Source organism: Harpia harpyja, chromosome 19 (assembly GCF_026419915.1).
Source record: "Harpia harpyja isolate bHarHar1 chromosome 19, bHarHar1 primary haplotype, whole genome shotgun sequence".
Lineage (NCBI taxonomy): Eukaryota > Metazoa > Chordata > Aves > Accipitriformes > Accipitridae > Harpia > Harpia harpyja.
This window is the reverse complement of record NC_068958.1, coordinates 6502204-6638341: the sequence shown is the minus strand read 5'-3', so window position 1 is coordinate 6638341 and position 136138 is coordinate 6502204. Positions and strand designations below refer to the sequence as shown.

General features: G+C 53.8%; 9 protein-coding genes across 21 annotated transcripts in view; 5 read left to right on the top strand and 4 right to left on the bottom strand.

Annotated features, from left to right (window-relative positions):
- Positions 1 to 23463: 23463 nt before the first annotated feature.
- Positions 23464 to 27113, top strand: NTMT1 (N-terminal Xaa-Pro-Lys N-methyltransferase 1). Its single transcript, XM_052815259.1, has 5 exons — positions 23464 to 23530; positions 24589 to 24653; positions 25470 to 25665; positions 25942 to 26194; positions 26618 to 27113. Exons 3-5 carry the CDS (start codon positions 25504 to 25506, stop codon positions 26872 to 26874), a joined length of 672 nt encoding a protein of 223 aa, XP_052671219.1. The 5' UTR covers positions 23464 to 23530; positions 24589 to 24653; positions 25470 to 25503; the 3' UTR covers positions 26875 to 27113.
- An 851-nt stretch (positions 27114 to 27964) lies between these two features.
- On the bottom strand, positions 27965 to 33565 carry ASB6 (ankyrin repeat and SOCS box containing 6). Of its 2 annotated transcripts, none has more exons than XM_052815257.1 (7): positions 33516 to 33565; positions 32519 to 32752; positions 31910 to 32091; positions 31390 to 31496; positions 30883 to 30991; positions 30263 to 30349; positions 27965 to 30061 (listed from the first exon to the last, which is right to left on the bottom strand). In XM_052815257.1, exons 2-7 carry the CDS (start codon positions 32629 to 32631, stop codon positions 29385 to 29387), a joined length of 1275 nt encoding a protein of 424 aa, XP_052671217.1. In that variant the 5' UTR covers positions 32632 to 32752; positions 33516 to 33565; the 3' UTR covers positions 27965 to 29384. The 2 variants fall into 2 exon arrangements, with proteins under 2 accessions (XP_052671217.1, XP_052671218.1); XM_052815258.1 differs by lacking the exon at positions 33516 to 33565 and having other exon boundaries at positions 27965 to 29809; positions 29900 to 30061; positions 32519 to 33198.
- A 6715-nt stretch (positions 33566 to 40280) lies between these two features.
- PRRX2 (paired related homeobox 2) lies at positions 40281 to 66096 on the top strand. Of its 2 annotated transcripts, none has more exons than XM_052815199.1 (4): positions 40281 to 40556; positions 62258 to 62442; positions 62617 to 62795; positions 63373 to 66096. In XM_052815199.1, the coding sequence occupies exons 1-4, from the start codon at positions 40313 to 40315 to the stop codon at positions 63488 to 63490; spliced, it is 726 nt and encodes a 241-aa protein (XP_052671159.1). In that variant the 5' UTR covers positions 40281 to 40312; the 3' UTR covers positions 63491 to 66096. The 2 variants fall into 2 exon arrangements, with proteins under 2 accessions (XP_052671159.1, XP_052671158.1); XM_052815198.1 differs by having other exon boundaries at positions 63355 to 66096.
- A 6064-nt stretch (positions 66097 to 72160) lies between these two features.
- On the bottom strand, positions 72161 to 92715 carry PTGES (prostaglandin E synthase). Of its 7 annotated transcripts, none has more exons than XM_052815204.1 (5): positions 92599 to 92715; positions 80652 to 80834; positions 79138 to 79220; positions 74886 to 75131; positions 72161 to 73784 (listed from the first exon to the last, which is right to left on the bottom strand). In XM_052815204.1, exons 2-5 carry the CDS (start codon positions 80757 to 80759, stop codon positions 73646 to 73648), a joined length of 576 nt encoding a protein of 191 aa, XP_052671164.1. In that variant the 5' UTR covers positions 80760 to 80834; positions 92599 to 92715; the 3' UTR covers positions 72161 to 73645. The 7 variants fall into 7 exon arrangements, with proteins under 7 accessions (XP_052671164.1, XP_052671161.1, XP_052671160.1 ...); XM_052815201.1 differs by lacking the exon at positions 92599 to 92715 and adding an exon at positions 83682 to 83871; XM_052815200.1 differs by lacking the exon at positions 92599 to 92715 and adding an exon at positions 81282 to 82151.
- A 4995-nt stretch (positions 92716 to 97710) lies between these two features.
- Positions 97711 to 101845, top strand: LOC128154743 (torsin-1A-like). Its single transcript, XM_052815785.1, has 5 exons — positions 97711 to 98329; positions 99510 to 99778; positions 99861 to 100036; positions 100973 to 101100; positions 101225 to 101845. Exons 1-5 carry the CDS (start codon positions 98143 to 98145, stop codon positions 101467 to 101469), a joined length of 1005 nt encoding a protein of 334 aa, XP_052671745.1. The 5' UTR covers positions 97711 to 98142; the 3' UTR covers positions 101470 to 101845.
- Positions 101846 to 102707: 862 nt separating this feature from the next.
- LOC128154266 (torsin-1B-like) lies at positions 102708 to 108620 on the top strand. The gene is made up of 5 exons (XM_052814565.1): positions 102708 to 102904; positions 103181 to 103446; positions 104731 to 104906; positions 105944 to 106071; positions 106500 to 108620. Exons 1-5 carry the CDS (start codon positions 102724 to 102726, stop codon positions 106775 to 106777), a joined length of 1029 nt encoding a protein of 342 aa, XP_052670525.1. The 5' UTR covers positions 102708 to 102723; the 3' UTR covers positions 106778 to 108620.
- A 1395-nt stretch (positions 108621 to 110015) lies between these two features.
- Positions 110016 to 116047, bottom strand: LOC128154265 (torsin-1A-like). Its single transcript, XM_052814564.1, has 5 exons — positions 115800 to 116047; positions 115247 to 115512; positions 113319 to 113494; positions 113102 to 113229; positions 110016 to 112135 (listed from the first exon to the last, which is right to left on the bottom strand). Exons 1-5 carry the CDS (start codon positions 116011 to 116013, stop codon positions 111891 to 111893), a joined length of 1029 nt encoding a protein of 342 aa, XP_052670524.1. The 5' UTR covers positions 116014 to 116047; the 3' UTR covers positions 110016 to 111890.
- Positions 116048 to 116534: 487 nt separating this feature from the next.
- C19H9orf78 (chromosome 19 C9orf78 homolog) lies at positions 116535 to 123033 on the bottom strand. The gene is made up of 9 exons (XM_052814566.1): positions 122853 to 123033; positions 121510 to 121569; positions 120796 to 120847; positions 120520 to 120590; positions 120203 to 120280; positions 119565 to 119762; positions 118948 to 119084; positions 118095 to 118193; positions 116535 to 117529 (listed from the first exon to the last, which is right to left on the bottom strand). Exons 1-9 carry the CDS (start codon positions 122933 to 122935, stop codon positions 117438 to 117440), a joined length of 870 nt encoding a protein of 289 aa, XP_052670526.1. The 5' UTR covers positions 122936 to 123033; the 3' UTR covers positions 116535 to 117437.
- A 656-nt stretch (positions 123034 to 123689) lies between these two features.
- USP20 (ubiquitin specific peptidase 20) overlaps positions 123690 to 136138 on the top strand; it is a 23222-nt gene continuing 10773 nt past the window's right edge. For 3 of the 5 annotated variants that reach the window (XM_052815544.1, XM_052815546.1, XM_052815542.1), the window contains exons 1-12: positions 123690 to 123836; positions 127464 to 127578; positions 127977 to 128030; positions 128729 to 128791; positions 128939 to 129070; positions 129658 to 129754; positions 129945 to 130014; positions 130604 to 130717; positions 131863 to 131941; positions 133295 to 133736; positions 134670 to 134807; positions 136088 to 136138. The exon at positions 136088 to 136138 is cut by the window's right edge and continues 62 nt beyond it. In XM_052815544.1, coding sequence (XP_052671504.1) covers positions 127498 to 127578; positions 127977 to 128030; positions 128729 to 128791; positions 128939 to 129070; positions 129658 to 129754; positions 129945 to 130014; positions 130604 to 130717; positions 131863 to 131941; positions 133295 to 133736; positions 134670 to 134807; positions 136088 to 136138 — 1321 coding nt within the window. In that variant the 5' untranslated portion in view covers positions 123690 to 123836; positions 127464 to 127497. Of the gene's footprint in view, positions 123837 to 124926; positions 124966 to 127463; positions 127579 to 127976; positions 128031 to 128728; positions 128792 to 128938; positions 129071 to 129657; positions 129755 to 129944; positions 130015 to 130603; positions 130718 to 131862; positions 131942 to 133294; positions 133737 to 134669; positions 134808 to 136087 lie in introns of all 5 variants that reach the window. The other 2 variants (XM_052815543.1, XM_052815547.1) reach the window with 2 other exon arrangements.

Sequence of the window (136138 nt, the reverse complement as noted above, 5' to 3'; positions counted from 1 at the left end):
AGGAGAAGGCAAGGTCTTTCTTCTTGCATTGCCTCACCATGCTTTGGTGGGAGTCCAGCATCAGAGAACTGCAGAGAGTCCTCAGTGGCAGTCCCCCTGCATTGCGTGGCTGTGTTTGGTCTGCGGTACAAAGCCCTGGGGCGGTAGTTTTGAAGCCCTGCAGTTGGCAGATCTTTGGGGAAACACTTTCCCAACCCCACAGGTCATGTTGCAGGTCTGGGCTCCTCGTGGTCCAGTCCTGGGTCAGGGCAGGCTGCCCAAAAGTTCCCTGTGAAGGTCAAACACCTCCTGGCCCAAGCTCACAAAGTGAAGACCTACCATTGCTCCTATCAGGTATTTATTTCACTGCAGCACCCACGCTTACTGGAAGCTCAGTGTCCTCCATGGCTGGAGCGTTACAAGCCCTGGGTGCAGGGCTTTGCCAGAGCTGGAGACCCCATCCCCGAGATGCAGAAGCGATGCCAGCTGCAACAGCGTGCAAGGGAGCTTGGCACTGCGGCGTTGGGAGCTGAGGGCACCAGTGCAACGGGGTGGCGATGGGAGATGTAAGCAATGGGCAAAGTGGGCGCCTTCCTCTGACTCTTGCCCAGGGAAGTCTGTGCTGGGAAACAGCATCATCTCCATAGCACGCCATGGCCAGCCAAGGTAAACCAAGGGGACAAGTCCCTCCCTGGGCAGGTTTTGCCATCCTGGTCCTTTGTAGGACTTCTGCTGTCATCTCTTCCAGTCGGCTGCAGCGAGTGGGGCTGCATTTTATCCACACAGCAACATCAGTGCCATGTACCCAAGGGAGAAGAAATCCTTGATTTAGTAGACATGACCAGACCTGGCCAGAAAATGGATCTTGTCCCCCAAAGGCAGAGAGGGGACAAGGACAGGCAGCTCAGCTGAGGTAGTGTTGGGTCAGGTACCTCTCAAACTGCATCCCACGCTGGCAGAGCGTGCTGACTGTTTGGGTTTTCTACAAAAAACCCTTTGGACAGAGGTGTCCCTGCTCTGAGGGGTCCAACTGGGGCTCACCCAGGGTATTTGCCATGTTTTAGACCCCAGGGCAACGTCACCCCATCCGGGCTGAGCAAGCTGGAGCTGGGGAGCTTCCCTGTTGCCAGCCGGATCGCTAGTGAGGAAAACATGTCCAACCCGCTGGGTATTCCCTCGCGTCTCCTTTCCGAGCATTAAAAGTGCTAATTAAACCTGAGCTGCGCTCCAGCATCTGGAGGGATCGGCCGCCTTTCCCAGCAGGCCAGCTGTGAGCCTCCGTGGGGACAGTCCCTGGTGCCATCCAGCAACGAAGAAGGTCGCTTGGCCATGCTGCTCTTTGCACCCAAATTTTGAAGGTGGCTGGCGCAGCCCTGGAGCTGGGGATGCTCCCGAAGGGGCTCATCTGCAGGGCAGCCCCACAGACAGCGGGGTGGGATCATCACCACCCCCAAAACCACAGGCTTGGTGGAGACAGGGCACACAAGCTCTCCTTCTGACCTCTTCCCCTCTGAGGTATTCAGAGCTGGCTCTCACCGGAGAGCTGGGGTGGGCACGAGGTGGGTGTTTCCAGCGGACAGCAGGAATTCCTGACTCTCAGCCAGTTCTGGGCGTTAATTCCCTCCTGGGAGGCTCGGCCACATCCCAGACCTCCGAAGGCACAAAAGCCCCTCAGAGGGCAAAGGGCCTGAGAGGGGAAAGGGTAACTGCTCCGATGGTGGTGGGGAGACGGGATGGTGGAGAGAAGGGATGATTTTTATTCCTGTGATTTTGCACAAGTGACCTCCCATCATTTCCTTAACCCCAAGGGAGATAAAAAGCAGCCAGAGCAGCGTGCATTGGGGTCTCCAAGCAGGGTGAAGGTGCCCAGCTCTGTGGTTCACGTCCCCGCTGCTTGGAGAAGGCGTGCGCATCCCCCGGGCTCCGCAGTGAGGCCAAGGTGTCCGTCTGACCGTCCACCGTTGGCCCGGGGAGCAGCTCCGTGGGTCCTTAGAGCCAAATGCTGCCTGCTGGGGAAGCTGCCCCTCCGCGGGGCCACCTCCGACCTCCCTGGGGGCCCTTTCCCCCCACCCCTATACCTCTTGCCCAAAGCCCCATAACCTGGGCTTGCAGGGAGAGCTGAGCCCGGCGGCTGCACCCCAAAACCAGCCAAAGACCCCGACGCCGGACCGGGAACCGCTCGCGCCCCGCAGCCACCTCGCTCCGCAGCAAACTCTTTGCTCCCCCCGCTGCGAGGGCACCTGGGGCTGGGGCTCGCCGGGGGCTCGGGGCGATGGAGGGCCCTCCGAAGAGCCCCTTGTGCCGGAGGGAGACCAGCTCTCTGCCGGCAGGGTATTTTTTTTTCTTCCTCGCTCTTTGTTAAGCTCCCTTTCAGCTGAAATGGCAATGCCTGGGTGTTCTGAGCTGACAATAATTGCTGCAGTCTAGACACTGTCTGGTATGAGGCACGGGGAATCAAAGAGGCCCCTTCTCTCACTGCGACTTTCACACATGCTCCCTCGCTCCGGCTCCTTCCTTCTCCCTCTCCCATGTTCCCTTGGTCTTTGCCTTCTTTTTTTTTTTCTTTTTCCCCCCTTGCTCCCCTCTATCTGCCTCTCGCCGAGATGGCGAAGAAGCGTCAGCATCTTCCCCCCCACGCTCTCCCTCTCTGCCGTCTGTTCCTCTCTCCCGCTCCCCCTCTCCCTCGCTTGCTCCTTCTCTCATCTGTCTCCTCTCTCCTTCCTCCACTCTTACCTTTATGCTATTCCCTTCCTCCCAAAGTTAGCAGAGAAGCGGGAGGGGGAGCTGGCAGTGCTGGGGATTTAACTCCTTCCTCGCCCTCTCGCAGGCTCTCCTCCCCATCCCAGCCCCTCGCCGGAGGTCTGGGATGCTCGGCTGCTTTGGGGCGCTGGGCTCCTCTCTGCCGCCCGAGCCCACGCTGGGGCTGGAGCATCAGTCCTGCGAGAGGTTGAGGAGGTGTCTGGCAGGGTTGGGCTGGGTGGGATGCAGCCCGGTTGGGGTGAAGGGGACCGATGCACCCTCCCTCCCGGCACCGGGAGCCAAGGGGAGCCGCCAGCATCCCAGGGCTCATCTTGGGTTGTCCCCTCCAGTGAACTCAGCACAAGATGGGAGATTGATCTGGGGCTGCCCTGGCCACGTTCACCCTGGTGCCGTGGGCAGGAGGAGGGCGGTTTGCTCTGCAGCAGGCGCTGCGTCTCCCACCACCCGCGGAGATCACCTTTGCTCTCCCCTTGCCTTCCCCACACCACGGATGTCTCCCAGCCGCGCGGGAACCCATCCTTGGGGATGTAGGTTGCTCCTTCCAGCGCCGTAGCAAACCAAAAGGAGATGGTTTTTCCACCCACCCACCCACGCCAGACCTTAGCGGAGCTCGCCGTGCTGCTAGAAGGAGAGATTCATCCGAGCTCACACGTAGCTTGCAGCAATGCCGCTGCCTTGGGCTGAGCTCAGCTGCCCTGGTGCTGCCCTGTGCCCACTGCAGGCTCCGGCCAGGCCATGTCCCACCGGCATTTTGATGGGATGCCACGCGGCCAGTTCCAGTCACGCTCAGGAATTAGGCTTTTCCGCTATAATGCTATTAGCAGATCATTTCTAGCTCAACCCTGGACTTCTATTAACCTCTGATCCCTGTGCGAAAGACCCTTTTTCTGTAAAGCCCAACAAAGAATGCCAAGTTTTGGGTAATGTGAGATCTCATCACAGAGGACAGACCGTAAACGCTTTTACAAGCGGGGAAACTGAGGCAAGAGGCAGTGAGTCCATTGGGTCAGTCTGCCGAAGCCAAAGCTGCCATGGGGCCACGCGATTCCTCTCTGTGGGATCCAAATTTGGGGCCAGGCATTTGCAAGCTGGCAGAGCCGCTAGCTTGGCTGTCCCTGGGCACATCAAGCAGCTCTCCCCACGACCTCCAGCATCTCGGTGACGGCTGTGCTGCTTGCTTACCACGGAAAAGTCACATTAGGAAAGTATGCGATGTATTTTTAACTGTCTATAATGCAATTTAACAGCTGGAAAGGAGGAAGAAAGCCAACCCCATACAATCAGGCAGATCTCTGCTGTCCACAAGCGAGGGCTTGGTGGACTCGAGGTTTTTCAGTAGGTTGGGGGCCTTGTTTGGGAAAAGGGCAGGAAACAACCTCATCCTTGAGACAGGCTCTGGCTCAAGGAAGACAGCGAGTGCAGGATGGAGGCCAGAGGACCTAGCAGCTCCTGGCATGAGACACTTGTCCCCGAAAGCCACCATGCTGTCCATATCTGTAGATGCCGAGCGCTGGGGCCAGATCTGATTCCCCCAAAGAGCTGGGTGTCTTGGCCATGCTTTGGCGTTGGGATTCTTTGCATGCTCTGGCAACGGGGCTTGCAGTGGGGGTTCTGGGAGCCAGGCTCTTCACAACATCTGCTCTTTACTGGAGGCAATACAGGACACATTTCCCCCTGCCGTCCCCAGTCCCAGGTTCCTGTGATGCTCCCAGGGCTGGATTTGCTGGGGAGAGAGGTGCTGCCAGGCTGCACCACCACCCTCCTCCCCCGGGACGCGGAGGGGTGTGTGCCCCCCACCCAGACCCCCAGCACCTTCTGCTGTGTGCAGGGAGGGAGCTCAGCGAGGCTGTGGTGTGAGCAGAAACGCTGTGCCCAGGGTCCGATGCATTGCCTCCTGCCTTCCCTGCCTGCATCCTGGGGCAGTGCCTGCCTCCCGTGCACCGAGATCTGCCAGTGAGGGGTAGAAACGGCCGCTCTTTGTGTTCCTCTCCATGCCATTCAGGTAGAAGTGCTCATCCACCACCAGTAATGGGTCTCTAACAGGGCTGAATCCTAATGGGGACCCTCCGCAGTGTGGGGGCTCTTTGGGCAACAGTAGTAGGGCTTTCCTGGAGGGGTTGGGTTGGTTTGCTGCCTCCAAGCAGCTGGATGTTTAGGGGGGCAAGTTTGCTGTCATCATTGGTGTTACTCCCCCATGCTTCTCCTTGGAGGACTTCCCCCCCCACCATGGTCCCCAAGACTTAGAGGAAGAGAGCGAGACTATCTCCAGCCTTGTCCCAGGGGACACCCCTGTGGCAAGACTCATGTGAGTAGGTGATTTTCCCCAGCTTGGAGGCTGGAAGCTGCCGGCAGCTGGTTCGTATATTCAGGGCTTTGCACACACACACTGTAAAAATGAGCCATGGGATGGCCCGGCGGGGAGGGGGCTCGGTGGGGGGGGGCTCTGGAAAGCGCTTGGAGGATGTAGGACCTGTCGATACTCAGAGCTGCTGCTGTTTGCACACCTTTGGGGGGAGTGATGTGAAGTCAGATGGAGTCTCCTAGGGCTGGGGGGTATCTCGCCAGGCAGAGCATCACTGGGCTTAGAAAGGGCTGATAGTGGGAGAGCAAGCAGAAACACAGGCACAGGGAAGGAAAACAACTTGCCGAAGGTCATCCCCAGGCCAGCGGCAGAACCAGGAATAAAATCCAGGTGTGCCGAGCTGGTCCTTGGGTTGTTTTCACGCACGTGGTTGCATTAACGCTGCTGCCCCTGGCCAGGGGCCATTAACTATAGAAGTAGTTTCCCAAAGCTACCGGTGCCCTCCGGAGCCACACTGCAGGCTTTGGGGCAGGTTTGCATCTTGGAGAAGGAGAGGTCTGGATATTTGGGGTCCCATTTTCCCTCGGAGCATCTTCCAAGCCCAGCTGCTGGGTGGATGGCAAATGCCATTGGATGCTGGCTGATAAGGCCAAGTGGTTAAAAACACTGCCTTTATTTGGAAGCTTATCTCCAAATCCTAATGAAAACAGACACAGAGGGAAGCCAGGGACAGTAGAGGGGGAGGACTCGCACCCCAGTGCGGTGGGGACCGGGACTGGATGATGCTGAGCAGGGGGACCTGGTGGGGTTTGGAGTCTGGCCGGCTCCGGCACAGGGGGAGGTGAGATTTAAAAGCTTTGGGGCAAAACCAAGGAACCAGGGCAAGACCGTTGGGTACCCTGTGCCCGGGGAGGGCAAGCCTGCAGGGGCAGCTGCGGTCTCCTCCGAGCACCCCAAATCTGGGAATCCTCCTGAGCTTTTTTTTAAATAGGGGCTCAATGAGGAAGAAAAACCTTGAAACCAAGGAAACGAGGGAGACAAAAAGGAAAATGTCAGCTCCTGCAAGGCAGAGCGAGCTGGCTCCAGCACCCTGGGGTGAGGGTGGGTGCTGCCCCTGCTGCCGTGACCTCTTCTCTGCGGCTGGGGAGCAAAACGGTGACCAGATTGAGATACAAAAAAAAAAATGAGAAGGTGAAAGGAAGGGTCTTGTGCAGGGAGGGGTGAAGGGCTTCGCCTTCGAGGGTGCTGAGCTGCTCGGGAGGAGACTGCTTTGGTGCCAAGAGGGATGACGGAGGAGGCGAGCAGAGGTTTTTAGGGCATGCTGTGGGGCAGAGAGCAGCTATGGTGGGCTCAGCAATCCCACGAGGAGCTGGACTTCCCAGACACCAAAATAATATTCCCAGACCAAAAGTTATGGGGTAGCGGGGCTGGGAAAACTGGGGATGAGACGTGTGCGTGTGTGTGGACGGAGTCGCGGCTGTGCCAAGCCCCATAAATCACAGTGGTGCGGACTGAAGCTCCATCGAAGGAAATTCTTCCTTGCCAGATTTGGAAATTTCCCCTCAACAACCTCAATTTTCCCCACCAAGAGGCAGAGACGCGGGATCCTGATAACGACAAGTGCAAAACCTTACTGGGGAGCCAGTATCATGACGGAGGGGTTCGCTGCCCTGCAGCCCATGGTGATGGGGGTGCAGAGCCCTATTTCTCCCCACGCTGGGGCAGATCCGGAGCGGTGCTAAGGGTCTGAAGGTGTGTGCCGCCATCGCCCCATCCCTCGCTCTCGCTCTCCCCATCCACGGCCGGCCGGGCCCAGCTCTGCCGTGCTGGGGGAGCGTAACTTGATATTTTTCCTGCGCGTCCCCCAGAGGGTTTTTTCCATTACACAGGCAGAGCAGAGCAGAGCGAAGCTGCCTGCTCGCCCGCTCGCCCGGCTCCCCCGCCTGCAACCTCTGGCACCGCTTTTCCAGCGGCACATTGTGCAAATGTAACCTTTCAGCGAGCCACTCCTACGGCAGGAAGCCGGGGGGCTCCGCTCCTGCCAGGAACGCAGCCGGCGCGGAGCTGGAAGGCAGCCCGTTAATCAGAGCCGGCTGACAGCGAAGCACACATCCTGGGCAACAGATTTCTGCTCCCTCTCCCTCGCCCGCTCAGCCTCGCCTTCCCGCTCCCGCTCGCTGCGGCTCAGCTACGCCGTTCTGCCCTGCCATCCTGCCTTCCCGTCCTCGTCCTCCTCACCCTCGTCCTCCTCTTCCTCCCCATCCTCCTCCTCAGGCCGCCGACCGGGCTCATGCTCCCCCAGGCGCTCTCTTCCCCTCACCGTGCCGAGCGAGAGCTGCCCGTGCCGCTTGGCGTGAAGCCGGTTGGGGTCCCGGCGGGGACCCGGCACCCCCGGCATCCCCGTGAGGAGGGGACCGGCCGCAGGATGCAATGGCAGCCACGCCAAGGCGAAGCGCGCACCGGAGCATCGTGTCCGTTGCCGGCCAGCAGCGCTGCGCTCAGGGATGCTGTGCCGGCGGATGGGACCCATGTGTGGCTATGGTGGGGGCTCACTGCTGAGCACCCAGCCCTCCCCAGGACCTTGTACGGGGTCCCCCCAACAGTGTCACCCAGCCGGGGACTCCTCGTGACACCGTGGTCTAGGCTGTGCCCCCATTGCAGGTCGCGGTAATTTTCCTCTCTCTTTGACCATGACAGCAGCGCTTTGAGGCAGCGCCTTGCCCACCTCCAGCCTGCTATAAAAAACAAACGGGAGCTTTTATCTCCTGCGTGGGCAGCGAACACATCGCAGGGGCTCTCCTCCGCTCGTGCCCAGCTTTGTCCGGGCACACCAGCGCATCCCCACCAGCGCCAGCGGCCGCTCGGGGAGGGTTTATCCCTGGCTCATCTCCCTGGGGCCGCAGCAGCTCGCGGCAGCTCGCCAAGGCCCTGCACCGTGTCTCGGATGTGCTGGCCCTGCCAGTCTCTCCCCAGGGAGAGGGGCTGGCTGAGCTGAGAACTGCATCCCTGGCGGGGAAGGCTGGGGTGGCCGCGTTGGCCAAGGGGATGGCCGGTGGTGCCAGCTTGGGTAGTGTTCCCCAGGTGCCAAACACACCCTCATGCCCAGGTAAAGTCCAGCGAGGAGGAAAACACAGGTGAAGAGACCCCATTGTCACCTTCACCCGTGCAACAGGTTCCCTTCAGTGCAGGACTGCGGGGCAGTGCCGTTGTTGGGCACCTCTGCACCCTCACTTTGGTCTTGCTAGGAGTGAAAGGCCACTGAAAATGGTCACATCCAGCTCGGTTTCTCCTCAGCTCCTCCTGCCCCTGCATGACCAAGCGCTGAGGCTTTTTCTCCCGCAGCAAAGTCCCCTCAGAAGCACCAGGGGCCCCTCCAGCCAGGGACTGCCACACAGTGCCGTGACTTTGGGGGCAGGATTTATCCCCCTCCTAATTGCAAGTGCATAAAAATCAGCTGTCTAAGCCGTGTGGGATTTCTGGGCTCACAGGCATGGCCGAGCAGAGATGCAGGGGGCACTTTTATCCTCTCCTGACATGGGTTTGCTTTGCTGAGGACGAGGGGTTTGATTTTTGGAGCTGCTGAGCCTGCTGTGGGCTGGGCTGCGGGTGCGAGGGCTCTTCCAGCCCAGTGGGGCCAGCACTGCAAACCCCTGCATTTATTTTTCATGTCTGATTTCTTTCTAGGTTCGAAGCACTAAATGTGCTGCATTGTAGCATCTGTTTTTGTGGTATTTCCAGCCCAGCTGGAAGCAGGAGGCACTCAAAAATTCAGAGATGGAAAAAAATAACGGATCTGGTGAGATTTCAGCTTCCTGCCAAACTCACCAAACCTGGGATGCCAGGAGAGCCCTGCTGCAGGCGCAGCATCCCGGGGCCTCAACTCTTCCACCCACTTCCCGCTTTCTGCTCTTTGCTCATCCCAAACCGTCCTCTCATTCCCAAATCGCTTTCAGGACACTGCACAAAGCCTGACCCTGCTGTCGGAGCTGGGGACGGGCAGATAATACAGTCGCTGAATTTATTTCACCTTTTCCTCTGGTTGCGAATTGTCCAGGAGCAGATGGCGATTTTCTCAAGTGTATCCGTTATTCGAAGTCACTCACTGAGACAGCGATGGCTCAAACAAATCCCAGGCCCCCTGCAAAGCCATCATTTGGTCTTTCCATCTGCCCAGCCGCCGCCGTCGGCGTGGGCTCGGCTTCCGCCAGCGAGCCGGAGGGAAGTGGGGAGGCAGGAAAAGCCGATGGATGGGGTCAGCCCCATCGCCTGCGCCTTTCTCCCCCTTCAGCTCTGAGCCGTGCCCGCAGAGTGCAAAGCTCCAGAGGCTGTCAGGAATGGTTAGGATCCACATCCCAGCTTTGCTGGGGTTTGGGGGATTCGGGGCTGCTCTGGCTGGCTCACACGGTGCCTTCCTGTGCCAGTGATGGGGTGAGGCTAACTCACTGGGAGAGTGCCCAGTTGCAAACTGGGAAGCTGCTTCTCCAGAGAACATGCCAGTGGCTGTTTGTGCTGCACCTCCCTGCCCAGTCAGGGGGTAAATGGGTGCTTTTAGGGTGGTGAAACACCGAAACAGCCCTAGGAGACCTCATGTATGCAGCAGTCCCTGGGGCACAGGCTGGTGTCGCAGCTGGGGCTGGAGGCACCGAGGGTTTCTCTGTGCAGGAGTGTGCCCAGCTTTGGGTGATGGATATGACAAGGGGACCCGCGAAAGCAGCTGGGGGATGACCGCAGGCGGCCAGAGCCCTCCCAGTGTTGGTGGCACTTTCCTGGGGGAGCCTGGACAGGTCTGGGAGGGATGGGCTTTGCCTGGCTGGCGTCCGCCAACCTCCTACGGCCTCTCCGAGGGGACCTGCATGCCCGCGGCTCTGCTCTGGGTGCTGCCAGACTGGTGAGAGGCCAGGCACTGGTTTTGATCCATTCCCAGGATAACCCCCCCCCCCAAAAATCCCAACCCACCCCAGTGTAATTGTGAGAATGGAGAAAAATGGGGAGAAACACATGAATTCCCAAGCTCACTCTCAGCCCAGCAGTCGGTCCCTGGGGCTGGGGCATCCTCGTCTTCCCCACATAGAGAGGGGCTGAGCCAGGGAAATGCTCCCGCTGTGATCTGCTCCCTCCTCCTGGCTGTACTGGCCTTTTTTTCCTTCCTCATCTTCTCTCTTTTTCCCTCCCGGTGACCCGCAGGGAAGGGGCCAGGCTGGCCGGAGGGGACCCGGTGCCCTCACAGGGGACATGTGGGGACCCCGCTGTAACTGGAGCCATGCGGGAGGCACTGGGGGGGCTTTGAAGGATTCACAAAGGGTGAAACACTTTGAAATGCAGTTTCCTCTCCCCCCTCCACCTCCCCCCGGGCTAAACAAATACCCCTGGCCAGGAGATGCCTCCCCATCCCACAGGCTTTTGTTCCCAGGCCTTTGTCCAGGGCTGGGGAAGGGGCCAGGACCCCCCTGCCTCCCTGGGGACACCCGTGCCGACAGGGTCCTGCGCTGCCTGGGATGCTGAGAGGGAGGCAGGAGGTGAGAGCTGACTGTGCCCCTCACCGCAGGGCTTGGGGACACCCCCATGTGCCATCTTGGTGGCCCTCAGTGGCCTCCGGCCGCTGTCCCCCTGCTGCCACTTTTTGCCCATCCCTGAGAGCTACTCGTGGGACAGGTCCTGGTCCGTCCTGTCCCCTCCTGGCACCCTGCCACCAGCACAGCCCGCAGACTCTGCACATGGGCAGTGCCACCAGCTCATATCCCCTGTGGGGGACACCCCCAGATGGTAATCTACACCCAGCACCCATGGGACCCTCCAGGCAGAGGGGCACCGGCCATGTCCCCATTGCAGGGACCCCACAGAAGAAGCCCAAGCAAAAATTACGTGGGTTTTGCAGAGACCTCTGGCCCCCAGGAAGCCATCACCACTGGGCTTTTCATTTACATCCCAAAAGCCACTTTAATTACACCCCCGGGGAGGGATCGCTTCAGGCAGTTGCTTTCTGGGGCAAAAAGTCGGTGGAAAAAACCCCTATGAACAGTCAAACAACCCCAATGTGACCGAGGAGACTCCAGTGCCAGCCTCAGACAACCATCCCTGCTAGAGACACCCTTGTTCTGTGCAAAAGAAGCACCTCAATTAAAGCAAAGGTGAGACTCCAAATGAAGCCGCTGGAAACCAAACCCCGACTTTGCCCTGGAGCGAAGCATTTCTCTGGTGACCAAGTTTGGAGGAAAACAGGATTGTTTGAAATGTCCCCTGTTGTTCCTGCCTCACGCCAGGAATTACAAGAAAAAAAAATACCCTTTTTTTTTTGTTGAAACTGTGCAAGTGTCCCTAGGATGGGCAGAAACCATTTGCCCCAGCCTCGCTGGTCCTTTCATGTCCCTGTCCCCACGGGGCCGGGCAGCTGATGCTGGTCCAGCCTCTCCGGCCAGCTGCAGCCAGGGCTGTGCAGAGCCTTTCCAGACAACAAAAGCTCTCAGGCTGCCTGATTTCCCGCTGCCTTATCTCCCTCCACGATGGCCAGGTTATCAGGAGGTGGAAAAGGCCTCAGGACACCCTGACCCCAGTCCCTGGGGGCCGGCAGCCCAGGCAGGGGCAGGCGATGGCTGTGGGTGGGGGGCAAAGCTTTGCAAAGGGCAAAAACGAGGGGCTGTCAGCACTTGGGGGTCCCATCCTGCGTGGGGCAGAGCCCTTTTTCTCCTGCTGAGGTCTTCATTGCGTGCAGTGGGGTGGGCGAGACCTCCCTGGGGAGCAGCTTTGAGGCTGGGGCAAGCACTGAGACCTCCAGTCACCTGCTTGTCACCTCCACCCGCAGGACAGCCCTGGGGATGCTGAGCCCCGGCGGGGCGAGCGGAGGAGGCTGCGGGGCCGGCCGGTGGGGAAGGCAGCCCCGCAGCCGAGCGCCGTGCTTGTCACCCAGACAAGAGATCAATAACTAATTTCACTGCAGCAGCAGCGCCGGTTTTTTTCCAATAATTGTGAGCCGGTGGTGGGGAATGAGGCTCTCAGCACCGCTCCACACCAGCCTGCACCCGATCAATCGCCACACCGCTGGGGCAGCAGGAAAACTCATTTTTCTCCTTTTCTTCCCTCTCTCCTGCCTCCTCCTGCTCCATCCCTCCTCCTCCCAGCATGGTGCTGGACTGTGTCCCCACGCTGGGTGGGATACGGGCTTGGGCTTTCCCGAGCTGTCCCCATGGTAGTGGGGGCAATGGCTGAGCCTCCTGTGCTGCCTCAACAGCCCTGAGCGCTTCAGTCCCCGTCACCGGTGAGCCAGACCTGCCTCCATGCAGAGACCATTGGTCCCAGCGGCTTGGATGAGGGGGGCAGAGAAGCGGTTTCTCCTCTCCTCGGTGGGAGCAGGGGCTCCTGAGGGTGCCCTGGCCACTGGGCTGTGACCTTTGGTGGCCTGTTGGTGCCTTTTTGTGGTCCAAATGTGCCCCTTATTTTTATAGTGATACAGAGGGCAATCTCTAGGTTTTCATCTCCTGAGCGGTTGGTCTGCTCCAGGGCATGAGCCCTGCTGAGTTTCTCCCATAACGATCCTTTATCCCTTCTGCTTCTGTAACCCCACCATGCCTCAGTTTTCCCCATATGTATCTATAATAGATGGGGCTGAGAACATCCCCTCCTGCTGCCTCCCACGCCGTTATGAGCCACCGTGGGCTCCATGTCCGGAGCAGAAGGTGTTGCTCGTTCCTAGGTCACAGAGTAGCTCTTGGTTTTGGGGTCCCCAGGCTGATCTGTGGGGTCCCGTGATCCATGTACCCACAAGGCAGCAAAGAGCGATGCTGTGCGCTCAGCAGCTCCCTGGGATCGAGAGAAGAGATGCTCAGACAAGGGTGGAGACTGGGGCACCTTTGGATCTCTCCGATACCTCTGGTGGGTTTTGGACAAGTTGCTGCGCTTGGGCACTGCAGCAAGGAAGACTCAGCAGTAGGTTTGTCACTGCAGGATCTTCCAAGCCCGTCCAAGCACCATATACCCAATGCAGAGGGCAGCAGTGTGGCCCCTCATCCTTTCTCCCTAATTTAAGACCCCCCTCCCTGGTTCCCCAAAAGCATCCCCATGAATTAAACACCACCTTTGCTGTGGAGCGCCAAGCGCTGCCTGCATAATTTCAAAGTTTTATTACTTGCCTTGAAGGCACTTATTGACTGGAGTCCTCTCCAGCTGATGGAGCTTTTAGTATGGCCTGGGCTGGCCAAGCAAAGCAGAAATCTCAGTCTCTCCAGCTTAGCTAAACCGTGGCTTAAAACCTCCACGACACCTCTGCTCCTGGGAGCGGGGTCTCCATGTGCATGTCCACACTGGAGCTGTTGGCACTTTGAGATGTTTTTTAGCTTCTCAGTCTCAGCCCAGGAGCTGGTTCGCCCCAGATCATGCCACATCCATGCAAGGTTTAACCCAGAGAAGGATTTTCCTGGGAGGGTTTGAGGGGCCTTTAGGAATTGGGTGAGGGCAGTTTGGGGGGATTTCTGCCCTGCTGAGACTCCAAGCACTGCTCACCTTCACCCTGGGGCATGGGGGTGCTTGTGGGATTTGGGGTTTATGTGCAACACCCACTGTTGGGTATGAGCGACAGCTTCCCAGTGAGCCACACTGTGTTTGCACACACATGTGCGTGCACACACACGTGCTCCAGCAAGGAAACCAGGGGCCTGCCTCCAGGCTTTACCCTGCAGGTCTCCATGGTGGGGGGGGCTGTCCTCTGCCCCTTGGCTTGGCTTTCGAGAGGAGCTGGGAACAGCCGGCATCACCTTTGTTTTCAAGCTCTCCCTGCCACTGCTGGAGGCTGTGGGGCTTTCAGGGCCACCGCGCTGCCAGTGAGGGCCACCGACCTGCCTTCATGCTGGGAGGTGGGTGCACCCCACTAGCCCAAGCATCCCTACGCCTCCTCCGTGGCTCCGTGGCCGCAGAATTGGCCACTTCCACCCTCTCGCAATTTTTGTGCCCTTGGGGGCCCCCCTGCTCTGGCTCCCAGTTCCCCCTGTCCCCAGGGGTCCCAGTGTGTGGCTGGGCTGGGGTTTGGGGGAGCAGGAGGGGGGTGGTGGGAGCCCCCACGGCTCCTTTAAGAAACCCACAACCAGCTCCAGAAACCAGCTCAAGGTCACAGCGGGAACCTGCGGACTTGGCAGCGGCGAGTGAGGGAGGAGGGATGGAGGGAGGGAGGAAAGCAGCCCGAGATCAAAATGAAATCACAGCCAGGGAGAGGGGACGGCTGGTGGCGTAGTGGAGGGGAGCAGGAAGGTGGGGTGCAGCAGAGCAGGGCATGCAGGGGGGTCCCACCCATGGGTGCCCCCCTGGGATTGCTGCAGCCCCAACCTCAGCATGAACCCTCAAGGCTTTGTCGTGTCCCCCCCGGCACAGAGCCCTGCGCCCTACTCGGTGCCATCCAACGTGCCCGCAGTGCTCCAAGCCAAGGAAAGTCCCTTTGTGCCCCCAGCGCCATCCCGGGAATGCTGGAGTCACCTCTCTCCCATGGGACATCCCGGGCTCTGCAGGTTTTCCAGCTCCTACAGGAGCAGAGCAGGAGGGAGCTGCCAGCCCGGAGGGTCGGATCCTGCAGCAGCTCACGGCACAGCCCGCTCCCAAACTCTTACCTTATTTTCTTTTTAAAGCTGGTTTTCTTTTTAAAGCAGCAGCTCCCGGAGTCCTGTGATCACTGCTGAGTCTCTGCCTTCGTTTCAGGCCAGGAGGACCTTTGGAGTCATCCTCGCCAGAGAGCACAGAGAGGGGAAAAATAAGTCTTTAAAGGCTCAAAACCCAGGAAGTTAATAAAAAAAAAAAAATAAAAAGCCCTCAACATTTAATTTTTTTAATCTTTGGCATTGAAACAAATCTCACAATTCTGGGTGCTCTGACTTGCCCTCTGGGCAGGTAAAGCTGGGGGAAGCGAAGGCACCAGAGATTAAAATAAACGCTCTTGGAGCCAGGATGCTCACAGCAGGGTTAGCCCATCCCCTCCCGGCCCCGGGGCCTGATCCTGCCCCATAAGCTGCAGCACATTTACCCATGCAGGGAGCTGCTGGCTTAACACATCTGGGGGCTTTCGGGGGACAAGCAAGAGCAAAGCTGGGGGAGACCCAACCGCGGAGGGTGGCTGCAGCCAGGCTGGGGCTGAGCTGTGGCTCCAAAGCAGCTCATTCTGGGGTTGGTTTGGCGATGCCCGATTTTAATTTTCATCAGCAGAATTAATCTGTGGAGTTATTTTCCCTTCCTCCCCCTCCCCTTCCTCTCCTCCCCGCTTTATACAGAGAATTTGATCATTTCTCCCAGGAGCTCGGCACCATTAACATTCACTCCCAATGCGTGTGAGCCGCACTGCATCACCAAGCACCACTGGTGCTGCTGGCTCTGGTACCCGACCCCAGCTCAGAGGGGACCTGGGCATCAGCTTCTCCATCCCACAGCCCGGGCTGGGAGAGCCCCTCTGCCCCCCCCAGCTCTATGCTGGGCTGCCCCAGCACAGGGAAAGGAGGGTGGGATCCTGGCCTCCACCTTTGCTCTGCTGAAGCTTGGACCTTTCCAGAAAATGAAAGCCAAGGGGCTCTGGGAAGAGCACCCCAGCCAAGGGCATGGCCAAGTCTTGCAAGATTTGGTGTTTAAAGTCATGCAGATTGGTAACCCGGGGCTTTCCTGGAGTCATGTATATTTGCAGGCTTTGGGTTTTCATTAATAAAGGTTAACTAACAAATTAGTATTAGTTAGTATTTAAAGTTATTAAATATGGCAGACCAGGCTGCCTTCCCCAGCAAAAGCAGCGGGAAGCCACAGTGGGCACAGCCTTACCCAGCCGGCCCTGTGCCAGCCATGCGCCCCGGCTCTGTATGCCCTATAGGTCTGTGTGCTATAGATCCATGTGCAATGTATGTAATCTATGTGGGAAGCAGCCTGTGCTGAGACTTTGCTTTTTTTACTTAGGGGACATCTGAAGGGGGCCCAAGAGCTCTGGCAATTGGGAAGGGAGGAAACGTGGAGCGTGGTGGGTTTAATGCTTGGCTGGAGTGGGAGGGGGAGCACCATTGCCCATGTCCAAACCCAGCCAGGTTTCACCCCTGGGGTTCCCCAAAAGCCTTTTTGACCCCCATTTCAGGCTCTTCTCTCCTCCGCAGCTCCCCCAGCAGCAGCTCTAACCCACACGTGCAGCCACCGGCTTTGCATCCAAAGGGATGCTGATGGGCAGCAGCAGCCTGGTGGAGGGAAAAGGGACTTTTGCAGCAACTGCTGCCCTTTGGATTGAATCGAAGGCAGCGCTGGCAGTGCCTGTCTGTGTGCAGGCACAAAAGCCCACCTGTGCCCACTACACTTAACCATTTCCTTCCTGGACACGAGCCCTCCCGGGGTGTCCCGCCTGGGAAATGAAATCAGCTCCGAATGGGAAGTGCAACTAAGCCGGCCCAGCCCAGGAAGAAGAAAAGCAGCAAAAGAAAAACAAGTTCAGAAGCTGGAACGGAAAAGAAAGGTTAAACCCTGCGTGCGCTACTGTCCTCGTCACCCCACAGCTTGTCCCAGGCAGGAGGGGAGGTTAGGGTGAGCCTCATGCTGCCACACACCTTAGCAATAGCTGAGATGGGTAGTTCATCCCACCAAGGCTGTGCAGAAAGGGGTGAATTTTGCTTTAGCAGGATTCCTGCTTCAACACAGCCCTTTTTTTTTCCTGCTTTCTGGCTATGGAGAAAGGAGCAGCCGGGTGCTGAGCCTGCCACAGCCCAGCCGCGCTGCCGGGCGAGGGCAAAGAGGCGTTAGCTGAGACAAGGAGCCGAGCGCTTTATTTTTAGTCTCAGTTTAACAAGTATTAATTAATAAGAGTGTAAATGCTAATGCTGAGATGACACAAACTGCGTTGCCTGAAACGAATGTTTGAGACTTGTCTGTGCCAGGATTTACAGCCGGGTGGGTTCATAGGGGCTAAATCATTGCTCAAGTATTGCTGCAAGGATAAACGGGCTTGCTACCTCCGAGTCCGGCATTGGCCGTGCCACAATAGGATGTGCCGGGGGCTAAGGGCCATGCCAGGGGCTCAGGGCTGGGTTTGGGGCTGGGTCCCCATCCGTGCCTCACCATGCCATGCCGGCTCATCCCTCCCTGGCAAAAATTCCCAGGAGGTTTTGCAAAGTGTGGGTCATTTTAGTCTCTCCCTGTCAGGGCTGAGTGGGTGTGGGGTCATGCCTTGCAGAAGGATTTATCAGCCCAGTGAAGACTAAGTTTGGAAAAAAAATCATTTTCCCGTGGTCAGGTCCCCCTGGCCTGCCTGTCCCCTGCTTGTGACTTCTTGCCCCGAGAGCTCGGCTTGGCCAAAGGCTTGGGAGGAGGCTCGGGAGAATGAGGAGGTGAAGAAATACCCCTGGGCAGTAAGGTGTGAAGAATTTTGGCCCATCAGCACCAATATGCTGGTTGCATTTGTTGGCGTCACAAAAATGATGAACTTGAAGCTCCGTCAGTGTCTAGGCTATAGAGTTTTTAGGACGCTAAGGTCCGGTGCCTGTGGCACTTGCCCAGGGCACGGGGGGCTGGAGACCTCCTGCCCGTGGGGGGGGCGCAGGGTCCGGTGCTGGGGGCACAGGGCAGCGGGTGGGAGAAGGAGGGAGCGGGGCTGCGCACGGGGGCTTGTCCTGCCTGCGAGGCGGTTCGGTAAGTCGGGGGTTTGCAGTGGGCTGTGACCCCTGTGCCGTGAGCCGGAGTGAGGGCGACTTGGGGTCCTGTGGGTCCCAATGGGGTGCCCAGGGGCTTAGGGGCAGCTCTGGGACCACGCTTAAACCTCTCGAGCGGGGCTCTTAAATCTTTCCAGAGAGGCAGGTGCCCAGTCAGGCCGGATCCAGGCCAGGTTTTCCTCGTTCTTTCTCCTCTCAAACGTAGGCAGGAGAGAGCTGCTACCTGCCTGACATGCTGCTGCTGCTCAAAGCCGCCTCCAGCAAGCCCTGCTCACCTGGGACGGGCGGGAGGGCGAGGAGCGTGGCCAGCGCAAGCCGGGCACATGGCATGCACTGGGATCTGGGGAAACGCCTCAGTGTGCGCACTGCATCCTCCCAGTGCTCCTGCTGCATCCTCCCACTGCACACATTGCGTCGTCCCGGTGCGCACACGCTGCATTCACGGCACCCTCCCGGTGCACAGCCTGCACCCTCCCCAGAGTCGCTGCATTCCCCAGCCCGTGAGCTAGGGCAGAGGTGGGAGCTGGCAGGACTGCAGACACCCCATGGGGGGGACCGAGTCCCCCATCCTTCCCATGCCAGGAGGGCTCTCCTTCACCCCAGGGTGCTCAGCTGCCATTTCGGGAAAGCGGGAAAGAGCCGAGTTGGTTTTCTTCGAAGGTCTGGAAGGATGCAGCGCTGCGAGTGTGCAGGGAGGTGTCACGCTCACCAGGGTGTGATGGGAGACACGGTGGTTCAGGGCAGGGGTGTCACAGGATGGGATGCTGGGGTGCTGCATCGGGGCTCAGCAGTGCCAGAAAAACCCCTGTCTGGGGGTTTGGGTGGCCCACTGGGGAGCCACCCTGGTCACTGAAGCTGGGTGCTTGGCTGCTGCCACCCGCAATGGTGGGAGCTTGCAAATTACAACAAATTATTCAGCCCCCCCCCCATCCAAGCTGGCAGGTAGCCCCTGCGCCAGGGTCACCCCTGCCTGCACAGCACGGTCCCGGGCAGGCAGCACCACAGAACCGAGTCGTGGGGTGAGGACGCTCCGGGCTGGCCCCTCGCAGCCCCTCGCCACCCCGCAGGGACCCAGCCGGGGGCCACACGAGAAATCCCCACCCACGGTCTTGCCAAAACCACCCACTGCAGCCAGGCCCAAGGTGCTTTCCCGTGGGCTGGGTGCCGCCACGCTGGGGCCGGCATGGTTCGTTTCGCCGGGGAGGGATGCGCGGGCGGGATGCGTGGCCGTGGCGCAGGCTCCCTGCTCGGGCTGGCTCCCTGAACAGCGCGCTGCCACGCTGCTCTTCAGCAGCTCCGTTCATATCATCGAATTTTAATTTAGTTAGTTGAGTTCTTTAAACAGTGTGAACTTGCTAAGTGCTTTGCATATTTTATACTCATGAGTAACATTTATCAACCAGAAAGTACAATTAATCAAAGAGGGGAGCTTTTGTAACTCAGAGCAGTTTGTATTCTCCCTCTTTCTCCCTGCCGTGCGCTTTCCTCCGTGTCTCCCTCCTCTTCCTCCTCTTCCTCCTTGCTGTCCCGCACTGGCCACAGAGCCAGGACAGCTTCACTGTGCACTACACACACATACACATGTACGTATGTACTCTTTCTCTCCCTCTTCCCCCCACCATACCATGTACACCATACATACATATATAAAAATATGGGTTTTATATATATGTTTGTGCATGTGCATATATATGCATATGTCCATGTGCATATATCCATATACCTCTGTCTATCTGTTGTGTAAATATATGTGTATATATGTATGCTGTATATGGTATGCTGTATACGTACATGTATGTATATATATAGGCATTAATGGTCCATTTACACTGTATATGTGTATATAAACACACACTTATACACAGTTATACTCACAATATTATACATAGTGCATAGAATTTTTATATATATACACTCAATATCTATTATCTATTACCTAGTGTATAGCATACAGTTATAGTATATCACATATATTACACTACATATAATAAACACATTTTAGATATTTTGGGCTGCTGGGGGGGTTTCAGCAGTGTTGATGGCGATGCTTCAGCCTCCCAGCGAGAGCCAGTGGCTGAGGGAGTGAGGTGGGATGGACGGTCCCAGCCCCAAGCCACACTGGGTAGCCACTGGGCCAGCAGAAGTGCCCAACCAGCTCCATTTGGGGACAGCGACCAGTGGCCGGTGACGGGGACATGGGAAGCCCTGACAAGCCTCCTGGGCACAAGTGTGGCTGCAGCCTCCCAGCCCATATCCCCTCTCCTTGCCGGGCACTGGGGCCGAGGTGTGGATGACCTCTGTCCCCCAGGCATCTGTATTTATTTTAAGGGCAGGATCACCCAAACCATGTTGGGTTTCAGCTTTGAAGGCCCCAGGGTGACGCGGAGGTGACACCGCTACCCGGCGAAGGGCTGGCACCAGTGCTGGCAGATGAGAGATGATGGAGCATGGCTGGCGCGAAGGGACTCGTGTCTCTGCCACCCCTCTGAGTGTCTTGGCTGCTCTTGGTGAGTGGGGAGAAGCCCTGACCTGATTTATTCCGACTTCCCAAGTCTTTGCCATGGCACAGCGGAGATGGCTGAAGGAGCTGGGCAAACGTGGACGGAGGGGCAGGTTTGGCCGGGGTCAAACCCCACTGCCTCGGCAGAGCAAAAGAGGTGGGAACATCCCGTGTGGGTCCCAGCAAAGTACCTCGGGGTTCATCCCAGGGCCTCGGAGTGCTTCGTTGCTCTATTAATTGCCATTAATGGCAGCAAACGGGGCAGCAGGTGCCCACCCGGACCTGGGTTAAACGCTGCCGAGAGAAGGGCTGTGCCGGCGCTGCAGGACCTGCCTTGCAAATCACCTGCAACAACATGCGCTGTCCTGGTCACCTCTTCTCAAAAATGATAGTGCAAAATTAATTAGAATTAATTAATCAGAAAAGGGTAATAAGGGTGATTAAGCACCTGGGGAAAAGAAAAAAAAAGTATTCCTGAAGAGCAATTGCAGCGCCGGTGATTACCTTGAAAGGCGGCGAGTGAGCGGGAGCAGGAGGAGAGTGTGCAGGGAAACAAATGGGCTGGAGAAGAGGGTCTGGGGGGTGTTTTCTGTCTCGTCGCAGAAGGAATTACCAAGTGACAAGATTGAAACTGGTCAGAGGAAAAGCATTTCCCGGCAGCAGCGACCACGGGGAGGCAGCTGAGCCGAGGAGGGGAGCGGGTGGCTCTGCGGCGTGGCTGGAGCTGTTGCTGCTGCCACGTTTTTGCAGACTTGGCTTTGCACAAACTGGCCCCAAGGCTGGACCCTTCTCCGGCAGAGAGTGGGACTCACTAGGGTGTCCTCGGTGGTGGCACCTTTGTCCCCAGCCCTTTGCTGGGCTCAGGAGTGTGGTGAGCTGAGGCACGACGCTCAACCGATTTCTTTTTCCTCTCTTAATTTTCAGCCACACTCTGTTGCCTTAATAATAATAATATAAAATCGAAGGGAACATTTGCAAGCAAGATTGGTCCCCGGTTCAAGGCAACTGCTGCAGGTTTCATTGTAACCTGAGGGGCTGACGTGGACCCCCAGCCCCAGGGACGGGATGGGACGGGACAGGACAGAAGAACCGTCCCCTTCCTGCCACTGCAAAGGGCCTCGGCAGCAGGGAAAGATGGAGGGGGTGGCTGGAGCTTAGTGGAAATGATGTTCAGGAACCCCAGTGCAGTATGGTGAAAAAAAAGGAGAAAAATGTCTTTTTTGGAGAAGCAGGGGGAGCAAATAGCGCACGCTCCCATGGGAAGTAGGTGGCATGGATGGGACGCGGATGCCCATGGCCTGCTTGAAAATGCTGGTGGCAACCAGAGCAATGCAACGGCCACTGGTGGGGTTTGGTCATTCAGGTGCCTGTGCCTGGGAGACGCTCACCCCCATGCACCTCCCCAAATACCACCCCATCCCGGGAGCAGCCAGGCACTGCTGCCCTGTGCTCAGTGTCCCCTCCCCAGTGACAGATAATCTCATTTCCTTAAAATCTGGAAAGCAAAAGGGGGTAAAAGCAGTGCTTTCTGCGCTCAGAGATGCTCTCGCTGCATCCCCAACTCCGCAGCCGACTAAACGTGTGTTCCCGGCCCCTGCCATCAGCCTTCGCCTTGGGTCGCTGCCGTCCCCGGTGCGCTTGGGTCTTTTCACAGGGACTTGGGGCACCTGGGTGCCCAAAATCTGTCCCAGAGTGACAGCTGCTTGTCCAAAGGTGGGGTCTCCCTTTGCTTTCCGCAGAGGCACTGTGGAAGGATGGCGAGGGGCTCTGACACTGAGGCCGCATCCTGCTTGTGCGATGGATTTTTGGATGGCCGTGGGGTGAGCAGCTCTGTTTTGGGGACAGCAAATCCGTGCTGGGGCCATTAGGGCATTTTGGGGTATAAGCGGGTGCTGGCTGGGTGGGAACGGACCCCTGCTTCCCCTGTGCCCGTGCAGCGTTGTCCCTGTTGCTGCTACCTTCTGACCGCTTTGGGTGATTTCAAGCAGATTTTTATTCGGACAGGTTTTGTGCGAGTCCGGGTCTGGGGGAAGGTGAGGGAGGGGCCGGTGCCCTGCTGAGGGAAGGACTCACCCTGTGTTAGACAGCAGAGAATCCACACCGGCCTCCTTTCCCCAGGGACATGGCTGCAGCCAACCCAGTTTTGTCACTTGTCCCCACAGCGATCCCTTTCCGAAGGCCTCGGGCGTCGCAGGTCCCCATCCACGGGAGTCGGGGGGGGGGTCAACCCCCTGTCCGGCTGGGTTGGGGGTACAGACGGGACACAACGGGGTGGGCTGTTGCTCCTCCACCGGAGACCATCACAGGGGAGGGCGGGAGGGGGGCGGCTGCCCCAAAGGGGACGGTCTCAGCCGCACCCCGGGCAATGCGGAGAGGGTCACAGCTGTGATGAGCCCGTCAGGCCTCAGCTCCCCATGTTGGCGCGGCAGGACGGAGCCGGGCGGGACACGGGAGAATCGGAACCAGCGCCTGGGAGCCGCGGGACCGGTGCCCCCCGCCTCCCCCTTCCCCGGGGCGCAGGGTGGGCAATGGATAAGTGAGGGGTCAGTGCCGGGGGCGGGGGGGGGGGGGGGTAGGTGCCCGGTGCGGGGTGCAGGGCGGGCGGGGTGTCAGTGCCGGGGTGGGCGCAGGGGTACGTGCGGGGCCGGCTCCGGCTCTCCCCCCACGCCGGTTCCCGCCGCCCCCCCCCCCCGCCGAACGCAGCGAACTTCCCGCGGCGGCGGCGCAACGGCGGGACAACAGCGCCCCCGCGCGGCCGCGGCGGGACGGGACCGGCACCGGGACGAGGACAACGACGGGATACGGACCGGGCAGCAGCAGCCAGGGCCGGGCCGGGGGGGCAAGCGAGCACAGCCCGACCCCGACACCCCCTCGTCTGCCTTGTCCTGCTCACCCCGACCCCGCCGCCCTGCCCCGGGCCCCGCCATCCCGGCGCCACCGCCGCCGGGCTCCTGACCGCCCCACGGTGCCAGGCGGAGGGCCGTGGCGGGGCCCCGCCGGAGCCCGCGGGCGGCTCCGCGGCCGCACCGTGACACGGTGCGGGCACACGTGGGGAGGGGGGGGGGGGCGCCGAGCCCCGCACCGCGGCGAGACGGGGCCCTCCTGCCGCCCTGCACCGCGCCGCGCTTCTCCCCAGTTTGTCCCAGTTCGTCCCAGTCCGCCCCACAGCGGACCCCCCCCCCCGGGCGCCCCCCCGCGGACAGCCGGATGGAGAGCGGGAGAGGGCCCGCCCCCGAGGTGACCTCACACTGACGTCACCCAGAGCGCCGCCGCCTGGTTGGTGCCCGCGGCCGCCCGTCACGGCGGGGGCGGGAGGGGGGGGTGGGGGGCAGAGCGCGGCCGCCGGCTGAGGTAACCGGGGGGGGAGGCCGGGGGTCGCGGCCGCCCGGCCTGAGGGAGCGGGCGGGACCGGGCCCCCCGCCCCCGGGGCCGCTCCGCCGCCCCGTACCCGCAGCGGGGGGGTGGGGGGGCCGGGAGAACTGCCGGGGCCGGATCCGCCCCCCCCCCCCCGCGGCGGGCAGGGCTGCAGCCCGGAGGCCTGCGGGGCTCCCCACACCGCAGCCCCGGAGCGCGGGGTGGGGGGGGGTTTCCCCAGCCGCGATGGGGGTGCCGGGGAAATGGTTGGTTTAGGCCTTGAACCAGAAACCGTCCCCTCGCACCCCCACGGGCACCCCCCCCCACCCACCCCCAGCCCCCGGGATGGGACCCCACTGCCCCCCGTGGCGGCACACCCCTCCCCGGCTCGTCCTGGGGAACCCTCCTCCCACGCACCCCCTTTCCCTGCCGCCCCCCAGCCTTCAAACAGTCCCAGGGATTGGGGAATGGGCCCCACACTGGGGTGACCCCCACACACCCCCCCCGAAAGAGGGGAGGGCCGGTGTGACCTTCTCTCAGCAGTGGGGCTGCGGGGCAGGCGCCTGCCTTCACCTGCCCCCACGTCAGCTGGGGAGCTGCCACGTTTTGGGGCCTTTCAGGGCAGCAGGGAGATGCCGGTACTGGGGTCCACACTGGTGGGTAGGGTCGTCCTGCTGGGTGCTCTCAACCTGTGCCGGTGTCCCGTGACACCTTGAAAAACATCACCAGGGGGTCACCCAGCCGAACCTGGGGGCAAGGAAAGGGTGTCACTGCCAGGAGGGCAAATCAGGGTCCCAACCCATGAGATCAGCCAGCAGCATTGCTTAAAAGCGGGGCCAAACCCCTCCACGCACTGGCTGCCCCCGTGGCTCAGCCTCGACTCTTCTGAGCTATGGGGCAGCACCAGCTCCAGCCCCCCAACCGCCCCGGGAGGGTGCCTGCAGGGTTGGTGCAGCTCTTACCTCCAGCTCCCTGGGGCTGCGGTAGGCCTTGTTGCATGCTTGCGGGACCAGAGGAGTGATTTGGGACTAAAATCCTGTCTTTTCTTCTCCTAGATCACAGCGCAGACCGGCTCCCGGCCTCACTGAGCCAAACTGGATTTCAACCGGTGATCTGTAAGGTGAGACGCTGCGTCCCCTTGCTCCATCCCTGGGCTGTTCAAGGCCACGTGGGGCTACCGAAACTGCCTAAGCTGCCATAGAAAAGGTTTTGTGTCTAATGGGATACTTGCCAGCAAATTCAAGCCACGAACACTATATATTTCTTTATTTGTAAAGGTGTTTGAAGTCCTTGAATTTACCCTTCGGCCACCTTAAATCTAGTTTCTAATCCCCAGCGCAGTTAATCAAATCCACAGTGGCTTGAATTATGAGATGTCTGGGGGGGATTTATAGCTTGTATTGCTGATTATACCTTGACTTTATTATATTGCAAATATCTAACTTATGGTCACGGCTGAGATTTACAATCCTCAGGTAGGTGCTTAGGATAACTTTTAGCAACTCCAGATGTAATTGGAGGTGATTGATGGGGCTGTCGCCACAGATAAACATGTAATCTGTAAAACGTTAAGACAGGGGAAGAAGTGGCAGAGTAGGTGAAAAGGGTGGGTCAGTCTTAAAAAAAATAAAAATATAATTGGGTGTATTGCTGAGCAAGGCTCCGGGATGCCTGGTCTGGCTGAGGCATCTCTGCCCAAGAAGGGATTTGGGGCTTGTTGGTCTCCAGAAAATACCAGAATTTAGATCTTTGTTCCTTCTTGCTCTCAGCTGAAGGTTTTTAGGGTTTGAAATAGTCCTGGGGAGGGGGAAAGGGTGATAAATAGAAATTGGGGTACTCACAGAGCTGACGCCTGCCTCCCCGGTTGGGGGGGGACTTGGCACCTGCGGCTCTTTCAGACCTGACTGGTGGTTTCTCCCCTGTCTTGGAGGAGCAGCGAGTCCTGCGCGGGCACGTGCCCCTCAACCAGCATGACAAGCGAGGTGGTGGAGAATGAGTTTGAGTTTTACTCCAAAGCAGAGAAGTACTGGAAGGATGTGCCTGCCACGGTGGACGGCATGCTGGGGGGCTATGGCCACATCTCCAGCATCGATATCAACAGCTCCAGGAAGTTCCTGCAGAGGTTTCTGCGGGTAGGTGGCACGGTCTGTCATGCTCCCAAAGGCCCATCCTTCTCCCAGCACAGAGCTGGGCTCTTCCTTCCGAGTTGCTCCATGGGATCCTCTGTTGCGTGTGTGCTGGGAAAGCTTTGCCCTGCAGTGGGTCCCCCATACCCCAGTCTTGTCCACATCGTTGCCCCATTTCTCCTCTGTGGGTCCCCCATACCCCAGTCTTGTCCACATGGTTGCCCCATTTCTCCTCTGTGGGTAGCTCACAGTGGATTCAGCCCCTCATGGTTGTTGTTCCAGGATGGCCCCAACCGGACAGGGACAACCCGTGCTCTGGACTGCGGGGCGGGCATTGGCCGGATCACCAAGCGGCTGCTGCTGCCCCTCTTCAAGACGGTGGACATGGTGGACGTGACGGAGGACTTCCTCACCAAGGCCAAGAGCTACCTGGGAGAGGAGGGCAGGCGGGTGCGCAACTACTTCTGCTGCGGCCTCCAGGACTTCAGCCCCGAGCCAAACTCCTATGACGTCATCTGGATCCAGTGGGTCATTGGTGAGGGTTGCTTTGCTTGCGGGGTCTCACCAGCCTGTCCTCCATCCAGCTTCCCCCAAGGGGCAGGTGCCCCATGCGCTGGGGAGAGCTTTGGGCAGGAGAGCTTGAGGTCTGCATTAAAGATGAGCATCACAGCACGGGTGGGAGGCCGAGTTGGGGACCTGCCCTCCGTGGGCACTACAAGGGCATTGCACTGTGGGGTCTTTTCCCCCAAGCCCTTGGAGACCAGGGCAGAGGTGTGGGTTGGATAGAGTTGGATAGAGCCTGTGGGACACAAGTTGGAAACCTCCAAACTAAAGCTTTCACCTGCAAACGCCTCCAGTATTTGGCTGCCTGGATCCCAACGGCAACCTCCCAGCCTCCTCCCCTCCTCCTGTGCGCGTCACCCCATGCCCTCTAACCCCCCCTGCTCTGCCCCTCCAGGACATCTCACCGACAACCACCTCTCCGACTTCCTGAAGCGTTGCCGTGCTGGCCTGCGGCCCAACGGCATCGTGGTCATCAAGGACAACATGGCTCAGGAGGGCGTGATCATGGACGATGTGGACAGCAGCGTCTGCCGGGACCTGGACGTGGTCCGTAAGATCATCCGCCGAGCTGGGCTGCACCTCCTGGCTGAGGAGCGCCAGGAGAACTTCCCTGATGAGATCTACCACGTCTACACCTTCGCCATGAGATGAGGGCGGCCGGCAGTGGGAGAAGGTCTCTCCAGGGCCAGCTCAGAGCATGGGCCAGCACGGTGGTTCCTGCCAGGGCCGGGAGGGGTGAGGACCGTGCCTTCACTGCGGGGTGGCGGACGGCAGCGAGGGTGTCACGACTCCCTCTCTCCGGGGCTGGTGGCAAGGATGGGGCTTTGTCTTCCAAGTTGCTGCTGTTTGTGAAAAGAGGTGTTTGCCAAATACATTTTCCTGCTGTTGCACTTCCGCACGTGGGCTTTGTCGGATGCAGCGTTGGCTTGATGCCACCTTTGGGGGCTCTGTACAGGAGCAAGAGGCCTGCTCTGCGGGCACCAGCAGGTTGCTGACCACAGTCGCACACGGCTCCTGTTAGTGAGCAGGAGCTCAGAGCACCTCTATGAGGGTCTGGGCTCCCTTCCTTGCTTGGGTGTTTGGCCCTTGCCCGCTCTTGAACTTGCTGCTGTTCACAGCAACAAGCTGGGCAAGGCAAATGGGAGAAATCTCTGCCATTTCTCTGGGGTGGGTTGGGGAGGCAACACCAGGTTCTGGGGCTTCATGCAGGCCTCTCCTTTAAACCCAGGAGCCGATCTCCCACACGTGCAGAAAAAAGGGAGGTGGATGCAATCCCAGGTCCCCCACATCCTCCTCCAGGGATAGGGGTAACTCAGACAAAGCCCTGCAACCCTGGGAGAGAGCTGGTGTGCTCTGGGCATTAATGGGGAACCTGCTCTGAACTGCCCCGGACCCCCCCCAGCCCATTACCACAGACTCACATGATGCCCAGCACCTCCTGCTCGAACGCTGCGACACTACAGCTGCTCTCCCAACACCCCACACCATCACCCGGCTTTGAACACTCCCATCTCCTCCTTGGCCATAACCATGTCATTTTTGCCCAACTCTGGCCACTGGCTTGTGCCAACCTAACCCAAAAGGACTTGGCCAACACTGGCACGACTGTTTGCCAGGTGGGTGAGCCAAGAGGCAGACCCCAACTGCAGCCCGTCCCTCCAGCCAAGCTCACACGTGATTCCACCCATCCCTGCAGAGCCGTCTCCTCCACCCCATCTCTCCTGCAGAAGAAACAAGCCCCTTGTCATTATTACAAAAGGCCTCATTTAATTGCTCATTTCCCATTCCAGACACCAGGGGAATATTTGATCACATCATTATTATTATTTTTAAACATCAGTTCATCAAGATGTATAGCTCCAGTTCCACAGGGTGGGAGAAGGTAAAACTCAGATGCTGCCAGGAAGGCAACGGGGGGAGACAACCCTTCTGCAGCTAAACTGCCAGTGGATCCCAGATCCACCTGCTATAAACTGTACCTACTCAGAATAGGTTTTTTTTTTCCTCTTTTCATCCTCTTCTGCATCTGTTTCCCACGACAAACAAAAACCAAAACAACAAAAACACGGGGGGCTCAGCTCTGTAGCCAGTCTTTGGCATGTCACGAGGAAGCAGATGCCTAGAAGGGGAGACAGACAGCTGTGGCAAGGCTGGGACACGGGACCTCCAGAGTTTGGAGCTTCCAGTAGCAGCTTGGAAAGAAAAATCCCGAGTCCTGCTGCAACTTCTTGTTCCTGGGAAGGAGGCACTGGAGACCAAGGTCCTGGGAACAGTCAGCAAGGGAAAGAGCAAAGGAACAGGGAGAGAGGCACAAGGCTCTCAGCAGAGTTAACTGCCTGTTCCTCATCCTTGCACAGGGAAAGCACCACAAAGCTGAGAAACATCCATTTGTCTGTTTTAGAGCCCAGCGCCTCTGAGATGTCCTTGGACAGTCCTCCGTGCCGGGAGGATGGGGTTCTCCCAGCAGAAACTCAGAGGGTGCAGAGCAGCCAGCCACCGCTGCCAGCCCTGCTTTCCTTCACCCTCGCCCCTGGTTTCAGAAGCTCGGGTGAGCGAGGAAGGCATCCACATCCACAGGGAGATGCTGGACCTGCCTCCACCACGGCTGCTCCCACCACGACAAGAGCCAGGAAACCAGGATACTGATGCCAGCACTCTCCTAGCACAGGTAACACCTCCCAGCACCCCAAGGCATCTCACAACTCTGCCGGTCGCCTAAGGCACTGCTTCACCCACCCCAGACCTGGCAGGGCTGCAAAGAGAAGGGACAAGCTGCCTGTCCAGTCACACCACTCCAGCTGCCCCACAGCCTGCCAGGACTTTTCCTAAAATCCACACAAACCAGCCCTCTGCCCAAGTATCCGGGTCCCCAATGTCCAGGGGCTTTCTTCACCCCCAGGGAGCCACAGGGCTCTGCCTGCCTCCCCACAACGTGCCCCAGAGCAACGAGGCCTCCACAGACATGCACGTGGCATCGTGCCCAAAAAAGTATACCCCCCAAAACACGGCAGAGAGGGACACTGTGGGCAGCACTGGCCAAGCCGTGGGCATGTGGACAGCAACACCTCTTGCAGCAGAGAAAACTGGCCCAGAGCAGAGATATGGTGGCTGTAGGCGCACCACAACTGCGGAGGGAGGACATGGAGAGGCATTAGTCAGGCTCAGAGGTCCTCGTGCCCAGCAGCAGCGTGGTCAATGAGGAGGTACCACTTCAGCCTGTCTGGAAGAGGTAGAGCCTTGATTTTAACATCTACTGGCCACGGTTTAAGGCGCTGCCGAATAAACACCCTGCAGAGATGTTTTAATGCCTGTGGGGAGCGCTCCAGCTGCTTCAGAGAGCAGAAGAGAGTCCTGATCTTCTCCCCGTGGTACCTACAGCTGCTGGTGTTGACCTCAAAGTTGCTGGGCAGCTGGATGGCTTGTGAACTGGCCATCATGAGCTCCAGCAGAGTCTGACCCTTCTGGATGAGGTCTGTAGAGAAGCTGTCATCTTCAGAGATGCTGAGGTGTGAGCAGAGGCACTCGAAGACGATGTGGAAGCCTGACCAGCACGAGGGCCCATGGAGGGAGCAGTTGTAGGCAGCACCTGACTCCAGCAAGAAACGCAGCAGTGGGAAGTGGCGTTTGAAGCTTTTGAAGCAGAGGTGGGTGAGGGACTCAGGGGCCGGGCACTCACTGGGGTTGGCACCATGGGCCAGCAGCAGCTGTGTGACACGAAAGCAGAAGCGATTGATCACCTGTGCCTCCTCAGTGCTGCTGCACACCATTTCTCCCAGCAGGAAGATAACGTAGGTGAAGACAGTGTCACCATCTTTGGTGGTGGCCCTGACATCTGCACCTGGAGGAAGGGACAAAGAATGTAACTGGCGTTGCAGGCAATGAGGCCAGGACAGCGCTAACTCTGGCACTGCTGGGCTTTACTCTTGCGGAAGTGGGAACATAAAGAAGTTGGGAGGGCAGTGCCCAGTGCTGTACAAAGAATCAGCCAGCGCTAGGCCTGGAGAGATTGTGTGCAGAGAGGGGAGAAGGTTGCCCTCACCTCCTTCCAACAGGAGATGGATGCTCTCGGTGTTGTGGATCTGGACACCGTCACTGCTGGCCAGGGCATGCAACAGCGCTGTTTTTCCTGCAATGCAGCAATCGGTCAGTCAGATGAAAATAGGGTGACACCCCAAACAGCAGGAAGGAAAACAATCCACCCCACCAACCAGGTGGCCAAACATGGGAAGAGACAACCCTTCTACTTCTGGCAGGCTTCCGCCGTCCCCATGATGGTGCACAGCTGCGGGGACAGGGCCACAGGCCACACGTGCAGGGCTGGTGGTGGCCCCAGAGGGCATGTGTGCCACGGTACAGTGAGTTTTAGAGCATGTGGACACCACGGGGCTATGGAGGCACAGCCCCATCCCGTTTCCCAGGGACTGTGCGGAGCTGGTTTCAGCCCCCTTCTACACCTGACACAGCCAGCATACAAAGAGAAAACACAGAGCACCAGGGAGGTTCTGCAGCCTGCACCCAACTTCCAAACCGGTTCGTAACCGGAGAGCACTTGCAGCAGCAAGACGGAAAGACCCAGACCCCGTGCCCTGCTCTAGCCCACTCATGATAGCCAACTGCTGGGAGCACCCGGGCTGGGGGAGCCGGACGGGGCACACAGACCGTTTTTGTCAGCTGCGTTGACATCAGCCCCCAGCTGAAGCAGCCGCTGGAGGCATGGCAACCGCTCGGGCTCCTCACTGGCCAGGTCGAGAGGACTGCTCTCATGGATCTGCATAGAGCAAGAGGAAGAAAACCACAAGTATTAAAGACTATTTGTGAGTGCCTCCAGAGTCACTGCTGGGGCTTCATCATGGCCAGCATGAGAGGATGTTTCAACCCATCCCCCAAAAATCAAAGTGAACCTTCCCCGGTGTATCCACAGTGAAAGGTCTGTCTACCCCAGCCTTCTCCCACCTATCGCTCCATGACAGAGGCAGGTTTGCTTGGCCAAAGGCACCCTGAACTTCTGCCACAGCATCAGAACGCTACAGGCAACGGGCACAGGAGGTCGCCAAGGGGAAGCAGTGGGAGGTGGGGAGCAGGGAGGGCTGTCCCCACACGCCAGTCCCTTGCAGCTAAGTCTCAATGGGGCGCAGCTTGGCCGTGCTCAGGCAGCTAAGTCCGTACCCGGTCTCTCCGGTTGATGTCAGCCCCGTGGTGCACCAGGAGCTCCACCATATCCGGCTGGTTGCGGAGCACTGCGATGTGCAGGGGGGTGTAGTAGGTGACTGGATCTGAGGACAAAACCACAAGAGTCAGAGGGAACTAAGGGCTTTCCCATAACGGCCCCAATACCCACCAAAAGCGGAAGGAGGCAGATGGGGAGGGCCCTGAGAATGTCGTGATGCCCATGAAAACAGGACTGTCACAGACACCCCAGGTCCTGCTTTTGCAATGGCTCCATCTCTGGCAAAAGCCCTCAAAGCTGCAAACTGGCCCCCAAGCCCCTGGCCATCCCCCAGTCCATCCCTGTGGCTGGGTCTGGATAAGGGCTGCCACAAGGCAGATCCATGCTATCCCAGCAAGGAGTGGGGGTCTGAGCCGGCAGCACCCTCTCTTTCTGCCCCAGCTATCACTGTCTCCCAGGGCAGCTTCTCACCAGCTGGTTCCTCCTGGCCAGGCCCAGTCCCCTTCCCACCAGCCTTACCTTCAAAGCTGAGGTCAGCTCCAAACTCCAGGAGGATTTCTGCGGCAGGGACGAGCCCCAGCTCGGTGACCTTCAGCAAGGCATAGCTCACACCTTCCTGATAAAACGGGGAGTGAGTCTCCCGCTCCAAGACTCGTCTCACAGCCGAGAGCTGGCTCCTGTCATTGCCCAGACAGGCAGGGCTTAAGACACACAAAAACAACCAGTTACTCAGCTGAACAGCACACGTCTCAGGGGTGTGCAAGGGTCAGTGTAGCACCAGAGAAGAAAAATCCCTAGTCTCCCCTCTTGTCACGTAACCACCAGGTCTCTAATCTGTTGGCTGTAGGGTTAAGCAGCAGCATCAGGGTCGCAGCTGAACCCCAGTTTAGGTTCTACTGCCATAGGTCAGCCAGAAAGGGCTGTTCCTGGGGAACACATGTAGCCCCTGTGTTTGCTCTGCTCCGCCCCCACGTTCCCAAAGAATAGCATCTGTGGGATGAGCTGGGGTTTGTTCCCAGCCAGTGCTGTGTCTGACCTCGGCTGCATCACTGAGCTCCAGCCGTCACCCCCTAAAACACCAAGAGGGCATTTAGCCCCAGAGCTCTGCTCACAGCCCTGTCTAGTTACCTCTCAAGGGTGCTCTGCTGTTCTGCATCCTGTATCGCCAGCAACCCCAAGATCTCGTCTACCAGGGGCTGATACTCGAAGATGATCCTGCGGAAGCCGTGCAGGAAAGGCATCGTGCTCTGCTCTGCACACAGACTGTCCAGGGGCCTCCAGCATGGCAGTGGTGTCTTCCCCCACGCAGGACTCTGGTGGACAGACCCTGGCACTGCCTGGTTTCCAAAGGATTTTTCCTTCCTTTTAAAACAAACAAGCCTTTCTAGCAGTTTTGCACTTAGAAAAAAAACGCAGCCTTCCTCCCTACCTCCTTATGCATTTCTAAACGGCAACAAAGACCAGCGCAACGCTCTCCTCCCACACACCACGGAGGTGTATTCCAATTATCTCCCGCACGCAGAGCCGCAAATTGGAGTTATCTGGGTGCAGGAAGAAAACACGCCAGGCGGAGCCCAGGCTCAGGGCAAACCCCCTTTGCAGAGGGTCTGCCACAAGCCCCCACATGCTGGGGGTGCCAGGGGGAGGGCAGCCAGAGCGGAGAGGGGCTCCGGGGTTGCCTGTGACCAGCAGACCCCTGCCTGGGGGAAAAGCAGGGCTGGAGCAGCCCCCGCAAGGCCGGGAGCCCCGTAACCCCCCCGCGACCCCCAGCAGCCAGCGCGGGGGCCACCAACCTCCCCAGCGCACAGGGCGGCAACCTCGAGGAGGGGACCGAGAGGCCCCTAAATCTCACCGCGACCCACGGGGGGCAAGCGCAGAGGCCTATAAACCCCTCAGCACCCCGGGGGGGGGGGGGGGGGGGGGCCGGGACCCCGCCGGGATGGCCCCAGCGGCCCCTAACCCCGCCGCACCCCACGGGGCGAATCCCCGGAGCTCCGGGGCGAGCCCGGGAGTGCCCGGAGGGCCCCCAAACTCCACGGGAAGGGGAACCGGAGACCCCAGCAACCACCCTCCCCTCACAGGAGCCACCCCGGGGCTGAGACCACCACTACTCGCCGCCCCTCACCTTCCCCGGCGCCGCCGCCGGAAGCGGAAGCCGCCGGTTGTGCCGGGAGGGGCGGGAGCCTCGCTGGGAGGGGCGGGGCCTCACCGGAGGGGCGGAGTCACACTGGAGGGGCGGAGTCACACCGGAGGGGCGGGGTCACACCGGAGGGGCGGGGTCACACCAGAGGGGCGGGGCGCGGCGCGGCCGGCAGGGGGCAGCAGGCGGCCGGGAGCGGCGCGCCGGGAGCGCGCGGGGGCGGGAGCGCGCGCGGCAGGTGGGCGGGAACGATGTCAGCGGGGCGGCGGGTGCGGGTCCGGCCCGGGCACCCCCCTCCCCCGGTGCACCCCCCCACACACACACAACGTCCACGGGCACCCCCCGGGCACCCCCCCGTGCACAACTTCTCCAACCCCCCCGCAGATGTGCACAGCTGCTGGGACGCGCGCGGTGCACAGCTGCAAACACGGAGGCACCCACGCAAGTGCACAAGCTAGTGCACAGGCGAGGTGTGCGCGCACGCACACCTATGCATATAGCTGCATCCCCTCCCAGGGCCCGTGATGGCTTCAGCTCCGGCTCTGCCACTCGCGGGGGGTGGGTGGGTGGGTGATGTGCTGGTGCAACCTCATGCACCAGCCCAGTTCCCCAGCCAGCACCCTGCCCTCCCGGGAGCACCCACCACCACCGGGGATACTCACCCAGGAGGGGCTGGGGGTGCTGGGGAGGTGCCATCGAGTGGCTGCCACCCCCCCCGGCGCTCGGGGGGCTCAGGGGGCTGCTGCCCGCAGCACACTCGGACCCTCTCCTGCCGAAAGAGCTGCTGGAGGAAGCGTTAGCCCAGAATTTATCGGTATTATTATCATCATCATTATTTTTATGATTATTCTGGTGGAATTTCCAGACGCAGGGAGCTCCGGAGAGCCGGCAATAACTGAAGCCGCCTTGGGTTTCCTATTTACGTATTTATTTTATTCTGGTGGAGCGCTTCCAGATTTCAGCAGGCAGCCGTGGCCCGGGGGCAGAGGGGGCGAGGAGGCCGTGCCGGTTGGGCATTTTTCTGACGTGCTGTCACGCTCCCCCCTCTTCCCAACAGTTCCTGTCCCCACACAAAGTGGGGTGTCATGGCGGGGGACCCCAATGCCCGCAGCCCCCAGGCCCCAAGCCTGCCTTCGTGGCAGGGAAGTGGGTCCCAAGTCCTTTGCAGTGGCTGCTGGCTCTGGTGCCACGGGGAACTGGTGCCATGCGGTGGCACCTTGCTGGGCAGCTGGCATGGACCCTCCCCTTGCAACCCAGTAGCCCCCGTGGGTGGGGTTTGGGGGGGCATCATCCTTGTACCATCCTGAGTGGGGGTGGAAATAATCCCGTCCAAGTGCCCTGGGCAGGGACCGGAGGGGAAAAGCAGCAGGAGGAGCAAAAGGGAGTGAGGATTTCTCCCTCCACATGGAGGATGCTTTATACCCATATGAGCTGGCTTCAAACCAGCGCAGCTCGGCCAGCAGGACCCCACATCGGGTGGGCTGGGCAGCCGAGACCCTCACTCCGGTCCTGAGTGCCTCCTCGCTGCTGCCGGCGGCTGGGCAAACCCTGGACCCTCCTGGTCCGGGTAAAGCCCAAACCCTCCGTGGTCCCGTAAAACCCTGGATCCTCTGCAGCTGGGGTGGCAGCACCGGGTGCAGTCACTGTCCCCAGCTGCGTGGCACTGGTGGGGACTGTGCAGGGTTCAGCCCTCCATCAGACACTGTTTTGGGGGGGAACACCCCCTGCAGTCCCCACCCTTGACTGGGAAAGGAGGGCTGGTGAGTGTGGGTCACCCCATTGCCACCTCTGACCCCAGCCGTGTTGGCCCTGGGGATGAGAGGTGACCCCAAAGGGCCCCACCAGCCCAGCCGTACCCCCATGACCCCCCACCCCAATACCCCCCCTGGCTGCAAAGGAGGCTTTGGGGGTGCAGTGTGGGCTCAAAACCAGCCTTGGGAGGTGTCAAACCCAGAGAGCCAAGGGCTGAAACCCTTCCCTGGCCATCAGCATGGCGAGGCTGGTGAGGGGCTGGGCACATGGGAGCCCTTCCCCGGAGCATCCCTGCCCTGGTCCTGTCATGGCTGTGCCAGGAGCCACGGCCTCCGGGGAGGTGACTCCCCATCCCCACATTTCTTGGGTGAAAAAATCTGGTTTGCAAATAGGGACATCGTTGGTGCGGTCGGCCGGGGTGCTCGAGTGCCCGGCTAAAATAACAGCGTCGGGATCTGCCCCCTTCCTCCCCATCGCCTTGGCGGGGCGGACTAGGAAGAATGCGAGTTGGCTATCCATCAGGGAGACAGAGCAACAGCCAGCCGAAGAAAGAGGGGCATTTTAGGAGGAAAGCCAGGGAAATTTGATCATTAAGAAATCCTCCTGGCTGTCTGGGGGAATTTAATTAAATTGCTGGAAAGGGCTGTAAGCACATCTGGATCCAATATGTGCAGCTTTGATTTTTTTCTTTCTTTCTTTCTTTCTTTTTTTTTTTTTTTTTTTTTTAGTTCACTCTTTTCCCATCTCGCTGTTGAAGGAGGGGGGGAATAAAAGGGAAATAGCAGAGCCACGGAGCATTGGTTCATCTGGGACTGGGATTCCTGGCAGGGAAAGAAAGAGAGGGAGAGAAAGAAAGAGCAAGAGAAAGAGGCAGAAACAGAAGGAATAAGAAAGCTGGGAGAAAAAAACCTTCACCAAGGGCCTGGCTGGGGTGTTTTATAATGCCACCGACTGCAGAGACAAGGAGCTAGGAGGGAACGGGGGGAGTTGTGAGAGCTGGAGAGGAGAGGAGGAGGAAAGGAGCTAGCCCAGGGCACGCTGTGCTTTTGGGGTCTGGCAGGGATGGAGGGAGAAAGAGGAATTGCTCAGTGGATAGAGAAATACCATTCCTAGCCGGGACCCTCAGGACAGGGCACGGGGGGACTCCTCCAGCAGGTCTGTCACCCAGCTGTCACCCCTGTGACCAGCGCTGCCCTGAGCCCTGCCCGTCCCGATGCCCTCGGTGCGGGGGGCAGGACGGGGATGCTCTGGTCCCCAGCCCCAGGCAGGACACGGGGCTGGGCACGGCTCCGATTTAAGCAGATGGGGCAGGCAGCCCTGCTTCCCCAGCACCGGGGAAGGGACTGACCCCCAGCCACCCGCCGCAAGAGCCAGTCAGGCACCATCAAACCCCCACCATCTCCCATACTCTACTCCTTACTATCTCTTTACTCTGTACCTCCTCCTTACGGTGGAGGAGAGGTGCATCGCCGTCGTAAGAAAAACCCTTCCACCCATTGGGGATGTGGGTAAGGCGGTCCAGTTTCTCTGCACAATAATATCCATAGGGCCAGATTTGGGGAATATTAAGGAGAACGAGCACCCGGGTACTGAAGGGAGCGGCACGAGCCCAAGCAGTGCTCCAAGGATGCTGCACCATCCCACCCCAGCCACCGCTGCTGTTTCGGGGGTGAGGAGGAGGGCTGGGGCTGGCAAAGCATGTCCGGATCCGTGCCGTGGTGAAGGCTGTGGAAGCGTGAGATGTTATCACAGCATGAGAGAAATATCAGGAAACCCCTAGGAGGACACAAAGCGAGATTACCAAAAAATATCTTTTTTTTTTTTTTTTAAGAGAGGAAGAGGAAGGGCTGGCAAACAGAAACACATTCATCCCAAGGGCTGCAAACTACAAACCTGGCAGGCTCTGGCCGGCCAGACCCTCACCCCAAGGAGCTTGGCATGGTCCTGCCAGTTTGGTGCCGCTCTGGTTCATTGGCCCAACAGCTCTGGCTCAGCAAAGCCAGGCTCTGAGCACAAACCCCGCTCAGCAAAACCCAGGCGCTCAGTGTCAGGCAAAGCAAACCCGCTTGGCTTCGTCTCCGAACCACCCGTGCTTTGCCCTAAGCATGGCCAAGAGTCACCTTGCCAGCTCCGAGGTCCAGTTTTAATCACTTAAAACACATTTTTTACCAAAAAAAAAAAAAGAAGAGCTTGCACAAGAGAATTAGGAAATGCCAGGAGGGTGGGTTTCAAACACTGGGTCTCGCTTCAGATGCCTTGTGTGGCTGGCGGAGTTAAAAAAAAATGATGCTGAAAAAAAAAGAGGCAAATCCTACAGCTAAAAAGGAAATTGCATTAATACAGATTGTTTTATTTAAAAAAAGCAAACCCTGACCTCTACTTCAAAAAAGTCATTAGACATTCTCCTTCTGAAAGGCCGACAGGGGATATTACTGAAAGGCCAGTTAATTTCTCAATGACTTACTGTTCTTGCTCTGCTCATGGAAATGTGTAAAGAGTCGGAGGGTAATTTAAGGCACCCTGCAGAAAGGTGTGTAAATCTTTGCATGTCTAAAGAAACTTTACCAGACCGCTAGGATTGGGAAAAAAGAAAATGCTTGCCCTCTTTTTTTTTTTTCCTTTTTTTTTTTTTTTAACTTTCCTTTGGAACTCTGATCCCCTTTGATCATAAAAAAGGTCATATTTCACCCAAAAAAATATCAGCAATCACAGGGCCCGAGGAAGTGCGAACCCAAGGGGGTTTCACCGACGATTATTCCCTCCATTTAATTATTTAATGCCGTGAACTGAGGGAAAGCCGTCTCCCCTGGAAAAGCCAGACAGTTCAAGAATAAGGTCTGGCCCTGAACAAGGAGGAGGAAGAGGGTTATAAATGGGGCTGGGGCTGCTCCATCCCCCCCTCCCACCCTTGCCCCTTCATGGGCCAAGACCAGCCGCCCCACAACCCCCCCAAAATAATCACAGCAAGATGTTCCCAGCCTCTGGGGCCAAGGGGGAAACACTGGGGGAAGGAGGGAGGTCCTCACTGCCGCAGCCCCCCCCCCCCGCCAGCCCCGACCAGTTGGGGCACATCCCTCATGGGTCACTGTCCTCCAAGGGGATGTCTCTGTCCCCCAGGCTGGTCCTCAAGCAGTTTTTCTTGGACATGGTGTCTTCCCCATTCTGGGAAGGGTCTTGTCCCTGCAGCCATGGTGGAAAAAAGCAGGATAAAGCCGGTACCTGGCCGAGAAGGGGTGACACAGGGCTGCGCTGGCGGTCCCAGGGCCCGGTGGTCCCAGAGGTGATGCAGGCATCTACCCCGCTGAGAGCACGGGGCAGCCAGGAGGGCTGATGGCAATATATGCAATCTGTATTCTAATATATGCATTCAGTGCGTAACCGCAGTGCACAGCATTGCCCTGGCACCGCGCGCCGCTGGGGACCCATCCGGCTGGGTGCCGGGCGGAGGTAAAACACCCATCCATGGGGAGCAGCCCCTGGGGAAGCAGGAGCAGAAAGCAGTGTGACACCAGCCTGTGATTTACACGGCCAAGGGGAGCAGGACCAGACGCCGGAGCTGACTCCAAAAGTGGCCCTAAGGCCAATAAATTGGGCCAATAGGGCCAATAAATGGACCCCCCCAAAAAAGGAGGGGGGAAGGGAGGTTGGGCTGGCTTGTTTGCACACTCGAGGAGCCCCCCGTGGAGTCGGAGAGAGCCAAAATCTGCCTTCAGCTACACCCCTTCCAAGCTGGAGAGCTCTGGGAAGCTGCTTCCCCGTCAGGAAGATCAGATTTGGCAGCACTGGCTGGCTTAAAAATCTGCACGCCTCCAACTTGAAGGGGAAGAGAGCGCAAGAAAAGCTTTCGACAAATGTTAAAATAACTCAGCCAGGGGTTTGCCTCCCTCGGCTGCGCTGGAGCAGGGATGTTTATGAGCTCAGAGCTGGGCTGCAGCAGCCGATCTCGCTCGGAGATTTCGCGTCGAACCCTGCGAGCGCGCAACCCCGTCCATATGTGCCTGCAGCGGTGGGCAGGAGAGCACGCTGGAATCAAGGGGAAGAAATAATAACTGTTAACCTCTTCGATTTCTTCTCATCGCCCCGAGCCCAGCCCTCGCCGGACACCAGCAACCAGCCCCAGCCGCTGGCTCTGCCCCCCTCCCTCCCACCGCTTCCTCCATGTATATATGTATCTATGTGTATAAATATATATATAATTTTTAAAGAGGAAAAACTCCTTTTTCCTCTCCCGGTGGCTGGTTTTCATTAGGGAGGTTTCTTTCTAACCCCAAGGGAAGCAGCCTATGAGTTTTTAACTGTGGTGCAGGACGTAATTATCTCATTAAGGCGAGAGAGCCAGGCTTTTCCCAGGAGAGGTGACCTTGCTCCGGGGTTGATGGGGACCGGGAAGGGGGGGGGGGCTAGAGGTGGAGGGGGGCCGTGTCCCCCGCTAACCTGCGGGTCACCTCTCCCTCCAGCCCCATTTGGAGCTGGGGAAACCCGGCCCCTCTCCCCCCCCCCCCCCGCCCCATCCCTCCCCACGGAGCGCAGCCACTTACACTTGTTGATAGAAGCACTTAAAGCAGAGCTGGGGGGGGGAATGATGTGGATGGGGTAAGGGGGGGGAAAGCGGGTCTCCTTCCCTCTCTGCCCCCCCCCCTTCTTTTTCCTCGCCTTGGCTGCCGGCGGTGCTCGGCCCCTGGCAGGGGGGCAGGTCGCCGTGCCGGGGGGGGGGCGAGGGGCCGCCCCGCTCGGCTCGGAGCAGGGGCGTTTGTTTGAACAGCTCCAGAGCAAAGAGCAGGGGAAGAAAGTTTGGGCTGGGAGCGTGGTTTTTTCCCCAGACGTCAGCACAAGGCGGAACAGGGGCTGGGGAGGGAGCCGGACTCACAGGGCACGCCGTGATTTTTATTTTTTCCCCATTTTTAAAAAAATTATTATTATAATTTTTTTCTCTTTTTTTTTTTTTTGGGGGGGGGGTGGGTGGGGAAGGGGAAGGGGGCCGGGGAGCGGCCCGGCACCTCGGGGTGGGCTGCGGGCTGGGGGTGGGAGCCATGGACTCGGCGCCAGCCTTCGCCATGGACAAGCCGTTCGCCCCCAGCGCCGTACGCGGCCCGGAGCCGCCCGAAAACCCTCAAAGCCGGAAAAACTTCAGCGTGAGCCACCTCCTCGACCTGGAGGAGGTAGCGGCCGGGATGAACGGGACCCCCCCGGCCGGTCCTCCACCCGCCGGTGGCGGCAAGGCCATGCCGGAGCCGTCGGGAGGCAGCAGCGGCAGCGAGGCAGCACCCCAGGACGGTGAGTCCCACCGCCCCGGGATGGACCCCCCCCCCTTTTCACCCTCGGGTTTGGGGCAGCTTTGGCGATGGGGTGTCCCCGCCGTTCCCCCCTGCCCCGGGCCGGGCTGCGGAGCCGGCCGCCCGTGAGCAGCGCCGGGCACCGCGGACAAAGAGGGTGGGTGTCCCCCCGCCGAGGGGTCGGGGGGGACTGGGGGAGCGGGTGGAGGCGAGGGGTGACCCCCCCCCCCCCCGTCGGGACGAGCTGAGAGGGTGCTGACACCCCGACGGCTGGAGCAGAGGGACCCCCCCGCACCGGAGGGACAGGGACATCGCACCGGGGGGACAGGGACACCGCACCGGGGGAGAGGGGGCTCAGGGTCACCCCACCGGCGGAGAGGGACACTGCACCGAGGAGAGGGACCCCGCACCGGGGACAGGGGGCACGGGGACCCCGCACCGAGGGGAGGGACCGGCTGCCTCCCCGCCGCCACCGGAGGTGCCGGGTGCGGGACGGTCCCGGGCAGCCGGTGCGTCCCGGGGCTGCGCGGCCTGCGGGGTCCCCTCTTCCCGCGGGGCTCCCCGCTTCGCTTTCCGGGCCCGGGGGGCCATGGGGACCGGGACGCAGCGGATCCTCTCCCGGTGCCCGCCGCAGCGCGTCTCCGAGCCGGTAGCACCGGCAGCAACGGGGACAGAGCCGGGACGGGGAAAGGGGGACGGGGACCCACCCGGGACCCGGCTTCGTGGCGCTCGGTTCTGGCAGGAGGTGCGTTTTTAACGGGACATCCCCGCCTGCCCCGGGGGCTCCGCGGCTGCCGCCCACACCGGGCAGCGCGCATCCCTCCGTGCCGCTCCGCCGGCCCCGGCGCATCCCGGCTCCGGTGCCCGGGGCGAGGAGGATTCGCCCCGTCCCTGCGGCAAAGCCCCGGTCCGGGGACACCCGACAGCCCCCAGACCCCCCTCCCCGGAGCCGGGTGTCCCCTCGGGGCACAGAGGCAGAGGGAAGATGGGGCAGGAGGAGAGGGGAGGCAGAGCGTGGGGTGGACGTGCAACCCCACCCACCTCCCCACGGCCCGGGCCGTGGTGTCCACCCCGAGGGGACCCTGGGGGTGGCATCCCCCAAACCTGCCCCCCCCCCGCCCCTGCTGGGTTTTGGTACCCCGGGCTTGTTTTCTGCGGCCCCTGGAGCGCAGCTCTGGGTGCTGATGGCCCTGCCGAGGGTCTGACCCGTGCCTGGTCAGGGGTGCACAGCCCACCCGGGAAGCTGTGCCGGTGAAGGGGGCTCAGCCCAACCCAGAGGCTGCCCAGACGTGCAGTGAGGGGCTCCCAGTGGGAACCCGTGCTCCCTTGCAGGGTGCTCTCTCTGTACCCTCCTGCAGCTCCCGCATTGCGTGCAGGTCTGAAGCATCTTTCTCCCACCCACATCTCACTCCCTGCACAACCTTCTTCCTCCATGGAGAAGCCCCCGCCGAGCCCCCAACCTGCCTCTGCTTGGGATGCTGAGGGCTGGGTGAGGCTGGGCGCTGCTTTCTGGGATGGTATCTGGTATTTTCGGCGTTATTTTCCATCCTCCCTCCCCTTCCTTTGGTTTTTTTTTGTACTTCTTGCATTGCCTTTGGGACTGTGGGGAGGTTTTTGCCCGCTGATGGGACCATATGGGGGGACAGCATGCCGTGTGGGATCAGTGCAGCTTTTGGAAAGACAGCCCAGCCCACAGCAGCCGGCTCGTCTCACAGGGCTGTTTGCAAAACAGCAGAGAAACTGTCACCCTGCTGAGCTTCTAACGCACCCCAAAGAAGCTCAGTGGGGACTCGGGGTGATGCAAGTACCAGAGAGAGAGAGAGGCAAGGGGGCTGGCTGATCCCCACAAGCCCATTTTTCACCCTAAAAGCCCATTCCTCCTGGGGCAGAGGCCCTGTGAGGTTTGGCTCTCTGATCCCAGCATCACTGGACCACGGGGGATATTTCCCATTAGCACCTGTTTCGGCAAGGTTGCAGGGATGAAGACACCATCAGCATCTGGGATGCTCCAACAACCCATCAGGAGTGGAAGCATTTCTCCCCCCGCCGATCCCACCTGGAGAGAGAAATACCTGAGTGATGGGAGCTGAGAGCAGCGGGCAAAAAGAGAACAAGGAAACAGAGAAGAAAACCTGTGTGCATGCAGACATCAACTTGTGAGACCTGTTAGCCACTGCCACTGCCTAAACTGGGATGCAGTTTCCTAAATTGAGATGGGGAGATTCTAAATACCAGGCAAATGCCCTGCCTTTGCGAGCATCAGCTTTTTGCTACACATCTGTGATGCTTTCGGCATCAGCGTGATGACAGCAGAGGAACTTTTACTGGTAACGTTATCTTTTATTGGCATCCTAAAGTAAAACAGCCTCTCAGCATTTTCTCTCGTCTTCCTCTTCACCATTGTGGGTTTTTTCTGCCAGATGCAAGTTTGGAGCCCCACGGGTCAGTGGCAGCGGGTTTATTATCAATGCAAACGGATCCCGGTACCCGAGCGTCTCTCTGCAGGATGCGGCTCTGCACTCCGGCTGGGAAGCCGCTGTCGGGGTCATCGTGCCAGCGGGTTGGAGGAAGGGCAGCCCCGAGCCTGCTGCGAAGCTGCTGGCACCCCCTCCGCCGGGCAGGGCTCGCCGTGGTCTGGGGGCTGCGCTGGCAGAGCTGGCGCAGGGATGCTTTAGGCAGCCCCAGGTTGTGCTCAGCAGACTGCGTTCTCCACAAAACCCTCTCCCCTTCCCCAGGTGGCTGCAGCAGGAGGAGGCTTCTCTTCCCAAGCCCGGCAGAGCTGGAGAAGCTCGGGGCAGGGTTTTATTCTTTGCAGAGAGGGATTCAACTTCTCCTTGCCCTCACCTACCACCCCTGGTCCCGCAGCCCTCCCAGCTGGGGAGGGTGGCTGGGGGCAGCCCCATGTCTGAGGCCCTGGGTGCATCTGTCCTCCAGGAGCAGCCCCTCCGTTAGTCCCTTGCAGGGCTGGCACGTCCCTTCCCGCTGGCACTGAGGACCAGAGCCGTCCCCACCTCCCTCTCCAGCCAAGGGAACTGCTCAGCCCTTGCCTTGGCCCCGGCCCCAAACTGGCCCTGAGGGCACCCAGCGCATCCTCATGGGAGGATGAGTACAAATATCATCTGTGCAACACGTTGCTCCCATGACACCCAAAAATTAAGAGGCAAGAAATCCCACGAGCCCAGCAAGAGCGAGGAAATGCCAACAGGGTGGCGAGGGCTCGTCCCCATCCTCATCTTCATCTTCATCCTCCCCTGGAGCGGTGCAGCAGCCTCCCATCGAAAACCTTCCACACAACTTCTGAGGTCTTGAAAGCTTGTTCACCTCCTTTCATTAGACTAACAAATAATGTGTAACGCGAAACATCTGTTAACAACAGCCCTTAATGTTCTCAAGATGATAAAGCAGGAGGGTAATTTTAGCCAGCAGGCCTTGACTGATGGCTTTTCAAACAATGAACTTACTTTTGGTGCCGTCTGGGGATGGGAGAGGGAGTCAGGCGCTGGCTCCAGCAGCCGCTTTGGGGCTGAAAACTCAGAAAGAGCCACTTTTGTCACGGCCGGGCATGGAGAAAGGACTGTCGCCCCTCTGAGGGGATCCTCCGGCATGGGGCAGGCACACATTGCCCATTCGGCTGCAGCCAGTGGGACCAGGCGATGGGATGGGGAGGTGTAGTGGCCCCTGGACATCCCATTTGCAGAACAGCTCCTGGGGCCCCTTCCTCACCCCCGGGGTGGCCAGGACCCTCCAACCCATGCTGGGGCTGTGCGGATGCTAAGGAGAGCAGTGGAAGCGAGAGGAGAGAAGAAGCTGCACCCAAGGGGTCAGAGGGGATTTAGATGATGTTACAGCAAATTGGTTTTAATTACGTAAAAGAGGGCAGTTGAAAAGGGAGAAGAGAGGCAGGGAGGAGTAGGGACCTGGTAACAGAGTGGAAAAGGGACTTGCTTTTGGGGTCAAGCGGTGGCTGATTGCCCCAAGCAGCCCCGAGCTGCTCGCAGCACTCGGGCACCCTCCCTGAAGCAGAGCTATCCCGGCCGATGTCCCCATGGTGGCCCAGTACAGGGGCTGTGCTGGTCCTGGCTCACAGGCTACAACTTGGCTGTGCTTCTCTGCCTCCCTAAATGCCACTCATCCCTGTCGGGTGGGGGGGGCACAGCCTGGGGACACCTCGGCCCCTCTGGCTGCGTGGGCAGGAGGCAGCCCTGTAACATAACGCTGCTGAAAAAGGGCCAGGATGTACCCGTGGGGATCTGCCTTCCCTAGGACATCCATGCACGTACATGGCTCAGCTGCAATTAAAACCAGCGTCACGAACTCGTGGCCTACACCCTGTGCCTGGCTCAGGGCAACACAGATCCCTGGGGCCAGCAGGATTGGGCCATGGGCATGGGGAGCCAGCTGAGGCCCCCCTGCCCCGTAACCCCAGACCTGTCAGACCCCTCTCTCCAGCACCCATCTGCTTTCCACGGCCCCAAAAGTGCTGGAAATCCCCCAAGCCCCTCTGCTGGGAGGCTTTCTGTGGTTTCTGGATGACTGCTCAGGGAGGGATGGGGGTGTCAGGACCCTGACTCTGCCCCCGTGGTGGTGGTGGGGGGGGAAGAGGCTTTGAGAAGTGTCTGATGGAGATGGTTGCAGCTCTCCAAGGACAGTCTCTCATGGTTTTGTCCCCCAAAGGAGGGGACAGCAGGGGTCCCTGCTGCTCAGGGTGGCACCATGACCTGCTTGCCCTGGCCTGGGGGATGATGTTGGGATGCACCGGGGTGGGACACGACCCGCCGGTGGGCAGCAAGGCTGGGGTGCGGGGTTTACATCACCCGTGGTCCCTCACTGCTCCCCAAAACAGCATCAGCTGAGGGTGCTTGGGCACAGGAACCCCTGTCCGTGGCAAACTCACAGGCTGGCAGACCTCCTGCAGAGCCCTTGGCAGGGACGGTCCCTGCGTGGCAGAGCCAGGAACGGTGGCATCTGAAGCAGGGGGGGAGGCGAGCCGTCTCGGCCCTTGTAAGGTCAGCGCAGCCGGGATGGGTGGCACTGGGAGAGGAGCCGTCCTTGCATGGCCATGACTCTCAGCGACCGGCTGTCACCTTCACTGTCCCCAGCGCCTGCTTGGGAACATCTCCCTCCCTGGAGGGCTTTGAGGGCTGCAGACCCCAAGACAAGGGGTTTTTCTCCATGCAGGGACAGCGCCCACGGGGCTGCTGGAGTGGGACCGTCCCCAGGGGAGGGGACAACACAGCTGGGCCTTGTGCCCAAGACCAACACTTGTCTAGTGCCCGATGCTGGCAGGTCCCCGGTGCAGAATCCATCAGCGGGTATTGAGTAAGCACCAATTAATCCTGGCGGGAGCTTCCCGCCCCAGCCCGCCTCCCAGCCCTCCACATTTGTTTGCGCTTAGTGCGAGGCTGGCGACAGGCGAGGGATGGATGGGGAGCCTGACGTGTCCCGGCTCGTCCGGACGGTTTCCAGCTACTCGCAGGAAGCCCAGCGTATCCCAGTCAGGAAAAAAAGGGACTATGGGGAGGGACCCGCCCTGCAACCCCCCAGACTGCTGCAGGGGACAGGGGACAACCCCGACCTGCAGTGTGATCTCTGCAGCCAGGCTTCCCCCTCCCTAACTGGGGACACCCCACACACAGCCCTTCGTCACTGCCATGGGACCTGCCGTCCTGCACGTGGTCCCCCATCCCACGGATGACGGGAAACTGGTTCCCCAGGTCCCACCCATCCGAAAACCATGGGGGGGCGGGGTGGGAGCGATGCTTTTCCCATGGTGCAGGCAGGACGAGAGGCTGAGTTAGGTCACAGCCCTGCCAAAACCAGCCAGAGAAGAACAAACCGCTGCCAGGCACAGGCAGGGAGGGACCCTGGGGTGGAGGTCACGGCTGGGAGACCCCAGGTCTCACGGGGCTTCTGGCATGGGGCCCACCCTGGTACCACTGCTCTCTGCTTCCCTGTCCCCTCCAGCCCCGAAGGGTGACACCCGCTCACCATCCCGCTCCTCCCGCCGTGACACGCGCTCACCATCCCTCTCCTCCCGCAGTGACACCCGCACACCATCCCGTTCCTCCTGTGGTGACACCTGCACACCATCCCATCCCTCCCTCTGCACTGGGAGGATGCTCTGTGCCCTGGGGTGCAGTCAGGCTCTTACTCACTGGTGGCACCTGGGCTCCAATTTGGGGGAAATTTGTCCCCAGATGGGCTGAACACCCCCACCTGGGCTCCAGGCTCCCCCCACCCCAGCTCGGGGGGCTCTGGGTTGGAGTGGGGGCTTTCGCAGCCCCGGGAAGCAGCCCTGCTCGCTCAGATCCCTCCCCAGGAGTGCAGGAAAATACATACCAGCACGTTTTCTGCAGCATTTGCAGGGCTCTGCGGGGTCCCCGCACACACTTGCATCTGTGCCGGGGGAGCTGCTGCCAGAGGGAAAAGAGAAAGAACCTCAAAAGCAGAGCCTGGGGACATGGATCCCCTCTCGCTGGGGAAGCCCGAGAGCTGGAGCAGCCTTGGCTGGGTCAGGAGGGCAGGAAAATAACTTTTTCCCCCCTACTTCTCATTGCTGGGAGTTTTCTCCCTTCAGCACCCCCAGTAAGCTGGGTTTTCGGCAGGCATTGCTGCGAGGAATGTTCGTTCCCACCCCCCGCTTTCCAGCAGGGAAAGGGTGCAGGAGCTTGGGGCAGAGCTGCAAAAGCCACCCCTTGACAGGGTCCAGAGGGGACAGCAGGGGGGTCCCACGTGCGGTGGGGACGCAGGGCTTTGCCCCACTCCCTTGGGAGCCCCGGTGGCACCCACGGATGTGCTTTAAGCCCCAGCGACAGCTCAAACGCCCTGCGGCACGGCCATGCCCGGCCCAGGAGGGTGCTGGGGTGCAGGGACACCTTGCCCGTGTCCCCCCCCCCAGGCTGTTATGTCTAGCTCGACCAGGAACAGCTCAGTGCAAGACTATTTCCCCTCTCCTTTTGGGCTGTTATTTCAGGGAACGGGGCTGATTCACAGGAAAAATATGAAATTTCGACTCCACGCAGCCAAGATGGGCGAATTTCAACGAATCAGCATTTTAAGAGAGCCTGGGCGTGTGTCTGTAACTGGGAGGCTGATGAAATGATTTGGGGCTTTGAGGCTGCCTCGTTAGAAACCCTCCTCTCTCCCAGGGAGCAGGGCCAATCCCCCTTCTCCCGGGGCTGATTTTCTCTGGCCACGGGGAATTATCCCCCCAGAGCTGTAAAATCATTGAGCCGAAGGGATGAGGTTTGAAGCAGGATGGGACCCGGCTGCTTTGGGGCTGGCAGAGGCTTGGTGTCCCCAGGCTGGCACCTCATTCCCTCCCTGTGGCGTGAGCAGCAGCTGGAAGGAGTTATCCTCCCAGGATGGGATCCCTGAGCCACGGAGCAGGCTTAGAGCATCCTTTAAAATGCCGGGGCAGTGAGTTGTGGCTGGGCTGAGCTGGGACTGGGCAAGGACTTAGACCAGGGTTAATGCAGATCAGGTTTTTTTCTCCTGGCTGGAAAAAGCAACTGGGAAGAGGGTGAAAGCGCGGTGGGCAGAGGCAGCCGTCCCCTGCCCGGTCCCAGTGCCTGCGCGGGGCCAGCGATGCCCAGCCGGGTCAGGGAGCATGGGGAAAGCAAACCCTCTTGGGGACGAAGGACTGATTTGGGGTTTCAAGGTGGTTTTCTGATGCCTGTCAGCCAGTGCTGCGCCAGCACTGCAGAACTGGGTTGTTTTTCACCGGATGCCCCCAAATTTCTGAGAATTAAAAGAAAAAAATCTCACCCTCACCCTTGAGGCATTCCCAACGTTCGCGTTCGCCCGAGGGACGCATGGCTGCGGACGATGTTTTCCAGCCTTCCCACGGCATAACGAAACACCCCGTCCGTGCTCAGCATCCCTCGCTGGATGCTTCCCTGCCCTGTGCTTCCCCTGGGAAAACCAGCCCCAGCACTGGGACCTTCCGGGGGCATCGCTGGGGGTCCGGGGGGGTCCGGTGCCTGCCCGCGGGGCAGCCCCTCGCCCACGGACAGCTCGTGCCGGCAGCTCTGGCTGCGGACCCCCAAGCAGGGAGTTGGGGGGTAAATGGGATGTTGATGGTGGGGGGGGTTGGGGGAAGTTGTCCCAGCTTGGGGGGGAGTGACACCCCTCTAGGGACATTAAGGGGACAGATGGGGTCCCCTTTGCCACCCCCCCTCCCCTGCAGCTCTGCTGGGGACTGCCCCGGCCACGCACGCTGCCAGGGTGCAAACGGCAGCTCGGGGGGCCGCAGGCGTTAATTGAGCAGGAGGCGTAACGAGGCCGCAGCTCTCGCTCCTTCGCCCCGGGGCTGGGGGGCGAACGGCCCCCAGGAGCCAAGGCAGGGTCGGGGTGGGGTGCGTGGGGGGGGCAGCTCAGGTCTCGGGGGGACGCCGGGAGGGCTGGGAGCCTTCAGAGAGAGGCAGCGCCAGCCGCCGGGCCCCCTCCCCTTCCCTCCTCATCCCCCTTTGGAGCGCATATAATAAAGCAGCTTTTCAGCTGCGGCTGCAGTGATAGATCAGGAAGAATTGTATGAGTCTATTAAAGTCTGTGTGTCTCTGAATGGAGACTGTGGCTAAGCCAGGCGCCAGGCTCGCGCATTGAACCAGATGTGGAGAGGCGCCATCCTTTCCAGCCACTGAATCTGAGAGGCTGCAGGCTTCACACGCAAGGAAACTGGAGTGCACATGGCAGGGGAGCCGGGGGAACGCCGGGGAGCACATGGCAGCGCTGGGGCGAGCGGGGCGCTGGGGAGGGGGCAGAGCTCGGGCGCTCCTCGCAAGCACCGGAGACGAAGGCTGGGGGGGGGGCTGCGGGGAGCAGCCCAGGTACAGAGCTGGAGCGGAGGGTGGGTGCAGCAGGTCGTGCCGCCCAGGGTGGTGGGTTGCACCCCGAGTCGTGGGTTGCACCCCGAGTCGTGTGGGGCATTGGTGGGGGGGGGGTTGTGTTGCGCCTTGAGCTGTACAGGGCATTGCAGTGTGTGTGTTTCGGGGGGGGGGGGTGTTGCATTGCACCCCAAGCTGTACAGGGCATTGCAGTGTGTGTGTGGGGGGGTTGCGTTGCACCCTGAGTTGTGCAGGGCGACTGTGTTGTACCACAGGTCATGCAGCACATTGCTTGGGTGGGGATTGCGTTGCACCCCAAGCGGTACAGAGCAATGCAATGTGTGTATGGGGGGGGGTTGCGTTGCACCCCAAGCTGTACAGGGCATTGCAGAGGGAGGGAGAGCTGCATTGTACCCTGAGTCATGCAGGAGAGTTGCATTGTGCCCCAGGTCATGCAGGGTATTGCTTAGGCAGAGGGGGATTGCATTGCACCCCAAGCTGCACAGTGCACTGCAGCGTGGGGGGGTGGGTGTTGCGTTGCACCCTGAGCCATGCAGGGCATTGCAGGGGCTGGTGGGGGGGCTTGCGTTGCTGTAGGGGTGTGTTGGGGGTAGGAATAGCAGTGATGCTGCAGGGGAGCACGCAGGGGACCCCGCACACAGCGCTGGGCGAGTGGTGGGGAGCAAAGAGCCTGGTCCGGCAGCAGCACGGCCGAGGAGGGCACAGGATGGGGTAACGGGGCGGCTCCTGCCTCTGCCCGCAGCAGCCTGATGTGGGTCCGGGAGAGGGAAAGAGAGAAGGAAGGGAGAGGGAAGGACAAAAAAGAAAGGAGAGAAGGAGGGACAGAAGGAAGGCAGGAACGATAGAAGGATGCCATCCCGCCGGGGACAGCTGTGGCTAGCAGCTCCAGGGGCTGGTTGCCCCATGAACTGGGATCCTGTGTCCCCAGCAAAGGCGTGAAGCAGAGACCGTCCATGGGGTGCTGCGGAGGGGACATGGGTGACGTGGGGACGGCTACTGGTGCGGTGCTGCTTGGGGCTGTGCTGGGCTCGGCTTGGGCCGGGGCGGTCGCCACGCTCCTTCCTCACCGATTTCACTTTCTCAGCTGGGCTGGCCACATGGCTGTAATTTGGGGGTTGTAAATACCTCAGGGGAATTTTTAAATTAAAAAAATAACTGTTTTCATTTAAATTAAAAGACACTGAAGCATTTCTATTAGTATTAGGGGTTTATGAAACTTAAAACAAATGTCGAAACTAAACTACCAGGCACCGTCCACTTCACGAAGCCCTTTGCGTGTTCACCACAACCCAGTTACCCATCAGGGGTTAAGTTTAATGGGATTTGTATGAGAGTGCCTGGAGGTCCCTGACCCACACCCTGGGACCCCAACCAGTGCCAGCGTGTCCCCCGCTTTTCTCCTGGCTGGCTTTTGGGGCCTTGGCCAGCTGGGTGCTGGGCGCAGAGTCCCCAGTGTGGCAAGATGGTGCTTGGGCTCCCTGGGGACTCGGAGGGGATGAAGGCTTGGGGTGATGAGGGTGAGAGTCTCAGCTCCGCTGGGCTTTGCAGAAGCTGGACCCTAATGCAGGTGCCCCCACCCTGGCATCTCTGAGGTGTCCCCTGGTGCCCTCCCCATGGCTGGCACCTGCCCCAGCAACCTGCCTGCTGTCCTGTCCCCACTGTCCTCGCCATCCCCACCGTCCCCGCCACGCACGGCTTTGCTTTAACCTGGAAACAGTTAACCGGGCTGGGTTTAAAAAAAAAAAAAAAAAAAAAAGATACGAGCCACTTATTAAAATGAATGTTTTACAATAAATTTGGCTAGAGGCCACCGACCTCAAATGAAAACCAGACCGGAGGATAGCGATGCTGCTAGCTGGCGAGGGTTTCCGGGACGTCTGTGCGTGCAGGCGCCCACGAGGGTCCTCCTCGGAGCGGTGGTGGGATGGGGTCCTGGCTGGGGGCTCGCGCCCATCCCATGCCCTGGACAAACGTGCCGGTGTCCCCGGTCCACGGACGGCAGCCGGTGGCTGTGGGACGGGCTGTCAGCAGGTGCTGGTCCTCGCTGTCAAAACAGGCGCTCGGTGGCATCTTGGCCTGGGTGTGAAAAATGCCCAATTGGCCTCAAACAAGAGAGGGGAGCCGGATCGGTGGCAGGAGACGGCAGGAGGGGACACCGTGGGGGTTCCCACCATTCCCCCCGGTCCCTGCCTGTCCTCTTCCCTCCCTCTTGGCAATGACCCTGATGCAATGGGGTCTGTGCTTTAAGCTGGTGGGCTGGTGTTGGGTTTCAGTGCCAGATGCCATTGAGGCTGGCTTGCTATGGGTTTTTGCATATTAAATTTCAAGAAACCACCTTTTTTGGGGGGCGGGGGGGAGAGGAAGGCTGGGATCACCATGCCAGGGGTCCCTGGCTGGGAGCCAGCCCTCTACACAGCGTTCCTGCTATGCAGCCCTGGCTGATTAGTTTTATTTTTTAAACACCATGCAAAAGTCCCAGCAAGCTCTCGACACTGTGATGATCCGAGGCACCCGCCATCCCCTCCCCTTCCCAGCCCCTGGGGAAACCCACTTTGCAGTTAAAGCTGAGTTTTTGGTGGAGCTTTGCAAGCGCAGGCGGGTGCTGCTCTCAGGGCCGGCGCTTGCACAAGTCTCATTAGCGTTAATTAATTACACATGCCCCGTGCCCTGCTGGGAAACCGTGTAACCTGTTATGTCAGGCGGCTGCGTGTGAGCGGTGTTGGCACCTCCGCGGCTGCATCATGGATGCACCAAATGGTGCCTAAAAGGTTTGCAGGATGGGGAGAGAAGCAGCATCTGCCATGCTCAGCCCCGATGCAGGACAGTGGGGTCTGTCTGTCTTGGCATCATCCATCCTGGCATCATCCGTCCCAGCATCCCACTCGCTGATGGCTGTGGGGAGCCACCGTGGCTGTCCCTTCTGCCCGGACCCCCTCACTGCAGTGCCCGGGGTGACCCAAACCTCAGCCTTTTGACAGCGGGGCCCGGGCCGGCCGTTTCCCTGCGCCGCAGAAGCCCATTCACACATCTGTTAACCATCACTGGTGCTGCCACTCTCCGCGCTCAGCTATTTTAATGCACGGCATAACCGGTGCTGGCAAAGCGGGGAGGCTGTGTCCCAGGTGGGTACCCCGGGGGCTTCATCCCCACGGGCATCCCAGGGTGCTACAGCAGCACGAGGTGCAGGACAGCCTGAGCGCTGGTCTTGTCCCACCCCAAGAAGGTCTCCTGGCTGGGAGATGAAAGCAACCCCCCCCCGGTGAATGCCTCCTCGCCGGGGAGGCTCCCAGCCGCCGGCGGCTGGGGGAGAGCCAGCGCCTTTTGTTGGTCCCCGGGCCTCCACCGCAGGGGCTGGCAGATTCGCGGGAGAACAAAATTAAAATTCCTGCTCCCCCGTTGGTCGGTGCTGCTCTGTACTTGGCCCAGCTCGATGCTTCAAACCCACCGCGGTGCCTTTTCCCGAGGCCCTTGGCTTGTGCCGTGAGGGCTTCGGCTCGCCCGGCCGAGCGGCTCCTGCTACCCCCGGCCTCGCAGCCACGAGCATCAGCCCTTTGGTGGGACACGGCTTCTCTGAGCATCCCTGGACAAAGTCAGGAGCCGCGGCAGAACATGCACCACATCCCTATATCCATCCCGTCTCCCCCTCTCCCTCTTTGGCATTTGTAGGGGATATCCCATGCCAGACTTGTTGCGGATGAGTTTTCGGAGGCTCTAGGCAAAGGGGGACCCCAGAAGAGAGTGAACCCCCTTGAGCCACATGCTCCCCTGCCACGAGCAGGGAAGATGCCAGAACCTGGCCAGACCCCAACCACACAAAGCCGACCGTCCCTGGCAAACTCACGCAGGCGACGGACTTTTCCCGGGAGGCTTTTCTCCTTGCCCTACCAGCCCATGGGGGGAAAATCGGGGTACCCGGCGGGGAGCAGCACCCCGGCTCGGCTCCCGCTCAGCTTCTCTGCGGCTCCATCCCCGCCGAGACCTGACACAATGGAAGCGATGGTGACGCTGGAGCCGGGACAGCCCATTGTGTCGGGCTGCGGTTGCAGCCTCCTCCGAGCGCACGGGATGCTCTTGGCAGCTCCTGAAAGCCCTTCGCCAGGCTGGGGTCACTCACCGCACGGGCACGGCCCTGGAAGGGAATTTTTCGCTTGCAGATCACTGAGCCCAAGGGATGTGCTCGGCGCCCCGGGTCCCGGGCTGGATGCCCTGGGCCGGTGCCACCCGTCGGCGGGTGAAGCCAGGCAGTCTGAGCCCTGTGGCCCTGCACAATGGCCCCGGCCCCGGCTCCCGGGGTGTGCAGGAGCCAGGCGGCTGAGAAAGCGCAGCAAGGGGCTTCGTCGAGCCCCATGCCGGGTACCAACACGGCTGCACGGCTTTAAAGGCTGTTTCTGGAGCAGTTGTTTCAGGGGCTGCTGATGGTGCCAGGCTCCGTGGTCTGGATCCCGCTACAGGGTCGGGGCTGGGGCCAGGATGCTGGGGTGCATCCCGGAGCCGGTGAGCCCCGCAGCGGGGTCTGTCCATGTCCCCTTCTCCAAAGGTCTGTCCATGGGCAGGCAGTTCCCACCCCAAGTAAAAGGCGGGTGATGGCACCATCTCCCCTAGCCACCTGGGAGAACGGGGAGGAATTTCTTGCGCTGCTCAGCCCTCTCCCACCGGAGCTTCATGGCCAAAGATGTTCCCCAGCCCTTTCCCGAGGCTTGACAGCATCCCACCAGCCCTGCCTCCTCCTTCAGGGAACGCGGCTGCAATTAATTCATTAAACGCTTCCGCTGACGCAGGAGCTGGCCGTGCCAAAACACCATTCCCGGGGCCCGGCCTCAGCTGGGTGAGCACCGTGCTGGGCCGTGCACAAGAGCTTCTGGCCGGGGCAGGAGCCTCTGACGTGGTGGGAAGGGCTGTGAAGTGTTCGGGGAGTGCTGGGCACGTCAAAGCCTTGGGGCTTTACCTGTGGCAGATGACTGCAGCCCCGTGGATTTCACCAGCTTTCAACTTTCAGGGCATCCTCTCTAAATCACAGCACACAAGTCAGCTGGCCGGGTCCTCACCTGGCTTCTCCAGCATCTGGTACCCCTCTCTTCATCCTCTTCTTTCTTCATCTCTTTTATCCCCTCTCTTCGTCTTCTCGTCACTGTGGACTCCTGATCTTGTCCCTCGTGCGCTTGGGTTTTGCAGCAGATAAATCACCGCCGCTTTTGCTGGAGGCCCAGCTTTGAATCCGCTCACGGCTCTCGCCAGTGAATTTGTTGGCTGCTGCTGGGCTGGGACTGTCCCTAAGAAAGGCAGCATCCTGTGACATTGGGGCTCCTCCTTTCCAGGTTTCTTCTGGTCCCAAAACCCGGCTAACTATCATGTTCCCACCGCATTTGCTGCACTAAAGATGGGGATGAGCCAAAAAAAGGGTTCAGTGCCGCCATCGAGTTGCAAGCACAGGTTGGACACATCCCTGCTGGGATGCAGGGATGCTGCCGGCTCAGCCGGCTCTCCAGCACCTTCCCGGCTTGCTCGGGCTTTCAGTTGGACATGCTGCGATGGGTACTCAGACAACGCACGCCGTCCCCAGCATCGCCAGCGAGCAGCAAGTTTGGCTTCTGGGGATGCAAGGTGAAAAGCGTCCTGGGCTCGGGGGTGCCAGCTGCACACAGAGCATCCCTGGGGCCGCAGCACCGCAGGGCAGGATCCTCCCGAAAACTGGGCGTCCACGCAGTTGGGGGCAGCGAACCGCGGCGCTGGGTGGTTTCTGGCTGGTGCAGCGGCAGCTCTATAACCATAAAACAGTCTGCTGCTGCCTGTCAGTGAGCGCAGGCTAAGGCCCTCCCGGGACAGCCTTGGCCTCTTTCTTGGTCCAGGCTTTTGCTGCTCCTTTTTAACAGAGACACTTTTCCCCCAGCAAAACTGGCAGCCTGTAAAAACGTGTCAGCGTTTCAGTTTTTTCACAATTAATGAGGTGAAACATCCTCGGAAACATTTTGCTGTAATGTTTCTCCAGTAGCTGAGACTTGCCCCTCTCTTAAATTTTTCATGTACGCCACTTGAGCCGAGAAAGTTTCCTTCGGACTCAGCACATTTGGACCCCCCCGACTTCAATCCCTCCCGCAGAGCCTCCGGCATTCCCGGGGTCTTCGTGAGGCTGGGGCTGGGCTGGAGGGGGAGTAGGGAATGGCGGTGGGTCGGGATGAGGAGGTTGGAGCCCGCTCCCGGCAGCGGGGGAGCCCGGGGAGGGGCTGGCAGCCCCCTTTCCCCAGGGATACCCCGTCCCCCGTGCCCACGGGTTGTTGCCGGGATGGGTTTGGACCTCGCAGCATCGTGCCAAGTAAAGCCAGGACTGGCACCCTGTGGGCAGGGGTTGGTGGCCCCAAGGGGCTTCTCTCTTGAGTAGCAGGGTGAAACCACCCAGAAAATGGAGTTACACTGATATGGTTTTGTCCCCGAGCTGTGATGCTGTGTTGGTCCCTTGCACCCAGGCTGGGCTCACTGGTGGGTGCAGGAAAAGCATGACAGTTGGGCGACCCAGCGCACGTGGAGGGGCATCTTCCCAGCTGCTTCGCAGCTCCCTGGGCTTCCCGAGACGATCTGGGGAGATTAAAGACCTGTAGCAGCGTAGGCAGCTCCCACCATCACTTCTGTGACAAACCCTGTGCCCACGAGCGGGGACAAGCCCCCAGCTCCCCTTTGGACTGCAGAGCATCCCTCCTGCCATCCCTCTTTGCTGCAAAGCCCCAGCGTGGGCTGGTAAACCCCCCCGGGGGCTCCCAGGCTGTCCCCAACCACGTCCCAAGACAGAGCAGTGCTAGCAGTAGCCTCTGGAAAGGGGGTTCAGCTGTGCTCGGCTGCCCGTGCACCCCCAAATCACCCCTGGGCCCTGGGTGTCTCAGCTGAAGGTTACGGGATAAAAAGGAGCTGGAGCGGGTGGACACTGCGGAGGGGTAATTCCCAAACCCGAGAGCTTTGCTCCAGCACTGCTCACTGCGATCCGAAGGGAAACGCTTCCTCCCCATCGCATGATTTAGAGGAACAAGTTAAACAATTGCACATGAAACTTTGGCGGACGTCATTGCCGGAGCTCTCCTCGTTTCCCCAGAGTATATAAAGGGATGAAGGGACTCCACATGTTTACCGAGAGAGACCATGGGAGAAACGAAAGACATTGTTTTTCCAAAGGATTTCTTGGCTGTAAAAGGCCTCCACCACCCTGCGGCTTCCCTGATGAAGGCCCAGCGTTAATTTGTTAAATCCACATCAAGTGCCCGGAGAACCCGTTGTTTATTTTTGCTAATTCAGCCGGCCGAGATCAAATTGGGGTTTTATTTGTTAAGGATAAACCTTAATTAATAAAAGCTATTTATTTGGTTAGAGCCGGCCGCAGCCTGAGGGTCAGATATGCCACGATCATTATTTCAAGTAAAACAAACCCAAAACGTCTCTCAACAGTTTGAAAAACGTAGAAACTTAGAGGGCTGAATTTATTTGTCTTAGGAAGAATTTACAGCTAATTCCCTCCAGGCTATTTCAACCCTTAAATTATACCCAAGAAGAAAAAAGGGGGAAAAAAATGCCATTCCAGGAGGAGAAGGGAAGTAAATGTTACGGCAGATTTGATCATTTGACTGGGGGGGGTGGGGGTGAAAAATTTAAAGCTTAAAAGGTCTTTGGCAAACTGCTCGCAAATAAATGGAACGCGTGAAATAATTTAATGGCAGAAAACCGTTCGGGGCTCCGGGGTCTGCAGCGCAATGGAAAATGAAACACGTTGGAGGAGATACAGCCTGGGTGTTTTTGCAGGAAAGGGTTGAACTCCCTTCCTCCTGGCACAGCCCCTGAAAAAGGGGGGTATTTGCACCCCAAAGCCAAGTGGCAGAGCTGGAGCCAGCAAAACCTGTCCCAGGACGTGGCGGTGTACGTGGGGGGTTTTGCAGCATCAACCAGGGGAGAGACAGGCTTGCAGTTGGCCGAGGTGACCAACCCGGGTCGCAGGGACAGTGCTGGGTGAACACCATGCTCTGGGATGAGCATTTTGCAAAGAAACCCCCCCAAATTTGGTATCCAGAGGAGAGCTGCCCCGCAGCGGGAGCCTGAGCACGGTTGACGATGGAGCCCGCCACCGAAAGCCATCCCAAGGGATGAGCTGCCGCAGCGGAGCATCCCTGCCCGGGGACGTCGCAGTCCCCGGGGCTCAGGCGCGTGAGCGGCTGGGATTTTAAATGCTGGTTAGGTCTGGATCACAGCTGCACGGAGGTCGTTTATCGCTCGCTAATGGAGGTCGTAAGTCAAAGCCGAAGCCTCGGTGGAAATCTAGTGAAAATTACCTCTTTACAGCACTCGGCGGCTGCTGCGCGGGAGGCTGAGGACCCTGCCAGTGTGGGGCCCCTCCTTGGCAAGCCCAGCGCCCAGGCTTCGGCAGCTGAAACCTGCCGAGTCCTTCCTACGGAAAACTAATGGAAGCACAGAGGGAAAAGGCAAGAGCCGGAAAAGTGGGCTTGGTCGGAGCTCAGCTGAACCGGCACGGCTCTGACCCAGCAGTGCTGGGGCCGTTGCCTTTGCAAATGGGGCAGGACCGGTCGCTCCCCAGTTCCCGGCGGCAGGGTGGCTCACCAGCATGGAGCGGTCCAGGCTTGCCAGCATCGGTGCTCCTGCATGGAGAAGGGTTTGGGGCTGACTCCCAGCACCTCGTGGCATCCGTAGGGCAGAGCGCTGCCTCCTGGGCTGCCTGCAGCTCTCAGGCAGGCAGCATTGCCTGAAGTTGGGCATCGTGGAGAGGAGGCTGGAGGTTACCCAGGCTGCATCCAGCACCCCAAAACTCATCCACATCATGGGCGAAAAGACTCGTGTCTTTTCTAACACACTGGGGCAATTTAAGGCTTTTTTTGTGAAGCACACTGGGCCCATCCTGCTCTGCATAGAGCCCCTGTGCCTCCCCCTCCCCATCCTCCCCACCATGTCATCTTTCGTTATTCAGTAACATTATCCCCCATGTTTTCCCCCTTCCCCTGCATTTTTTTCCCTTTAGCGGAAATTGTAATCAGTGGAAGATAAATATACCGAAGGCGAAGGTGGCTGGGGGATGACTCAGGACTCTCCTCTGACCTTGGGGTTGGACAATCAAGCCACTGCCTAGAGCCGTGCCCCAAATGAACCCCCAAATTATAGCTGACAAAGGCAAGGGTTTGGCTTTCTCCGTAACCTCCCCGAGCAGTGCTCTGGGGCAAAAGAAAGACGGCAGTGAGTTGGTTTTTAACTTTGTGCAATTACAAACTGTTATTCCTGGAAGCCCATTGGGGCAGGGAACCGGTTTCTGATTCCTCCATCAAGGTGCCAGCAAATCTGGTTAAATCCAATTCACAGGGTTGGATGGCAGCAAGATGGCAAGGGGTCTTCAGGGGACCCGACCCATTCCCTTCCCCGTTCCTTCTCCAGTGCCACTGAGCACTTAGCGATGCTCATTTTTGGAAAGCTGATTTGGGGTTATTAAAGCATCTTTGATAGAAGCGATCCGGCCCGACTTTGCACGCTGTAAACCTGTCAGACACACGCCGCCAGCAATTAGGGTGGCATTTATCTGGTCCCACAAGCCTGCGATGCCTGAGCTAATGGGGAAAAGATGTTGATCCGTTACCAAGGCTCATCCTTGAGCAGATCAGAGGACCCAGGCAGGCACCCCGGGCGTGGAGCTGCCTCCCTGCAGTACAGAGATGGGGTGGAAAATGGGGTGGAAAATGAACATAGCAGAGAATTGAGCTGGAAAGCAAATGTTTCGGGGGGGGATTGGGGAGCTCTGAGCTACACCAGGGTGCAGCATGTTTTAGGGAAGGTGTGAGCAGGTGGGAAAGGCGTTTTGGCCACCAGCATCTTCTGAGAAGCTCCCTGGAGCATCACACAGGGTTTTGTGGTGCAGGAGAAGGTCCCTCCATTAAAACCAGAAATAGGGGCTGAACAAAATGCCCCAACCCAGGCATGGCCCAGGGCTTGCAGCTCTCCAGTCACCCAGGAATTGCCAGCACCCAGATGCATCCTGACCCAACTCCAGTCTTAAATCTCTGTCCCGGTACGCCTGCCAGCCCCATACAGGAATAGCTCAGCACCGTCCGGCTATCACAGCCATTTAGCTCTTGCCTCCATGTGTTTGGGGAGATAGAAACCAGCCAGAAATGGGGCCAGATCCTATGGAGCTCTTTGAGAGTTATTTTAAGGAACGTTACCTCCTCCTCCTCCTTGCTTTCAGCCAAATTAGAGTGGGTAAGAGAAGCTGTCACTTATGGAAACGTCCTATAGCCAGATTTTAAATTGGGGACGAAACCAAAGGGGTTTTATAAATTTAATTTATACATTTACTAGGGTTCTGTTTAAATCATTGCCAGTTCGGTGGGGGGCAGTGGGTGCCCTTGGTGACGGCACTTTTTGAACCAAGCCCCGGTCCATAATTTCCCCAGAAGCCCTGCGGGGTGGCTGTAAACCCGCAAGGAAACGTCTCTCGCCCTGTTACATCCTGTAGCTCCTTCCCAGCCTGACGGTTCCCGTTTCAGTCCCAGGCTCCCGGAAAACTCAGGGACAACCATGGCTGGACTTCATGTATTTTAATCCAGCAGCTCATTAGCTCGCTGAAGGAAAACAGGACCAAAAAAGGAGTTTAACTAAAAGGGGCAACTGGAAAGCAGAGACTGGCAGAACATTTGAAGCTGCAGGAACAAGGGCTGGAGGGAATCTGGAGAATTTTATTTGTGAGCCTTTAAACACGAACAGCGGCGAAGGGCAGCCTGCGGTTTCCTGGCCGGGGAAAGGGCCTCAAACCTGCACGTATTTCAGGCACGGCGCCGTCCATCATATCTTTACCCAACCAAGAAGGTTGTGTCCCAAATACAAGAGCATGGGCTGTTTCCAGCCCAGGGGATGGTCAACCAAGATCCAAATGCACCTAGAACACAATAAAAGACCCAGAGAAATGCCGGCAGCTGCAGCGAGGCCCTGGGAGGTGGACAGAGCTCCTTTTCCCCTCCTTCCCATCCAGGGATGCTCTCTTCTCCCCGTGGTCATAGCAGTTTGGCCCCATCATGGTCAAAATGCTACAGCATCCCTCCATGTGCCTGGGAGATGGGGAAAGGGACCGGTGGTGATGCCCAGGTCCCACCTCCACATCCCTGCATCTCCTCCCAGCCCAGTGCTTCATCCCTTAATGGGTCAGGGTGTTGGAGGCACCCAGCACTCCCAGGCCCTGGCACTGGTCCTCGCTATAGCGAAGCGCCAGAGAATCCATCTGCTCTTTCCAGGAGGCCACTGCCAGCAATGGAAATAAATTTAACCCTTCTTCCTCTGCCGCATCCCCTGGTGTGGCTTGCATTTGGCACTGGGACGCTGTTGGTGGCATCAGCCAGCAGCATGGTTTTCAGAGAAGGGGGCAGGGGAACTCTGCAGTAGCTTTAGACCCTGCTTTGGGCAGAAGATGATTAGTCCCAGGGACAACCTGCCAGCAGATTTTGGGGTTTTTCTGGTCCTCATGGCTCATCTCAGGATGGGACAGCCCCTAAGAGTAGTATACTCGGGCACAAAGGGACTTTAGGGACTTGATGGAGAACTTGGTGGAGGTTTCATGGCTTGAATTATTCAGAATTAAGGTCCAAGAAGGTTTTTCTGGCCTTAAAGATCTTGGAACCCGTAGTTTCCTCCTGCTCAACAGCTTGGTGGTGTCTTGAAGCAAGAGAGTTAATATGCCTTCCAGTAGATTTTGTTACTTGCTCAAGTATCATCTGAAAATGCTGCACATCTATTTAATAAGTATCAAGATAGCTTATTAGCAAGTATTTATTTCTTGAGCATATTCAGGGAGCAGTAATTCCTGCCATCATGGCCTCTGCAATGATATAGAGCAGAAAACCCCAATATAACCCTGCTATGAATCAGAAAGTCATAAAACTATTAACATTTCAAATAATTCCAAAATACTTTCCCACCAGTAGGTACAGATTGGATCCAGATGCTTTATTAACAGAAAGAATAATTAACCAGTACCTCCATAAGGAAGAACGACAGCAAGACATGTTCCCCATGAAGCCTTTGCAGGCAGCTGACTGGGTATCTCAGAAAAAGACTTCATAAACTTGCCTAAACCTGATGATATTAGTGACAAAGAGAAGATTAATCTCAGCCTGGCTAAAAGCCCAAGATCAATACTGAGAAACCAAACTACACCCTCAGCTTCATGTTTCCATGAGCCAGCAAAGCCAGAAATAAACACTGCAGAGGCTGAGCTCTGCGAGATGTCGTGGCGTTCGTTCCTAGCTCTAAAGACCAGGGTTGGATGAGCAGATGCTCAGCTGCCATCCTGTGCCACCCTGGGGACATGCCACAGCCAGGGCTTCAGGGGGTGCTGGAGGTGGGAGCCGAGACCCACATCTCAGAGGTGTTTTGGTGCCGAATTTCCATCACCGTCCATGAAAGCTTGACCTAAACCCTTAGCAAGAGCCAAGCCCAAGACACCCCATGGATGTGTCCGTGTTGGGGGCAGGCTGTGAGATGCAGTCCCAGCAGTTTGGGTCAAGCGCTGGCCCAGAATCCGCTGAGACTGGTATTCAAAATCAGGTCTGGGTGGTTTTAGCCAGATGTGAAACCACCACAGGTCTTTGCAAATGTTGCGCTTAACCCTAAGCTCCAGCAGGTCCTGAAATGGGGTTTGATTCTCATGGAGACCACAGGGTTGCACGTGTGCTGCTCCCTGCAGAGTCCAGGTGCCCACAGGGAGCACGGCTGGTATGGAGCAGGGCAGTGCAGACCCCCAGGAGGGCTTGAGCCCGGCCGGTTCCTCGTGTGGGGTCTGTGGGGTCTCGCACGGGTCTGGCTCTCATGTAGCTCTTCTGTGCTTTCCCCACAGGTGAGAGCCTGAGCCCGAGCCGTGGGGCAGCCAAGAGGAAGAAGAAGCAGAGGAGGAACCGCACCACCTTCAACAGCAGCCAGCTGCAGGCTCTGGAGAGGGTCTTTGAGAGGACGCACTACCCCGACGCCTTCGTGCGGGAGGAGTTGGCGAGAAGGGTCAACCTCAGCGAGGCGAGAGTCCAGGTGAGCAAAGGTTTGTGTGGGAGAAAACAACACCCTCTGTCTTGTCCCCAGGCAGGAGCAGGGACTGTCCCCTCTCTCGTTTCATCCTGCACGTGACCATGATCGGTAGGACGGATGCTTGGGACATCCCTGCTCATACCGGCTCCCCACTGACAACCTTCCCTCCCCGTGCAGGTCTGGTTTCAGAACCGGAGGGCCAAGTTTCGCCGTAATGAGAGGGCGATGCTGGCCAACAGATCGGCATCGCTCCTCAAATCCTACAGCCAAGAAGCAGCCATTGAGCAGCCCATGGCGCCACGGCCCACTGCTCTGACCCCAGAGTACCTCTCCTGGACCAGCACCTCCCCGTACAGGTAGGTGCAGGCACTGGAGGACCTGGGGAGGAGGTGGCCATGGCACAGGCTGCCTAGGGACTGCCCTGGGAGTGCAGCCCTGTGCCGCTGCTGAGGACGCGGGGAGTTTTATGGGGCCAAAAGGAGCTCGTACGGCTTTGCTCTGGGAACCCGTTTCAGCCCCATCTGAGCATCCACTGCCCGCCGCTGAGCAGGCTTCCCTGCCTCCACGCATTTCGGGGCCAGAGTGGGAGCCCTGGTCTTCTCGCAAGGGATTCGCCTGGCCTCATGCTGACCCTTCCCACATCTCAGCACGGGAGGTGGCATGGGTCCCTTCTGGTTCCCAGCTCTCTGCGTCCAGCCATCTCGTCCAAAAGCTCAAGACAGGGCCTCCTGGTGCATAGTTTGAGGGGTTCCCACATGCATCCAGCCACATAAAAATGCTGAAGCCTTGACTGCTCTTGTGGGAGATGTCTAAGAGGGAACGGCCAGTCTGGCCTGGGAAGCTGGCAGGACTGCGCAGGGCACGGGGACTCCTCCTTGGGCCATGCCTCATTCCTCCCCTGCTCCCTCCCTGCAGCACTGTGCCCTCCTACAGCTCCAGTGGGACTGCGACGCCCACCCAAGGGGTGAACATGGCCAACAGCATCGCCAGCCTGCGCCTCAAAGCCAAAGAATTCAGCCTCCATCAGAACCAGGTGCCGACCGTGAACTGACCAGGGCAAAGCCAACCCCGTGGCCTCATCCAGGATACAGCGTGGAGCTCCTGTGCCAGCCCAGGATGAATCCGCCGCCTGTCCAACCCACATGCCACTCATCCAACATCTCAGCACCTCTCCTCTCTTCTTCCCTTTTGAAGGTAGAGTCAGTCCCAGGCCGAAGTGGCACATAATTATAGCCACATATGGAGCAAACTTGGTTAGAAACTTGCTTTTCCGCACACCCTTATAATAAAGGCTATATATACACACACATACCCCCCACGCGCTCTTCGAGGACAAACAGACTTGCCAAGGGAACAAGAATTTGCTTCCAAACATGGAAGGATCTTGGACTATTGGATTTGACCAATCTGGGTACCTCACCCAGAGAGCCAAAGAGTTATTGGGTCTTCTCCTCCCACAGGGACAGCACGCAGCGGTGGGAGGATCACGAGCCCCCCTTTCTGCTGGGCTGCGACTCGCAGCGCTCAACCGCGGGTGCCGAAGCTGACCCGCGCGTTCGCCTCTTTGTGCATCCCCAGCCGCGGTGCTTAGGAGGGACTTCGGGAAGCCGGCGGCTCAACCCTGCCGCGGCCAGTCCCAGCCAGCCCCCTGCACCGCGCTGCCTGCATTTAGGAGCTGCCTATGTCAATGGCATCAGGCTTTGTCCCCAGAGGGGTGAGGAGGGCTGGAGCATCTCGACAGACTTGCTCAGAGCCTGTGAGCTCTCCTGCAAGCTGGGGAAAGCGTTGCTGGTCCCCAGGCAGGCACCGCTGCCCTGCCTCAGTGGGTTTGCCAGCAATTCTGCAGAGCCCCAGGTCATTGCACCGTCCCAGGGAAAGAGAAAATTGGAAAAAGCTGTTGGGTTTCAGCTGAGTAGGCGGCTCCCAGCGCTTCGTGCCAACGGCAAAGCAGGCTTCGCCTTCCGGAGGCACAGCCTCCCCATCGGCAGCTCCACAGATGTGTGCGGAGGTCTGGGGCTGGCGACTCCACGGGGGTGGGCTTTTTTGGTTTTGTGGAAAGGAAATGGTTTCCCCCTCGTCCCACCCTGCCATGCAGCCTAATGAGGTTGCAAGGTGGGATGTGCAGGCGGATGGACGCAGGGTGGGCAACCTTGCTCCGGGCTTATGCCACCCCAGTCCTTTGCCTGTGGGACTGAGCCGCAGGGAGATGCACCCTCCACCTCCCCCTGCCAATACCGCAATAATGGGGGATGAGCCGGAGCGATGGAGGTTTTACCCTGTGGACAAAGCCCTCTGGTAACCAGACCGCCCTTTCCTCACCCACTGCAAAGAGCCACCAGCCAAGTGTGGGGACACCACCAGCTCAGACAGGTGGCCTGGACGGAGAAGGCACCAGCCCTACTTGCCTAGAGGGGCTTAGCCCCGCTGGGGACTGTAGCAGTAGATCTGAGGATGAATACAGCAATTGCTAAGGCGCTTCCTCCAGATAAACGTCCTCTGGTGCGCAACACCAAGGCTGAAAGTGTCCCAACTACACATGTGCCCACCTGAGACCCCACCGCTCCCAGGAGCATCCTCTCCCTTTCCCACCGGGTCTCACTGCAGCCGCACATGGTACCCAGCGGCTGCGACGCCACGACCCTCAGCTTCACCCCAGGCAACGCCTGTGCTGAGGGGGGGGCTCACCCAGCATCCCGAGCTGGAGACCTGATGGGAGAACCAGGAGACGAGCACATCCTCTCTAGCTGGGGTTGAACGGGCTCTTCCATCCTGCCCCCCAGCCCCAATTTTCTCTGCTCTACCCAGCGCAGCCCCCCGGTTGGGAACAGCTGCCTCCCCTCCTCCTCCTCAGGCACGGCAGGCAGGGAGGGGGCACAGCCTGACCAACACTGCCCACCTCATCCAGGGAGCAAAGTCATCCTAAATACCCACCCTGTGCCCCCCACCCCTATTTCCAGGGCTGGTATCCCCCCCATTTGCCATGTCAGAAGGGGAGCACACAGCTACCCAGACCGCAGCAAGACACCTCACAGAGACCTGATAAAAGCTGAGACATGCCAGGCTGGGGGGAAGACAGATCCACTGCGGATCAAATCATCCACCATGAGAAACGCCGCTTGGGGCAGGAGGAGGGGGCCAGGGGGGGTCCTATTCCCATGGAAAGCACAGGGCTCTTTTTTCGGTTATACAAGATGAAACCACAGGGATATAAATGTCGCTGCCTCTTTGAGAGCATTAATGAAAATAAACCCATTTAATAGTTTGCAGATGCCGTTTCTGTAAACCTAAAAAAAGCAGGGAATAAATATTTCTTCACTAAATATCTATATGTATATATATATTTGAAAACATTTGCTCCTAATCTTAGGGCCCCTCCTTTGCCGTGCTCTTGGCAGCTTATAGCAGCTTGTCAGTCAACGCTGAAGCCTCACTGAGACGAGATACAAATTGCACCCATGGAGGGGTAGCAGGACGGAGGGATTATTGTAATCTAAGCTCCCTCTCACCCTTTCTATTTGTACATTTCAATTACTTGTAACAAGATCCACGGTGGATTTTTTTTTTTTCTTCTGCATGTCCGTGTTTTGGAAAATTTTGTAAGGTTTTTGTAAAAACAACTCTTGTGAAATAATGGAGGAATAAATATTTTACTGAGTAGAGATGTGTCCACACACGTGACGGGGACGTGGCTTTTTCCTCGCTGGCCACTGCTGTTTCCCCATCTGCCTTGGACAAGCAGCACAGACAGGGGACCGACTGCCCTGGGCAAGGGGACAAGAGCCACAATCCGGCCACCTTCACCTTGCGTGATGGTGGCATCTCACAGCTTCTCCCCGAGACCTGGATTTCATCCCAGGCTCCCAAACAGCAAGTGGTCCACATGCCCCGGGAGAGGGGCAGGAGTAATGGGGGAAGCATGTTGAGGCCCCGTGGAGCTGGGATGGGGCAGAGGGACCACAGTGCTGCAGCAGAACTGCTGGGCTTCCCTCTGGCTTGGGGAGCCTCGAGCCAAAGCCTGGAGATGGTGAAAACTCGAGGGGCACAGAAAACACCCTAACAAAGGTCACTGCATAACAGCTAATTGCCGGGCCTTGCCAGATCCATCTTATTTCATTCCAGAATAATGAGTGTGGGCTATTGAGGAAGGGGTATGAGGGAAGAAGGCTCAATTTGCTTTTCCCCTTCAAAATCCCACTGGGAGTGGCAGATCTTACAGGGTCTGCCCTGGGCAGCTCACAATTCCCCATGAAGCAGCATCTCATGTTAACACTAGCCCCAGTTCACACCCACAGCCTTGGGAGCAGCACCCACATTTCCCCCCCAGCAACAACAGAATGGGCTGAGATGGGATGTGGCCAGGAGCAGGCAGCAGAGCTCCTTGCTGCTAGGTTATCAGGTCAAATCCAGCATTGTAAAAGGGGGTGGAAACCTGTAAACACTAATTGATGCTCCACAGACATCAGGCATGAGCATCTGTTACAGATATCCCATCCTCCTGGGACACGCGTTCATCAATGGTCCCAGCAGAGACCACCAGAAAGTTATCGCACAGCCCTGGGAGCCGGAAACAGGCAATGTGGAGGTCTGGACCTGCTCGGAGAATTGGAGGCAGTGAAGAAATAAGGAGATTGTCTCCTACACCATCACTGCAGGCATATCCAGGCACTCGGACAGATGCTGCTCTGTCAAGTGCACAGACTCAGTAAGGGCTGGGCAGCACAAGCACTGGGAGCCCAAATCAGCACCAAATCCAGCTCTTCCAGGCTCCATCCTGTGCACCAGGGAGGGCATTAACATGGTGAGCTGCAGGCTGGGCACTGATGGGGCACACGGGCAGAGAGCCAGGCTGAGGGGGTGAGAAGACATGGGACCTGAAGGGCAGCCCAGCCTCGCTGGGGGCTCGGCAGAGCCTCGCGGTTGAGCAGATTTGCAAGGAGATGGGATTGGTGCAGGATACTGTGAGCAGGATGGCTCCTGGGAAGAACCCCTGACCAGCCCACTGCACGGGAGCTGGGGAGCACACACACAGGGACCAAAGCAGCACCTGGCTCCCTGTGGGGTTTCTCCTCCAGGTCTACAGAAATTGAGCTAAGAGGCAGCAAGGAGAAGGGTCAGATTCTGCACAGGCAACTAGCTAAAAGATAGGAACCAAAAGAGTAGGAATAAACCATCAGCTCTTAGATTGCTGAGTGCTTCCCAGGAGCAAAAGCCCACAGGTGCAGAGTAGGCACAGAGCACCCAAAAGCAGGCAGAAGTGGTGGTCAGGCAAAGGCAATAGCCAAATAGTCTGGGGCAGCCAAAGCCAAAAAGAGCTTCAGGAGCTCATGGTGCTGAGCTATAAAGCAGCAGAGGTAATGCAATGCTGAGAGGTGTGAAGATGTGCCCAGGGGAAAGTGCCCAGCGTGCACACAGACTGAAATCAAGTCAAGTGGCAGGAGTTGCTAGGAAAGGATTAGAAAACAAGGCAGAAAGTGTCCTCATGGCAGTCGTAGAAACCCACAGCACAACTAAGGCCTGAAATCCATTGCCCCAAGATATTGCGGAGATCAAAGGTATAAAGCGTATTCAGAGAGCGTTAGAAAGTTAATGGTGGGTGGGTCTCTGTCAGTGCAACATGGCAGCGATTCAACTGCCTGTGCAGAAAACTGCTGCCCTGCTGATTTCCAGGAGTGGGAAGAGCTGGGTGGAGAAGGGACACCCTGGGTTTGCCTTGTTTCTTTTACCTGCCTTAATCTGCTGAATTCCGGCAGACTCCTCTCAAGCCAGCTCCCATGGTATTGCTTACAGGATGCCTGCATCACCTCCTCCTCCCCAAGCCATCCCCGATCCCCCCTACACAGCCAGGGGAACCGCAGCTCTCTCCCACAAACCTGGAGGAGCTCAGCTCCATGAGAGCCCACAGGATCAGCTCCCTCCCAAAAGCAACCCCTGTGTCCCCCATCACCAGCGGCCTTTGTGACACACGGACCCCATGGGACTGCAAGGTTGAGGCAGGACCCCTATGGCAACACATCCCAGCTTTCCCCAGAGGGAAACAAGGCTCATCCCGTTTCATCCCACCTCTTCAGTGCAGCACCCAGTAGAAGGGGAGCAAGTCCCTGTGTTGGACCTGACCCCAAGCCCACTAACTGCCTGAGCTTTCATGTCTTCCCACCCTGTTTTCAGCTCTAGGAGAGGAAAACCACGGGGTGGCCACACAATGAAAGGCTTGAAAGGAGCATGAATCCTCCACAGTGCAGCCACAGAGCTCCTTGTGCCATCCCAGGGCAGTGGGCAACTCCACAGACAGACACAGAGATCTTATCTCAGCACCTGGAGCCGTGCTGGTGCCCAGAACCATGACTGGCCGTTGGGACTCAGGGCACCCCACACACTATTTACAGATCTGATCTGTGGGATGTGCAGCCCACAGAGCCCACTCCAGCAGCAACGGTCCTGCACACCAGCCACTTAACCATCCCTATCGTACTGCTTCACTGCTGCTTTGTAACCACTTATTTGTTCTTTCAATAAATGACTTGCAGATCATTAAGGTCATTTGTCCAACCTCCTGCCTAGCCTCAGGCAGAGAATATCACCCAAGCAGCATCCTCATGTCCTCAGCATGTGGCCAATGCAGAGTATCCCTTTGGAGGGCATCCAGCCCTAAGTCAAAAGACCCTTGGAAGTGAAGAGATCCCAGGGCAGATTCTTCCAGTGACTCATTACTGTTAACTGCTGGAAATATGTCACTTATTTCCTGCCTGAACTGTCCCAGCTTCAGTTCAGCTCCCGCTAGAGCAGAAGGTCTCAACCCATTGTCTGCCAGCTCCCAGGAGCTGATGGACTCCTTCTGAGGGGTCTGCAAACCAGGAGACAGACAAGCATGGAGAGCTGCAGCTCACCTGGCAGGGTCTGTACTCCACAGGGGAGGGATGTGCCAGGGGGAATGCTGCCAATGAAGAGGAGCTCAAAGGCGTTGTGCTACCTCTCTTCCTCTTCCAGCACAGGGGGATTTTTCCTCCTGGGAAGCAGTCTGTCACAGACACATCCAACACCAGAACTGATTTCTGCAGGAGAGCTGGTCTCCCTCCATACACCACAACTTCAGGTAGGGGGGGAAGGTTGCAAGAACGTTATGTGCAAATTGTGTTTCCTTCCTTGAAGCAGTTGGTTTTCAACCAGCTGGCTCCTAAAGGGCAAGTCTCAGCTGATGGGAGGACCTCTTTGTACCCCCTTTCCTTGTTTCTGACCCCACAGCCTGACACTTTTGCATGGCTTTCTGACTGATGAAAACTCGAAGTTCACCCCTGCAAAATTTTAATGAGAACAATTTTGATTGTCATCGGCATCGGCTGCCACGGCAGCGAGACAAAACAGAGCTCACATTTTCCAGCTCGCATGGATGCCAGCCTGGTTATCCCCATCCAGAATGACTTACACAGACATCTAGCGGTTACCGCATCCTCCTTTCCCGCTCCCCTTGTGCTGAGCCCTTCTCCCTCTGGTGGCAACTGGAAGGTCCGGAGACCCTCCAAGTCCTGCTGACACCACCTACGAGTTACAGAAACATATGTACAGGTGACAGCAACATGTCATCTCACAGCAGCTGAGCCCCTCCTGTCCTGGGGGATGCGATGGTCACCCCAAACTCTGCACGCCATTTGGAAGGAGCATCTCCTCCCCGCAGCTGCTATTTTGCTCGCGGCTGCTTCTTTGCAAACCCCAGAAGGAAGCAACCTAAGGCAGCAGAGAAGCTTTCGAGAAGCTGGATGGTAGTTATCTGCTGGGGGTGTAACGCTCTGTAACAATTTGGGGAGGAGGGAGGAAGCAAAGGTTCCCTTTGTAGTGGGTGTTACAAAGCCAAGGAAGAGTTATCGCATGCAGACGCGCAGCATGGCCGGGAGTGCGGCACAGCATCGTGTCTGCCTGCTCCGGAGAGGCTGATGGGCACAGAAGCAGACACGAACCTCCTCCGCAACCCACTCCCCAAGGACTGGCACCCAGCACCCATCCATCCATCCCTCCCCAAATACCTCAAGCCCACCCCCGGGGCCTCCCCACAGCTCCCTGGCCAGCCGGTCTCCGTGGGCGAGGGTCTCCGTGGCACCACGGCAGAGGGTGGCTGTGGGGACGGGGGGAGCGGGGCCCCCCCGCAGCGGGTGCTCGCAGCCACACGAGGGTGCTGCAGCCCCGCGCAGGGGAGCGCAGCGCAGCGCAGCCCGCGGGAGCCCAGCGGGGTCGGAGGGGTGCGGAGCGGAGCCCCACATCGTGCTGCTCTGCTCCACACCCCTCCTCCCCACATGGGGCCAGGGACACCCCCCCCCGGCTCCCTCTTCCCTGCCTGGAGCTGGGGCTGGCACCTGCATGGCACCCACGTCCGGAATAGGGGACATCTCGCAGCTCAGCTCCAGAGCTGGGTAGGAAAAACCCAGCGGATAAAGTTTTCCTTTTGCCAGCTTCACCCTCGTGTATGCCAGAGAGGAGCAGGGAAAGACGGTTATCTTTCCCAGGGGACTAACCTCTAGGACGTCCATACCTGTAAAGCTGGCTCTTCTCGCTCTCCCTACAAGACACGGGAATCCCAGTTCCTCAAGAGAAATAAGGGAATTTGTGTGGCGAAACCCTACAGCAAGAGGTGGAAGAGCCCCACGTCTGCTGGAGGAGAGGAGAGATTTTGGGAACGCAGAGAAGGCAGAGTGACCTGTGTCACAGGAGAGATGCCCAAGTGGGGGATCTCGGTCCCAGACCCCAGCAGGTGGAAGGCCTGGATGAACAGGAGAGACCTGGGAAGCGGCGCAGGCAGGTAAGGAAGGCGTAAGTGGGATCCTGGGGATGAACTAGCTGGAAGCGTGTGGGAGGGGAAGTGGTTTGCGCTGGGTCTCCCCTTGCTTTTCCCCCACCTCCAGACACCCTGGGCTCAGCAGGGCAGAGGGAAGACATGTACTGGCAGTGTGAATCATATTCAAATATTTAAGCACCAAACTCTGTTGTTCTGCAGTCCCAGGTGGGTTTCACAGTGCTACCATTTCAGTTTTGAGCCAGGTATGAAACCCAAATTGTTGGCACACACAACGCGCACACATCAAAACCCAGAGACTGGCAGATGCAACCACTATCCCCGCTCTCCTGGAGCTGCGGGAGACCCTGGGCACATCCTTCCCCCACACGATGCCGAAGCAGGAATCTGGGAGCTCTGGGCTTTAGGATATTATTTGGGAAAAGGCAGGGGATGCTTTAGCTCATCACTTGCCCTGCACGCAGCAAACACCACCGGCAGTGCCCAGGGAAGAGCCAGTGAATGCAACGGCCTCGGTCCTGGGAGAGTCCTGATGGGGCTTGGGCTGACCAAGCAGCCGAGAGCCAGGCTCTGTCCTGCCTCCCACAAACCTCCGCAGCATTTCAAAATAAGCACAATGGTTGGGCCTCTCTGAAGTTTGCCCTGTGGGCTTTTTCTGTTTGTTTTTTTGGAGCCAGGAGAGTTCACGTTCCCAAGCTTTTCCCTGCAGCCAGTACAGCAGGGTTTATTTTTTTTTAATAAAAAAGAAGAAAGCAGAGCTCTGCATGTAACCTCAGCTTCCCCGAGCAGGGCGTCAGCCCCAGGCACCAAGCAGGCAGTTTAGAAGAGGCTGAAGGAGCTGGCAGCTCTGGGGGTTGGGGGGTTGGGGTGGTGGGGGGGTGTGTGTGTGTGTGCAGCCCTGTTTCTTCCTTTCCACGCCAAAATCTCAATCCCAGCTACATCTCTAACCACAGCAACGTGTATTGGAAAGAGTCCATTTTATAAAGATGCTGCCTTTCTTATTTGAAAGCAAAAAGCATGAGGGAAAGAAAAAATACCAAGCGGAGCCATTTTGTCCATCTCAACCAGCTAACGCAGACACCAATGGGGCAGCACCTCCCAAACGCCAACAGTTTAAGAAAATAAGGGAAAACCAGGGAAATGAGGTGTTTGCTTCCCAGCAACCTACCGGCAAAAAGAGGTGGTTGCTGAGCTTGAAGAATACAGGCAGCTCCTTTGCAAGTCATAGGCACAGAAATGAGAGCAACCACATCTTACCTGAACTTCTCCAGCCCTCCAGGATTTAAGCACCAGCTTGGCTGCACAGGCAGGGTGTGAAGAAAGCTTGCTGGGACAAAGCACCTCATACCACTAGCCTGCTTTGGGGGAGCTGGGATGGAGGAGGCTTGGGTAAGCACCAAACTTTGTAACAACCCACTACTCTGGGAAGGAAAACTGAACAGAACTGCTTTGCAAGCCCCAGCTCTGCTGAATTTAAAGGATCAGCACAAATAATCCACACCTGGAACAGAGCTTCCTCTGCAGGGCAGGTGAGTCCAGAGGAAAGGGATGTCTCTTTAGGAGTCCCAGGGCACTCCAGGCTCTGCAGCAGGGTTTAGCAAAGCACTTTGCAGCTGGGGAGCTATCCTGCTGGGGCTGGACCCAGCTGCTACCCAGCTGCATCTGCTGCTCCCGAAGGAAGGATGTATCAGAGCACAATGATTTGTTTTTATTGGGAATATTTGCTTCCTGCCACCAGGATGCATGTGCAGCAGCAGAGAAACGTACAGGGGTTCGAGACCTTGTGCACCATGTGAGGCAGAAAAGGCTTGTTAAGAGGGGTATTACCCAGACATCTGTCGAGGCTGCGTAAATGAGAAGTGGCCAAGAGCAAACTGCTGAACCTGCAGTCCTGCCCACCTTCCACACGTGGTGGGCCCTGCATCCCCCGCGGAAGAGCAGAGCACTCCACTCCAAACCTCACCAAACAGCTTAGCCGAAGGCCACATCTGCGCTGGGGTCAGGAGTTACTGGTACAGAAGCTGCTACCCAAGCTGGGCAAGGGCTCAGAGCATCAGTCTGAGCTGGTGTTTCACCCCTTTGGGCACACAGGCGCTCAGTGAGGTCTCAGAGCATCTCTGAGGACAGCAGGGTTAAGGGAACAGCTTTAGTGCTTAGGATAGGTGGAAGGGGGAATTTATTTTCTGCTCTTTCTGGATTCCCCCTGTGATCGTAGTAAAACTCTGCATTGCCCTCAGAGGAGGGAGGAGGCACTGAACAGCAGAGGCTTCCTCCTGCCTTGTCCTCCATAGGGCTGCTCCATTGCACACTGCTGTTGCCTGGACCAGCCCTTGGCACTTCAGGACAGCCGCGTGGCAGACGACCTCACGAGGGTTTGTCATCCTGTGATACCCTGGTCCCAGCCTCTCCTCTCCAACATGATGGCTTTCAGGCGACACCGCAGAGCAGCGGTATTCTCCCGGGGGGGGCGGTGTTCAAAGCCACTCTGCTCATTTCCAGAGCTTTCTGCAAACACCAGCTAATCCAGGCTGCACATGGCTCGGCAGCAGTGGACAGCAGGAAACAGCTGAAAGAAAACACCCCCAAAGCGGTCACGGCACATTCCCCAAATAGCAACAGCCATTCTGCAGCCAGAGAAAGGCTACAAACAGAGGGGAAAAAATTCAGTCTGCTGCCCTGGGAGTGTTTTCAGGCATCAGCGGCATGTGAACACAGATACCGCCCCTGGGAGAAAGGTCTGTCTGCAAACTGCAAACCCGTTGTTTTGTGTGAGCATCTCAGTCTTTCCAGAAGTCCCAGAGCTTTATGTCCAGCTCTCTACAGGGTCAGCGATTCCTGCCAGCTGCTCCAGGCGCATCCCTCTGCATCTTGCCACCGTGAGACTGAGATGGAAAAGCCACGGCTGCTGCTGGCCGGGAGCTGCCAAACGCCGGCCGTGGAACGTCCTTCCTGGGACAGGCAGGCTCCTGCCTGCAGTAAGGCTCCCCAGCAGACAGCTGCATCCCATGGCTGGGAGCACTGAATGCTTTGGTGGCTTCACAACTTCACCCCTGAGATTTTGACTTCCATGTTACGCTGCCTGGCAGGCACCTGCCTCCTGTCCTGCTCATGGGGGAGGGAACCTAAGGGACCCCCCCGTCCCCACAGACCCACACGGCTGGGCAGGAGGAGGGCAGCTGTTTTTTAACCCCCCACTGCTACCACCCATGTCTGCTGACCAAGAGACTTCGTGGGACCCTCATGGTTTTCCCTTCCTGATTCACAGGGTATTCGTGGCCAAGGGTCCTTCCCAGTTCTGAATGCAGTTGGGCTAGAAAATCTTCTTTCCTTCAGTGAACACCTTCCTCACGGGGTAGTCCAGGTGCTTTCCCCCTCCCACCCTTAGGAGTGAGGGAAACCTGCCTCCACATCCCCTTCCCGCTCCATGGGGAGACATGCCCCTTCTCTCTGGTGACTTCCCTGCCCAATTTCAATAGCGTGGGGAATTTATCAAGGCTGCACTGAGCATCCTTGTGGTGCAGGTGGCCTCCCTGGCAACATACCATGTGCCCACACACATACACACACATGCACACTCACACTTGCACACGCACCACCCGGTCCAGCCAGGGAAACCAGCAGAGCGCAGGACGAGGGGGTTTGGATGGTCAGTCTTGTTGGGCGTTACCAGTATGGGGTGGTAGCGAGGAGGATCTGCAGAGCCATGGAGAAGCAGGGCAGCTGTGCCACGCTGTAGGCCACAGAGCGCGTGGGCGCCTTCAGCTGCAGGAGGTAGGCGATGGTGTGGACAATGCGCCCCATGCAGAAGATGAAGAAGTGGATCCTGGCCACTGCGGGACTGGGATCCAGCAAGGAGTAGATGGCTCCGAGGAAGAGGAAAGGAAAGATGTTCTCCATGTCATTGCGGTGGGCCCTGAAAAGGGAGATAAGGTTGCTCCTTCCCACCAGGCTTCCCTGCTGTCTCCCATCCCTTCTAGCCAGAGTGCCCATCCCTGGGTGCTGCTGACCCTCTCTGTTGGATGGGGCAGACGCAGTCCCCAAAAGAGTCAGATCCGCCCTACAAACACAGACAGCAGGATTTCGCAGCTGGTGTCTCTCCCTTGGGTTGCTGCGCTCCTGAAGCTTGCCCTCCGTTACTGAGATGCCTTTGCTGCGACAGATGACAGCTCGAGGGTTACAGCTTTTAAATAAACAAAGCAAAACAAAGACCCCGCAAAGCTGCAAAAAGCTCAAAGCTGGTGTGGCGCCAGCACGGCATGGCCCCAGATGTGGCCACATTACACGATAACGAGGCAGTTTCTAGACCGCGGTTTCTCCAGAGGAGAAACTCCCAGGATGGGAGGGTTTGTGGCTTTGGCCCTCTTTGCAAGTGCATCCAAACGGGACTGGGGAGGAGCACCCCAAGCACCCCCTGCACCTCCACGCTGTGCCAGCATCACCTGCCTAATTTCACCATAGTCAGGCTGGAGGGACCACTGTGGCCATGTGATGACATATTGGCACTGATGGGCCAAACCCTGAGCTCCATCTGAACATGCGCCTGCCCGAGTGTCACATCACCTGCCACCACCCACACTGCTACCGAAACAGGATCCAATTATGCCGTGAGCATAGGCTGTGTCCCTCCTCTCCCAGGTACCATCCTTTGAAGGAGGGAAACTGGTCCCCAAAGCAGCAGGCTGTCCTTGCCCTCCCACTGCCTCTGCCTCTCCTTCTTTTGTTCCCTTGCAATGAAAGACATGCTTTCTGCAGCACAGAGGCCTGTCCCTGTGCTTCGACGGGGGGGACTCTCAGGTCATGCTCTGGTCAGTGGGGATGGATCTGGGCTGGAAAGTGACCTAGGCACAAGGCTCAGTTGCTTTTTCCCTGTTATCTCTGAAGGTTTGAGAGGCAGAGATGAAGCCTCGATAAGAACTGCCCTTGCTTCCCCATTTCTGTTCCCCAGGACATTTAAGTGTTCACAAAGCCCAGAGAAAATTGTAAGGGACTTTTTCGCTGAAGCAAAGGCTAAGATGCCTGCGCTGCTCTTCTGCGCAAGCTGAGAAGTGGCCAGGAAGTTTTAGGATGCTCAGCCACAACTCATTAGTACAGACACAGGCTGGGATAGACCTGGCTGAAAACTGACTTAGGAAAAGAAAGAATGCTGTGTCCTAAGTCCCCTCTTCTGCCCCTGGAGTCAGGTCTATGGTGTGGGAGATGTCCCAGTGCCTGCCTCAGCAGCTGCCCCACCAAACACTGATTTCTTCAGGTCAAGGTTTGCCAAAAACTTCTCCATCAGAAATTTTCAGCACCAAGTGCCCTGGTTTTTTGGAGGCTGACTGCCCCCAGGCAGGATCGGTCTCTGAGCCTGTCGTGGTTTAATCCCAGCCAGCAACTAAGCACCATGCAGCCGCTCACGCAGCCACTTACTCACTCCCCCCCAGTTTATATACTGAGCATGACGTCACATGGTATGGAATACCCTGTTGGCCAGTTTGGGTCAGCTGTCCTGGCTGTGTCCCCTCCCAACTTCTTGTGCCCCTCCAGCCTTCTTGCTGAAAAATCCTTGACTTAGTCTAAACATTACTTAGCAACAACTGAAAATATCAGTGTGTTATCAATATTCTTCTCATACTGAACCCAAAACACAGCACTATACCAGCTACTATAAAGAAAATTATCTCTATCCCAGCCAAAACCAGGACCAGAGCGATGGAGCAGGAGCTGCAGGGAAGGGTTCTGGTCACCCAGCTTGACCTGACCTAATCCCCCTCACTGGGATGCCTGGGGACAGGGACATGAGCAGAAGCTCTGGGTCCAGCAGCTGGTTCCCATCACCACGTCACACAAAATGACCCGTGCGCTGAATGCCAACCCCCACCAGCATCGCTTGCTGCCCCCTCCCCACGCTAGAGCACAAGCCAGGCACCGGCTCAGCAGGGCCAGGGTACCTGCAGGTAAATACTGCACCTGAGCCGTTTCCAGCCCCAGCTTTGCTGAAGCATGAAGGGGATGCACAGCCTGTTGTACCCAGAAAAGAGCTACCCCGAGGGCTTTCAGCACCCCATTATCCCCGTAACAGGCAGGAGAGCAAGGGGCTTTCTTCCACCTGCTCTTTCCACCTCCATGGGGAGCAGTCCCTAGCTTAAGGGCCACATCCTCAAGCAAAGGGGGGATGAAAATGGCAAGGAGCCTGCTGGAAACCCTATTTCAGCTGCTCTCTGGGTGTGATTTTGGGACAGCATGGAGGAATTGGCCTAGAAAATACACTAAAATGAGTCCTGCTGTTGTAGCAGCAATGCCAGGAGGAGTTGGTGGGGATGAGCTGATCAGAGCCTGGACACAGAGGAGACATATTCCCTGCCAAACCCGGGAGCATGGAGGCGAGCTGCAGGAAGCCCTCTGCTCCTCCTGGCCAGACGGTCCCTGGGCAGAGCCAGCCCCTCCCCAGACACAAGGACAGGCTCGCCTGCTCACAGCCCCTTCCCTTCCCAGTCCAGGGCCCTGCTTGCCTTCCCAAGCCAGTATCACCTCTGCGGGTAACGCCACAAAACCCTCCCGCAGCCCAGCTAGGACGGCGATGAGCATGGTTTGCTTTGGTGTTGGCCGTGCTGGGAGAGGGCAGCTGCCAGACACCCACTGCCTCACCCTGTGGCAGCCCTGTCCGAACAAGCCCCCGAGGACTCGGAGGTTCAGCAGGGCTGGAAGGACAAATGGAAGGACAGGGAGGAGAATGGAAAGAAAAGAGCTGAGATGCAGCCGGCGGCCTTTCTAAGAGGCAAGGGGGAAACCTCCCTCCTGGCTGACGCTTGCTCTCCCCTGTTCTGCCCCTGCCCTGCACAGACCCCAGCAGCACAGCCATGGCTCTGCTTCCCTCTCAACAATGCCTGAGGAGAAAACCCAACATCAGCCTTGTTCAGGGGAAACACCTTGGGTTTAATCTGTCTTCCCCAGGGCCATGAACAGATCAGCAAGGACCGACTCTGAGTGCTTTAACTGCACAAGTCAGATCCGAGACTTCCCCAGGTCTTTGCTGCAGCTCTGGTTATTTATTTTTATGGAAGTTTGTCTTTTCTGACTAATCAAAAGAGGATTATGATTATTATTACTACTATTATTTTCTTTTTCCTAGCAAGGAAACGGCTCGTTTTCTGTCCCCCTCCCTCTGGAAGCCCAGAGATTAGGTGGCACTGGATGTTTTTTAAAGCAAAACTTGCAGGCAATGAGAGGTGAGCGGCACAGTCCCCCACCTGTAGCACAGCTGGCAGCCAAAGGCTTAGTGACAGCAGGGCACGGCTCCAGCCCCTTTCCTGCACATCACCAGTGATCCAGCCCAACACTCGGGGCACCTTCTTCTGGGTCAGGGGGATGGCAAACCAAGCCTGGGGCTGAATCACCCCATGTTTTACCTCCGAGGAACTGTGAGCCCCACAGAAGAGGGGGAAGATTCAGAGTTTGCCCAATTAGGGAGGCAGAAGTTATTGCAATCATGTCCAGCCTCTTCCCAAATCCCCCAAAAGGGCAGCCGCATACAGCACTAGGACCAGTCACACAGTTCCCTGTCCAAGCTGTGCAGAGATCTGGGGGGATTTGGGGTCCTGTCAGAGCAGGGCACGAGGAGCCTTTGGTTGTGGGTACAGGACAAGCCCTTGGGGGCTTGCGGGACTTTGAGCATCTAGGAATGAATTTAATTGTGCCAGAGTTGGCTCTTGGACCCAAACCTGGTCCTTCCACATGTCCTTGCTGCAGCGCACACCATGCTTCCATTAAAGGTTAAACTGCTCTAGTGTGCAGGGTCTCACAGCTGAGCTCCAGGCATTCAACCCATGTAGGCAATTACTTAATTAATAAGCCTTTTAGCTTCCCACTGCTGCTTTGCCAGCAGCTGCCAGGGATCGCCCTGTGGCGCAAGGGGAATGCCAGCACTGCTGCATACTCACCTGCGGCACCGCTCCACATCAGGGTCCTCACGGTAGTACTGCAGCCCCCCATTGCGCAGTGCGTCCTCTGGGTTTGCAAATGCCTGCAAGAAAGAGTCCCCTTAATATATATGCTTATAATGTTTTCGGAACTTCACAGGTAGAAGCTTTGCCCCTAATCCTTAAGACCTGCGGAGATTTCTTCCTGCCCTAGTTTCTCACCACCCTTCACAAACATAAGAGCAACTGCACTTCCATGTGCACAGTCCTGGGGGTTAAACACTGCACCTCCTGAGGGGTTTTCCTCATCCTCTGAAAAACCCAACTCTGCCTGCCGAGCAGGTCCCAAACAGGGGGCTTCAAGGGAGCTCCGGCCTGGTCCCAGTCCACTTCTCCCCATGAAACCTATTTAATGGAGACTTTGCCAACCACCAGATGAGATCACTGCTGGCACAGAGTTTGCAGACACTGAATGCGGCACCCAAAAGATAACCGGGACTGGCAGATTAGTTCACCCTGCCGAGAAAGGATATCCTCTGGCTGGCTTTTTGACAGTGGTACTGTGTGACTGAAACCAGCCCCAGGGAAATTGGATCCTACACTAATAAACATTCAAATAAAAATGATTTATATGAGCTCCCCACTTATGCTCAGAAGCTGTTCCTCAGGGGCCTGGTTACAAGTGACAGCTTCACTTTGCAGCCTGGAAAGGACCCTGGTGCTTTCTTTAATCATGTTACAAGCCCAGACTGTCCCAGGGCTGGAGCATCATTTAATAACACAAGGGGAGAAGCCAAATCATCAGTTACAATGATGCTACAGCACAGGGGTATCTCTTTGTATTTTATCTGAGAGCAGAAATCTCTCCCTCCCACTCCACTGATGCAGTCAGAAACTCCTCAAATACTTTAAAACAAATTTCACAGACCGCTGAGTTTTGCCACAAGTTCAATTTGGGTTGTGGGTGATAAAAGGTCCAGTTAACCCCATCTCCTGACAGCAGCTAGAGCTCTCAGTCCTCCCTGTATTTTCCCCGTGTCCAAGAACCATTTCCTCCAGCTATTGTTTTTATTCCCCAGGACTTTCTGCTCTCCTGGAGCATTCACGTAGCCATTCCGAAAGCTCAAAAGCTTTCTGCTACATTGCAAGAAAAAAGACCATTGGAATGATTTCTTCTTAAACCCTTTCCCCCCCCCCCCCTCCTTTTCTTCCAGTCATGGCAAATTAACTGTAAACAGTCTCTTTCCAGAAGCAGCTCACCTGCGTGTCATTTTAGATCTGAAATTATTATTTAGATTAGGATTCAGAAATTATAAACATCAAGCTACAGATGGTAGAAGCAAACAAAAAGAGCCAAAGAGAAGCGAGATATTTATCTGCTGCAGCTATGAAACATGTTTTGCTTTCAACTTAAGTCAAAGAAAACTCAGCTTGCTTCAGGAAAACTTTGTTGGCCTTTACAGGAATGAAAGAAGAAAGAAAAAACACAGAAACCCAAGCCAGAAAGGGAGAAGGAAAAGGAAACTGGATCTTACCTTCTTTCTGAGTCTCACTTGTCCTGTAATGATGGCAACAACATACATTTTTAAAATCAAGATTGTGCTGTAGAACGTAAATGACATAAACACTTTGTTTTCCATCATTTCGGGGGAAGGTGCCGCTCAGTCGCCTACAGCACTCACAGGCAGCGGAGATCTTGCTTGGGCTGCGAGAGGGCTCTGCGGGAGAGGGGGCAGGAACAGCCACGTTTAAACATAACACAAGTCACCACTGTTTCTTCGGCGAAACCCCACAGCCCCTGTACACCCCTTCAGATGATGCAGCAGAGCTGCTGGTGAGCGAAGCCCAGCCTGGGACGTGGAGCAGGCTGCTTCTGCTCCTCACACCCTGCCACCACCAGCTCTGTGGGGATGCGATGCCCCAAACTGGGATACAGCCCTCTCGACTGTGTGGGCCACAGCAAGGCTCAGCCTGGCCACAGCTCGACCTCTTGCCTCCCTAAAACAGCCCACCACGATTCCCTCATCCCACCTCCCCTCCTGTTCGATCCCAGAGGGACAGAGCTGCCCAGAGCATCCCTCGCCCAGCCGGGCACTGCTCACCCACGGACACGAGCTGATCAGCCCTGGGAAGAAGGAGGAGTTAGGAAGAAAGTAGGCACCTACCTCAGCCACATCCAGCCCTGTGCTCCTGCGCTGTCCCGATCCCACAGCCCACCCCTCCGTGGCAGCGCTCCCAGTAATCTCCAGTCCCGCCCAGTGCAGGCTGAGGGCTCCGGTGGCAGAGGCAACCAGCCCTCCCCTTCCACAGCCACCTGCAGAGGGATGGGGCACAGGGGACAGAGCCGTCCCTTGCCCCACCAGCACCCATCACCCGGGGGGCTCGGGCTGCCCCCGCACCCCCCGGCTGGGAGGGGAGCTCCCGGAATGACCAGCCTGGAAGCACAACCAGGCAAGTCGTGAACCGCAAAGCCCCAAACCTGCAAATCGAAATAAACACCAGCCTGCCTGGCCCCAAAGACAGCTCATCCTGGTTTTGTCTGAGAGGCTGAATCGGGGCAGTCGGGTGTAATTTTGTCCTCGGTCTATAAAGTGGCATTTGAATTTGGAGCTGGCTTTTCCCCAGCCATCAAACACTGGTGAAGAAAGAGTGGGATCTAAGCCTCTGCAGGCAGCTGGGCTGCTCTTTCAATACAAACCTTTAACTCCTCCTTCCCCAGCCCTGGCCCCAGTGCTGGCAGCAGCAAACCTCCAGCAAGCCGGCAGCGTGGAGGCTGATACGAGCTCTCCAAGTTTATTAGTGTTGAAGGGCTGGATTTGGGGTTCGTTTCCTTTACACAGGGGGAAAAGAAAAAAAAAAGACTTATTTCAGGCAAATGGAAACTGTCAGAGATTGAGTGGAAAATGAACGCTTTGAGGATGCGAGCCATTTTTTAATTAACTGACACGTTAGAATAAAAAAATTTGTTTCAAGCCACAAAAAAGCCTCAAAAAACAATGAACGGGGTACGATGGCTTGTCATTTACAAAACCATCTACCGAAGCGTTAGTGCCTCTAGGACTGGATTTGTTCTTCAGGGCTTTTTAACTTTTTAACTGCCATTGGGCAAAACTCATCCTGTCCTTTCCAAGAGGGGTCCAAAGTAACCCAAGAGAAGCATCGCATGAGCCCAGGACCAGGCTCTGGTCCCATCGCTACAGACCCTGTTGCACAAGGACAGGTTTGTCCCCAGCAATGGGACGCTGGCAGCACGCCACTCCCCAGGGAGAATGGGCTACAGGAGCCTTTTTCCTGGGGTGCTGGTGTGAATTTAAGGCAGGCTTGTGCTCTCGGCACAGCAGCCCTGGGCTCAGGTGATACACAAGTTCCATCAATGCAAGCATGAGTCAGGTTATGTGGGCAGATCCAGAAGGTTGACTCCTGCTCGGGGAGCAAGCTAAGAAGGAAAACAGTCACCTCTCTGTCTGGGCAGCATTATCCCACCAGCCCTGACCAGCAGCCAAGGGATGCCACAGGCCAGCCCCTGCCTCTGCCCCTGCAGAAGGGAGGGTTACACCATTTCTTGTATTCCCAGCAAACAGTCAGCACGGAGTCAGACCAGGGCAGCTTTCCTGCCAGGATCAGCACTATGGAAGAGGTTTTGCTCCTGCCACGCTCACCTCAGACGTGTGCTCTGGCCATGCCAGCCAAGGGCTGAGCTCTCCCTGTGCCCGTCCAGAGCAGATGTCCTTCCTTCCACCCCTGCACTGCTCCCAGCCTGGCAGGGCAGGGCTCAGAGCCAGAAAGACCCTTCAAGCACACGATCTCCCTCCCCGCACGGACATCTGCAAATTCTTTGCAATTGCCTCTGAATCTCCCTCGCCACGGCTTTTCTGCCCTGATGCTGCAAACCCAAAGATGCCGCACCGCTCATTGCAATGCACTGGCTCAGCCCCATGACATCCAAGTGTGCAGAGAGCCTTTGAAAAGCCCCAAACACTTGGTTTCAAGGGACAGGTACCTGCAGCTGGTCACCACCACCCTGGCGTCAGGGCGGCTGCAGAACAAGTCCCGGCACAGCCCAGTGTGGAGCGGCACAGCCTGGCGTGAAGCTCTGCAGCCCGGCAGTGAATGCCTCCCATGGACTGCTTCCCCGGGGGTGGGAATGGGGACACCAGGACACGTAGCAGCCATGTGGATTCAAACACTGCAGTAATGGCTGGGGTGTTCACCCTGGACCCCAGCCCTGTGTTGCCACCAAACTGCATCCAACCCCACTGATGCGTCCCTGGAACTCGGCAGAGTATTAAAAACACCATAATGCCAAGCATAAGCAATTGATAGCAAAGCAACATCCCAAACGCTGCTCCCTCCCATCTCCCCTCTCCATAGCTGATAGGGAGCAAACCCGTAGCAGAGAAGACCTTGGTGCCCAAGGTCTGGGGTGATGTGAGGCCAGAGCAGCCCTGCAGCAGGGATGACACTTTCTCCAGCAGCCCCTTCCCCAGCTCTCCCAGGGGCTAGGGCAGGCAGCCAGACCCTTCACCAACACATCACACTCTCCATGGAGCCGCTCCAGTTTTTACCAGCTGAGGATCCAGCCCACGGGCTCTTCAGCAGTGAGACCTTTTTCCTTTGTGCACCTTCTTCCCCTCCCAGGGCAGCCAGCACCTCTCACTGAGCAGCAGGAATATGCACAATCTTGGTACCACCTGCAGACAAGCCAGGACTTCTCCTGCTAGCCAGACAGACTTTCTCCTCCTCAGCGTTATTCAAGCACTGGCAGGAAGCCCTGGACAATTTGCACCAGCAACTGGCACAAATTTAAATTGAATGGAGTGATCAAGAAGCACAGTTTGTTTAAGCGTAAGCCCCTGGGGCAGACCCAGGCGTGGTTGTTGTATGTGCTGGGCACGCTCGTGGTGTATAAAAACCATGTGGGCGAAGAAAGTTGTTTTTTTCCATGTGTTTATGCATTTCAGACCCTTTCACTGTTACACAGAGCTGAACCCCAGTGGGGAGGGCCGGTGTCTGTCAGCAGAGCACAACGTGGATGGAGACAAGGGGCAGAAGCCCTGTAAAGGTAGGTGTGATGCTCCTGGGATCTGGGCTCCTGCTTGATTTCTCAAGTTTAGGGGTCTCACACTAGGTAGGACACATCCACAGTCACACCTTCCTGGCTTTCCTGACCCAAGGCAACGCAGCTGCCAGGAGCATGTTCAACCATCCCATTAATCCAGGCGGAAGCAGGCTGTTAATATTAACAATTTAATCCTCCTCTATAGATCACATCCTGCTAGGACAGAGCCACTGCTTGAATGAGACCGGGTCCTAAGGGCAGTATGTCTTTAAACTACAAGCTGTGCCTTAAAGCCTTTAGCACAAGAAGTCTCAACCCAGGACAAGACCTACCAAACCCAATACCGCTAGCAAAAAACACTGCATTTTTTTTGAGAAATTATTAATAAGAATCAGGGTCAGGCTTTGAAAGATTTGGTCATCAGGTTAGGGTGACCCCAGGAGCTGCGTGGAAAAGATGGAAGGTTTTGCTGGAGGAGGAACTGAACTGCAGCAGGCAGAAAGAATGAAAAATTAATGGGAGATGCTTGAGAAAAGTACTTAAAAATAGAGGCCTCTAATAACAATCCTGCTTTGGAAAGATTATGGAATAAAAATCACCCTCAGTTCCCACACAGGTTGTTATTTATTTGACCAGCTGAATTACACTACAGTATTATAAATACATGTTTTTCCACTATTGCTATGCTGGGGAATTTCCTGGTGGCAGCTACATGAGAGGGTTGGTTGTGTAATAAATCCTTGTCAATGGAGCACAGGCACGTATGCTGGGGTGGCATAGCCTGGGCTCCAACCTGATCTCAAAGGGTAGCAGACGCTTTGGGCAATTACAGCTCAGATTCCCCAAAATTTTCCCAAACGAGCAATTACATCCCCACAGCCCAGGCTGGGCAAAGAGCCTGAGGGGACCGCTCCAGCCTGGAGGAGACAGGCAGGCGGGTGGCACCTCTCCAGCGTGCTCCCATGTGCTGGTGGAGAAGGTGCAGAGCCCAGCTGGGATTTTGCCTGCCCTGGGCCCGCAGCTCAGCCCACAGCTCCAAGAAGTGCTGAGCCATATTCCCGGCTTGTTCTGATGCTGCTGCAGGCGCCGGTGCCTTCCTTCCCTGCTTCTCCCAGCACAAAGCCTTGGAGCCCGCAGACATGCCCTGCCCCAGTGATCACTTGCCCTTGGCTGCACCGAGCCCTGGGAAATCCGGCTGCCCACGGGAGGCTGTGCCGTGCTGGCTCATCAAACACAGCTACCTTTTCAAGTAAAGGCATGAGCAGTTTAGCTATTCATTAAAGAGAAAGGCGTTCCACCTGCGTTCACTCCTTAGCCTGCACGAAAAGCCACATCACTGTGATGCACCTTCTCCCCCAGATGAATGAAATCCCGTTGCTTCACCTGCAGCTCCCCATCCCCCAGCTCCTGGGCTCCCCACTGCTCTTTGCAGCGTGCAGGATGGCGGAAAATACTGCAATGTCACTCAGCAGCGAAACCACCAGCATTAGCATCTCCTGAAACAAACGGGATGCTTCAGCCTTTGGCAAACTCAGGCAGATTTTGTCTGTTTTGCATTTTAAAGTGACTGTACTGGCTGGAGCTATCTGAGAGGCCTCAGGCACGAGGAATGTAGGATCAGACTCCTTCACGCTCAGAAGACCAGATGCCTGCAGCAGGAGAAAGCCAGCAGGAGAGGCCCAGGGAAGGGGCAGGGGTGCAGTGACTCTGGGTCTGAGGCAGAGGAGCGGAGGAAGCTGCTGTTCCTCAGCCAGCCCTGGGACAGGGACCAGGCCCAGGGCCAAGTGAGAGGCAGTGGCACGTCCTCCTACTTTCTCCTTCCAGTTCCATCCACCATCCCTTCCTGCCCATTCCCAGGCTGCTGCCCAGCTCTCAACCACTCTCCTGCCCCAAACTGTCATACCCACCCTGGCTGCAGGGGAGTCACTATGTCCCCTGCTGCTGTGACAGCAAGGAGACGCTGGAAGAGAGGCCGTCAGGCTGTAAGCATGTGGGAGGCAGATTATTTTCTCTTGTTCTGAGCCTCACATGGATTCACGCCTGGGCTTTTTCTTAGAGGAAAGAATTCCTTGGCTATGCTGCTGTGTGCCTTCAGGGATGCAACCCAGCTGGGAGAAGGGCTGAGGGGCCGAGGGAAGTTATTTCTCCTCTCCCCTGCTTTCTCTGTCTGACCCAGCTGGTTTAAAAGCTGGCTTTAGGCAGATCTGCACCTGCCACTGCTGCCATGGGGCAAAAGTGGGAGACACGGGTCAGGGCTTGGGGTGTGTGGGAATCCGGCATCTCTCTCACTTAGCCACACTGCAGCAACTCGTGATGTGTTTCTCTTCCCAAGAACAAGATCCCATCAGCTGTAAACAACAGGCAAAACCCACTTATGTTATTGCCCAAAAAGAGGGAGTTTCCCCGCCAGGCTGGGAGAGAAGAGAAACAAATCCTGCTGCCAAAAATTTCAGAATTGGGAAACATTTCCTAGGCTTCAAGCATTTGCAAAACTACAAAGTAAATACAGATTCCCTGGTGGGATGCTCTTGAGCAAAAGCAAAGGTAAAGGATGCTGCGTGGTCCTGCCTCCACATGCTGTGTTATGGAAAAATGGGAATCAGGGCATATTTTACAGCATTAAGAGCACTGGCTCACTAACAGGGCTGGGAGAGACAGCAGATGTGGTCCCAGATTTCAGCCTTATGGAGACCTGACATTCAATAGCAGATGAGCAGCTTCAAGAAGAAAAGTAGAAAACAAACCAAGATGGCCTTTCTCCAGTGCCTGACCAAGGACTATGAGCAACTACTGTGTTGATCTGCAGGGCTCTGCTTGCCCTCAGAAGTGCAATGGGATGCCCACCTTAAGATCAGGGACCTTTTTCGGCAGGTGGGTACCTCTCAGCTCCTGGGCTGTTAACCCTGCCCTGAAACCCAGGAAGAACAGCAGGCTTCAGAGCTCGCCATTTTAAAGCCTTGTAAGTCCTGTTTTCAACAGAAAGGCATTTTCAAGTTGTTACAAAGACGTGGAAGCATAGCACAAGAGGCAATGGAAAGGTCAGCACTTCATTGCCTGTCCCTGACCCCAGCTGAGAGTGGCTACATCATCCTGGCGAGATCAACTCTAAGGAGAGCCCTCCTTCATGGCCCTGGCGTAGAGCTTCACCCACTACAACGCTTTCCAAAACACAGAGCTTATGTTTAAAGCCCCGAGTTCTCTGTGTCCCCTCCATCCCCCTAGACTAAACAGCAGCAATTCCTCCCACCCTTCCATATAGGTCATGTTTTCTAAATCTCTTTATCACACATGTTGATCTCCTAAATGCTATTGCTTCTCAGAGCAAGGTCCTTGGCAGATGGAGGCTGGCTGGGCTTCCTAGAGCAGCAGACCAGGGCCTCCTTCTTGAAAGACCTGACTCAGGCAGAAGTCAGAGCTTCTCAGCAATTTGAAGTTTTTTGAGTTGAGTCACTTGTCAGCCCACAGCTATGCTCCAGATGCATGTCAAAACTTTCCCTTTCTTTTCCCTGCACTGGGTGATGCACAACATGTCTTTCGGGCTTCCTTCAGCATCTCAGCAGCCAGGAAAAAGGTGGTCCAGGTCTCCACTCTGACATTATTAATAAACACCCCGCATATGCAATGCTAAAAACACCCTCCCCATAATCAGACTGGAAAGCAGGGAGTAATTTAGCTGCATTATTTACAGCCTGCGTTGCCTGGAAACTTTTTTTTGCATTGTTGTCTCAGCTGCCCTCTTGCTCACAGTGGTGGGAGCACCCACAGAGCATGACCCAGGCTGCAGTCATGTCCTGAGGCAGCAGAGCAGGAGATAAGGAAAAAGGAATGAAGCTCACAGGTCCCTGCCTAGACATCAGAGCAGGGATTACATACCCTGTGCAATGCAACATCTACTGCATTGAAAGTTAAAAACAGTCAGTACATATTTCCCAAACCCACAGCGAGGAAAGAGAAGGGGATGTAGGACCATACAACCTCCCAGAGTGATCCCCTGACTTTACCAAGACCAGAATTTGGCCTGAATAATGCAAGGAAGTAGAGAAACCTCTCCATGCTACTCCACAGGCAGTGGCGCTTGGGCTAACTATCCTAAGATTTCTTCCCTGCCTGAATGGTCCACCAGCAGGACTCCAGGAACCTGCCTGGGTCCCATGCTTTGATTACTCTCCTGATTTGCAGGCTTTTGTCCTTGCGTCCACGATGTGTGCCCAGAAATCTGCTCCACCCTGTGTTTATCCAACTCTGACTGCTCTACTCAGCCCTCCATGAGGAGATACGTACTCATTACAAATATTTACAAAGCAGCAGAATGCATCGCTCTAGTGCAGCACATTTCTGTCAACAGTGCCACCAACTCAGCCAAAACTGAACAAGAAGTGCTCCCCCATTAGCAGGACAGAAGCTGGATCCAGGTGGGAAGGCAGCTGTGAAAAGGGTGTAGGGACAGGAGGCTACGGGATGCTGCAGCCACATTAGCAGGGCAAGAGCTGTCCCACAAGGGGAGTTAGGCAACAGAAATGGGTAGGAGCTGTGCTTCACCGTACTACACTGGGGGAAGTTTGTGTGCCTGTCCACTGGTGGAAGGGAGCTGCTGCTCTTCAACAGGAGCAGGGAGCCTGTTGGGTTGTACCAGCCGTGGGGCACATCATGGTTTCAAGGTAGTATATGCCCCTGTAGTACCTAGCAATGGACTGAGGCTCTCTGGCCCCATACAACCTGGTTCATCCAGTCTTCAGAAGTCAGAGATTAACTTAAGCTCTGAATCACAAGGTTTAATTCTCTTTCTTGCAAATTTGTTGTCATACATGATGGTAATGCTTGGTAATTACATGCATCAAGTCATTGTCCAAACTGTTAAAATTAAATTACTTCCTGGGACAGTAAGTTCCATAATGAAACACAACTTAAATTAAGATGATGATGATGATGATGATGATGATGATGATGATAATAATAATAATAATAATCTTTTTATGGGATCTCCTTCCCCTCTTGTTCATGTCAGAGAGACATGGGGGGAGTTAGGAAGAACAGCAATTCCTGCTCAGCTTTGTCTAGCATACTCCTCTTTTGATACATGTCTGTGAAATCACCTCTTACTCAGCTTTACCACAGTCCCATTCGCTTTCATCTCTCTTCAAAGGAGATTCCTCCATGCTTTTGATTATCCCAGTCATACTTTCTTATTTCCCTCCAACGCTGAAGCAAGCAGATGACCAGCACATGACTGTCAACTCCTTTCACCCCTTGCACTCCAACCATCCTTCAGCCTCCTAGTAGCTCATTTTTCTTTTAAATGCCACCGAGTCCTCACTGAGGGGTCTAGGATGACTCCACACTGAGTTATTTAGTACTCTGGAGGGGCTACTGCCAAACTGAAGGAATTCCAGCTATGTTCTTACAGAAGACAGCCCTGGGACACTCACTGCGCAGCTATCCAGCAATAGATCTGGCTTGCTCAGCTCTGTTCCTTCAGGGCCTTTCTGTATCCTCCAGCACGGTCTCCTCTCTTGCTATGCTGTTAGCATGGACTTAACATTGTTTTTGTAGAGCATGTCGGTTCTCCTGTTTTCAACTCGTTCCAGCTCACTGTTGGCCACAGGTTCCCAGCTCTCAAACACACAATTTAACAATAGCTGGAAACTAAATTCCTGCACGCAATCCTTTATTTTAGCAGAGCACATTTTTCTTCCTGTTAGATAACATATCTCCCAGAAAAAGAACCTAACATTTTCAGATCCCTTCCCGACCCTCCATCCTTATTTAACATTGACGAATCTGTATGGGAATGATATTTTCCAGGTTGTTCACAGTAAGATGCGAGGCATAAATTAACAGGTCCTCATACAGTACTTCAGCTGGACATTGCAGAAGTAAAAGAATTAAATACCTCTTAGCTGGTCCTGCTTAAATAGAGGGACACATTTCTGAACACTGAGACCTAGTGACAACTACACATTGATCTGTTTTCAATAAGCGTGTCACTTGTCCCTCCGCAAGAAAGTACAGACATGCCTCGTCCAGTGCACAGGAGGAACAACCTGTATGTGGCCGGACAAGCCTGGAAGCTGGAGCAAGGGGACTGGGAAAGCCACTCAGCGTGCTTGATGGTGCTCACCACAAAGGGATGAGAGCAGAGCTGGCGGCTACAGCCTTTCTGTGAGATTTACCTGCCCAAGAGCTCTTTCATGTCCAACCTACACATCCACCAAAAGGAGCTCCTGTACAGTGTGATGCTTTTCCCCTCACACTGCAGCACTCAAGTCAGTTGAGTAAGTGGACTTCAGTAAGTGTCTGTTTGCAGCCACTCAAGTTCATGCTCCTAAACTACAAGATCCTCCCCAAACTCTCAATACATGTAGATAATTTTAAAATTTGCTCCTGGATTTTATTTATTCTCTTTCAGTAACACAAATGAACCAATTCAGAAAGAACCTAGAAAAAAAGCAAGATGACATTTTTTTCTATCAATCAGCTAAATGGAGTGGTTGAGTGAATTCATTTTGCATCAAGCTAATGTGGAGTCGAAGTTACACCCACAGTACAGGAGTGACCAGCATGGGTAGGACAGAGCTCTACCCTGGGTGTAAGGGACAAACACAGGCAGGCTGTAGAGAACACACTCCTCCCTGGAAAATGGGCCCGAGACTGTCAACTCCAAAAGGCCACATGCAACAGGACCACCTCAGGCCCTACAAAGCCATTTTTCTCCAGCTGGCTGCTGAAGTCTGCTATTGTTTAGTGGAAACAGCTGCACAATAGCTTGTCATCTCAGGGTTTCACTCTGCACTGGAGTCCTGGCCTAAGAGATGCTATCCTGGGGGATTTCTTCACCATTATTCGCAGCACCAGAGGCAGAAGAGACACCACACAGGTCACAGATGGACTGGAAAGCTCCTGATGGCAGGTCACCAAACAGGACACACACTTTGGCTGTCCTGCAATGACAGCCTGATGTCCAAACCACAGAGATGGACAGACCTGGTGCAATTTCCAGGAAGCCTCCTCACTGCAGTCTCCAGAGAAATCACCACATCCCTCCTTGCTCAGGAGACCTCACCACTGGTGCCAAGGTTTGCTGGCTGCTAGTGCCTGTTGTTCTCTGGTTACAGATCTCCTCTGAGGTTCTCTGACAAACCAGGAGCCTGAAGAGAACCTGCTGTCCTTTATCCTTCACTGGCAAACTGCCTGGTGCTCCTCTCTTCCCTCTCCTCGGTAAGTACCAAGCCCAGCTCCGTAACCTCCACAACTGTCCAAGGGCAGCCAGACCTGGCCTGTCTGAACAAATGGGGAAATTATTACAGCAGCAAATAGTTGCTTTCTCCTGATGAACCTCCTTGTTCCTCAACGCCAACTGCTAAAGCTGATTAAGACCAGGCAGAGGTCTTTATTCAAGCATGAGTTGGAGACAGAGGAGCAGGAATAACAGAAGCGGCAGTCAGAATAGCTGCTTTGCAAGACTAATTTTAGTGACCTGTATTTATGGCTCTTCCACAGAAGATGGGTGAAAGAGCAGGGTGTTTAGTTTTGCAAACCCCAAGATAAACACAGCCTCTGATTCTAGTCCAACCCAAAACCTACTGAGCACTTTTAAATCCTCTTTCACCTAAGGGTCCCAAAGCATTGGATGGGGATGTCTGCTTAATAACACCATCACCTTATGTACTTTGGATTAAATACAAGCCACTCGCCACATCAGAGCCCATGACTGGAGTGAGGGCACAGCGTTACTCATGCCCTATAATCCTCTTCCTGTAGCAATCCTCCCCCACCATGCAAGCATAGTGTTTTCTTATTTCATCGAGTTCAAGTTTCATCCCTTTCACACAGTGTTTATCTCTAAATTATTATTTCCAACAGAATTCAAATTTTAAGATAGAATATGGGTTAAGGTTTTCCTATTATTTCTTGTTCTCTCAATGAGAGCTATTGCTACACACAGCAGACAGGCTTATGTGAGAGCTATTCCACTCCAGCTGCTTCCAAGCCAGCCTGGAGAACAAAACCAAAAATCAGGTCCCAGACCCAGACTGGAGTCCAGTCAAAGCCAAACAGGAACAGTCTCCAGTTTCAGATTCTGGGCTCAATTTTAAAAAGAAGGGAAAAAAACAAAGGCACGATTGAGGCGGGTGAAATCCAACTCTAACAACATCCCCATCTTACCAGTGAGGAACTTACAGCACAAGGTTTAATTCTCTTTCTTGCAAATTTGTTGTCATACATGATGGTAATGCTTGGTAATTACATGCATCAAGTCATTGTCCAAACTGTTAAAATTAAATTACTTCCTGGGACAGTAAGTTCCATAATGAAACACAATTTAAATTAAGATGATAATAATAATCTTTTTATGGGATCTCCTTCCCCTCTTGTTCATGTCACGAAAAGACACACAGGGGATTAGGAAGAACAGATGATGTGACTTAGTGTTGCTCAGAGCTGGGTGACAGCACCTTGGCTTGACCCCTGGAGTCCAAATGCAGTCCCCAGATCTAATCACTAAACCACAGAGAATGTCTGCACCAGGAGTGTTTAGTTTACAAGTCAAAACAGAGTCTAACTGCCAGCATGCAAGTGCAACCCGATAGCCCATCCACTGGGTCTATCACTACCACCCCATACATTATTCATCTCGATCTTGCACAACACAGGCCTTGAAATCAGAACCCAGAAGCAATTAGGCAGGAGCAGAGCCAGCTCTGCAGCAGTGAGGGGTGAAAAGGCGAGGCTGGTAAAACACTGGTCCCACACCCTGCTTTGCTTTCCTCAGTTCCTGCCCCAAGGGTGCCTCTCTCAGCTGCCAGCCCAGGTGGATTTGCATGGTCCATAGCTGGCTGCTGCTTATTTGCACCTGGCTTTGGGTGGTACCAGTAGACCCTGAGCTGCTGTATCCTCTTGCCCTGCAACAGCAGATACCCAAGCCAGCACATAAAACACCCACCTGAGCTGCCCCAGTGTCCCTGCAGCACTGGTATTTAAACTCTTAACAGCAATTTTCTCCAAGCTATACCGTAGCATCTTTACTCCTGGCACCAAAACCCACATAAGCTTGGAGCGTGTCTATGCCATGAAAGTCCGTTTTAGAAATGGACACCTGTTAAGATCACCCAGCCACAGATTAAAAAACTGTTCTCCTCAAAGCCTGTCACTATGGCAGTCTTGGCACCTCCTGTTCAGATGAACAGAAACCTCTCATTTTTTTCCAAAGCCAAAGGGCAGGCTGCCTCCATCCCTTCTCCCTCTGGAGCACACAGCGGTCCATGGAGGAGCAGAGCCAGTCTGGCTGCTGGGCACTTAAATAACAACCCATGCTTGTTCTGAGAAAGACCTTCTCCATCCATCATTGCTTGATGGAGTTGGTATGAATGAAAGGTCAAACAGGTTTCAGCACCAGGTCTCACCCTATAAAGAACAGAGAAGTACCCTGCCAGCCTGTTACCTTGTACTTATCCAGAAAACATTACCTTTCAAAGAAGTTCCCATGGGAGGCAAGAAATGTCAGACAGCAGCTTCCCTCACCCACACCAATGCTGTAGATCAAGCATGGCTTTAAACACCTCTCCCCTACCTTTCACTCCTATCCCTACCAGGTAACATGACCTGTGTAGCTCCACCTGCTGAAAACCACTTGATACCAGATTAAAAATCACATTTGTCTCCCTCTGCAGAGACTGTCAGCATTCACCACGGCCAAAGGGCATCAGCAACATTGATAAACCTTGCTTGATCCTCAGTTGCTGTACATTTGCTCTGGGTAGTTTTGTGCCAGTGTAGACCAGGTAAAGCTCTGGTTTGGACCACCATTGCACCCAAATACTGTAAGGTCCTTAGGGCTGGTTATTCATTCTGCTTGTACAGCACAGTGAGACTCTGGTCTCTGACTGCAATAGAGGCTCAGGCAAAAGGGCTTTAAGGTTGGGCATCTGGATGTGAAACCCTTTCCTCTTGTTGTAGGGAAGAACCTCTCAATTGCATTTTCTAGAGACAGCAAACAGAACAAAGAAACCGCACCCTACTGGTACATCAGAATTTTACAAGGGTTCAGACGTGATCAAAGGAATTATTTCACACGGGCAGATTTATTTGGACACATATATGATGTTCCACTTCACCCAAGTCCCAAGCTCATCCATACCTTTCCTTGTTGGACTGTCCCTTTTTGCACAGCACAGCAGCACACACTGACCCAAGGGACTCTGTGATTTTGTACCCTTGACAAGGATTTTTAAGCCTGCCCAAGGCAAATCATGGCTCCAGCTCTTGAGTAAAGATTTCAAAGACAGAAGAGAATTGCTAAACCCTTTGGTATGAACCACCATGTTAAGAAGAACTTTCATCATCTGCAGACCTAAATTTTCCTACCTGCAAGAGAAGGATGACAGTCTCTTGACTCCCTGGGTGTTGGTAGGATTAGACAATGTTTGCTCAACATTAATGTAGATTTTGTTGTCTTGTGTTATTGCTACTGTCACATTATAGAAAGGTCAATGAACACATTTCAGTGAGTCAGAGCCCTTCCACAGTGTTAGCGTAGTCCTCAAAGCTTAGCCAGCCTCTGTATTTGGATAAAGCCCAGCACAACCCCACTCTTAAAAGATCCCAACGTACGTCAGAGTAGCAGCCCTTTCCTGTCGCTGCCTCATCTCTATGTTTAGGATAAGGAGCGCTTGGAAGATGATGCTGAAATTGAAGCAGGGAAAGAAAACAAACCTAAACCACACATACGGGGGGGGGGGGGGAAGGGTAAAAATAAACCAAACTCCCCTCAGAAAAACTCCGAGCATTAGAGAGCGTCTAGCTAGAGTCAGAAGGCAGGGATAGAAGATATGTGTTTAGGTAGAAATTAAACTGAACATAGGGAAAAATGAGTCTCCTACTTCTTCTTCTCCAATTAGAAACCTTCAGCGAGAACCTCTTGCCAGCCCAGCACCTCATGTAAAACAGCAGTCATGTTACCAAACCTTTTTCATAAAGCACATGGAAATATTGAGGACCTTATACATTCTCCAACAAAAATACAGACTTTTTCTGGGAAAAGCATTGACCCTACAATTCTTACCTGGAAACCTCTTGTACTCCATGAACTCAAGGCAGGGCTGCAACACTGATTCCTAGCACCCTGTCCCCTGGCTGGAAACATTATGTTTCTTGGCTCACCAGACAAATGCGAGGTTTGCTGCCTCGTGATCAGAAAGCCATGCTAACCAGCCATATCCCAAATTCTCTAGGCTCTCTGCCACGTAGCTGCGAGCCCAAAGTCCCGAGAATGCTGAGTTTAAACCAACAACGTACAAATCAAACTGCGGGTGGGTGACAGAAAATTTCAACACACTGAAAGCAGAGCCAGGCCAGGCAAAGCTCTCATCTGGGACTTCCTTCTCTGCTCATCCTTGGCCTTAAGTACTCCATCTCTGCCTCCCTTATCTCTCCCTTTGCAACACATCCACCCCATTTCTACTACCTCTCCTATCACAATAGGTTTAGCACTCCGAATTACTCACTGCAAACACCCCACATCCTCTGGTTCATACCACTGCTCCCCAAATCCCTACCTTCCCTCTTCCCGTAATCCCCCCATGCCCTTACCTCTCCCACACCCCCACCTTCCCACCACACCACTTCTACTGCTGATCAACATGACAAATCACAGATACCCCAGGCCAACTATTGCACACCAAACACTTTTTGAAAGTTCTCCTCTGCTACAAATTTTCAGTACCTTCAGCTTGTAACAGCTAATTCAAGATGACCCACTGCTGGCTGACCACCACTACCCCCTGTGCTGGTCAGGAGAACAGTGTGAATACATGACGGGATACCAGTTCTGTGGCCAGGGCACAGGAGGGCGTTGAGATGGAAGAATGACGTGCTCATCAGCACAACACAACAGGCAACGAGAGTTGCACTGTGGACTGTGTGTTGCGGGGTCTGTGCTCCACTTGGAGCTTCCAGACAGCTGTTCAAGGAAATTGCCATCAATGTCAGCCTCACCACCACTATTAGACATCTCATCCATGTCTGGGCCCAGCTTGAACCCATTTAACTTGTAAGGGATAATGAGATAACAGCATGACATGTTGCAGCTGAAGGTTATTTAAACACCCATCTGGTACCTGTTATGCAGCATACATCCTATTGTTGTATAGGAAATATATGCCACCTCCCTCCCACATGGAAAGGAGAAGATCTATAGATGTGTCCCATGCTACCCATTCTTTTTGCATAGATGAGGTAATTCTCCTTCTTTGTGTTCTTTCTAGCATATCACTTTGCATTTCCTGTCTGCACTTTGGGACATGCAGTCCCTTCCAGGCTGGCAAGACTTTGTGAAAGGACACAAGACCACAATGAAAAATTTACTATGGACATCTCGTTCCCCCTTCACACATCAGTCAGAAGAGGCTCCGCACCATCCAGGTTTGAAAGGGTGAACCATAAACCATGAAACTGATTCACCCTTTGCAAGACACAACTTGGCACTACACTTTATCCCAGAGAGATTCAGGGGTGACAGTCTATTTCAGCTTATTCCAACTCTCCATCTTCCTTTGTGTAGGATAACTGTGGCTGTTCTTGGTCTCCTGCTGAAATTGCCTATCAGGCTTTTGCTCTCTGTGAGCCCTCAGCAGCCATGAGGGCCGGGTTGTGTGGTATCCCAAGAAATCATATTTCATAACACAAGTGGTCGGCTTTGCAGATGTGTACTCCTCTCTCTTCTGTTTTTCTCAGGCATGACTCAGTTTTCTGCAAAAGTTGTTCTACCCTGTAAATCCTGGACCAAAACCTTTGTCTGACACCCCATCTAGTGTTCAGCACAGACAAATGCAGACGACCGGTGCATCAAGGAAACAGTTGACTGGAAAATTCCCAGCATTTTTTCAGTGGTATTAAACCACCTTTGTAAAACTATCATTTGAGCTGTCTCGGAGAGCTCTGACAGAGTCCAGGCAACATGGAAACCTGCATATGCCACTGCCAATTCCTTCCTCTGGCCTCTGTGCAGCCTCCGGATGTCCTAACAGAGAGATCGCAGCCAGAAAGCCCAGTAAACCCCACTCCTCAGGTGTTAGCTCCTTGGCAGCCCAAACCCTGAGGCTTTGAGGACACCGCTCTGTAGGTGAGACATCTGGGCAAACCACCTTGGAATAACGAGCCAAGAGCCTAAGCTGTGCCCACATCGAGATGGCAGCTGACAGCGAGGACTTCCTCAAAACAGGGAACAACAGGGCTTCCTAGGTGCTCAGCAGTTGGCAGCACAGGGCACTCACTTCAAAAGAGATGTCAAATCTTGAGCATGTATTTTGAGTACTAAATAATGCTACTCAGTGTTTTTCCAATGAGATTTTAAAAATAAAATGAGAATTACTTAAATGTCTTTTCACATTTTTTTCATTAAAAAAAGTGTTTGCTGAGAAAATGAAAGCTGTGTCAGTGTCTGTCCTTCCCCTTCGCAAACACACTTATTTGGCGGTGCAGTGGATCATGAAGTTATCAGGACAAAATATCTGCTCTGAGAACTTGGTTTTAATAAACCAGCTTTGACATGTTCAGTCCTGTGAGTTGCAGAGCTCCAGCCACTGCTACAGAAATCTTTGGACTCTGCGATGCTAGCTGCACAACCCACTCTGAACTAAGCCCAAAACAAGCATCACTATATTCTTGGTTAATCACCAGACCAATTAGCACCTTGGTTAAGATGCAGTGAGGTTCCAGTCCTGCTCCCCTCAGAGCTGGGATTGTTCTGATGAAACTCTCCTTCTACCCACGTGGCAATACCGTGTTCACAGCACTTTCAGTTCTCAAGGAGTAGCGTGATAAGTCTGTTAACTCGTTAACACCTCCAGCTTACAGGAGACTTGGCTTCCATCCTCTTGAACAGCCTCAGGCCCCACGCTCCAGGAAGTTATTCTGCAATTTCTGTTTCGCTTTCCTTTCCTGCTGAGCCAGGCTGGCTTTCAGTTCCCACCATGAAGCTTCTGAATGCTGGTGTATTCTTTATTCTTGTGCCCACTTTGACGCCAGCTTTGGACCCTCTCAGCACTTCAGTCCTCATGGGGAGTGCTGCTGTCGCTTGGCAGCTCCTCTCCTCTCAGTCCTGGCTCAAGTGCAGTCTCCTGGAATGCTGCAATATGAAGGACACGCTGAACTTCTCAGGTAAGGCAGCGGCAAGGGCACCTTGAGCCAAGTTGTCGGTGGGACCAGCTGATGGTCCTTCCCAGGGTGGTGAGGGCTTCCTTTTTAATGCCAACCTCCTTTGGGGTGGTTGTAGGAAGATAAGAGTTACTGCTCACAGTGGCTCTAGAAGGCGAAGGCTGTACTAACCTAATATTGCTTATCCCACAAGTGGTCATGTACGCTGCTTCTCATGGCAGTGCTGGAGCATTTTCCTTGCTGGTGTCTTGGTTTATATTGGCAGAAGCAGGCACAATTCTGGAGGTGAATTCAAGGCTAAGAGCTAATGAAATAATCCCACATCTTCTTGAGACAGACACCCCAGTGGTATCCCACACCCCAGTTGGTGGTTGCCTGTAATACATGTCAAATGAGTAGCAATTAGTGGTAGGTCTAGATTCAAAACATGCTGCTTCACTTCCCTGAGACAAGCAGGCTGGCAGTCCTCAGTGATCGGGGAAGAAAGGGTTGTTTCACTCTGCCTGCAGGGAACTAGTGCATGGTCTGAAAAAGAGCTTATGCAACAATCTAACCACAAACCCCTGATCCTGCCACCTGGAAATCCCCCTTCTCTTTGTCATGGGATTACAAATATTGCTTAATTTCAGTGCTGGGCCACAGATTTCAAAACAAATCCTCAACTGTTGGAGACCTGTGTGCCTCCAGGTACTTCAGTATGTCACTTCCTACCAGCTCTGGATCTGGCTGCTTACAAACAGGCTGTTTGCTAGTACTTTAGCCAGTGAAACACCAGTTGTGGTACTTTTTTTTAAGAGAACTTGATATAGCAACAGAAGCACGTTTTTCTATAAATGCGAGGTATACTAGATGCCACTAAAATAGTTAACGAGAATTTAGCACATGCAATGAACAAGTCTCTGCAAATATCTTAGATCCCATCCTACGACTTTATAGGAGACAGTAGCTGCAATACCAGTGGGAGTCCTGCCTATCTCATACAAACTGCTTGGTTCCCATAAATGCTATCAAGAGTCTGATTCATGAGTCTGTACCTCAGCTGGATTCTCTGCTGATTCACAATCTTATTATGGCCAGAGGGTGGCAAACATTTGTTCTCCCTGACGGTCACTCAGCTGCAACCAAAAAAAAAGGGAGGAATAATACGGCATTTTCTGACTATTCTCTCCCCTCGTTCCTTCAGTTATAAAGATGGATTTGGACCGAAAAGTCTTTGGCCAGCATCTTGCTATCCAGATAGTTCTGAGAGCTCTGAGCGCAAATATGCGCTCCAAACGGCCCAGGAAGCCCCTGGTGATGTCCTTCCATGGCTGGACTGGAACAGGCAAATCGTTTGTCAGCAGTATCATTGCAGAGAACCTCTATCGGCTTAATATACCAAGACGGAAGTTTGTGCACCACTTCAGCACAGTACTGCATTTCCCACACCTTTCTCATATCCATCTCTATAAGGTACTTCAAGCTTTATCTCACTTTCTCCAATTTATCTGCAACTGCGAGTGCAAATCCCAGATAATTTTGCCTCTTCTCACAGGAACAGCTGCAGAATTGGATTCGAGGCAATGTCAGTGCCTGTCCAAGGTCCCTTTTTATCTTCGCTGAAATGGATCAGATGCCACATGGCCTAATAGACTCTATCATGCCATTCCTTGGCTACCATGAAGAGATTGATGGTGTTTATTATGGCAAGGCGATCTTCATCTTTCTGAAGTAAGGAAAGCCAAAGGCCAAAAGGGAATTACGGTCCCACAGAATCAGCAGGGACAAAGGGAGTAACAGCTGCTGATAGGTTTGTAGCTGACTGCAGCGTGGCTGAGCAGCTCAAGGTGCCTCGCTGTCTGCCTTTACAGCATTTTATCAATGAACATGCGCAGCCATCATGTCAGCCAGAAGATCTGAGCTATTCAACACTATAGAGGTGAGCTGTCCCTGGGGTGAAAAGGCTCCCATTCCTCAAGTGAGCTTCCAAAAGTACTGGAGTTGCCACTTCCACAGTGGTCAGTAAATATGTTTTCTCCAGCTCTATAACACCACTGTTAGGCAGAAAGGTCTTTGTAGGATGGATGGGACCCCCCTAGGTAGCTCTGTAGATGCAGAGAGGGGAAAACTCACCTATTGAAGACCACTTGCATACACAGATCAAGGCAGCGCAATTCCTCCAGGTATTTTTCCTGGGAAATCCCTTTGCTGAGGGTCACCCCAGATCTGTTCACATTGCATGACTGAAGCAAGCCCAAACCCCAAGCTTTGGCCTGGTGTACCTCTCAGCTTGCCTTTACGTTCAAACACATAGCCAACTACCCATTTCAGCTTGGGGCAGCAATTACCACGGTGAGTAGCAGCTTGTTAGAGAGCCCCTCAGTAATACCTGGCTGTATGACCAAACCCCTGCTCTGCTACAATGACAAACGCAGTTGTTCAAGCCACTGTGCCAGAGGAGTGCTCATACCATCAGACACTGCTGTCATTTGGGAGACAGTGTGGTCCTTCTCACTTCCCACCTCTGGGCAACACCCACATATAGGGACATCTCATCTCCACTCCAGTGCAGAATCACACAAAGTGACTTAAACCACTGCCGAGATCTGAGCAATAAAGATGGCAAGAATGCAGCTCTAATGAGCCAGTGAATCTCTTTCCTAACAGCAATGCAGGTGGAGATAAGATAACAGAGATTGCCCTTGATTATTGGAGAAGCCTGAAGAGAAGAGAAGACATTCCTGTGAAAAAGCTCCAGTCTCTTCTCTCAGAGGAAATTTTCAGGAGCAGAAACAGTGAGTACCTCTGGGCTCAGTCCCAGGACTGCTGATGTCTTCTGCAAAATGATCCATGAAGTACACAGCAACGCACTGGCCTCCACAGCACGCCAATGGTAAAGCTCCCTATTCTCTCTGCCAGGTGGTTTCTTTCACAGTCAACTGATCCAGAAGAACCTGATCGACTATTTCATCCCTTTCCTTCCTCTTGAATATAAACATGTGAGACAGTGTGTCCGGGAGGAGCTGCGCGTGCAAGGGCATCCCGAGGATGAAGACCTCATAGCAGAGATTGCCTTGGCAATGACTGACTACCCCAGTGAAGAAAGGCTCTACTCCAGCAAAGGCTGCAAGACTGTAGCCTCCAGAGTGACTCTGAGCATCTAAGCATTACCAGGCTGAATGCCTCATCTTGTGGCTACAAGACCACAGCAGATGGAAGAACCAGTAACTCCCTTTCCGCTCCCTGAAGCTCAGTCTACACACTCTTCCCTGAAGGGATTCAGGCTGTCCTGCACCAGAGGCACCTTCCGTAAAGCCCCTGAATAAACACACCGGACACGGCAACAATCGTGGTATAGAGTAAGCAGAAGAGGGACATACATGGGTGATGAGGTTTGCTCTCTTTGCCACAGAAACATTCCTGAACGAAAGTATTTTGAAGAGGAAAATCTCCCACTTTTGTGGCAAGAGTGTTTGCACCTTAAGTCCCAGCATTGCCCTAATTAATAAAATCTGTTAATAAATGACATTCTCAGTAATAGTATCAGTCTGTTTTATGCTGGCTGTCACCTGCGTATCTCACAGAAATCGCACCGGAGACCAGCACCACTGTTCCTGCTTTACAGGTGTGGAAACCCAAGCACAAAGGATGAGTTTTCCAGATTGTCCAGCAGGCCCCGGTCAGCGGCAGTGTCCTGGTTCAGCAGCCCATCGGTGCGGCACCGCCGCCTCACGCCGATGCGCTTACCCCATCCTGGCCGAGCTGTCCATGTTGCGGAACACCGTGCGCCAGTGCTGCTGATCGTCAAATGAAAAGCATGCAGAAAAGCCCTCCTGATCTCCACACCATGTCCCCACACCATTTCTCCTGCAGGCTGCGGGCAGCTCCTCCGCGGTTTGCTCTGTCCGATGCAACCACCCGCGCCTGGCGGTGTGCTCCCGACCCTGTCAACCCCAGCCGCCAGTGGGGAAAGAGGGAGAGGAGGCTTATGCTTGTGGCACGGGATGGGGAACAGCATTTGCGCCGGTGTCCTGCAGGAAAAGCCGGTGGGGTGGAGGGGAGGGACGGGGACAGGAGATGGGGCCTGGGTGGCTCTGAGGGGTGACGGCAGGGACGCGGCCTGGCTCGCTCTGAGGGGAGCGAGGGCGCGCAGCTCGCCCCGAGGCGATGGAGGCGGTAAGGACTCCATGAGCCTCCCCCTCGCCTCTCCACCTCAGGGTGCTAATGCCGTCATGCAGCGCCCCTAGCGTCATCCCCCCCACACCGTTCCGTCACGGCTCGCCGACGTCGTCAAAAGGGCAGCGAATGCCGTCCCTGCCCTTCACAAAGATGGCGGCGGCGGCTACTGGGCGGGGCGGGAGGGTTTGCCCGCCCGCAGCCGGTTGGCGGGCGGAAGCGGGGCCGGGCGCGGAGCCGCCATGCCGCGGTCGGTCGGGCTGCTCTGGCTGCTGCTGCCGGGGCTGGCGGCGCTGGAACCGCTCAGCGTGGGCCTGGCCATCGGCGTCGCCTCGGCCCTCACCGGCTACCTGTCCCACCCCCGCTTCTACTGCAACTATGTGGAGTGCTGCCCCAGCGCCGGGCAACGCCTCAACGCCACCGGTACGGCGGGGGCTGGGGGGGGGAACGACGACACACACCGGGCCGCCCTGGGCTCCCCGGCCCTGCCCCGGAGCTCGGCCGGTAACCGGTCACTGACCGGGGCGGCCCCCGGTGTGCGTGGCAGTGGCCGTGCCGTGCTGAGCCCCGTGCCCGTTGGCGGCCGTGCCGACCTCGCCCGGTGTGTGCCCGGTGGCCGTGCCGAGCTCGCCCGGTGCGCGGCCAGTGAGCAGCACCCGTTGGTGGCCACGGGGTGCTGAGCTCTCCCTCTGCCTGCAGCACTGAAGGCGCAGCTGGACGCCAAGCTCTTCGGGCAGCACCTGGCCAAGGACGTGGTGCTCAAGGCGGTGATGGGTTTCAGCAACAACCCCAGCCCCAAGAAGCCGCTGACGCTCTCGCTCCACGGCTGGGCCGGCACCGGCAAGAACTTCCTCAGCCAGATCTTGGCGGAGCACGTCCACCGCGCCGGCCTGCGCAGCAAGTTCGTCCATCTCTTTCTGGCCACCCTGCACTTCCCCCACCAGGACCAACTCAAGCTCTACAAGGTGAGGAGGCACGCAAGGGAATCCAGTTACCCCGAGTCCCTAAACCCCCTAGTACGGGGGTTTGGCTGTTTGTGCTGCACACCTCCCTCAGATACCTGGCAGCTGGAGGAGTACAGCTGGGTATTTCCAAAGTTGGTGCTTCGGAGAGATGGAGGGGGAAATCCATGCAGAAAGTGAAAGGCACCAAAATGCTGAGAAATCCAAAGTGAGAGTAATTTCCTAGTGCTGTCCTCTCACTGATGCCATCTGCTGATGCTTGCTGTTAGGAAAGACTCCCATCATCAAAACTGCACGTACTGGTTGGCTGGGATGGAGGTGACTTCCTCCGTAGCACCCCCCGTGGTGCTGCGTTTTGCATTTGTGCTGGTAGGGCACCAGTGTTTTGGCTGTTATGGAATAGTGCTTGCACAGCCTCTAAGCGTGCTTTTTTTCCCCACTTATAGCGAGCAGGCTGGGGTGGGCAAGAGATTGGGACAGGACACAGCCAGGACAGCAGACCCCAGTCGGTCAAAGGGATATTCTGTACCATATGCTGTCATGATCAGCAATAAAAACTGGGGTAGAAGAAGGAAAAAGTGGGGGGCATTGGCTTCCAAGGTGGCTGTTGCTCTAACACTGGCTGGGCATTGGTCTGCATGTGTCAGGGGGGTGAGTGATTTCCTTTGCTTGTTCTTTCCTCTTTCCATCACCTATCAAACTGTCTTTATCCCAACCCATTAATTTTCTCACTTTTATTCTTTGTCCTCTCTCCCCCATCCTGCTGGGGGAGTGCTTGGCTGCTGGCCGGGTCAACCCACCACGTACTGTGCCATGAGAAAGTGTAGCCTGCATGAGACATTTTTCAAGTGACTTCATTCCTCGACATTGGAGAATTCTGATCTTCATGTTTTAATGTTTGAAGGTACCCAAAACTGAAGTACTGATGGATGTGGTTTCTGTATGAAAGGCACAACACTGATTTTATTTTTTAAAACAAAAAGAAGCTTTCTTTTCTCCAAGACTTCTGATCTCAGCCTGGTTTTCATGTCTTGTCCATACACTAAGCAGAAAGAATCAGAAAGTCTTTCCTCCGTGAGCAGGAAAAGAATTCACATTTAAATTCAGTGTCACGTGTCAAAGGGATCAGTCACAGAGTTTATGGTCCTCCCTCAGGAAAATGTAGAACCATTGAGTGTGGGATGCTGACATTTGAAAAGGTGTCCCTAGGGTCTGTCACATACAAGCATCTTGCAATACATCTGGAAGAGACCTAGTTTTTGAGTGTTTTTCAACCTCTTGTTCCAGGAGCAACTGCAGAACTGGATTCGGGGCAACGTCAGTGCCTGTCCCCACTCTGTCTTCATTTTTGATGAGATGGACAAAATGCATCCAGGTCTCATTGATGCCATCAAGCCATTCTTAGACTATTATGAGCAGGTTGATGGGGTGTCCTACAGGAAAGCCATCTTCATCTTCCTCAGGTCTGTAGCACCTATTTCAGTCATTTTGAGATACTGAGATAAATCTGTGTTTATGATGATAATAATGATGTTCCTGTGGGACTTCATTCAAAGAACAGCAAAAGAACCGCTCTGGAGTGAAGACCCTCTCTGTAAAGACAGAGGGGGAGCACTATGAGCTCTTGCATGGCCTGTGGCTGTAGTGGAGCAGTTCTGATGCTGTGCAGCAGACCGCTGCAGCGTGCTGAGCTCACGAGCCTGGCCCAGAGCACAGGTCGTATCAGAGTTCACATGTTGGGGAAGTTCTCTGGGATGGGTGCATCAGGTACTGGGTCTGGCTGGTAGGGAGTTAACTGTCTTCACAGCAGCTGGTTTGGTGCTGTGTTTTGGATTTGTGGCTAAAACAGTGTTGATAACACACCAATGTTTTGGCTATTTCAGGATGGTGCTTGCAAAGCCTCAAGGCTTTCTCTTTTTCCCACTCTGCCCTAGTAAGTAGGCTGGGGTGGGCAAGAGGATGGGAGGGGACGCAGCTGGGACAGCTGACCCAAACTGGCCAGAGGAATATTCAATACCATGTAATGTCATGCTCAGCAATAAAAACTGGGGTAGAGAAAGAAGGGGGGTTTCAGCTTCCAAGGTGATGGTTCTTCTGAGACTGCCTGGGTGTTGGCCTGACTGTAGGGGTGGTAAATGATTTCCTTAGCTTTCCTTGGGTTTTTTTTTCCTCCTCTTTTCATTACCTGTTAAACTGTCTTTATCTTGACCCACAAGTCTTCTCACTTTTCTTCTTCCTATTTTCTCCTTCCATCCTGCTGAGGCGGGAGGGCATAATCAAGCAGTTGTGTAGGTGCTTGGCTGCTGGCCGGGGTCAACCCACCACACACTGATGGCTATTTAAAGAACTGGAGACTTTCCTTAAATTTTGGCTTACAGGTTTCCGTTTTGGTGATTTGTTTGACATTAAGAAGATTAGCAATACATGTAACTGGCTAAAAAAGAAATTCTGGTTCAGTTGTGTCTGTATTCACCATTGTGCATTTTTCTTTTATGAACAGCAATGCAGGTGGTGACTTAATTAATAAAGCAGCTCTTGACTTCTGGACAAGTGGAAAGGGCAGGGAAGAGATTCAGCTGAAAGACCTGGAGCCCACGCTATCTGTAGGAGTCTTCAATAACAAGAATAGTAAGTCACTTTCCCCAGAAAATGGGAAATTCATTTTACTTCATAACATAGGGTTCATCTCTGCAATCTGTACTGCAGCCTACCTTGACCCTGCCCAGCTTCCTGTGACCCCAGCTTCCTACAGTGGCCTGGCCCTGTGCCCTTCTGTCCCTTCACACCAGTGTCATGCCCTCACAAGAGAATTTTTGGCACAGAAGTTGCTCTGCATGCACAGTGAAGGGTAGCAGTGACAATTGCAAGGTACCATCAGTCTCATCCATCCAGCTAACTGGCATGCTTTTCTTCCTTGGGCAGCAGTTGAGACAAACTGCTTTGTAAATTCAGTCTGGCCTGCGGATCCTATCTTATGCAGGCTCAAGTTTAGAGAAACTCCTTCCTATGATTTTTTTTTTTTTTTTTTTTTTTTTTTTCCCCCTCAACTCCTCCAGGTGGACTGTGGCACAGCAGCCTCATTGACAGGAACCTCATTGACTACTTTGTTCCCTTCCTGCCCCTGGAGCACAAGCACGTGAAGATGTGTGTCAGGGCTGAAATGATAGCCCGTGGCTATGCTGTTGATGAGAAGATTGTTCAAGCAGTGGCTGATGAGATGACATTCTTCCCAAAAGAGCAGAAAATCTACTCTGATAAAGGCTGCAAGACCGTACAGGCCAAGCTGGATATTCATGAAGATGCTATGATGAGAGATACGAAACCCAAGGGTTGACTACCCTTTAGGTCTCCAATGCACTTTCAGACCTTTTGCAAATCTGTATATTTGCACTTAAGCTTTTTTACTGTTGCAGGGAATATGGTGAAAATAGCAGAGTGAACTGTGTGGGCTTTTAAGTTTTTGTTTGTTTGGTTGTTTTTTTAATTTAACATCCCACTGTTCATCTCTGAACTGGCTGATACCCAAATGTTGCCCCCTTTTTTTTTTTTTTTTTTAACCTGTAGAGAACTTCTGAGTATGACACATACATAGCACTGGATACAGCCTCTCCTGCTTTATTCTTGCAAGTGCTGGGATTATGAAGTATTTAATTCCTCCTTCCACAAAAAATAGACCAGAGCAAAGGAGAACAGAGGAATTCTTCCAGGCAGTCATATTCCCTTCCTTGTACATGGTCTCGTTCATGGGCTAGTGAAATGAAGGGATGTGTGGTGTGTTCAGAACTATGATAGTGTCTGCAAGGGTGAATACCTCGATGTGTTGCAGTAAGAAGATGGTACGGTGGAAGGCTTCCCATCAGCAGATTGATGCTGGTGTGGCTTCTACAGGTGAGCATCAGCTATTCAGGGACAGAAGGATATGATTATAGTTTATATCATCTGAGCTGTGGCATTGTACCACACCTCCTGCTACAGTAATATGGAAAGTCACGATGAGCTCCAGGAGATCTGTTACTAAATAGTAGAGAAGGGGTGTGGGGGAGAAGTAACTGCTTGCCCCTGTGATTCTTTAGGGAAAAAGAAATTGTAAAAGAAACTTTACATTCTTCTAAGGGGGCTAAGTGAATTTGTGTGGCAACTCCAGGTCTTCCTAAGCAGAGGGACACATCTGCAGGATCTGACAGAACATACTAGGCCAGTCTCCTGTTCTTAATCAGAAAAATCTCTCATGAGGATTTGACTGTTACAGCTTGTCAGGTTAATCTGCATGCAGGCTCCTGGGCCTGAAGTCCGCAAGATCTTCAGTAGTCCCTCCCAGCTGCACCCAATAGTCTAGGAGTGGATAATGCTATGCTCACCTTGCTTGGAAGACACTTTGGTGGCAGAAGTTATTTTTAATAGTGTATTTTTATACTGAAGTGTAAGCAACAGCAATACAACGCTCTTCCTAGAGAGCGACAGAGAAGGGAGTATGGGAAATGGGAGCAATCAACAATCCCATACCTCACTAGATAAGCATGTTTTGTAGTAGCTTTTAACGTTAAAAAATGTCTGTGTGGGAGGGTAAGTGATGAGTTAGGAAGCTGGGAAAGATTGATTTAAGGAAGCTGGGAAAGATTGACTTAACCTTCACCCACTGGTAAGGCTGGGGTTTTAAACTCTCTTGCAAGCTTTAACTCTTTAATCATCCATCACTTGCGGATCAAATACCACAGTGCAAGACAGAAGTGCCTATCACTTGGTTGATTGTAGTGGTTTTTTAAACTGGTATGAGGGATTGAGCTATTTTTGTGCTGCAGCAACTACTCCCTCACTTGTACTTAAACTTCCTTTAAGATGTGCTGCAAAAAACTTACAGGTCTCAACACTATAATGTTAATTCAAATTACAACAGAGAGCTTAGCTTTTATCTTGCACTCTAAATTAAAAATGTCAATTGCCTTTTACAACCCCATGTGGAGTTTGTCAAATGTTGGCAAACTGTTCATGCTGATGCAATCTCCAGAGCCAAATGCTAGCTAGCCATTAACCTTGGGACATTGGACCGTTGCTTTTCATGCACAGTGTTTTGCCTATTAACTGACATTCACAGGTGTATTATGCTACATCCAGTGCAATCTCAAAACACTAGATATTACTACTGTATTGCAGTTGGAATAAATCTTAAGTCACTTTTCTCTCTTGGTTTAATCACTTGCAGCTATAGGAAAGTACTAGTTTATGTGGTTTTCAACTAGCTGCACTGTGGCTTTCTGTTAAGCTTTCTTTATTCTTAAAAAGTTGTTTATAACAATAGATAAGCAGATGAAATAGCCTGTTGATATTAAAACATGTTGACTCATCTGACAGCACAGTAAGGAATTCAGCAGTTAAATACAGCTCAGTAGAAACAAAAACCTACAAAAAAGCCTTGAAGTCTCTGCTTGCTCTGCTTCATAGTTATTAACAGATATCCCCTACCATACTGCCAGGCGCTGCAGGACAAATATGCCTCAGGTAGCTTGTTTAGCCATTCCTCCTCTCTGCACTGCGTTTGGAAAGCTGTCATTCAAGGTGGCTCTTCACCTCTCCTCTAGCTAGCAAAGGTGTGATAGGACTACAGGCTTTCATCATATCTCCATGGGCCAGAGCATCTGCAGCCTCTCTAGCACTGAAAAAAAGCCAGTGTGTAAACAACAGCCTAATTCAAGTGAGGTACAGCTGTTGGCAACAACTCACACCTCACTGAACAGTCAGTTGTTCACACTGTTGTGAACCATGTGTTGTGCTGTAATGATGCACAATGAAACTCATTATGAAGCATATATGGGAAGCATAAGCTGTCTTGTTCATCAGGACTTTGTACTATGCCTGCACCACTCCGCACACATGACAGCTTGGCTGTTTGGCCCAGGGCGTCAGGCAGATGAATCTCTAGGGCAAGGCTGCCTCTTTCTGTCAAGAGAGCAGCACTAACTACATAGCTGTATTTTAACCATAGCCTCTCATTTTATGAGCACAGCATGAGATCTTGTAACATTCCCTGCAGAAGGCGGCTGAATTAAAGCAGCAGTTGCTCGTACTGGACTTTGGTAAGAACAAAATTCAGTTTCAGTGACTGCTCAGCTACTCTCACCTGGCCAATGGACTGTTTCTCTAGGGATCAGACCTTTCCCCCCTGCTTGACATTTTTTTTTTAAGTTGTCTGATCCAGTCTCAAGTGGCCTATTAAAAAGAATAATGGCCAAAGTTAGTTACCCAGTCACAGCAAGAAAGACAGAGCAAGGACCTCAGCTTTGAAACCATACAGTCTAAAGGGGAGGAATAACGACATGATGGGAAGGATCAAATCTGGGAGTGATTTCAGGCACACATATTTCTTTTACCCAGATGGAAATGCTCCTAGCCAGGTCTGCTGTATTCAAGAACAGAGGAGAGATTAAATGGAGGCAGTCTCCACCCTTTCACTATTATTTCTACACACTCTAGAGGAAGCTTCCATCTACCCTAAGCCATCTAGGACTATGATACAATGAAATACTTGCTACCAATATATGTCAAATGCTAGTATCAATGCTGCAATAACACACAAAGCAGAACTAAAAGTATTTAATGCTGGAAGAGCCACAATACTGCTTGGCTGAACTGTTTCTTTTGATGAGAAGGTACCAGATGGCAGTAAAAGTTTATTGTTTTCACATCTGCTTTTTTCCATTACCTAGTCATTTGCTATAATCAGGAGGTCAAAGAAACAGATAAATACCCAAGTTCAAAGCACTCATTTGCTGACAAATACTAGAACTAATAATTTGCATATTACACAACTTCAGAGTAGAACTGGACAGCTGGAGTCTTACTGGCCCCTTTTTTCCTCTTGCAGAGAAAACATCCAAGATGCTGCCACTGAAAACGTGAGTGGCTTCAGAGCCTGCAGGGTGTTCAGTCAGTGATACCACAGTGGGAGGAGGAGACAAGAAGCAGGGTTTTAACTAGTCTCTAGCAGACAAGTTCAGCCTTATGATACTGTTGAGCACACATACATCTAGAAAGTCTGCCTCTACAAAAATGGTGCAAGTGTAATTAGTACTGATGGTCTAGAAGTGCAGTTTCCACTCCAAACTTCATTTGTTTCCCTTTCACGAGGTAGCAAAGAGTCACATCTCCTCCTATTGCCTTTGAACTCAAGAAGGGAGATACCTGTAGTCAAGCACAGCTGAACACTTCAGCCAGAAACGGAGTATGCTCTTCCTCAACAAATAGTAAGTTTGTGCAAAATTAACATCAGTCAATGCAAAGTACACCAGAAGGTAGCTAAGAAATACATTTCCAATGAGAAAAGTTTATTTTGAATAGAAACTGGAGTGAAAAAAAAGCCTCTGCAGTGCTCACATTCAGAAACAATTCTGACACTTCGCAGTAACTTCAGTTGACACGTTTCACTTTTTTTTTTTTCTTCAAATGCCTTTGGATCTGTCTTCATCCCTGCCTCAAAGGCATACAGTATTGCGAGAAGATGAAAAAGGGAAACCTCTGCATGCTGGCCCCTGAATTCTACATGCAGGTGAAGAGGAAAAACCTCTTTTCCATGTCCTTGGTATAAAATTTAACCTGTACATGTTTCCCATTAAGTTACACCCTTTCCATGAAGCTGACTCACCAGTCAGAAAGCACACTTTTCTTCCTCTTGAGGTCACTCCTGGGACAGCATGCTGTGGGCAACTTTACACTTAAAAAACCCACCAAAAATAGAAACCAACTACAATGATCTGGCAGTCAAGGATTTTAACTCACTTCCTTGTAATATTAAGTCTGCCCTCTGAACACTATTCACACCAAAGTTTCATATTCTTGGTTTGACATGCAGGAGACCAAATTAATACCACTGTTTTGAGAAAGACAATGGTACTGCATGATGTTAGATAGAAGACTCTGGATTTTTTTTAATTACAGAATCCCCCCTTATCTTTACTGGAGCCAAGCTGTTCAAGGAGAAAAGAGACATATCCTACTTTTCATGCAGTTATAGGAATATTCCCACACAAGCCCAATGAAGGCTTTCACAGACATAGGAACTTTGATTAAAATTCTCAATATTGTCTAGAGATCACCCATATCAAACCAAAATCCAATTAAAATTAGGTCATAGTCTCAGTCCTTCTATACGTGCCAAGAGTCTGCCAAATAGTTCTGATGATCAACACATAATCTGAGAGGAGTCTTTGGCACTGTCAGACACAGACCCCTGTATTCACAATGCAGTTCGTTCTTACCTTGACAACACAAGGCTGAAGTACTTGGGAGCCGTGACTAGTGACAGAATAAAAATGCAGAGGCACTGCGGCTTATTTACACACCAGTTAAAAAATAATGTTCCCTTCTTTAAAAAGTGCTTAAAAATGAAATGTTCCGGGTTCTCCACTTTGTGATGAAGTTAAATTTGCTTCTTTGCAGGACATAGCAATAAAGTGTTAGAAGTAATAATCCAGCTTTGCATCCACAGTTTTACATCCTTTATCTGAATAAATTCTCTCCTCTCTGGGGAAGTAGGTCATCTCATTGGCTATTCTGGTTAAAATGTCTTCATCCACAGCATAGCCACGTGATTCAATCTCAACCCTGACACACATTTTCACATGTTTGTATTCCAGAGGCAGGAAGGGAACAAAGTAGTCAATGAGATTTCTGTCAATCAAGGTGCTGTGCCAAAATCCACCTACAAAGGGAAAGAGAAGGGGTTTGTTACTACTCCTCTAGTTAAACACTACCATGAGTTCAACGGGAGCAAAAGGTGTATCATAGCCCTCTGCTACATACCAGCAAGAATTCACCTGTATTTTTTAGGGCCGTATAATGCACAAGTCCAAATACAAGCCCCTTTTCATGGTACTTTGTACATAAAGTTTTGGGCAGACACATAAATGTGGTCCATTGGAGCTGAATGAATGAATTCTGAGTGAATGCATTTAAGCCTTGCTCCCCAGGTGCTAGTCTCATACCTTCCCCTCTCTCACCTAGAGAAGAACAGATTTGCTCGCTCTCATCAGCTCTCCCAGACCAGCTTTCTTGCTCCTTTTTTTGGAGCTTGCATCTAACCTTTTTAAAAAGTACAGTGTTTGCTTCCCATGCTAATTTTAGAGCATAACTATGCTAAAACCCCTTTTCACCAGAAGTCCTGTGCAAGGAAACCTAGGAAGCACTGGACTGCCCACAGCAGGGCTGGCATGTCAGCTTGTTGCTCCTAAACAGCTGCCTGAAGGCTTTTAACAGACTGAGCAAGACAGGCTAAGTGGGTTGGGGGCCAAGGAAGTGGCTTCCCCATAATAAAACATTTTATTGGTTAAAGATTTTTCAGCTACTGTAATATCTAGCCTTACTGTCGGGATTTCTGTTTGCTTTCCCTTTAGCCCATTAGTATGTCAATGAATGCACAGTGTAGACCTCCCCCAACATATGCAATCCAATGGACAGCAAACACGCTGGTAGCCAAGGTGAACACAGAGCTCCTTAAGCTTCATCTCAAGAGCTGACTGTAGGCCCCAAAACTGCATAGTGCCTCCTTGCCAGCTGAAAACTGGAGGCCACATCAAGCAGAAATCATAGCTGTAAAAATGCAGCTAAATGCAGCCCACCCCTTTTGTGGAACTTTTACCACCTCAAAAGCAATCACAGTTTTACTCACTATTTTTGTTATTGAAGACAGACACAGACAGTGCATTTTGGATATCTGTGAGCTGTATATCTTCCCTTGTCCTCCCGTTTCTCCAGAAATCTAGGGCCACCTCTGTTATCTTTTCAGCTCCTGCATTGCTAAGTAAAGAGAAAACAAAGATTGTAGCCGGAGGTAGTTTTAAAAGGCATCAAGTGTACAGAAGCAAGCCTGAGAAGCCACTTCTTACCTGAGGAATATGAAGATGGCTTGGCGGTAAGACACCCCATCCAGAAGCTCATAGTAGTCCAGGAATGGCTTGATGGAGTCAATGAGTCCTGCATGCATTTTATCCATTTCATCAAATATGAAGAGTGATCTGGGACAGATGCTCACATTTCCCCGAATCCACGACTGCAACTGGTCCTGGGTGGCATAAAAATAAAAGATGCTAAATGAGTTTGTGTTGAAAACACAGAAAATAACACTTCTGCTTATTGACCTTTGTCCTGACAGAGTCATTTCAATTGTGTCATTTTAATAGCTCTGACTTCTTGACGAAAACATGGTTAAAAGCTGTAAATAAAACTTTAACAAAATCTCATGCTGGTTCTGAAAAATTTGAAGACACCCAGAGACAGGATGGGACAAGCAGGAAATCTCCTCATGAGAAAGATATTCCTGTAAACATAGCAAAAATGAAAGTGCACAGTAGGACAAAGGATGGGTACCACCAAAGAACAGCAACACAAAGCAAAGCCCTGACAAGTAAGATGATTACTTTTGGCAGCGCTTTAGTCTAAACATCCTTAGGTGTCAAAGCTACAAACAATATTAAATTTGCTACCTGAACAGCACCAGTGAAAAATTGCAGCTGCAGTCATTGGCAGAAGTAGAAACAGAATTCAGTTCTCAGCCCCGCTTTTTAATAATTCAGAAGTTAAATGAAGACAATTACAAGCCCTTCTTAAAACACAATATTGTTCAGAAGGGCTAACGCTTTGTTGTATTTAAAGATTCTCTCACTTAAGTGTTACATTTGAGATCGATAATGAATTGGAAAAAAAAAAGGGTTGATCTGCTGGCAGATAAATGTGAAGTAACTGTTCTGACCATTTTCAATGATTTTTTTTTTTTTTTTTTTTTTTTATATTCACTGTTTATTCAGTCCCTGAACTGCAGAGGCAGCACAGGAAGGTGGCATTGGGTGTATTGTGGGTAAGAAGTGATAGTTCCTCCTACTGCCTTGGGCAGCAAGTTTCCCAAGTGTATTCACCTTGAAACAAAAGCAGAAAAGGATTCATTTTATTTTAAAACAGCTCAGCTGCAAGAAGGGGGAAAGTAAGCTGTAAAAGAGGAAACCAGTATTTACTCCATTTAGAAGTCAGGTTTGTAGACTATCCTGTTCCCATTTTTAATATACACAAACTGAATATAAACATTCAGCACTACAAAAGACAGCAGTACTCATTCAAACTCTGCTGTTAATAAAGTTAGTTAGAACAGAAAACCCAGAAAACATGCATTTGAGCTACTGCTCCACATGATATCCACCTGCCTACAGAACTGCGCTGGCACTTAGCAAACTGACAGAACAACTCCAAATACATTTATCTGTACCGTTCTGACAACAGAATATTGTGTGATTCTGTTTTACAGCTGGGAAATGGATGCACAGAAAAACTAAATAGCCTGCTCAGCGTACAGTAAAACCAAAAAGTACATCCATGCCTCAGAGAGAAAGCTTCACCTTGCCATGCTACCTGACACACTTGGAGGTCACCAGGTGGTTTCCCAGAATCATGAACTATTAGTTTTTTGCAGTGCCCACCAGCATATCGCCTAACCGTGGAAACCTGCTGAATCACACTTAACCGTAAGTCAGTCACATCTCTCAGTGAAGTATAGAACGAAAATTAACCTTATCATTCTTCCCTAAAGAGAGGCTCAAAACACATGCAAAAAACTTTACATTCATGGGAAAATTAGTCCTGATGGATGTCAGGATTTACACAGTTCTGTACAGAAGATTCCAAAACTGGCACAGGATACATTTAACTGCATAGAATAACAACTAGGTTAATAGTACTGATTGTGCCGTAACATTTATAATTCAATACAGCAGTCACCGCAGCAGAGCCGTGCCCCACCGCCACGGGTTCTACAGCACACTCTTACCTTGTAGAGATTGATGCTGTGAGCGTGAGGAAAGTGTAAAGTTGCCACGAACTGATGGACATATTTACTCCGCAGACCTCTTTTATAAATGCTTTCAGCGACTATCCTACCGACAAAGTTTTTGCCTGTTCCAGTCCACCCGTGCAAGGAAAGGGCAAGAGGCTTTTTGGCGTTGGTGTTGTTCAAGAAGCCCTTCACGGCCTTTACAACCACCTTGTTCACCAGGTGCTGCCCGAACAGCTTCTTGTCCAAATTCTCCTGCAGAGCTGGACGGAGAGACCACACCGTCAACACCGAGGAGAGGGGACAGGCACGGCGTCCCGCCGGCTTCTGCCTCCCTCGAGGAGGGTCCAGCAGCACCCACCCCGCCGCGAAGGCTGCCAGCCCCACGCCAGCAAAGGGCCGGTCGAGCTGGAGCAGCGCCCTGCGGCCCACGCAAGCCCCACGGGGAGACCACCCCACAGGCCCTGCCCGGCTCCCGGGGCCTCTGCACCGCCCCGACGCCCTCCAGCCACCTCCCGCCGTGACCCCTCGGCCCGCCCCGGCCCCGCACCGGCGGCGGCGCGCTGGTCGTGCCGCTGGAGGCAGCACTCCCTGAAGTAGCAGTAGAGCCGCGGGTAGGAGATGAAGCCGGTAAGGGCCGAGGCGGCGGCGCCGGCGATCGCTAGCCCCAGGCTGATGGGCTCCACGGCGTTCGCTGGCCTGAGGAGCGGCAGCAGCAGCACCAGACCCAGGGCCGCCCGCAGCACGCCCGGCAGCAGCTTCATGGCCCGCCCAGCCCCGCCGCCGACCGGCGCCGCCGCCGCCAGCCCCGCCGCCGCTTCCGCCCCGTAACGCTCCTTCCGCCGCCGCCGCCATCTTGGGTACGGGCAGAGGCGGGGCAGGCGGTGAGGGCGGCCGCCATGTTGGACGGGCGCCCGGGGCGGGGGCCGCCGCCCGCGGCTGTAATTAGCTAAATGGCGGCCTCGCGTGGTACACTGGAGTAAATACCGCGCTCCCGCTCCGACGTTACGATTCGCAGTGCCGTGTTCGCAGGTATTCGGAGCGGATGCCACCCCAGACCTGCAGGGGGGCACGGCCTCAGAGACGAACTCGTGCGTTTACCCGGCCCAGAGACTTTTCCCCTTTTCTGAAAAAAAAGTCAAACTGGGGCTATCCCGCCCCTCCCTGGAGTTTCCACTCCTGAGTGATGGGACATGGACACCTGCACAGCCACGGGACACCCTGGCCACCACCACCACCAGCACCCAGAAACCATCGGCGCGTATCCCAGAAAGAAAAATGCCACTTACGATCACTTAAAAACACTTTTATTATTTTAAAAGTTCCAAATCTTGCCTTCAAGTTCCCACACATCACACCTCCTGGGAAGACGTGGCTGACGCAGGCTACAGGGCCTCTGCCTTCGTCACCAGCTGCCACATTGACCCTGTCCCAAGAGCTGAAAATGAGATTTTCCTCCAATTCAACAGTTACAACTTGAGCCGCTTTTCTTCTTCGCGGCTAAAATAAAACGCAGTGAACTGCTACAGAAGTAAGTTTACAGGGGGGAAAAAGACACAAACCAACACAGCACATGATATAAAATCCCTGGTGCTGACTATCTGCCGTCATTTCTTGCACTGATGACAGACCCAGCGAGGCGCCAGGCACAGCCAACACTGTGATTTCTCCCGGAGCACTTGCAAGCCAGGCTGAGGAGCAGCAGCACTGAACACGCCGCTGCAGCATCTCAGCCTTACACGCTCTGCACAGCAAAGGCCCTTGGGAACAAACAAGAAGTCTCTTACAAAGCGCCGTTGAAGCAAACCAGCTTTACCCCTTCCCTTTATATTTCCAAGGCAAACAGCACTGCTGCTCTTAAAGGATCTCTTTTTTCCCCGATTTTTTTAGGAGGGTGAAAGAATCTGTAAAAGCAAGTTTGTTTTCTCACTAAAAAATGCCAACCATGAAAGCTCATGTTCTTATAAAAGAAGTTTTATAACTGAAAATAACTTATATACAAGATTTTACCAGCCAAAGAGTTCACAATCACCTGCAAACTGATTCACTACAAGATCACAGAAAAGCTTGGTAGGTAACACCGGTATGTGAAGGCAGCGACTCTCCCCAGCTCCATTTCAGGTCATTGACATAAAATCCTTTATTAGTGGAAAGTAAGAACCACTGCAAAGACTTCAGTCCACGTTCATCAGTATCGCCTATTCATCTTCTTGAATTTCTCATAGTGATAATCATCTGTTGCTTTTTCATTGAGTGGACGTTTGCGATTTGGAGGAGACCCTTCAAAAGAAAGAGACGGAAATATTATTTCCTGTCTTTTCATCTTCCTGAATTTGTCATAGTGATAATCATCTGTTGCTTTTTCATTGGCCAGACGTTTGCGAATTGGAGGAGACCCTTCAAAAGAAACTGAAGGAAATATTATTTCCCTGACTTTTACAGGAGACATTTCCTTAACGCCACCACTTCCCTTATATGGCGGAAGCCCCCTGCTATGTGAAAGGTTAGTGCTTTAGCTGTCACTGCTCCCCAACCTTGCACACCTTGCCATTCCAGCTTTCATCAAACTCCTGTCAGCCAGCTTTGGCAACACGTTTCGGGTGTGACCTTTGCTACTCGACCCTTGGACATCTCTCAAGACATCCTCTATCCAGAGGGCTTCGTGTGTGACCTAGTAGGGGTACCTCAAGTGCAATAGCCTCTCATGGACTTAGATTGCTCTGTTTCCCCACTGTCTCAGGGCTCCCAGAGAAGAGCAGGTAAGAAGAGCTAGATCATTTCTCTGTGCAAGACGCCTGAAGAGTTTCAGCGTCTCTCCTTATGACATTTCAGATTAGGAACTTACGCTCAGGTTCTGGCCTCTCTGTATCCCCCACTCTCAGTGGACGAGGCTTTGGCTCTTCTTTGTTCCTTCGCACTGGTGCATTTAGCTCCTCATGATAAACTGAACGAAGAAAAACATCAGGTAAGGAATATTATTGGGAGCAGTGTTATTCAGATGGACATCTTTCTATGGCATTTGTTCCAACTGATCTTTAGCAGAAACAACAGAACCTCAGAACAAGCATTCTTGTAATTAGTTTCTGTGGATAATCAATACACGCGAGATGGGAGACAGCAAATTTCAGCAGCACTATTTCATCAGAGGTGGCCCAAAGACTCTTCATTTCCTTCAGAACACACAAATCTGACTCCAAATCGCCCCTGTAAGAATGGTCAGACACAGCAGAAGGCTGCCTTTCCTCCAGATGGCTGCAGTATGAGAGGCCCTCCCGGAAATTAATTCCCATCTCCTGTCTAGTAAGGTCTGTGTTTGCTTGACCACCTGTCTGCTTCAGCAGCCTACAAAATGGATTCGCTCAATTATAAACCATCATTTAGAACTGCAGACGAGACAGGCATTTCCAGCACATCCTCAAGACACCACTTACAGAAAAAGGCTTGAAATTTATGAGGCAGTGTCAGCTGGGAGTTCAAAAGCAGAAAGTCAAGCCATGAGTAATATGTCCCTCTCCTTGCTGACGAATGGAAGAAAGCCCGATGGGGTCTATAGGAGCATCCCAGAAAAAGGAATCGGACAGCTGCTTGTGCCAATACATGAACTAATTTCTCCTGCATCAGACTCCGTCCCAACTGACTGCTTTTCTTCAGCAAAGGAGAGGGTCACACCTGGGTCAGGGGAGCTATGCGAGACTTACATCTGTTGTGCTGGACGTAGTTAACAGCCATGTTGGTGGGAACAAAGGAAGTTTCGCTGTCTTTCTTTTTGTTCTGCTGCTCTGCCAGCAGCTTGGCCTTGGCCTCTTCAGTTGAGATGATGTTTTTTATTTTTGCGCTAGAAGAAAAACAATGAAAAAAATACTCATTCATATTTAGAAAGCATAGTAGGCATAGAAGTGCTAAGTGGATGGATTTGGGGGATAGTACTAGCACTGCTATGGTATTTGATGTGTTTTTTGAGAGAGGAGGGAGTACTATAGAAACAGAGGCTTTGTTTCAAAGGCAAAAGGGAAGCTCGCATCTTTAGTGCATCCTGTTTCAGCGCAGGGCATAAACTGATCCTCCAGAAAGCTGCTAGATTCAAGTCACAAAAATTAAGAGCCTCTTCCCAGAAGCCATACGATGGAGCCGCACTGGTGCACCATCGCTGTGTGGAACATGCTGTGCTAGATACCGTGCTAATCCAGAACAAGGCTCAATCCCATCACAGAGCCAAACTGGGGCTGTATAATCCAGCCATACCGCTGATCTGCCAATCAACAGTTGCTCATCCTGGCAATTCAGGCGATAAACAACAGATCTGTGAATCACATACTCAATTCCCAGGTCCACTTCAGGAATGCCGCTCAGCATCTGGTTGGACAGCATCTCCTCAGTCTTCTTGGCAGAGGAGACACGGATGTTCTCTGGCAGCTCATACAGAGAGTCCTCGGCATTCTTAAGCTTCACCTTCTGCTCCTCGTTCTCCACAATTCCCTTTCTCTTCTTCAGCTCAGTCTCAATGTACTTCATCCTAAACCGCAGCACACAAGGGACACACACCATATAATTCTGTTTTCCCTACTCTGTCCCAGCACTGCTGAGCACAGCTGCATCACTGTCCCGATAGGTAGGAGAGAGGAATGAATAATCTCTCCAAAACAACTCAGCTAACATCAATTGCAAGAAGCAATTGTCCAAGAAATGGTCAGATCCTCCAAGCTCTTTCACAGCCAGCAGGGAAGGCTCCCACTGGTATTTAATGCCAAGCCAGCTGGTTGGCACCTCTCATCTTTGTCCGTGAAAAAGCCTTCTCAAGTCTGGCAGCCAGTAGGTAAAAGGGCAAGTGAAAGTTTCACTGAGAACTGGGAAGATGTTCTGGGACTACTCAGTATCCAAGACAGAAAAAAATAAATTATGAGGGGACACCCAACCCCAAATTCAACATCCCAGACTCAACGCAGCACAACTTACATGTCAGCATCTTCATCCCTCCTGTTGGTTTCAGCTGAGAAGGAAGTTCCCAAGTTTAGGTCTTCCTCTTCATTAATCCTAAATGGAAACCACAATGTTTACAGTTTTATGGGGGGTTTTTTTGTTGGTTCTTTTTTTTGTGTGTGGTTGTTTTGGTTTGTTTTTTTTTTAACTAATTTGACAAGTTAGGGTAACAATAACTGGCCAAACTGCATTATGTTAAACTCTTCAAAGCAACACAACTTCTGGTTACTTCACTACTAGCTGTCATTTAATACTAGTCTGGGTAGAGATCTTCAGAGCTCATATGCACCCACCTGTCCTTGCCTCTTTCTTTCAGCTTCTTCATGTCCACCATTCCCCCAGATTTTATCTTAAATGGGTCATCCTGTGAAAGAAGAAATAAAGAGAAACCCTGGAGCTTCCCTCCAGTTTAACACTAGTCTTTGAAATCTGGATAAAAACACAGAAAACATTTAAGTATTGAGCTGTGACATCAGTCCTACCCCAGGCACAGCAATCAGCTGGACCACACAGATGTTTTCACATCATTACATCTTGGCACTGAGGTGATGAAAGTGTCCAGCACTTACCACAAGTGTTGCTTCTTCTTGCAACTTCTCTCCCACAAGCAGAGCTACAGCGCTAGTTAAGCAGATAAAGAAAGTAAATAAACTTCAGTGGGAGGAAACATATTACCAACAATACTGCATTTCTTTATCCTTCTCTAAATCTAGCAGGTGGTCTCACACACTGTATTAACACTAAATTGTCAATCTTCCCAATCCCTCCACAGGGATAGAGGAACTGTTACTGTTTTGGGGAGATGAGAAGTTAAGGCAGATTTTTAGCGCCTTACAGGGAGTCACCAAAATAAGGAACAAAGTTCATTTCTGGTGCACATTTCAACTAGCTTATCAGCTAATCAACAGCACTAGGTGAGAGGGGAGAAGGAAATTAGGATGGAGGAGGTGTGAAAGTGTCCAATTTAAACCACGCATCCAGTACAAAAGTAATGTGTTGAAAATACATTTCATGGTAAATCCCAATCTTAATCTCTTTCTTCACAGCTGGGATACAGAACAGACTTTGCTCGCTGTAAACTGACACTGCGCACCTGGACCAAACTCCCCTTCTTCTCCACCCTCAGGCTTTAATGCAGAAACTCCTCTATCAAGAACATGGTTTTGGCACTATCCAACACGTAACGGTTTCTACTGAAAGGAGACACACGACGAGAGAAATTACTGTTACATTACACCATTGGACAAAACACGACTTCACATCCTTGGTGCCACATCCCTTACCTCACCCCATTGGGTCGCTTTCTGAGGCTCTGAACTTCTTTGGCTTCCTCAACTTTTAACCTGAAGAAAAAACATCTGACTTAGTACTTGATGCTTTGGTTTTAATTAATTAATTTGATTTTCTGCAGTTAACACGGGACCGTCTAGACAGACTTTGCCCTAAAAACTTCTGCATATTTGTGTCCTCTTTTCCGATTACAAATTAGGTAAATATTTTCTACTTTATTTAAACAATTCCAAGGATCACTAGTTTTAGCCCGTTAAGATCGCCAGACAATATTCTCCTCACAGTAAAACAAAGGGTCGCTAAAGTAACAGGAACTAATGTGGGGCACCTTTACTCCTTCAACAATTAACACAAGCTAATCAAATGACAGTCGCTTCTCAGGAGAAGGAGGAGCAAAGCAAGCACCCAATTTACAGCCAAATCAGCAGCAGCTCTCAAGTGACTATAACGCAGTGTTGTCAAGCTGCTGTCAAGCAGGCTGTCAAGATACGTCGGTGCACGAGTGACTCCAAAGAAAGTTTAGGGTCAATTTAAATACCTAGTTTCTCTACACAGACTGACACGCGTTCTTCATTTCTGCAGGTGTTTAAGCTTTCCCTACTCACGCGTGTCTTTCGCTACCTGCTGTGAACTACACATGCATCACAAAATATCCCCCAGGGATAAAACCCTAACAAGAAAGGCCTGGCTGGCAACGCAAGGATGCGAGCACAAACCGGACCACCTCCAGGTGCCAATTTCCAACAGGCAGAAGCGGGAGAGAAGGAAACGCCAGCGAGAGGAGGGGGGTGCCCGCCAGAAAGAGAGGGTCCGTGTCGCTCCGCTGCCACCGAGCGCTGCTCTTGGCGGCTCCCGGCCCGGGAGGGCACGGCTCCTCGGGCTGTCCCGTCCCGTCCCACCCGGCCGGCGACGAATGCCCGGCCGGCGCCGCCGGCGGGGTCAGACACCCCCCGTCCCGCGGGGACGAGACGACGTCCCCCCCCGCCCGGCCCCGGCCCCGTACCCGGGTGGCGATCCCCCCATGGCCGCGGCAGAGGGACGACTGCGGGAGACGACGCGACGCGGCACCGTGAGGATGCGATGCTGTGACCCGACGGCGTGACGCCACGAAGCCAAAACACAGCGGTGCAACGGGACGATGCGATGTGACGCAACGCCGTGTCACTCGACAACGCTACGTGACCGTACCACGACACGACACGACCGGACACGGCACTGCCGGACTAACGCAGACCCGGGGGTCCCGGCCCGGGCCCCGACCGCCGCAGGGCCGGGCGCGCCCGTACACCCCGAGACCGGCGGGCCCAGCCGGCCTCTCCGCCGGCTCCCGACCCACCTGACCTCCTCGGCGACCTGCTCGTCCTCCTCCTCCTCCTCGGAGTCCTCCCTCCGCCGGCGGAAGGACTTCTTGGCCGGCATGGCGTCGCCCGCAGCGCTCCGGCACCGCCGCCACACGGCAACCCCCCCACCGCCTCCACCTCCGCGCCGAGCGCGTCGCGCAGCGATGACGCCACAGCCCCGCGACGAAGCCGGGCGGCACCACCCACCCGCCAGCACCGCGGCCGGGCAGGAGCCGCGGGCTCCGCTCCCGCCTGTCCTGGCTCCGGCAGCGCGGCCCTTCGCTCCCCGCGTCGGGCCGAGACCCCTCTTCCGTGCCCTCCCGGGCCACGAAGCCTCTTTCCCGATGAGATCCTGTGTCAGTCACGGGGATCGCTTTGTTCACCCTCGGCCCGGCAGAGCGCCCTCCGCCCTGCGCGGCGGTGCCTGTCGGGGATGCCGAAGAGAAAAGGTGCCTTCGGAAGCGCTTGTCACGGCCTCGTGTTTTCAAACCCGTCCTTTCCCGCAGGACGTGGCTCCTCCACGCCCGGCTGCACCGCGTCGAGCTGGTGCCAGACCCCGTCCCCCCTCCCCGTAACCGGAGCAGGGGGCGCCGTGTCCCCGCCGCCGGGCCGTGCTGCCGGGGTTCCCCCCTCCAGCAGCACCGACCGCAGCAGACGGGGGGGGGGGGGGGCCGTTAAGAGCTGACTGTGCTCGGGGGCTGAGCTCCGACCGCTCGGGGAGCCCTGGGCAACGGCCTCCCCGCCGCCCGCCTCCTCCCCTCCCCGCCCCGCCGCGGCCCGGCCTCCGCCCCTTCCCTCCCCTTCCCTCCCCCGGCCTGCGCGGCGCCCGCCGCTCCGCCGCCGCCGCCGCCTCCCCGCGCTGCTCGGGGCGCCGCGGCCCTTCCCCGCGCCGGGCCGCAGGGCGCGGCCTACCCGGCGGCCCGGCCTGAGGCGCAGCCCCGCGGCGGGGCGGGGGCGGCGGCGCCCCGAGCATCCCGCAGGTGAGAGAGGGCCGCGGGCCGGGGGCGGCGGCCGGGCTGGGGTCGGGGCCGGGGGGGCGGTTGGGCCTCGGGCCGGGGCCCGTCCCGGCCGCTCCGCCTCGGACGCGGTGTTGTGGGGAGGGCGGCCGGGCCGGGCATGATGCAGCAGCAGCGGTCGGAGGGGGCTCCGGCCCGCCCCCCCCCCCCCCCCCCCCCCCCCGCCGCCGCCGCCGCCCCGAGATCCCGCGGTGCCCGGGCAGCGGGGCGGCCCTGCAGCCCCCCAGGGCCTGGTGCCCTCCCCGGGGCGACAGCGGCCTCTGCGCTCCCGCGACCCTCGGAGTGGGACCCTGCGGGGCGGCCGGTGACTGGTCCTGCCCGAATCCAGCGGCGTGCGGGCATATTTATATTCAACTTCACTCACGCTTAACAGCTGTAGCGTCTGTTAGGAGAGGACCTGTGGTTTGGGGGTCCGCTGTGCTTGAGGAGCAACGTAGCGGGGTGAGGGGGGAGTTCCCGAAGGTGTTTTTTTTTTTCTTAAAAGCTAAATCTCTAGGTGTGTCGTCGTGTTGTGTCCTCCAGTAATAAATCTGTGTTAATACCTGGTCTCCTTTGCCTGTTCTACATAAAACGCCTGGCTTTCCAATACGTGATGTGGTGCAAATGTCGAGCTAAGAGTCAGAAGTGCCTGGTTTCTGGTTCATCCTTGTCAGCTAGGCAGTTCAGTAAATATTTCTTTCTTCAGTATCTCAAGTATAAAATGTCACTAAGAACAACTGCAGATACTCCTTTTATCTTGGTAGGTTATGCAAGATGAGCGAGCAGACCTGGTAGTTGTTTTGCAGATGAGCAGTGCTAGGATTTCTTTTATTCATACAACCGGTTACTCCGCAGACCGTGAATCTGCACGTATCTGAAATTCTTGACAGCTGGCTCTAGCTTTGGTACAAAACCACACAGTTGTTTTAAGCAAAAAAAACAAAACCCAAAACCCCGAGAAACGTGTTACTATAGAAGGCAGAGACAGCGGGTTTGGCAGCAATTTAAGCAACTGAAAGTAGGTTGCAGTTACCGCGGAATTGTTCTGACATGTTCGTATACTGTTCTTCCACAGTGGTGCTTGAGAAAGACAGGCTGAAGGACTTGTTTTAAGGTAACTTCTTTTCCCATCATACACAGTACATTTTGACAAGCACAGTTAAGCTTTCTGGCAGTGCTTTTATTAAATTCCTAGTTTCCTGAGCAGCATTTGAGAGCTGTGTTGCCAGCTAAAGCTCTTAGGGCAGAGTCGTGGGCAGGTAGGGATTGAATACTTCCTTCTGAACAGTTACGACTCAAACCTTTTCTGATGCATTTAGTCAGGGCTGAGAGGCGAAAACGAGGTCTTCCCTGTTTTGTTCAAAAAGGGAAGCCCTAGGTGGGAAGATCAGCATCCCAGTGCCGGAAAGTTTAGAGGCATGGTTTTAATTTTGAGTAGAGAGGTGGTGCCAGGGAATGCACTAAAACCATCTACATCCACAAGACTGTACTTAACGTACGTGCTCCAAAACTGGTTCCCAGTTAGCTGAAGCTGGTGAAGATGAAGGGATCTGGAGTTAATTTTAAAACAGTATTTTGTTCATTAGGTTTTCTGGGAAGCTTCTTCTGGGAAAGGGACAAGAAATCAAGGAAGGTGAACTAGCAAACACGGCATTGATACTTTTTTTTAATTGGACCAGCTGATGCATTTGGGAAAAGGGGCTGGTTTTGATGAAGGGACTCAGAGCCTGAAAGTGTCCCAGTTTTATGTGTTAGTCAAAGATAGTGCAGTCTTGTCACTTGTGTTTTAAATTAACATGTTACATGATACTATTTTGCTTCTCTGTGAAGCTGCATGAATTTGCTCAGTTGTTTGTCAAGCATCTCTTCACAGGTTACTGAGAGACTGGTTACAACCGCTGTTGTGTTTTCTGGCATGCAAATATGATTTCTTTTCCCTCCAGTTTTGCTTTGCTCCTCCAGTTCAGTTTATTCAGTTTATTCCAAAGACTGCTAGAAAAACATTGTTATAAAATTATCCTTGAGGTTTGTCTTCTGCCAAGGCAAGGTGCTAGGCAAGCTTTTCCTCTCCCAAGATAAGTGTTGCTGATATGGTATTTGTTTATCTTTCTTTTTTTTTTTTTTCCTTTTCTCCCCACTGTCAGTGATTCAGACCAGATAACACTGGGAGTTCTTTCAAATGTCCTCAAAATGTGAAAACAACAGAGGCTAGCAACCATGCTGCTGGAGTCATTAACTTAATCAGAATTTTCCACTTCTTTTTTATAATGATGTGGGCTTTTCATATCTGCTTTGTTTACAGCCAATAGTAATATTTTGGATTCTGATCTGTGTTGTTAATATCACTTCTATTTTTTCTTTAACAGCCGCAAGTGAGGTTACTTAAATTATGTAAACTATGCTTAAGAAACACAAACTCTTCTCATCTCTCTTTTGTAGCTGCATGTTACTGAGACATGTTTGAAGTCTTTTACACAACCGTGACCACCATTAAATTGTTTATTGTGCTCGTAAGCATGCAGCTATGAAATCCTCTGTACTTGCGGTGCTTGGATGTATGAGCTGGGTGGAACAGTGTTGTTACATTTTGTACAGTCTTTGAGAGTTATGTGGCTCATATTGTTAAATATCTACCTATCAAATGGTAAATTTCTCAGAGACTGAAGACTGGTTATCAGTGTTACAGATCATTTAAGTCTAATTCCCTCTTGCCCAGCTTCATTTACAACAGTAATCATATTTTTAATGTTTGATAAAGTAGTATAATAACTAAGTGTTAGATTTAGATCAGCACAGTATGGGTAGCATGAAGCCCCTAGACACCATATACTAACTACTTGTGTCTTGGGCTGCAGCACCCTTTCACTTTTAATCTAAGTTTCATGCAACCAAGCTACTTAGATTTGTATCTCTTCATGCTGCGTGTGTATGTTCGGCAAGAGGAATTCAGTTCAGATCACCACGTTTGTTTTCCCACCCTACCTGCTGAGCTAGCACAGAACACCCAGTTTCTAGGGTGGAAAGTGTGACTTATCAGTCTAGTTACGTTCATGGAGTATTCATGGTAGACAAGACCAGTTAAGTTATGTATGTAAAGCATGTATGAGTTAATGGCAGTTTTTATTTATTGCCATAGGACTCTGCATCATTCAGAGATGCTACATGATCCAGACAGTCTGGGAGTTTAAGAACAGGGTGGTCAGTGGGTCACTGTACTGCCGTTTTCATTTTGAGGCTACAGCAAATCCATCCCCATACCTGAAACCGAGTCGGCAGCTGTGCTGCTGAAGCTAGGCCTGTCTACTGACCACCTCCCTACATTTCTGAACGCACATTCCTCGTTGTACAGATTATTAGCTTTATTCACGTGTTTCCTTCTCCTCCCCATTGCCTTGCTTGCTTACCTACGAAACCACAATGCAGCCACTCAACAATGGGTCAGAACTGTGCTAGCTAATATGACTGAGTCCAGATTTAGATTTGTTTTGATCTCTGAACCTTAAAGATGGGTATTGTAATCTCTAATACACAAAACATGCTAATTTATCTTCTTACAATCTGTGAGAGCAAATCTGACATGTAGCTGAAAGGAAGTATCCTTTCTTGTCTTAGGAAAACACCCCCTCGCAGGTGAGCGTTGGTGAAAATGGGGGATACAAGAGACATCTGTCCTCACCTGGATTCCATAGGAGAGGTGACCAGGGATGATCTGCTGCTCAAATCCAAGGTACAGGGTCTTCTGGTTGTCAGTCCTTTCCTTTCCCTTTTAGCTATTGTGCATGGGTTTGCATGTTTGCTTTTTAAAGAAAATGCTGCCTGTCTCCATAGAGGAGAGGCAGAAACTCTTCTTCCAATGCTGATGTACCCTGCACATGTCCCATAAAGTAAGCCTTTGTCGACCCCATCTGATCTATTTCTTACTGTCATTTTATCCTGCTCAAATGTATCACTTAGCTAAAACGCTGCAAAGCGTATATTTAATTGGAAGTGTGGTATTAAGAAATGAAATACTGTGAGCTGCAGGTTGGCGAGGCCTGTCTTACAGAGAAGTTTCCCACTTTTGAAGGACTAGGTTGCTTAAAAACCAAACAAGCAAACAAACCTTCTTTTATCATGAATATGCAGGGAACTTGCCAGTCTTGTGGAGCTGTGGGACCAAATCTCTGGGCTTGTCTTCAGGTAAAAATGGCTTGCTATTTGTGTGCATGATATGGTGGGACTTCGCTTTAATATAATTTCAAAAAAAAAAAGTATTGTACTGAAAAGAAAAAAAAAGCGGGAAGCAAAGAGGGCATTCACAGTAGAGCTATCCACCATTTTTTGATGGATTCCAAGGAAGAGACTCCCTAGATTAAAGGCTAATGCTGTCAGAATATGCCAAGAGGTAACAGTTCACTCCTCATAGGTGATTGCCCCCTGGTAGTCCCAATAGGAATGAATAAAATGCCCAGCATTGACTGTCAGCTGGGTCCTGCCTCTGCTGGCAACTGTGACAGGAGGCTGCAAGTGTGAGACCTCAAAAGACGTTGCTCAGGGTAGCGAGGCGGAAAGGAATGACAAGGGGCATGCGGGCGGGCAGGGCCAGTTTATTTTTACACTGGAATGCCCAGACATTTCGAGACTGCTCAGATGAGCTGCCCATTGGAGCAATTGCCTTGGAATGGAGCCTTTATGTGGGTGCAAACCTGGTTCCAGGTTTTCTTTCTTAAACAATTCCTATTTTCTGTCTTATTCTGGGCCCTGAATAAAAAGCAGGTTAGAAAACTGGCAAGATCAATTCTGAATTTGCAGCTGCTGGTGGGACTGGAGTTGCAGACTGTTTTATGAAGAGTCTAATTTGTTGTGCCCATTGTACTTTTCCTCTTTTCTCTCACTAGATTGGTTGTCCTTATGTTGGTTGTGGGGAGTCCTTTGCTGACCACAGCACACTTCATGCACAGGTGAGCTTTTCTCTGCTGTCCATCTTAAGACAGATAGAGTTGGATTTTTCCCATTACCAAATCCTCCTCTACCCTGTTCTAGTAGTCCAGTGCTTCAACTTGAGCCAGCTGTCAAATGAGATTCATTACTTCACCTTTTATTTTTAGGCCAAAAAGCACAACCTGACGGTGAATCTGACCACTTTCCGTGTCTGGTGTTACGCTTGTGAAAAGGAGGTGTTCTTGGACCAGCGGCTGGCAACGCATGCACAGTCACCACCAGTAAAGTTCACTGAACCGGTGGGTCTGTGTCACAACGTGGCAGGGTTGAACGCTTGGCAGGGTTTTTGTTTTCCTGTTGCAAAATTAGCCAAGAGGTTTCCACTGTTGTCCCGGTTTTTCCTGTGATAGGAACTCTTTCACTGAATGTGGCTACCTGTAGCCAGAGGACCAATAACCTTGCCTTACAGGATGTCCCAGCAAGAAGACTTCTGGATGACTTCACTATCCATTCTGACTTTATTTTTAACCTTTCCTGGCCTCTTCCATGGGGCATCTGTTTCTGGGAGGAACCACAACAGCTGTCACATCTTCATTTTCAATGCATGGCCCATGGAAATTTTAGCTGTCAGACCAGAAACACATGTACTTGTGACACTGCTGCATATTCCTGATGCCTCTCTTATCATGTGTACTGGAAGCAGTAATGGTACTATTTCCACTCCCTCCTTGCATTAGTGAGAAGGGTAGGCAGTGCAACTGGTTCTTCTCTCTCCGGTGTCCTTTTTTTAAAGGCTGGCTTGATTTATGTGTAAAATAGTATCTCTCACAACTCGTCTTTTAGAGGAGGCCTCTCACTGATGCTTATTTTTCTGTCTTTAATCTAGGATTCTCCATTGCCTGCTCACCCTTTGAAAGCTGTTCCAATTGCAGTGGCTGATGAAGGCGAATCTGAATCAGAGGATGACGATTTGAAACCAAGAGGTAACTCTGCAACGAGCTGATGAAAGTGCTGTGAGGGTAACTCTGCAATCTGTAGGACCTGCACTGAGAGGTTCCTAGGAGCAGAGTGTGGAGACTACCTAGAAAGGGCTGAATTCCCTCTCCTTTGGGGAGAAATGTAGAAAGCAGCACATCTGGAAAGTGTTTCATGCCTCTCTTGTTTGTGCTTTAGGCCTTACTGGAATGAAAAATCTTGGGAACTCCTGCTACATGAATGCAGCACTTCAGGCTCTCTCTAACTGGTAGGCATTAGGGCCTTTCAGTAGAGTCTTTACTAGACTTCACTAAATATCGAAAGCGGCACCTCTGCTCTGAGACCTTCATGAGCCTTGCAAAGAGAAATCAGCCAGGCTAGGTGCAGAAAAATTTAAGTGTTTGTTTAGGGCAACAGAAATTTTACAGCAGTAAACTGAGTGAATAGCCAACTTGTGGCTACATACAAGACTCATGTTTAAATGAGTGCTTGAAGTAAAACTTCATCATTTCTGTTGTGACGGAAATATATTTATCGCATGGGAAGGCATGTCACATCTCTCTATTCTCCCCAGTGATATAATTCTAAGAACCCATATCCTAAAATATTTTCTAGCCATCATGCTGAGAACTAATTCCATGATTTCTTCTGTGTACCGGGAACAGATTCAGATCAGCCTTTTTCATTTGTTTGAAGTTAGGAGTCAAGTCTGCATCTGGAATCACTTCTTCCCTTGATTTAAAAACAGTATCTTAAGCATGCTTTTGAAAGGGCATGCATTTAAGTTTTGATAAACCCTTAAGTAGAAGCAGAGGAGAAATTTCTGTGCACTGAATTTTTCTCTTTTTTTCTTGTAGCCCACCTCTCACACAGTTTTTTCTCGAGTGTGGTGGACTGGTCCGTACAGATAAGAAACCAGCACTGTGCAAAAGTTACCAGAAGTTGGTGTCTGAGGTTTGGCATAAGAAACGGTGAGTGGTCACTCCCTAATCTAATCTGGGTCACTTCCTAATCTAATCTGGACAGGTTTCGTAGTTACGTTAGTTCTGAAGTCTGGCATCAGCAAAGAGGAAATTGGATCTTCAGAGATAAGTGCATTGTCTAAGGCAGTCAGTTCAAACGTTACATAGATGGGTATGCGAGGATTCCCCCATATCTAGGAGATCCCGTATGCTGCTACTGGTGATAAAATGGGCATGTTGATGTCAGTGAAAAGAATACATTCTTAATGTTATAACTTTAAAAAGGAAGAGATTTTTTTTTTTATATAGCTTCCCTGTTGGCAATGAAGAAAAAATGATGGAGTAAGGGAATATTCTTGGCCATTTCTGAGTATTTTGCATGGACTGACCAGCACTTAATTGCACTGCTATTGATTAGCAGAGGGATTGACGATTTGGATGGAAAAAACGATACAGAGATTTTTACTGAAGACAGTGGAAAATGCAGGTGACATTTTGGGAAATGTTTGCTATTGGTTCAAATTCTAGACCAGTTCAAAGGACAGTGTAAAATAATGCAGCTCTGTTTAAATCTGAAGATGTCTACTCTGTGCAATTAATTGAAAAAAATCAAACTAGGAATTTAAATGGCATTGCATGTTTGTTTCATATTAGTTGTTAACAAGGGATATGTAAGATACAGAGCAAAAGTGACCTGTGTCTTTCTGGAAGAGAAGGCTGTAGACTTTGAAACAATATAATATCATCTTAATATTGGTTTCGATTTACCTCATTTACTGGGTGGTCAGTCCACCCAGATTTTGAGACAGACATGGTGCTGCAAAATCAAACCAAGTAACTAATTGCAAAACTCTGCTCTGGAAAGAATCACTTGAGACAATTCAAAGTGTGGACAGAGCTTTAAGTTAAATATGCTCTAGGGAAGGGTCTCTCTGGAAGGATAGACTGAAATGATTGCGAGATGTTTTCTGTCTCTTAATTTGTATGTCATCCAGCAAATAGAGAAGTATATGCCCAGGTTTTGCAGGTCCATGATTACCTTCTGTCCTCGTTAACTAGTTACCACACCCTGTTCTATGCCTTATTAGACAAACTGGCTCCAGGCCTGATAAGCAAACTAACTATTTTTTTTTTTTTTTTTCATATCTAAACAGCCCGAGTTATGTTGTTCCAAGCAGTCTATCCCATGGAATTAAACTCGTCAACCCCATGTTCCGAGGCTATGCACAGCAGGTGGGGGGGCCTCAACAAAAACATGCCATTATTCCAAAGATGGTGGGATTTTTCTTCCTGCAGCGGTGGTGTTTGTGTTCAGAAGGAAGAGCTTGAGCTCAGGGGTCATGCCCATTTTGTGTCAGTATTAGTTGTCTGACAGAGCACTTGGGTGGGATTTAGGAGACCTGGGTTCTCTTCCAGGCTCTGCCTCTGGCTTGCTGATACCAAATCAGTGCATTTTCCTGTGTCAGCTTTCTCACCTCTGAAATTATGATGGTCACCTCCTTTATAAAGGGCTTTGAGATCTATTGATACATGCTGTATGAGAGTCAGGTATTATTTAGTCACGTCAGAGCTGAGAAACCTGGATAAATCTGTACTAAAAAGTTAAAGATATGAATGTTCTATGTTCTTTTTCTGGGAAATTACAGCAAACTAAATCTTCTTTAAAGCTAGTAACCTTTTTTTCTTTGAAGTTTTTATCAACGTATCTCTTGTGTTTGTTCTTTAGAAAAAAATGTAAACATCAAACTATGATTAGAAAATTTACAAGAGAAGTGACAGTACATCGAAACTGTGATACTGACAGGAAATCAAAACAGAGGATAAAAATAATGATTAATGAAATAACTTCTATATTTATCTTTGATGTGAAGTATGTTGGATTGGAAAACTCTCAGCTGTAAAGAGATAAAAGTTGAAAGGAAGACAGAGCAGGCTAAAAGCCAAACTTCCATAAAATAACAGAAACATCATAATTAACTTTCTGGAGTCGTCAAAATACCAAGTCAGTTTTCAGCAGGTCCTTTGAAGCCAATGTATCAGCTTTTTTACCATGTATTATGAATGTAGGAGCTTGCACCTAGATTGAATTAGTCTTTGGTTTCTGGTTCCATTCCCTACTTATTAAAGATTTTAATCTGCCCTCTTTAAGAGAGGGATTGCCGTGAGCAGAAGTGAGTGTTCATGAAATTTGTTTGTGGATAGGAGTCTATTCTCTATGGCCTGCTGTCTTCATTACATTTCTCCTTGTCTCTCACCTCTTATCAGTGGTAAACCTGTGATAAATAAGCTCATGGTTTGCATGCTGCAGCTGCTGTCTGGCTTTTCAGTGTCTTTCAGCTGAAGATGTTCAGATAAAAATTGGGCCTTTTATCATTTAGGAGTTAAAACATTTATGTAGCAGACAGGCTTCTTGGTACAGTGCCACAGTACTCTCTCTGCTTTAGTAGGGTCTGTTTGTGTTGCAGAGGTGGCTAACCTTTGTGGGCAGCATTGAAAGAGGCTGAGAATGGAGCCATCTCCTCTTTTGCTCCTCTCATTTCCCCGTTTCTGGGTGGATACTAACATGGAATTACTCCTGGTTTTCAGGACACTCAGGAGTTCCTGCGGTGTCTGATGGATCAGCTTCATGAAGAACTGAAGGAACCAATTGTTGCAGAGACGAGGGATTTGGATACCAGTGACCAGGACGACAAGCGAGACGGTGACCGAAGTCCTTCAGAGGATGAGTTCCTCTCCTGTGACTCAAGCAGTGACAGGGGTGAAGGAGATGGTCAAAGTCGGACCACAGGGGGCATGGGCAGCAGCTCCCTGGCAGAGACGGAGTTGTTGATCCAGGATGAAGCAGGGAGAGGGATCTCTGAGAAAGAGAGGATGAAGGACAGAAAGTTCTCCTGTGGCCATCGGCGCAGCAACTCGGAGCAGGTGGATGAGGATGCAGATGTTGATACTACTATGATGCCAGTTGATGGTAGAGCCTCACCTGAGATGCTGCCAGCTCCCCGTCCTGCGAGCCCGTGTAGGACACCAGGTATACACCTCTTCCAGTAGTGTTATTTGTGAGAAGACATGTTGTCATCCTACACGGGGACAGTGTTGCATTGCAGTGGCAAACAACACACAGTGTGAGTGTTCCTTCTATGGGTTTCAAGAGATATTGCCTTCAAGCTTTTCCTCAGTGTCCCTGGCAGTAGTTCTGCCTTTGTGCACAATTGCTTCTGTAAGAAAGTGTAATACGTGAGCCAGAGAGGTGCTTAGCCAGGCTAACGTGCTATGGAGCTGAGTAAAGACTACATCCCGAAGACAGTGATAGCTGCCTCTGCCAAACCTGCAAGCACTGTATTTGTGCCTTTTCCTAATTTAAGAAAAAGGTTTTTTATGTGTACATTGCTTTATCTGATAGCCTGGCCTGGGGAAATACTAGCTGTGGAAAAGGCATGGAAGAAGGTATTTGTTAATGTTGGACTGTGGGCTTCGTGGAGAGAAAAGGGAGAGGCACAGTTTGTGTATTTCTATGTCTTAGGGAAAAGAAAAGAGCAGCAGTTAAGACGTAGGTGTGGAGTCACCTCAAACTGAACATATACGATCTTTCAACACTTCTTTATGTAAGAGTCTTACTCTGCCAACTGGCACTGAAGACAGCAATGCTGTTTATGTGGATTAGGGATACAGGAGCAAGCTGTAAAACCTAATTAGTCATAAGCGTGAAAAATGGTGGGTTGGTTTTTTTTATATGTAATTATTAGCTGTTCAGTATAGCTCTGTGTGCACTCCTATCCATGCACTGAGGGAGCTGTATCTGCCAACCTGTGCAAGCAGGACAGTTAATAGACACTGAACTGTGCGTATTGGGAAAGATGCTGTGCTGGAACACAGAGCTGGGCTGACACTGACTGCAACAGGATTGCCTTTCATAACTGCCGTTTTCACCAGTGCTCTTCTCCCTCTCCATTTTCCCAAACAGAACCTGACAATGATGCCTACGTGCGCTGCTCCTCACGCCCCTGCAGTCCAGTCCATCATGAAATGCACTCCAAACTCTCTAGCAGTCCTCCTCGCTCTAGTCCTGCCAGGCTTGGACCTTCCTACGTACTCAAGAAAGGTAGTGCAAAGAGCATGTGACAGGAGGCAGAGGGGAGCATGTAGAGGAGGAGGGGTTCATTTACAGAAGAGAGAAGGAATCCATCATGATTCTTGATTAACAGTTGTAAGAAGTGCTGATTTCCCTGGACATCAGTGCCTTCTTAAAATAGTACTAGGCAAAGACTACAGTAAACTTGCAGGTAAAGTCAAGCTCTGGGCACAATAGATGTTCTAGTATGCTCTTGTATTGGAGCCTGAAATGATATCCATGTCTGCATCTGCACGCTGTGTTTGTTATTAATAAAATGGCTATGAAGTCCCAGGCACAAGCTTTGTCCCTTTAGGGGAGCATGGAGATGTGTAAACATTTGTCTGCCAGACTTGACTTTCATAGCACGTGGGCCAAAGAACTGTAAGATGATGTTACCGAGAGAGAGCTTCCTGCCTCTTAGACATCTTGGGCTCACAATAATAGAATTAAGGCTGCAGATGTCAGTCCAGTGCTGGGAGCATTGTTAGGCTTGAGAGTAGAGCCTGGCTTCTGTTGTTATCAAACTGGTCTCTTCATCCCAAGCAAGTAGCAAATTGAAATCCCTCAGCATTGCATAGTCTGCAAATACAATGGCATGTGCTTATACCACTGTCCCTACAGCTGTTCAATAATGGCATCCTTTCCTCAGCTGTGTCCCAGCCCCTTGGCTGAGGTCAGCACAGCCACAGATGTTCTGGCTGGATAAAAAGCACTCTGTCTCCATGCACGTGTGCGTGGGGAAGAGGGTTCGTTATTAAACAAAACTGCGTGTTTGGCCAGTTCCTGCTGTGGAGAGTCCTCTCCAGTGCAAGAGACCTGGGGAACACATGGTGAATGTCAGAGAGAGGGAAAAAAAAAAAAGGACAAAGTACACAGGCAGGTCACGGGGGAGAGGGAGTAAAGTGTAAAGCTTAGAGCAAAATGTTGCAAGACCTCAGAAAAGCAGGGACTGTCTGTGGCAGGGCCAGGCTTCTAAACATGTAGTAAGAGGATGGAAACAGGATTTCCAGTAAGACAATTTCTGCCTGCTGAGAGCTGGCACGTTTGTGTTGGTTCAGTTGGCTACCTCCCCCTTTCTAGTACCACGCGAAGCAGCAGTGTTCTTATGTCAGTTTACAATGGGCTCCACTGTCTCACTGGCACGCAAGTGATGTCTGAACATGCAGGGCAGCATTTGTCCTATGTTCTTTTGCGGCTGTGTGACTCTACTGAGACAGGAGACTGGGAAGGAGTTGCTACATGATGGGGCTTCCTTGTCTGTCTTTCAGCCCAGATGCAGGCTTCTGGGAAAAAGAAGAAAGAACTTCGTTATCGCAGTG

Bases quoted from the DNA above. Each gene is read 5' to 3' on its own strand.
- LOC128154266 (XM_052814565.1), top strand. From the start codon at position 102,724: ATGCCGCGGTCGGTCGGGCTGCTCTGGCTGCTGCTGCCGGGGCTGGCG. The intron at 102,905-103,180 runs GTACGGCGGGGG...CTCTGCCTGCAG, and splicing joins GCAACGCCTCAACGCCACCG to CACTGAAGGCGCAGCTGGAC. The intron at 106,072-106,499 runs GTAAGTCACTTT...CAACTCCTCCAG, and splicing joins AGTCTTCAATAACAAGAATA to GTGGACTGTGGCACAGCAGC.
- LOC128154743 (XM_052815785.1), top strand. From the start codon at position 98,143: ATGAAGCTTCTGAATGCTGGTGTATTCTTTATTCTTGTGCCCACTTTG. The intron at 98,330-99,509 runs GTAAGGCAGCGG...TCGTTCCTTCAG, and splicing joins GGACACGCTGAACTTCTCAG to TTATAAAGATGGATTTGGAC. The intron at 99,779-99,860 runs GTACTTCAAGCT...CTCTTCTCACAG, and splicing joins CTCATATCCATCTCTATAAG to GAACAGCTGCAGAATTGGAT.
- C19H9orf78 (XM_052814566.1), bottom strand. From the start codon at position 122,935: ATGCCGGCCAAGAAGTCCTTCCGCCGGCGGAGGGAGGACTCCGAGGAG. The intron at 120,591-120,795 runs GTAAGTGCTGGA...CTTCTTTCACAG, and splicing joins AAGAAGAAGCAACACTTGTG to GATGACCCATTTAAGATAAA. The intron at 119,763-120,202 runs GTAAGTTGTGCT...GCTGCGGTTTAG, and splicing joins AGGGATGAAGATGCTGACAT to GATGAAGTACATTGAGACTG.
- NTMT1 (XM_052815259.1), top strand. From the start codon at position 25,504: ATGACAAGCGAGGTGGTGGAGAATGAGTTTGAGTTTTACTCCAAAGCA. The intron at 25,666-25,941 runs GTAGGTGGCACG...TTGTTGTTCCAG, and splicing joins TCCTGCAGAGGTTTCTGCGG to GATGGCCCCAACCGGACAGG. The intron at 26,195-26,617 runs GTGAGGGTTGCT...CTGCCCCTCCAG, and splicing joins CTGGATCCAGTGGGTCATTG to GACATCTCACCGACAACCAC.
- PTGES (XM_052815204.1), bottom strand. From the start codon at position 80,759: ATGATGGAAAACAAAGTGTTTATGTCATTTACGTTCTACAGCACAATC. The intron at 79,221-80,651 runs GTAAGATCCAGT...TCTTTCTTGCAG, and splicing joins AAGTGAGACTCAGAAAGAAG to GCATTTGCAAACCCAGAGGA. The intron at 73,785-74,885 runs GTAACGCCCAAC...GTTTTCTTTCAG, and splicing joins CTCGCTACCACCCCATACTG to CTGTTTCCTGCTGTCCACTG.
- LOC128154265 (XM_052814564.1), bottom strand. From the start codon at position 116,013: ATGAAGCTGCTGCCGGGCGTGCTGCGGGCGGCCCTGGGTCTGGTGCTG. The intron at 113,495-115,246 runs GTAAGAGTGTGC...TATGCCACCCAG, and splicing joins ACAGCATCAATCTCTACAAG to GACCAGTTGCAGTCGTGGAT. The intron at 113,230-113,318 runs GTAAGAAGTGGC...CTCTTTACTTAG, and splicing joins GCCATCTTCATATTCCTCAG to CAATGCAGGAGCTGAAAAGA.
- ASB6 (XM_052815257.1), bottom strand. From the start codon at position 32,631: ATGCCTTTCCTGCACGGCTTCCGCAGGATCATCTTCGAGTATCAGCCC. The intron at 32,092-32,518 runs GTAACTAGACAG...GTGTGTCTTAAG, and splicing joins CAGCAGAGCACCCTTGAGAG to CCCTGCCTGTCTGGGCAATG. The intron at 30,992-31,389 runs GTACGGACTTAG...TGCTCTATGCAG, and splicing joins ACATCAACCGGAGAGACCGG to ATCCATGAGAGCAGTCCTCT.
- PRRX2 (XM_052815198.1), top strand. From the start codon at position 40,313: ATGGACTCGGCGCCAGCCTTCGCCATGGACAAGCCGTTCGCCCCCAGC. The intron at 62,443-62,616 runs GTGAGCAAAGGT...CTCCCCGTGCAG, and splicing joins TCAGCGAGGCGAGAGTCCAG to GTCTGGTTTCAGAACCGGAG. The intron at 62,796-63,354 runs GTAGGTGCAGGC...CCCTCCCTGCAG, and splicing joins ACCAGCACCTCCCCGTACAG to CACTGTGCCCTCCTACAGCT.